Below are 144,179 nucleotides of genomic sequence, written 5' to 3'. Positions count from 1 at the left end.
CTGTTTTATTCAAATTGTAGGGTCTTTGTTATATGAACAATTGGGACATAAGGCATTTGGACTGGTTGGAAAGCTTGCAGCCTCTGGGTCAATTACAATGCAGAACATTGGAGGTAAGTTTTAAAAGGTGATATGGATAGATGTTTTGCTCATTGTGTAGCACAGTGGTGACACATGAGTTTTCGTGTCACATGCCACATTTTGCACTTGTAATGGTATAATTTTGTTTTCCTCCAGCTATGTCAAGCTACCTCTTCATAGTGAAATATGAGTTACCTTTGGTGATCCAGGCATTAATGAACATTGAAGATACAACTGGGTAGGTGCTAAGTAAGGTTACTCCTAAGAAACAATTATAGTCTAAAATGGCTAAACAATTACATTCTAAAATGGTTAGATACATTTGACCCAAGTTGGATATAAAATGATTATTAGTAAATTAGCCATAAAATGCTCCTGATGAAACTGACCAAGAAGCCCCTATAAACTGATTTGAACTTTTGAAAATGAAAGGCCAAACATAGTAGCTAGTTTTGTAATTCTGGATACCTATATCTAATCTGTGTGTAAAAACAGGTTTTCTAGAAGTTTCTCTTTATATTCACATTTGAGAAGTTATCATTATATAATGTGGACCCCAGCTTTGAATTACATTAAAAGTCAGTCTTAAACCTTACTGTTTAAAGCAGGATATCAAAAAATATATGACCACATAGTAGAAGCCTTTTTCTTCTTACAAGGTTATTCATCCCAGTGAACTAGCAGGTTTTTACCTGAAGTAAACACAGAAAGGCTCATTTACTTCCCAACTTACAGGCAGCATATTACCTCAAAATAGAGAGGTATGGTTATCTTTGGTGTGGCTTTAGAAATGTAATGTGATAAACTGATCTTTAAATATTAGTTGTCTGTAGTGTCCTTGTTGCCAAAGTGAGAAGAATGGAATTTATAAGCAGTTAAGAGTTTGAAAATCGCGATTTAAAGAAAGGTATAGTTCTTAATTAACTAAAAAGGAAAAAACATAATTTTTAGGGGATATACATAAAACTTTTTTGTGTCCTGTAAGTTCAGAAAGGATCTTTTGACTACTTTGGGAGTCAAGGTGGGTCAAGGTGTTAACAACACATTGATAATCTGGAACAAGTACTGGTTTGGAGAATTAGATTTGGGCCTCCCCCACTCCCTCTTGTTTTAGGTTTTGGCTTGGCTTTTGGTTTTGCCTGTGCATTTTAATCTAAGTATAAAAACTTTCCTTGTTGAAATGTTAAATAAGTGTATTTGCTAACAAATGTCTTTTAAAAAAAAAATACAGCTTGTTGTAAAATGTACTTGTTTCCAGCATTAGAAATTACAGGCTAAAGCTATAACAAAGTTGGTGTACAATTTTTCTAAAAGTGCTTAAAGATTAGCTTACTGGCTTCACAAAGCAGCTTTGTTCCCTATGTTAGTAGCAAGCCTTCAAGAAGCATTTTATGTTATGAATCAACTGGCAACCTTCCTAGAGCAAATAGAGGGACAAAAGTTAGACTGTTTTATACCCTATTTCTAACCTGAGTGAATATTCATCTAGCATACAAAGTTAAAAAGTTATTCCTATCTTTAATAAGGGATATTTTTTCCAAAACTTTTTTTTTCCTGTGTTTATTTTTAAGGTATTTCTGTAGAGTCCTCTGACAAGATGTGTACATTCTGTAGCTGGTTTTGACCTTGCTTCTCTTTTCTTTAATTCAGATTGTGGTATCTGAATGGTGACTATTTGGTTCTGCTGGTGTCATTGGTGCTCATTCTTCCTTTGTCACTGCTAAGAAATTTAGGTGAGCAAACCTGTTTCTAAAGAAAATTGAAATGGTTTTCTTTGCTAGAATTTATGAAAGCTGAAAGGCCCTGAACCCCTATATTAATTGTAGCATGCATGACCTATAGGTTATTTAAAATCTTAGTAGGATGGCTCCCAAAGAGTCAGAATATTTCATTGACATAACTGATGTCTTGTCCCTTATAAGCAGTAATGCACAATAATTGTTTCATGATTTTTATTATAACAAGTATGTGTCTTTATCTACTACACTTTTTAGTGTCTCAAGTCTTCCCATAAGAATTGACTTCCATTTGCCCTGCAGAGCCCTATTTTATTAAACTAGGTTTTTAGGTTTTTTTCTTATCTCTTACAGGATATTTGGGATATACCAGTGGCCTTTCCTTGTTGTGTATGATGTTCTTTCTGATTGTGGTAGGTATGGTTTTTCTTCAGAGAATATTGGTTATAACCTCTGTCTCATTGTTCAGCTTAACAAAGGCAAAATAATATATTTTCAGGTGATTTGCAAGAAATTTCAGATTCCTTGTCCTATGGAAGCTGCTTTGATAATTAATGAAACAGTAAACAGCACCCTAACAGAGCCAACAACTTTCATACCTAATTTGATGTTTAACATGACTGAAGTTGACTCTTGCAGACCACATTATTTTATCTTCAACTCCCAGGTAACTTAATTCCTAAAGTAAAGGAAGGGTGGGAAATTAGTCCTTCTTAGAAAGCATTCAATTAGCTACTGAGTTGTGAAGAAAATATGGGTTTATGTCTTAATAGATTAAGAAATGAAATAAACGTGTGGTGATAAATAATGGGGAGATTTAGAAGTTAGGATATTGTCCACACTAGATAGGCAGTCTCACATCAGGATATTAAATAAGCTTTTACATCTTTTTCAGACTGTATATGCTGTGCCAATTCTGACATTTTCATTTGTCTGTCATCCTGCTGTTCTTCCCATCTATGAAGAGCTGAAAGGGTGAGTCCTTTGCTTTTATGTAAGTTTACTGTGAAAATATTAAACAATGGTTTGTAACTGTTGCTAAAATACATGTTTGCATTTTCTTTTAAATTTACATAGCCGCAGCCGGAGAAGAATGATGAATGTGTCCAAGATTTCATTTTTTGCTATGTTTCTTATGTATCTGCTTGCTGCCCTCTTTGGATACCTGACATTTTATGGTAAATAATGCCTAACTTGAGGGGAAAAGACTTAATTTATTGTACTAAGCTGATACTTTTCTGTGTGTAGTTTTATCACTTAAAAAGTTCAGACTGGTTTGTAATCTTTCATAGTTGAGATGAAAGTTGAATTTAGAGTTTAGAATTTCCTATAGTGTATTACAGTAATTTTTAGAATCCAGGTTTGAACAACATTAGTCATTTTTATGGCAGGTTTTTATGATATTCTTACCTGCTGTCTGCTTCTTCTCCTGTCACCTTTAAACTGTATAACAGACAAACTAAGCCAAACCATGGGATTTAGCTATTTAGCTCCTGTTGTTTTTAATGCAGGTCATGTGGCTAAATCTCTACTTGCTATTTAGAAAAACTCTCCTTCAATGTTATTTTAATTGCATTAGCCATAATTCCAAATTAATCTTATTAGCCTCTTATTCGTTTTGTGAGTAGCTAATATTTTAGTACAGATTTCACCATAAGTTAGGTTTTCTACTTGATCTTCAGAGAAAACAGCACACTAAAAGCTTTTTTGATCTTTCCCCACAGAACATGTGGAGTCAGAATTGCTTCATACCTATTCTACTGTTATGGGAACTGATATTCTTCTTCTCATTGTTCGTTTGGCTGTGCTGGTGGCCGTCACCCTGACTGTACCAGTAGTTATTTTCCCAGTAAGTAATCAATTGCCTTTTGAGTAAACATGTATTTTTAGACAGGAACATTTGTAAGATGTTCAGATATATTCACTATTACTTGGGATTTTTTATTTTTGCATTAATTAAAGCTGGATTTTAAAATAGTATATATGTATATATTTTTTTTTCAGATCCGGAGTTCTGTAACACACTTGTTATGTGCAACAAAAGATTTCAGTTGGTGGCGTCATAGCCTTATTACAGTGTCTATCTTGGCATTTACCAATTTGCTTGTTATCTTTGTCCCAACTATTAGGGATATCTTTGGTTTTATTGGTAAGTATTTTAGAGTATCAAAGTTGATTCAAATGGAATTTGAATTTAACATCCCTGAAGGGATGTTAAGACTTAAAAAATATGACTCATTGAATTCTCAAGAAATGGTAAATATTCTTTTACAGGTGCGTCTGCAGCTGCTATGTTGATTTTTATTCTTCCATCTGCCTTCTATATCAAGTTGGTGAAGAAAGAATCTATGAAGTCTGTACAAAAGATTGGGGTGAGTGAAAGATGATAGCTGTAAAAACTAACAACTTTTTTTAACATCAGAGATTCCCCCAGTTGATTTTAACTACTTTCTCAGCCATCATAGTTATTTCTAGTAAGCATTTCAGTAAATAATACAACTTGACAGAAGTTTGGGGAGGGGAGTAAAAAGATAATTTGCCATCTCACAGATACTCAATTTGATTAGAAAAGAGTTATTAGACATTTTAGAGATAGGAATAAAGAATAGCGTAAAGACACCCAACTTTTAGCACCCGTTCCCCAGTGATTGTTGTGTGATAGGTGCTTAAAGGGACATTGAGTATATAAAGAGAAAAGGCCGAGGTGTTTGGTTGAATGAAACTAACCGTCCTCAAAGCAAAGTTCAGTAGGGCCAAAGTGTTGACCGTTGTATACTTGAGATGTAGTGATAACTGACTACCAAGAGCATGACAGGTATTGTGGTTCTGGAGCTAGAATCCTGGTCTGTTTAGGGAAAAAAATTGCTTCTCAATATTTTCCATTACCATTCTGGTCTGGAATTGTTTATGCACCAACAACTGTCACCTTGTTTTATTGAAAATTGGATAGTGACAATAATGAAAAAGTATAATTCAGGAAGTTTTATAAGTATAGTCATTTTATACTAAAAATAACCCCTTGATCACAGGAAATAGTTTATATTTAACAAAGCAAAACTAGTATAGAACATTATACAGATGTAACTTTAGTAAGCATGAACCTAAATTGAAGGTAAGGAATGTTTAGCACATGTGTTGCTTGCTGATTAGTTTTCTCTGCTCATTGCAGGCTCTGTTTTTCCTGATCAGTGGCATAGTGGTGATGATCGGAAGCATGGCCTTGATTGTTTTGGATTGGGTACACAATGCTCCTGGAGGTGGCCATTAATTGATACCACTCAAATTCGAATAGTCCATCTGAAGCCAGTGTTGAGTCAACTCAACTACTATGAAATTTCACCTGATGTTTTCAGTTTCACTTCCTTTTGAAGTGCAGATTCCTCGCTGGTTCTTCTGAATGCAGAATAAGTGAACTTTTTTTCTTTACTTTTTCTTTTTCTATTTTAAAGAAACTTATCTGTATGTTAGGAATGGATATTAACAACAAAACCACGAGTCTCGGGTTAAGGGAAGTGACAATTTTATTCCATTCCAGAGAATGGACGAACTCTTAACTTTTATCAAGCCACATGTTTGGCTGTCATTGTTTAACTTGGATATTTTATGATTTTACTTGAATGTGCCTAATGGAACCATTCGATGTGAGAAACAATTATTTACAGCAAAGTATTGAAAATAACCATTGAGAAAACACTATTATTTTTTGTACCAAAAATACTTAAAGACCTCAGAAGCACTATTTTACTTTTAAGGAATTGCTTTTTTTTTTAACTTTATCCAGAAACAGTTGTCAATGAATTCCGTAAAATAATTTCATTGGTATTTAAAAATTAATATTAGTATTATGAAATGATTTGCCTTTTTTGTAGGCATTATAAGCCAAATACTTTTTTACCCAAAATAATTTTTAAGAGTAAATGATGTTATGAAAAATTGTATCGTGAATTAGGAAGCATTGTTTTTTCCATTCAAACTTCACCTTACATATAGGATGATTGATTGATTGTTGCTACACCAAATCAGATGAACCATGTTCATCATTTTTCTTCTCTCCCCAAATAATGTGGTTCATTCAGACTTAAATTTTTTAAGTCTTCAGCCTATTAGAATGGAAGATAATGTAGATATTTCTGTGGGAAATAAAATAGCTAATTTTGAGGTACCAAATAGTGCAATTGGGTAAAACAGGGTTTATTCAGTTGCATCTGTCTCCAGAGTTGTATTGACAGCTCTGGGTCTCTTTTTGGGCCAGCCCTTTTTTGACATTGCTTCCAGCAGTGAAAAATGGGCACTTGATGGCAATAGGCCAGAACTATTCTATCCAGAGTACAACTTTTCAAAATGCTCATCTACTGGAAGTGTGATTTACTTGACTTTGTATGGCTTAGTTGTATTCATGTTTTGTCTTGTAGTAGAGGTCTAATCCATAGGTTACACCGATATTTGATATGATATAAGTTCTCTTCATATCGGCCACTGGGTTTCTCATGCAGTAAGCTTTTTAAAAATTTGTTTGCACTGGGTTGTCATCTCAATCTTATATAATATAAAATTACTTGTTTACATCCAAAAACGTGATTAGCTAGGAAAAACAGTGCAACCTAATTGTACGTAGTTGTTCTGGTCCAACTGCATGTTCACCCTTCCATTTCAATTCCAGTTAGAGGTGAAAACATTATTTTGTAACTTGGCTTTAAGAGCACATTTATTGTACGATACGGTGTATGGTGAATATATTATTAAATAATGTGGTACTTTGCTCATCAGGCATAATGTCTAAGATCTAATATACATAATTCCATTAAGTGGTTGAGGGAAGCAAATAATGGAATCATCAATTGGTTATCTGGCTCTAAAGTTTTCTTTTGAACTAAACATTTTTTGAGTTTTATACAAGAGCCAGAAATGTGGCAGACATGGTTTTTGTTACATGTTCTTGTATTATATGTGACTAATTTATAGGCAATGTGTCTGTGATTAAAGACCCTCACGGAACTGGAAGACGTCTTGTAGTGCTACGTTGGGTGAAGTCCATTTTTGTTTTCTACAAAGATAAAATAATTAGGGACCATCTAGAAAAAGAAAGGCAGTGAGAAGACAAATTGCACAGCACTGCTTTCATTTAATTGGCTTTGGGCACTCCATTTGAATTCAGAACCTCACCTGTAGTTGAGACCAAGAATTGGCACTTCTGCTTGAGTTCCAAGTACAGAGTTGCTTTCTACATTCACCACCTTCTGTGTAGAAGAAAGTGCCTTGGCAACCCGGAAAGAATGGAAGAAACGAATCCTCTTCTCACAGCAGATCAATGTTGGAGAGGTTCCCCCCTAATCCTCATTGGTTAAGGTTCAAAATCAATTCCTAGGATAAATTCCATTGCATGGTTTTCTTGGAGCTATCTTGTCTGCCTTGAGGTTCCTAAACAGTGAATTCCCATTAATGAGCAGTCTTCAGTATTAAAACCACTGTCTTGTCACCTCATTTTGCATTACTGTCTTCCGTGGATGTTTCAGTTATAACTGCAATGTTATTTATAGAACAGCATTAATCCATTAAAGCTAACCTATTTTTCAATATTTATGATCATCTATGTACATACATTGTCTGTCCATATGTATTTGTAAATAGGTTGTATATAATATGTCAGTATTGGGTCTTGGGTTCACATGTATATATTCCTGTAAGTTTCTTAACTGCATTTTGATGAATTCACATTATGTATAAGTCCCCAAAGTACCTGTACAGAGAATTCAATATAAAAGAAAGACTCAAGTTGTGTACAAATACTAAACATTTAAAATACTTGTTTAAACTGTATTTGCAATAAACTGGTTGGACATCAAATTTTTTTCATGAAAACTTGGTGCAAGTTCAGATCTCTTATTTAAATTTTAAATAAAGCCTAAATTTTCAAAATGCAGTAGTTATCAAAATGTGATAGTGTAATGAAATCAAATGTGATCTAGTATAATGAAAGACCTTTGAGAACCTGGGTGCATTGACATTGTATATTAGTGTAAATATCCCCATTGTACTGTTAGAGGCCAACAATTCCAGTGTGGTTTGTTGGCAAGGAGTGCTACACCGTTTCAATGAAACAATGTATGTTTTAACTGAACTAAAATAAATACATGCTTAATCCTGAGTAGTAGTGTTTTTCCTTTGAAGTAATGGGATTAGCAGCATTTTGTAAACACTTAGCAGTTGGTGAGTGTCGTTATATGTTAGTGATTATAATGAACAGAAAAATGAATGTAAGTTCCAAAGTTTACAAACTAAAAGAATGAAAAGACAAGTTGGGAAGATACTAAAAGGAATCAAAAGCACCCAGACTTCACCCTGCTGATGGAATAAGTAGGCCAAAAATGCATCAGAAACCATAAGAGTAATTGTTTCCCATATGTGCCTGTGTGTTCTGAATCTATAGGTATGGCTGGAGTAAAGCCCAGGACCCAGTTTGTGTTCAGTTTCAGGAAGCCCCTAATGCAGGTACAATTAAGGATCACTGAGGCCTGGAAATATTAGTTTGGTGAATTGGTCATGAAAGGAAACATTGATTGACAAGCTGATAGTATCATGTAACAGCACAGAATTGCAAAGGGTGGCCAAGAAACTCAGGTGTGGCCTATTGATGGCCTTAAAAGGTTGAGGCTTATAAAATGAAATACTAAAACAAAGGAAATACAGGAAAGCAGGTGTGCTTGGGAATGGATCTGAAGACAAATCTCCAAGAAACTAATACCCACTTAGTAATGATGGCAAAGGAGAAGGGGTTATGATTAGTAAGGACAGCAGTGCAACAAATCTGAATAGAAGAGAAAAGGACCTGTGGAGTTTTCAGGTATTCAAGCACCCACCACGTTGGGCAAGCGTGCCTAACAGAATCCACTCACTTCAAATTATGCTAACTTTAAGATACTATTTTAAACCATTTTAAAATAATACCCCAAACAAACCAGAATGCCAATATATTAATCCAAAAATAGAAATGTATCTGATAGGTAGACCTACTCCAAATGAAAATTTCCCTAGCCAGGAAACCAGCTATTCCCATCAGGTTTCCTTGAAGCCTGAGGAATATTTGAGGAACACATCTAAATAGAGAACCAAAGCTGTTCGTCTTGATTTGTAAATATTCCTACCTGGAGAGTTGGCTTAAACTTCTGATAACAAAATAAAACCAGTGAAAAATAGCTTAAGTAAATATGGCAGATGGAAAGAACTTAAAATAGAGATTGGAATGCCTCAGAAAATTAAAAAGATGAATGGGCTCCCAAAAGTTGAAAACTATTCGCCCTAGAGACCTCAAATATCAAAGGTGTGTACAGCTTTATTGTAGAGCTGTGCAATTCAATTCTGAGCTTTCAATTTCTTCAGTTCAATTTCTCCAGATAAACCAATTGGTCAGTAATGAGTCAAGTATTCACCCTGATCTCTTCCGTATAATTGCTAAATGAATACATTCTCTTTTATTTCCTACAGAACAGGTGAAAAGAGGCTCACGCTTTTAAACAAGAATTTACTAAGTGCTTGTGATATAAAAACAGCATGTGATTTAATGGTTTACTCACCTTCTGCAAGAGACCTAAACAGGAAAGGCTTTCTTGCCTCACCTATGTCTGCCTCCGGGTGGCAGAAGCCATCTTTAATCTCAACCACCCAAATGATATTGTGGCAGTGAAACCCTTCTTTTCAAATCCTAGCCAAATTTGATTGTCCCCCACATTTGTGAGGAAAGAGTTAACACCATAAGTCTGATCGTTAACCCTTGGCCAATTCCTAGGAACATGGCCATCAGAATGTTCTTTATGTTAGTGACTGATGATGTTGTTATATTCACCAGGAGCAATGGACCATGCCATACTGGTTTGTCAGGTTGCTTTACACAAACACCAAGATTATGATGTGCACCTGGTTTTATTGTTGGGGTCCTGACTTTTGGTGGCCTAGGATATTTGCATAGCAGGATAAGCCTCTGTGATCAGTTTCCCACCCCCACTCTATAAATAAAGTCTTGGCCTCTAAGACTCATTTGGTCTTTCGGACAGAGGTTTCACCCACATCTCTGTAGTTCACTACCAGAAAAAGCTTTCCTATGTGGTCTCAGGCAAAGAAGATATTGGAAGCCTGGGCTGGACACCTTTGGCTTCCACTGTTAATATCTTTTTCCTGTTGCTTTTGTTCTGTGTCCTTTCCTATAAAAAGTCTTAGCAGTTGATTATTATTGAGTCTTGGGATTGACCATTATTGAGTCTTGGGATTGACCATTATTGAGTCTTGGGATTCCTTAATCAGTAAATGAAATATGTATTTTCATTCCCCCCCCCCACCCTCTCTCTCTCTCTCTCCTCTATACCATCAGTTTATGATATTCATTCTCTTCTTTTCCAGGAAGGATTTTTTTTTTCTCAGTGAAATCCTCAAAGCCTTATGAAATAAACTTTACTCAACAATGTCTGGGGGTTGGGAGGGTGAGACAGCAAACGTGGGTTTTACATTGCACACACTATTCATAAAGTCCCATTTGACATGTTCCCCCAGCCATGCAGTGACCTGGAATTTCTACCTGCCCTTTCTCCCATACCACACACAGCCCATTCTCATAAGTAGCCCAACTTTATCTACAAACTTGCCTATTCTCAGGAACACAAAAGCTTTGAAGTTGTCATCAGGATTTACCTTCCTGAGATGATGGTTTACTGTCCATGTGTTTTTATTTCCATTCTGCCCTTGAAGATCTGACTCCTATACCCACCCTTTTTAAGTGACTTCTCTCTTTTCTAACCACTTACAATACTTACATTGAAAGGGATTCTGGTAAATTCAATTTTGTCATCTGATTATAATGAAAATATCTGAAGTAGAGAGAACCCACTCTATAATTTAGATAGAAGCAGAGCTTTACTCGTTGAAATAAGGTCATGGGTGAGGTCTAAAGACTGAGAGCTCAACCTCCCAACCTCCTTCCATAATGGCCCATAGGTGCTGCCTTAACCTAGGGCCCTACCGAATGTGTCTTGAAAAACATGTCTCTAAAGAGAATGAACTCCCACAATGACAGTTCTACTAGCTGGATGCTACTATGTTCCTGTTTTCTGAGAATGGTCTTAACCTCCTATCTGAACCCAATTATCCTCTCAACCCAACCCAATAACCACAATGTTGACATGAGGTTCACAGAGAAGCCAGGTCTCCCTGACTAAGAATGTACTGTTGAGTAGGTACTCAGGTTCTTACAGGTATCTGTGGCAGAGAGGTGAAGAAATCAGAATGAAATATAGACCCAGATGTCACATAAACTGACAAGTTCCCTAGTCAACATGGTGCCTGGTGAGCACTGCCTTTGGCTGAAGGAAATCATGGTCTTTTAAAATATGGTAGAAGAGACACCACCCACCCCCTCCAAATTTGTTGATGAGTGCAGTGGTGTGTGTGTGTAGTCCCATCTACTCTGGGAGGCTGAGGCGGAGAATTGCTTTAGCTTAGGAGTTTGAGACCTGCCTGGGCAACATCAGAAGATCCCATCTCCCAAAAGAAGGAAGGGAGGGAGGGAGATGGGGAAAGAGAAAGGGAAAGAAAGGAAGAAAGGAAAGAGGGAGAAAAATAAAGAAAAAATGGGTATTGACCTCTGGTTAGACCTAGTTCTGCAGATGTGATTATGAATCATAAACTAATCTTTTGACTCATTCATTTTTCTCAGGAGTTTGGGAATTATTTCAGTTCTAAATATATAAATTAAACTTTCAATGTTATCACACCTTCTTACCAAAAATGTAGCAAAATCACACACCAATGTAATTTTTTAAAGTGAGATATCTGATCAATAGGCACGAAAAGGAACAAAACATACTAAGGATGCCTATTTTAAGGATACAATTTCAACAAGCAGTTATTTTTCTCAAGGAGAAATGTGCCTTAAGTTTACTAAGTGATAAATTTTATTCCAGTGTCTCCAACTCATTACAGCTTAGCATGGAATTGTATTATATTCCAAGCCCAAAATAAACTGTATTTCTTTTTTTAAAAATTTCCTTTCATTTTCTTTGTATTTCCTTCAAAGTGACTGAATTCTCAAAAGAGATGTGGAATTCATGGTTCACAACCCTTCTGCTCCAGATAGAGGAATTGTATTTTTAAACTGATCTCTAAATAGAAAGATCCAAAGAAGGAAATATGTGGAATATGAAGATCTCTTCTCAAAATGCATGAGAGTCTCATAAACTTGGAAACATTCTTCTCTCACAAACTGCTCCAAAAAGAAATGTTTAGTATGTACTGCCCATATTGAAGGCAATGAAGCAGGTGGGAGAACATTCTTTCTTGCTTGTGGGGGAGAGACCAGTGAATTATATTTTTTAAAAAGCACTTTTTGTTCTAGAACAAAACAAAACAAAACCTCATGCAAACAATTCACTTAAAAGACCATGATTGCCAACAAATTATCACAGATTTTACTACAATGTTTGTGAAAGAAGAGTTAATAACTAACAGGGTCAGTAATTGCTCCACACTGGTTTTCAATATGTTGCACTGTTTCTGGAAAGCTCTCCTGGTGTGTGGGGGTGTGACCTTGTAGCCCTGCAAAGATGGGTTCAAGTTCTGGTTTGCCATTATTAGCTATGTGATATCCAGCAAATTCTGAACCTGCCCAAGCCTCAGTTTGCTCTCTATGTAATAAAATCTAGCATAACTCACATGATCCAGTGTTTACTATGTGCCAGGTTCTGCACAAAGAACAATCACTACAATCCCTGGATTGTGTGTACTTCTTAATCCCTTTTTACTGAAGAAGACATTGAAGCTTATTAGTTGAGCCTCAACTTTAGAAGGTTGAGTGACTCAGCCCAGCTGAGACTCAAGCCCTGATCCTGATCCTATGCTATTAATTTATTCCTTTGAAAGTAAGGATAAGTATAAAACCCCCATATGTAGGGTTGTTTTGGATATTAAATGAAGTAACCCAAGGACCTGTCATTGTGTGTATCACAGAACTGAATATTATGCAGCACTGAAAATAAACTGCAGTTCATTTTTGTAATTAAAAGTTTGAGGGCTGGGGATGTGGCTCAAGCGGTAGCGCGCTCGCCTGGCATGCTTGCAGCCCGGGTTCCATCCTCCGCACCACATACAAACAAAGATGTTGTGTCCGCCGAGAACTGAAAAATAAATATTAAAAAAAAAGTTTGAATAAATAAGTCCTAGAATATCACATGTATTTAGCATTATATCCTTTTTAAAGTTCAAAACAACTAAAATGAAACAATGACTTTATTAGCATACTAATATATTTCCCAACACAATTAAAGAAAGAAGCAAGGGAATGACACATGCAACATTCAAGATCATGGTTAGTTTGGAAAGGGGAGTGTGGGGAAGGGTGCAGAAGCAGATGGAAGTGGCTGTCAATGTTCTAGTTTTCTGGTGTTCAAGGGCAAAGACAGGAGAGTTGATAGAAAAACAGAAGAGGACCCACTTTGACCAAAGATGAGTGTACTGTGAACCAGACTGATTACACCAATGATGTACTTCCAAAGTTCATTTTAAAAAGGAATTTTTACATAGGTAGAACCATAGCAAAATGCTAACTTCCTATCAATCATTTTTTTCACCTAAAAATGTGAAATTTCCTATAGTTTTATCTAATATATATCAATAAGCATTGGTTTCTTCTAGCCCCCCCCCGCCCCCTTCTCTAGTTTGCTAGGTGTGATGAGTTTCCCACAGAATCCCACAGCACTCTGAGCTCATCAGCTTCGCCTGTCCCCAAAATGAGGAAGGCAGGTGGTTTCTAATCCAATCCCAATTACTGGTTTCCAAATCCTAAGGGCTCTTTCAAACTGACAGGCTCAGATGGGATGCTGAATAATTGTTGAATCTGATTTCTCAAAATCTCAATGTAATTCAATTAGAAGATTGTATTTGGGTACAGAATAGATACAGGAGACTTATGCACATAGAGGTGCATTAGAAAAAAATCTCAGGACCCCCAAATTTGGCTCCTCCTAGTCTTTCCCCTTGTAATAAGGAGACACATCTCATTGCTTTAAGGTTTCCTCTATGATACTAAAAGTTCTGCAGACCTCCAAGGACCCAGTCTTGGAATCCACTCCCCATGCCCACATCTGCCCCTAGCCTTCCTGCTCAACCTGGCCGTGGACTCTATCTTTGACCTTTGTTTGAGCTTTCAGTCTCCTTTCTGGCATCTGTGCTATGTCTCTGAGTGACAGGAACCTTTCTGTGGCCCTTCACTTGCAGTTCTCTGATAGTTTTAGGTCACTGGCATTTCTGAGCTCTACCCTGAACTCTAGCTCTGGCCCCCTACAACTCATTCCCCATACTGTAATCGGACCAATTTTTCCACAGAACAAAAGTAATCATGTCAGTCCTCAGAATTGAAAAGACAAGTTATCAGCCCTTATCACACTACAAAATGCAGGATCAGGGGCAGGACAAATGGCTTAAGCACTACCATTTGGAAGCTCTCTAATAATTCTAAAACTCTGCTGAGCCAACTTCAGGAGTGCTTCCTACACTGAGATGGGACGAATCCCTTAATTAAGCTCCAATTCTGCCCCTCTTTCCAGTGGGGACTCCTCAATCCATTTATCTCCATAGCTCTTGAGCAAGGCTTCTTCTGTAAGATTCTTCTTTTTCTGATATCTTGTCTTAGCTTCATCAGAAGTGGGGATTCTTAAATATGTATTCCTTGGGGTTTAGGAAGATTTCTTAGTCCACTTCTCTATTCATAGAAGGTTGGGGTCAAGAATTGCTTTAAATTCTGAGCAGTTTCACTTTTTCTAGACTAGTGGACCCTTAAGCAGTTTAACTCTCTCAAAAATTCAGCAACTTCTCATCTGAGTCAGTTTCAATAGCCACAACCACAGTTCTTTTCCATGAGTATTTCTTTGTTTATAGGTATAACTCATATATCATAATTGTGTGGTATATGAATTGAGGTATAATTCATATACCATACAATTCATACGAAGTGTACAATTCAGTGGGCTTTAGTGTATTCACAAAGTTGTGCAACCATCACCACTGGATACAGAACATTTTAGTCACCCCGAAAACAAACCCTCCTTATACTCATTAGCGGTCACTCCATTTGTTTCTACCTTCCCCCACCCACAACATCAATCCCCCAGGCCTAGGTAAACACCAGTCTACTTTCTGTCTCCATAGATTTTCCTATTTTGGACATTTCACATGAATGAGTCACACAATATATGACCTGACTGGCTTCTTTCACTTAGTGTAATGTTTTCAAAGATCATCCATGTTGTTGTATATGTCTGTACTTTATTTTTTAAATATTTATTTAGTTTTTGGTGGATACATCTTTATTTTATTTTTATGTGGTGCTGAGGATCAAACCCAGCACTCCGTGCATGCCAGGCGAGCGTGCTACTGCTTGAGCCACATCCCCAGCCCTGTACTTAATTTTTTTACTGTTACTATTCCAGTGTATAGCTATAGCTAGAGTACATCCACTCTATCTATCAGTTGATGAACATTGGAGATGTTTCTACAGTTTGGTTATTTTGAATAGCACTTATAAACATTTATGTACAGGATTTTATATGGACATATGTTTTCATTTCTTTTTAGTCATGCTTCATGAATTTGCCATATTTCTTTATTACTTTTCTCTCCTTCTCCTCCCACCCGTTTTTCAGTTGCAGTTGCTTTGGACCTAATGTGAGTGGGAGAACCACATCTTTAGTTTTTCACTCAGAGCTATTTCAACCTATTAAAAAGAGCTGGTCCCATCTTAATTCATGCACAGGTTTTAACTATGTGTTCAATGGCTGCACCTGGACTTGATCTTTGCTTCAGGGCAGTGTCTTAATCAAACTTTGTTATCAGAACATTTTCCTGTGCTACCTTTTATTATTTGAGGCTCAGAAATGATTGTCTTTTGCAACACTAATAAATTCCCAAATCTGTGGACATTCTCTATTCCTTTGGCTTGCAAACTGGTTGATTCTTTTCTGAGTTCCTCTTTTTTTATGGAACTGGGAATTGAACTCGGGATGCTCTACCACTTCCTCAAAGGGGAATGAGAAAGAAAAAATTAGCTTGGACTCTAAAAGTTTGCCCTACCATTCATCAGATTGGAATGAAAGATACAGATAAAGCCAGCTGCAAAGTTAACAGGAAACAATATGTCCCCCCAGGACAGCCTGCAGCTGCAGTGTCATAACAACCCACTTCTTTAAGTGGCTACTGCATTCTTACTGAGGAGCTTTTTTCTCTAAACCCAGAGAGTATCAGAAATTTAAATGATTGGATTAAAATTGTTTGAAATTACATCGGTAAGAAGGAAACATCCCGCTTTGCCTGGGGAAATCTAAGTTCCTTTGACACAGAGGAGCAGTCTCTGTTTACAACCCAGGTGCACAGTTTCAGATAAGGGTTTCTGTACACAGCATTCCACAGCCGTTTTAACTTTCTTTTTTCCAGGGAAGCTCAAACCCAGGTCTTGTATGCAGCCTGGATATGCTATTTACCACTGTACACAGTCCTGCTTTGCTTTGAGCCTATCAAATCATGGCTTTATTAAAATTTCATCTAAAGTCTATCCATCCCCAGAATTTTATCTATTCTAACTTTGTTGCCTCCTGGTTCCTATAGTGTGTCTCCTTCATTACAATGGATCAATGAACCTAATTTTGTCTGACAGATTGTTCACTTTTAGTGGTCTTGGGCTGAATGGGTTAAGACAGGGTATTCAACTCACTGTGAACTTTTGACATTTGAAAATGTGTATTTTATATAATAAAATAATTATAGGTTCTTGTCAGTTCCTGCCTTGACCCTAAACTATCCTAGCTTTTTGAAGATTACTCCTTGCCCAGAAAACTTAAGCCAGATGATCTAAATAATACAAGCTGTCATTCATAAAAAACTACTGGGTTGAGAAATAACAGTGGCTGAAAGCTGGAGTTCTAAATACTTCAAGGCGATTTAGGTACCAAGCCACCTCTAAAGTTTCTGTTGCTATACAACAAAGCTGTCTTTTGAGCCCCTTTCTATCTCTGTCCCTCTAAGACTAATACCCTAGATAGAACTGTGTCCCAAATAGTTGTCATCTCTCAATAATATTTGAAAAATAAGATAGAAGGGAAAAGAATTGTAAGCATGCCATCTTTTCCCACTCCCCCATCTGATGATGTTGTTATCCCCAGAGACTATGGAAGGACATCAGAAGTGGGTATTGGGAGATGCACCCAAAAGCCTTAGGGTCAGAGTCAGGGAGATACAAAGAAGGGTAGTATATCAGCCATTGTCCCATCAAGAAACAAAGCTGGACAGGATGAAAGGAAACTGACAAAGGGTGGTGAAGCATCTGGAACAAGCAATAGCAGTAAGCCATTATCATCCCTTGGTCTGAAAGGGCACAGGCAGGGAAAGGTAGAGGGCAGGGAGCTCGAGAGATGTAGAAGGGGACTGCCTGACAGCAGCTGTGGCACTAGGGGAATGCTGCTACTGCTGGTATCATAAGGGCTGCGACTAAGTGGCCAGGAGGACCAGAAGAATAAACACCCGAATCCACCCTCTTTGCTTTCACCCTCCAGTCTGACATGTGGTGCCTTCCTTTGGTCAAACCCCAATAGACTCCAAAAGGTAAGAGAGCCCAGCAGATCTATTGGTGAAGGCCTACCTTCAGAGTCACAGTCCAGGGTGGGGAAAAGGAAAGATAATGGATTATATTTGGGAGTGAGGCACGGGAGGACTAATTAGCATGGTTGGGTTGAAGAAAGAGGGAACGTAGAGTTGGGCAAATTCATGAAATAGGAGCTAGCTATTGCCCATAGCTGATTTCTTACATGGAGGTAACCTCTGTCATATGTGGCCTGGTACTTTTCTGGTTCAGCATGTTTTGGGCAGATTGTCTTAGTACATCCTAAGACTTTTGCATTCTAAGACTTTCCCTGGGTGAAGCAAATCCCATTTCTTTGTCTGGCCCATATTCTTCTCCATGAATCAATTGTCAGAGCTGAACAGCGTGTCACCAGGAGTCTAGCATTTTTTTAAAAAAATTGATACATAATTCATATATCATAGATTCATCCTTTTAAAGTGTATAGTTATATGATTATAAGTATATTTTTAATGTTGTGCAACTATCACCACTATCTAATTTTAGAACATTTTTAAAAATATTTTTTAGTTGTTGTTGAACACAATACCTTTATTTTACTTATTTATTTTCATTGGTGCTATGGAATGAACCCAGGCGAGCACTCTGCCACTGAGCCACAACCCCAGCCCTAATTTCAGAACATTTTCATCACACCAAAAACACACCCTATCTCCATTAGCAGTCATTTCTCATCCTTCCTTCCCCTATCCCTAAGCAACCACTAATCTAACTTCAGTCTCTAAAGTTTGCCTATTCTGGACATTTTGTTTAAAAGAAATCAAATCATGTGTGACCTTTGTTACTGGCTTCTTCCAGTTATCACAGTGTTTTCAATGTCTATCCATGTTGTAACATATTGCAGTACTTCATTTTTAAAAATTTTAAATTGGCATATAATAATTGTACCTATTTATGGAGTACAGGAGACAATTTGATACATGGATAAAACATGTAATCAAATCAGGGTAATTATCATTTCCATTTCTTTACACATGTATCATTTATTTGTATTAAGACTACTTAATTTCTTTCTAAAGTTGAATATTCCTTGTGTGGATATATTATATTTTGTTTGTCCATTCACCAACTGATAGACATTTGGTTGTTTCTACTTGTTGGATATGATGAGTAATGGTGCTGAGAACATTCACATACAAGTTTTTGTGCGCCACATGCTTTCAATTCTTTGGGGTATATGCCTAGCATTAGGATTTCTAGGTCATATGGCAACTCTTTTTTTTTAATTTTTTGAGAAACTGCCAAACTGTTTTCAAAAGTTTGAATCATTTTATATTTCCACCAGGAATATATGAGTATTTCAATATCTCCATTTCCTCATCAACAGTTGTATTATCCATTTTTTTTAAGTGCTACTCTTTTGGTGTCTTTTTAAATAACATACATAGGTTTCTACTATCAGATTATTGAGGGCTGGGCTCTAAGATATGACAGGAATAGAGGTATTGGTGGGTAAAGGCATTGGGCAGAGGTTTGATTCAGGACAGTTTCACATAGACTGGGCTATTTGGTTTGGGAAGGTGATGAAGTTGATGACTTCTATACTTTGTTCTTGCAGTTTGGGATTACAGAGGAATATTTGTGTTGGCAGGAGAGTCGAACAGTCTTCCATTTATCTCAGACATTTGTTTTATGCCTTGTGTTCTTTGGACCACTGGATGATATTCAGGAAATTCTCAAGAGTTGTCCATGGTTCTTCCAGATACTGCTTAGGTACTGGAGAAATTGTGATACTGGGGAGTTCAGGAAAGCTGTGGGGGAAGAATGAATAGTAGATACAGAAGCTTATGCATGGCAGGAGAAGTAGTAACTCATTGGCAAATCCCAGAGCTACTTGGTACTCAGGCTATCCCAGCTGTCTACAAAGTGTCAAGCAACAAACAGGGCTGCTATGCTAGGCCCAGGCTAACATGCTCTGTCCTCTGTGTGTAGTGGATAGTTACTAGAAGGATTTGAAAGAATTTTTTCAAAACTGGAATGCAAACAGGGCAATCTTGGAGAGATGGAAACTATGAATAAAAAAAGTGTGCCTTAAAAGCAAAGTAAAAATAGTGAGAAGGGGAGCGTGTAGATTTGCTCTCTGGGGGAGGAGTGTGTGTATGTCACTTTGGTGAACTAGAGATATTACAATGGTATGGGAATGGCACTGATTAAAAAAAAAAGAAAGAAAAAAAAAAAGAAAGTCCACTGTTGTTAGTCCCAGGGTATCAGACATGGGCACAGCATTTCCTTAGGTTCTGACTAGAAGTTAGCCACGATACAGGTTATCATCAAAAGTGTGCCCACCAGAGAAACTTCAGACTGAGGCAGAAGTTTTAGAACATGCTATGAAGACTTGCAGGAGAGTAGCCATGGGTTCAGATGTCTCTGATCAGGAAGGCATGCAGCTGTCACTGGAAAGTAAACCTCTTTGCCCTTCACTTCCACAGTAGCCCTCAGGCATTGCTGGGCATGGAATTGTTCAGCAACTGTTTGTCAGTTGAAAGGAGGGCTGTTTGCACCCTGGAAGGAATCAGCTCATTTGACTTTCAAGAGCTTGTCATGAATTGACTGTCTCTTTCTTTTAATTAATTTTTGTTTTATTCTAGAGATTGTGTTCCCAAAGGAGCTAGCAATGGATTAGCTCATTGAGTATTATAGTTAATTTCTGACAATAACTGATAATAATACTGCTTGGCAGGCTAAGAAGATTTATGCTATTATTTCTAATTTGTTTTATAGATTAGAATTTATTTTTCTTAATAAGTATAATTAAATATTTGATACAAATAAGCTCTGTATCTAATTACATGATGTATTTTTTTCCATATATGTAGTTTACTACGGATAATTAAGAAATGATACCTAGCTTCAAAATATCAGTTGCCATACCTGTAAGATGAAAAACATTCATAACTTAAACCCTGTAATATTATTTCCATCTACTTCCTTACTTTAGCACATTGATGACACTGTTCATCTTAATCCTTGAAGAAGAACAATGGGAAAAACAGTCAAAAACTCAAATTTGTTTTCAGAGTGGACTTTTATCACTGTTTCCCTGTTTCTCAATTTCTGGAAGAATTCGTTATTTTTAAAAATTGGCCATAGGAAAACAAGACTCACACATACTGGTAGAGAACTGAGATAGAATTCAGAAGTAGCTTTACTAGGACTCCATTAGTCAATCTCCTTAATTCTTCATGCCAAATATATAATGCTGTTTTGGCATCACTCTTAATAATAAGAATTCTTCACCCTCTCCAGGAAACTCTAAATGTTCAGAAAGCAAACATTGCCTCAGAAGCTTCCACGGGTGAGAATGAATAGACAGTACAAATGTTTCCATAATCCTCCAAGCGGGTTTGAGCAAATTGGTTGTCAATGTTCCCTGCTTTTCCAGGAAAACTCTAATTCCCAAGGTGAGGATGTTTCCAGAAAAAGTTGGTTTTATGCAAATAACCTTTAGATTATTTGTTAAAATGCTATAGCTCTTCTATGGTGAAAAGATACAAGAAGAAAGTTAGAACAGTTATATCAGGGCCCATATATGACCAACCAAGTTTATGTTTTTCTTTATTTTTTTTAACATCTTCACTGAGATTTAATCAACATAACTAAAAAAATTTCTCCCTTCTAAAGTGTATGATTCAGTGGGTTTTACAATATTTGCAGAGGTTGTGTGTATGTGTGTGTGTGTAAGGGTGGACATAGGTTTCATCTAAAGGGCAAAAAAAAATAAAAAGATATTTAAAAGAATTTTAGTTGTAGATATTTAATGTTGTTTTAAAAGTATCTCTTTGATTCTCTGACTTCTGGGTCCTTTGGGGAAAACTAGTTTTGCACAACTCAGTCTTGAAAGGCTTTATTTCACCCTTGTTCAAAATAGCCATGTGCTTACTCTGGCCTGGTTTGTAATTATAGGATAAACTCAGGTGAAATAAGCATATTTTTCACTTGCCTATTTCCTACATTTAATTGAAAAATCATTCTTTCTTTTATAAAATGCATCACAAATTCCCATTTTCTTTTCTATCAATAAAGCAATGCTCTGGGCAAAATTCCCACTCCACATTGCAAAGTGCCCTGGCTGTATTTCACTGATAGAGTCAATTCATCACCAGACAGAATTAGGAAGTGTAAATTCTCTCCCTGTCCCACTGGGACTTCCCAGGATAAGGATAACAACAGGCACTGGTTCTCTATGGGGGTCAGGCACTGTGTTCTTCTTTACCTGTGCATTTTATTATTAGGAGAGACCCCCAAAGGTAACTTACTATCTCTATTTCATAGATAAAAAAAACTGAGACGTAGAGGATGCATAACTTCCCAAAGTCACTTGTGGAGTTCAAATTCAAGTCCAGACATCTCTGAGTTTTAGGTCTGACTCCATTCATAGATGAGGGCAAAGAAACTTATAAGACAATTTGCCAACGGACCCCACCTATTTAGAACTCAGCTATTTGGCAAACTATTTTTCATAAAATACAGTTGAGAGTTGGGGTTGGGGGGAAGGAATTCATAGGTAGTTAAAATAGATTTTAAACTTGATATGCTGAAATTCATACACATGGCTCATAGTATAATTTCTCAAATTCTCACTTGGAGATTTTTCTTTTAATTGTGAAATATATAAAATATAAAATTTATACTTAAGTGTTCAGTTCAATGGTATTGAGCACATTTATATTGTGCAGCCATGACCACCATCTCCAAAACTCTTCATCTTAGGAAACCAAATCTCTGTACTGATGAACAATAACTCCACATTCTCCCTATTCCCACCCTGGCAACCACCATTCTATTTTTTTGTCCCTATAATTTTGACTAAGGATCTCATTTAGGTGGAATCATATATTAATTATCATTTTATGACTGACGTAATTTCACTTAGCACAATATCTTCAAGGTTCATCCATATTGTAGAGTATATCAGTACTTCATACCATGAAGAGTATTCCTTTCTAAGTATCTAATATTTTGCTCATCTATTCTTCCACCCATGGACACTTGGGTGGCTTCCATGTTTCAGCTATTGTGAATAATGAATATCGGTGCACAATCTCTTCAAGACTTTCCTTTCAGTTCTTTTGGGCATTCCTCACAGGAGGAATTGTGGGATCACATGGTAAATCAATTTTTTACTTATCCACTTCATCCAGGTTAGCCACTAAGTTGCTGTATAATTACTCATAGTACTATCTTAAAATTCTTCTTATCAGCCCACTGACTTCTGGCCTCCAGTTTTGAATGAGAAATTTCCTAATAATCTTAGTGACAAGATCTGGCTATGTGACAAGTCAATTCTCTCTTGTTGCTTTCAAATTCTCTTTTCTTTGTCTTTCAACAGTTTTATTATAATATATCTTGGTGTATGTGTCTTTGAGTTTATCATATTTGACATTTCTAGGTTTTTGGATGCTTATATTCATATCCAAAGTTAGCCAAATTTGAAAATTTTTTGGTACTGGGAATTGAACTCAGAGGCACTCAACCACTGAGCCGCCCAGCCCTATTTTCCATTTTATTTAGAGACAGGGTCTCACTGAGTTCCTTGCATGCGCCACCGAGCCTGGTCTCTTCAAGTGTTTTCTCTGTTCCTTTTCCTCTTGTCTTTCCAGGACTCCCCAGTACACATACTGGTCTGCTTGAGTTTGTCCCAGAAGTTCCACACTCTCTATTCATTTTTCCTGAGCATGTTTGTTTCTGTTCCCAAGACTTGACAATTTCCTTTGTCTTATGCTCAAATCATTGGTTCTTTCTTCTGCCTGCTCAGATCTGTTTTTGAGTCCCTTTGGTAAACATTTCATTTTAGTTATTGTTCTTTTCTGCTCAAGAGCTTATTTTTCTTTTTTTCTCTTCCTTTTATTTACTTTTCTTTTACACTCCCTCCCCTGCACCCAGCCCCATTACTGGGGATTGAACCCAGGGGTGCTCTACCACTGAGCTACATCCCCAGGCCTTTTTATTTTTTATTTTGAGGCAGGGTCTCACTAAATTTCCCAGGCTGGCTTTGAACTTGTGATCCTCCCGTCTCAGACTCCCAGAGAGCTGGGATTACAGGCATGCACCATCCCAGTATCCTGCACTTTGGGGTTTCTTTTAAATTTTTCTGTCTATTAATATTTTAATTTTGTTCATATATTGTTGCTTTCAAATACTTTCCACATGTATTTCTTTAATTCTATGAACATTTAGAAGACAAATGTTTTAAAGTCTTTGTGTGGTAGATCCATCATTAAGTTTTTTCTGGATAGTTTTTATTGAGTTTTTTTTTTTTTTGAATGAGGCATTCCTGTTTCCTATATGCTTTGTGATTTGTTGTTGTTTGAAAACTGGCATTTGAATTCAATAATATGATAACTCTGGAAATCAGATCTCCTTCCTCTAGAATTTGAGTTTTTAAATTTGGTTTGCTTGTTTAGTTGGTTGTAATATCTCTGTGTTGAGCATCAATCTAAGGCATAAATACGAAGTTTTCCCAGGTTTTTTCTGAGCCTACACCTTTCCCTGGCATGCACCGTGACTTTCTAATTTCTCCTTTATATGTAGCTGCTTTTGAGAGTTCTAGTCTTTAGTATCTGATCCAAAACAGAAAGAAGAGAAAAATAAAGAGGGAAAAAGTGCTGACCCTTTAAATACCCTGGAAGCCAGGAGGTGGGAGGGAGGAGGGGGAACTTACTAATGAAGGGAGGTGCAACAACGAAGTCTGCCTGCTTCTTTGCACCCACGTGAACAGAAGCATCACTCAGCAATCAGATCCCAAATATTTGGAGCACAGGGCTTCTTTGTTATTGTTGTTTTTGCCTCCATGAACCCCTCAAGTTGTATACAAGCTGCTTCAAGATCAAGGGCACAGCTGCCTGCCGTGGGGCTGAGGGTGGGGGGACAGGAACTTCATTGTGTTGAGAACTGCAATGATTGAAATTGACTGAAATTTTCTTTCCAAACCTTGTCCTGGAAATTGCAAGCCTTCAGCAGACTCCAGAGTTCCAAAACAGTTACCAGACAGGTTCTGCCAGTGCACTTGTTGTCTAGGTGGGGAAACAGATTCCTAGTACTTCCTTTGCTGACATCTTCCCAGAATTCTCCTCTCAGATTCTTTTTATTGTTATTTTACAAACAATTCCAACAAGAATGAGTATCTGCTTTCTAAGCCCATGGTAGCAGCAATTCAGAAAGAGGAAAGCAGACAGCATTAGACCAGCCACTGCCTCAATACTGAGCGGTGTCTGTTACAGCGCCCTCCCTGACTCAATGTGTCAGTCATTCTTGGTCCAACTGGTGGCTGTTGCTGTGCTGCCCACAAACCACGGCCTGTCCTACTCACTGTAGATTGGTTCTCACTTTTCTGCTGGTTGGAGACATACGCTTTTCCTGATCAGCTCTTCCAACAAAAGGTTGCCACAGCAGAGATGTGCTTCACGTGATAAAGGTCTTCTCCTACTCTATTAGCACTATCTTCACTTTCTAAGACCCCATAAAAATACCAACTCCTTCCTGGAACCCAGATGCTGAACCTAAACCACTGTCAGAATATATTTTTACCCAAAGAGAATTTTTCCTCAAAGGCTCCTGAAACTTAATGATTTGTTTTTTTGTTTTTGTGGGAGGTTCTTTCACCGTTAAAATTTTCTACACATTGGAAACCCCATTTTTGACCTGAATTCTAGTTTATTCTGACTGAGTTCTGGATTAATGTAAATCAGGAGACATATTGGGGTAACTGTCCTGAATATTCCATGGAAGTTAAATTTCTGGAACTTTTTAAGGGAGTTAGAAAATTGGTTTGCCCAGATTATGCAGATGACCTCTGGGGGGCAGTACTTCCTAATTCCACATGCCAACCTATCATGCTTTGCTCTGATTTAGCAAAAACATTCTTACATCGTTAGTTTTCCACCAAATTAGTGAGCTTGCACACATACACACACACACACATACACACTCTCACACATTAACTTTAATATTCAACCTTGACAATGCTGCAATAAAATTATTACTTTCAAATATTGATAATGATATTATAATTTGGAAAATATTACAAAAGTGATGCAGCAAATGTCCCAAGAATTATGAAAACGCTCACTAACATATCAATTCCATCAAATTACATATAGTCTCAATAGATAAATCTAAAATGTGACAAAAACTATGTCCTGCATTATTTATAATGCTGAAATTATTTAAAAATTAAAGGTCAACAGTAGATTAAAGATAATATAGAAAATTTCTCTGATGGAATTTTATATCAATATTAAAATAACTACTTATAAAGTCTACTTAATGATGTGTATATGATACACTAGTCACCATTTAATGAGTGTTTACTGTGTCCCAACCCATAGACTAAATATGTTATGGACATTACTTAATTTCTGTCTCACAATAACTTTGTTAAAAAAGATACTATCCCTATTTAAGTTTCTTAAAAATGTTCTTCCTTCATGCCTGTGTTAGTCAGATTTCCATTACTATGACAAAATACTTGAGATAAACAATTTAAAAGGAAGAAAGATTTCTTTTGTCTCACCATTTCAGTGGTTTCAGGCCATGGCTGCCTAGCACAATTTGGGCCTTTGGTGAGGCAGAACATCATCTCAAGGAGTGTATGGAGGAGCTAAGTTGCTCACCTCTGTGGTGACTGAAAGCAAAAAGAGAGGAAGGGGCCAGAACCTCAATATCCCCCTCATGGGCACACCTCCAATGGCATAATTTCCACTGGGCTCTGCCTTCTAAAGTCTCCACCATTTCCCAATAGCACCACAGACTGGCAAACAAGCCTCTAACACATATAGCTTTGAAGGGTATTGATCCAAACACAGTAATGCCCCTGCCCATTATCCACCCAGGTTGGCTTCACTTTCCTAGTCAATAGCTTCCTTAAAGAAGCTCCTAGATGACTCCACGTCCTGACTTAACAAGTACCTTAAACCGCCTCCCATTTAATGTGAGACTAAACAGATAGTCAAAAGGCATTAGATTACAAAATTCTTTTTTGGGGGGCAGTACTGGGGATTAACTCAGGAACACTCGACCATTGAGCCACACCCCCAGCCCTATTTTATATTTTATTTAGAGACAGGGTCTTACTGAGTTGCTTAGTGTCTTGCTGTTGCTGAAGCTGGCTTTGAACTTGCAATCTTCCTGCCTCAGCCTCCCAAACTGCTGGGATTACAGGCATGTGCCACTGCACCTGGTCACTAAATTCTTATATCCACTGAAATTTAAATTTAAACTTAAAGACACTTCTTCTAAAAAAAAACCAAAACAACAACAAAACCCTCAGAAATGAAATCACAGAACTGATGACCGTTGTCTTAGCACAGTGGAATTTTAAGGGCTGGGGTTGTAGCTCAGTGGTGGAGCATTTGCCTAGCATGCGTGAGGCTCTGGGTTCTATCCTTAGCACCACATATAGATACATAAAATAAAGGTCCATCTACAACTAAAAAAATTAAAAAAAAAGAATAGTGGAATTTTAAAGGGATTAATTTCCACTCAAATTATTCTACAGTATAAGCTAAAGCACTTTAAAACCCTAAAGTGAGAATAATTGTGTTCTCAAATGATGGAGTATTCTTTTCTCACTCTAAAACATTATTTATGGTGATTGTGATGTTTCTTTCTCAATTTTAAAATATGCTAGGCTATGAAAATACTATTTATGACATTTATGAAATAATAGTGATTGAGCTTTAAAGCTGTAGCACTTACAGAGAAATAATAATAATCTCACATAAACTCATCAATACTGTATTTTGGAGGTCTCAATTATATGTACATGGGCTCACTTGATCTTTCCAGGGCCTAAAAGGTAGAACTTCAACCATCTGACAGTTGCCCAGCAAGCCAGTTCCCTATAGACTCAGTGTGGCCACCATTTTGCCATGTGCACCATCGTTACCATATTTACTGGCAAGTCTACCTGCCCTAGGAAAGAGCAATATCCATCCACTCTCGGCACAGCTGGAAACACAGCTGCACACTGCAGCTGGCTGAGTCCCGGGAATAATCATCCCTGAAAAATGCTGGACAGGAAGGCTCCTCTGAAGATTTCTCCTTCACCAACACCCTTTTATGTCTTTGTAAGCTGACTTCCCTTTTCTACTTAATAGGAGGAACTATTTTATTTACTGTGCTAAATAATTACCAGCCAGTGAAGGATGAGGCACCTCACTTCTTCCCTATGCTGAAGGCTCCCCCAAACCAGCTGGTAATACGGCAACTGCAGAAGTCTTGAGGACTAATCCTGATCCCCTGGGCAAAACACTCAGCAGAAACTGCAGCTTTAATTCAGACCAGAACACTTAGGGAAAATGGAAACTCTGAATGTTGCTTGTCATTTGCTTTTTGGGTTTTGTTTCATTTTGGTTTTCGTCTTGGGGATTAAAATCAGGGTACTCTACCAATGACCTACATCCCCATCTTTCTTATCTTTTATTTCAAGACAGGGTCTTGCTAAATTGCCCAGACTGTCCTGGAATTTGCTGTCTTCCTGTCTCAGCCTCCTTAGTAGCTGGGTTTATAGGCAGATACCACCATGCTTAGTACTGTTTATCTTTTTTAAAAGTACAAGATTTTTTCCGATTATAAAATTAACACTTAATGTAAGAAAAATTAAAATGTTTTTAAGAAAATAATAAAGAATAAAATAAAATTGACCCAAATCTTTCACCTAGACATAGGCATAACAATTAAAAAAAAAATTCTGGTCTTTGGGGAGTGTAGTGGCACACACCTGTAATCACAGTTACTTGAAAGTCTGAGGCAGGGACTAGCAAGTTCAAGGCCATTGGGCAACTTAGCAAAACCCTGTCTCAAAATGAAAAATATAAAAGGAAGGGGATGGTGCTCAGTGGTAAGAGCACCTCTGGGTTCAATCTTCAGTACTGAAAAAAAGAAAGAATTCTGGCCTTTAAAAGATGAGATACATTTTTTTTTCAAAATGTGCTTATATGCACTTTTAAATTCTTTTATTTGAGAAGCATTGGTATATTTGGTTCCTATTTTATTTTCATTTAACATTACTTACACCTTCCCCTTTATTAACTATGCTACAAAAATATCTTAAATGTTTTATGCATGATATCATAACTTCAGGAACCATTCCCCAGCAGTTTTGCTGTAATATTAGCACCATCTGACTCCTCTTCCTGTATTCCTTAACTCCGCTGAATCCTCATGGGCATTTAACACTCTCTGGCTTCAATGAGAATTAAGCACAGGAAGAGGAAAAGCAGGCCATCTGTGCAGGAAGGTAAAACCAGTGTAAATTAAATGGGGTGTGAAAAAAAGGCACTTGTGCTCTTTAAATACACGCTACTTGAGAGAAAAGCTTACCTATGTACAGAACTAATCACTGGACCCACAGGCTGCAGGTGAATGGCTAGTTCCGAGTATTCCTTGTTCAAAGAGCAAAGGAAATCCTCTATTTCTAAAAAAATTTTGTATAGCTCCAAATTGACCCAAGAGATTTTGATTGAACCTTGAACATGACAAGGATGTTAAGACAAATGCAAAACACACCTTCTTCTTGGTAACACTGCCACTGTCCTCTGGGCTCTGCTCATGGGCTCAGAGAAATTATTGATTTTTTTTTTTATATGCATGCCAGGCTGTCTGCTCACATATTGCCACATCCTTCCCAAGTAATGTTTAGTTTCTTCTTAGGTTTTTCCCTACTTAGAGTTTTTTTTCCCCCCAGTTATATATATTAGTTATACAGACTAGTGGTTTTATTTGTGGCAAATTTATGCATGCATACATCATACTTTGATCATGTCCATCCACCATTACCTACCCTTTCTCTCTCTCTTCTGCCCCAATCCCCTTCCTATTCATTAATAGTTTCCCTTTAAGAAACATGTCATGCCCCACCCCCTGCTAGATTCCGTATATGAGAAAATATGTGAGCTTTTCTTCTGAGTTTCTGGCTTAACATGATTATCTCTAGTTCCATCCATTTTCCTGCAAATGACATGATTTCATTCTTTGTGGCTGAACAATACACCTTTGTGTACATATACCACATTTTCTTTATGTTTCATCTATTGATGTGGCATGTAGGCTGGTTCCATAACTTAGCTATTATGAATTGTGCAGAGACCACATGCAGGTATATCTGCCAGGTTTTTACTCTGCCTTTTTCCCCTGTTTCTCCCCCAAACACATCTCCTTGTCTTCATTGGAGTCCCTGTAGTGGAATAGTATGGAGATGAAGAGTGTGGCTTTTGAAGTCACATTGAGCCTTTGAATTCTACCTGTGACAACTTCTGCAAGTAATTGATCCACTCTGTCCCTCAGTACTGATCTGACAATTGGCAATGACAGTTTCTACCTTATGAGGATTACCGGCGTAAAGCACTTCTAGAATCTTACCTAGCACACAGTGCGCATTTTATCATTTCATCAACATTGCCATTAGTTTAGTATAGGTTGATGGAATGTTGGAACAAAACATCATTTTAAGATTTTTCACTGACAAAGAAACACAGTACAGATGGCCGAGGTGCCTATGATTGTTCAGGCCAGGACTTCTTGGTGGTGTGCAGAGCAGTCACCTGGGAAGCTGTTACTATGCAGATTCAGTGGACCTAAGGGCAAAGTCTAAGATTTTACATTTTTAACCAGGTTACAGGTGATGCTGATACCGTTAATTTTTGAGTAGCAAGGATTGAGTAGACATTCTCAAGGGAGAAATGGAAGAATTGAGGACCATAGATAGATGTTAATTAATAAAGAGAGGGAAAACAAAAATAATGTACAGAGACAACTTTGGGAAGACCCAAAATTGTAAGGGATTTAAGGTATCAGCTGGACTGGATGCACTTCTCTTTAGACCTAACTCTACTCTGTTCTCTTGTACCTCTCTACCTCTTATGACTTGTAACCTAGCGCTTTCTGGTCATTCATATGTTCCATGCTCACCAATATTTTAGAATAACATTTGGGGTTTTCAGAAGTCAGCAACTTTTACAGGAAGCTGTGGTGGTTTGGACAAGGAGACAAGACATAGGATTAGGAGTCTGAACTGGACACCTGGAGGGAGTTGGGCAGTAGTCCAGAGCCACATCTCTAAACAAAAAACAAATGTTGGGACATGTGGTCTGACAATGGGATGGCCAAAGTGAGCAGACCACATATGAAATTTTAAAGCACAGGACACCTTGTCAACACCCAGGGAATGGTCTAGGGCATGGAAAGTCCTTATGCTGAGGGTAGGCCTGGGTATATTGATGGAGAGAGAATGCATGAGGAGCTGCTCCCAAAATGGAATGCCTGTCACGTGGCAGAAGACTGAACTGGGTAGAAAGGGAGGGAAGTGGGAAAGAACAGAGTGAGGATAAATTGAAATAACCTGAAATGAAATAACTAGCCTTAAGAGATGAGACCACTTATCAGGAAGTTATGCTGGAAACTCTCTTGGGGAGCAGTATGTTCTGGGGGGAAATTCCAGCCCTGCAATGCTGACTCCTGTTTTAGCTGATGCCTGAATTGTCACTGGCCAATCCAATCCATTCAGGGACCTCGTCAAACCTCCTGAGGTTCAATTCCCCACTCACATAAACCCCTTTGCCATTCCTCTTTTTAATGTGTCCTGGGGCCCCCTGTCTTCTCCAGCTAAAGTGTGAAAATGTCTTATAGGACAGGAGTGAAGAAAGACAGACAAGATGCCTGATGATAACATTTTCTAAACCAAAAAAAGAAGCCCCACTTTGCTTCAAACTCTGGTAAGGAAGCAGGCAGCTGGCATTGGTCTGTCCCGTGATGCCCCTTCACATAACCTCAGCAGCTCCAGAGAGCAGCAAGCAGGCTGCCACATGCTCACCACCATGAGGCAGATGCTCAGGAGAGGGGGAGGGATGGGGGAATGAAAGCAATAAAGCAGACATTGCTCCTTTCTCCTTTAAAAAGAGGAAGACCCCTGTGAGGTTTCATTCCTGAAGTTACCAGTAAATGCCCTGAAGTTCACACTTGAGCAAGGATTCATTGCTGAAATTCACTGAAACCAGAGAGTGGACACAAGAGAGGCCCGGGGTGGCAATGCAAGGTGAAAGAGGCAGAAGGAAGGAAAGGAGCTGGCAAAAGGTGAAGAGGCCTTTGGGACACCCTTTGTGCAGAGATGGCTATAACCCAGCCTGGGCATTCCTCCTCTCTTATCTCATCCTTAGATTCTGTTACAGAAGTTGGCACCCTTTCCCAGGGAAAAGAGCTGAAGTGGAAAGGATTTCACCAGTGCATTGCTGGTCTCCCCAGGGAAGGGGAGCGTCTCTGCATGGACTATTTATAGCACATGCGTGCACACACCAGGGTGTTCATGTGCATCTGAGGGTTTCTGTTATTTGTAACTTCCACAGATCTGGAGGCGTCCAGATCTCAGAAAAGATGGTGGTAGTAATGGTGGTGGTGGTAGCTAATTGTCACATGGCTCTTCCCCTGTTTAGAATCTTTAAATACATTAACACACTAAATTTTCTCAACAACACTATGAGTAGGAACTGTTAAAAATCCCCATTCTGTAGACCGGGAAATTGAGAGACAACTTAGTTAAGCAACTTACCCAGAGTCACACCGCCAGCTTTGGGCAGAACCTGGGTTTGGCCCCAGGCCATCTGTTCTAGTGCCCAGTTTCTTAACCACCATGCTACACTGTCCCTCATAAGGATTCTGGTAAAGAATATTAATTCTTATTGATAAGTCATAAGTATTAAGCTCTATTCTTAATTGAGCTCTACTCTCTTGAACCTTATGTATTAGATACAAGATATATAAACCTGTATCTCATGTAATCCACAAAACAATCGAATGAGATAGGTACCATTATTATCCATACTTCACAAGTGAAAAAACCCAGGACTAAGGAGGTTAATTTACTTACCCATATTTGCATTTGGCACACGGGCAAAACTAGAATTTATGTATATTTAGTAGCAAAGCTCATGCTTGTATCCAGGACCCTATGCCAAAGGAAAGAATAACTAACTTACTATTTTAGGTTCTTCGTTAAAGTCAACAAACAATTCAAGAAAGCCTCTCTTATGGAGAATTTTTACTCCCTTTCATTCCTTTTTTTTTTTTTTGCCAATATATCCTGCTTTCCATTTCCAAAAACCTACCTCAAGGCATACTCTATGCCTTTCTTGTGTCCAAATACCAACTTGACACACACATTTGTAACTGGACAAATAGTCAAAGACATTAATTGGATAACTATTTCAGTTACTTTGCCACTTGGATAGGAGTGAAATAGTGAAAATAACACCCCAAAAATGAATGGAACAGATAAGTCAATTGCTGTATATGAGTAAAATTGTATTCTACTTACCTGTTATTAATACCAGTAAATAGTAAAGTACCTGATAATCACTCCATGAATGTTTATTAAACCAAAGAATGATGAAAATAAAATTATTCTAATTACTTTGTCCTGTTTTATCACTCATATTACAATATATGGTAGGGAGACATTGAGAGCAGACAATCTCTGAATTCTAGCTTAGTGACTGTCTAGGAAATCTAAGTTACAGCCCCTCTCTGCCCTTCAAATCCTCTTTCTGCAGATTGAGAATAACAGATCTATCTCGAAGTTTGCTGTGACAGTGAAACAGGAAATACGCCAACACGTGCCCTAGAGGTGGATGCATGCAGGTATTCAGTACTCTTCCTGCTCTGCCTTCCCCTGAGACTTTCCTCAGCAGGGGCATGTTCACCTGCACCTCTGGGTCCTCCCTCTATCTCTACCTGCTCTGGCCCTTCACCTGGAATCCTTTATCATCAAAGGAAAATGGAGTTTTGTTTTTTTATTTTTTATTTTTGGCACTGAGGATTGCTATATATACCTCTGAGCTATAGCCTCAGTCCATTTTAATTTTTGTTTTGAGTCAGGATGTTGCTAAATTGCTAAGGGTTTCCTTAAGTTAATGAGGTTGGCCTTAAACTTGCAGTCCTCTTGCCTCAGCCTCCAGAATCACAGCCCGACTGATATTTTTCTTAGTATAGATATATTACTATCAAAATGACTGTTCTCTACTTAATCTATGCTATATCTTAGTCCCTTGAGATTCCTCCCCCTCACCCCGCCCCACCTCTTCCTCTCCTTCTCTGTCTCTCTCTCTCTAACACAGAATTTGTGCCTGCTAGGCAAGCCCTCTACCACTGAGCTACACCTCCAAACCCTTGTCTTCTTTTTTTATGCTGCTTCACTAAAGAATGGAATGGAGAGTAAATGAAATGAGAGTCAAATTCTTCTACCCAAGTTTTTCAATTCCAAGAGTTGGACAAATTAAAAAAAAAAATGAGAATCCTAGAATCCCCCTTTTTAAAATATATTTATTATCTGCTCACAATACAAAATGTATGCTTTTAGAAACAACTCAATAATTGCGATCTACTTTTACAAATACTAAATACACAATGCTGATGTTGAAATCGTAAAGACTATTTTAAGTTTATACTCTAGTAGACACTGGGACATGGCTCATGTTCCCCTTGAGGACAGCAGCTGGAATTGCAGAAGGCCTCTTTTAATTACCCTCTTAGGGAAGTGCATCAGCCAAAGTTAACTGCTTTGCCCAAGGTCACTTTGGCAACCCACACCGGCCACTGGGCAAGATGGGAATAAAATATTTGGCCCCTTCCTCTAACACAGGACAACTGAGCAGCCCCACACTCCCTTTGGGGTTGGATAAGGCCTTCAATGAGACTGCATGCTGACTTCCCTCTCTTCCCCATAAGGCTTTCTTTTCTTCTCTTTCTCAAGTGCAGACCCCAAAGCACTCCCTAATAAATTTTCTGTTTATTAATCTTGACTTCAGAATCTGTTCTATAGCAGATGCCTAATTGGTTAATTTTCAAACATTTGAGCTGAAACCAAGATTCTCTTTTACTCCATATAGCAAACAAAAATTGTCATTTATGTCTACCTATAAAATGTCAACAATTGTAGTTGGTTAAAAATTAAGCACATAAGGAGTTTGTATTTATGCTTGCCTAATATAGAAATATAATTTACCTAAAAATGGTTGTCTTCTCTAAGCATCATGAACACAATTCATTTTTTAAATTTAAAACAAATAGGATTACTTTTCTATAAATTAATTCAGTAAAAATCGACATCTTCAAACTGTTCAGTAGCATGATACATTTTTCAATGTATTCAGATTTTCATTTATGTATTAGCAAAGCTTTATACTTAAAAAAAAATAGCCAGGTGCATGGTTCACATCTGTAATCCCAGTAACTTGGAGGCTGAAGCAGGAGGATCACAAGTTCAAAGCCAACCTCAGCAATTTAGCAAGACCCTGTGTCAACATAAAAAATAAAAAGGGCTGGGGATGTAGTTCAGTAGTTAAGTGCCCGTGGGTTTAATCCCCAGTACCGCAACCTGTCCTCCCCCCCACCAACACACATACACACACACCCCAAAAAAGAAGAAGAAGAAGAAGAAGAAGAAGAAGAAGAAGAAGAAGAAGAAGAAGAAGAAGAGAAAAAGTTAAGAAAGAAAGAAAGAGACTACTTAGGTATACAATTTTTTTTTCTGTAAACACTTTATTGTGGGTGTTTCAATTGATTTTTAAGCATAACAAAAGCTCAGTTACAATGTTTTTGCTTTATTGGCTTAGTCATGATCCTAAAATTCATCTGGAATAATAAATAGATAAGAATAGCTAAGAAAAATATGAAAAGGCTTTTACCCTCATTGTTAAAACACGAAACAGAGGTGTAATAAATGAATTAGTATATAAAGAATAGATCAGTGAACAAACTAGTTGATCAGGAGCAGAACTTTTTTCTTTTTTCTTAATTAATAACATCTGCTAGAGGAGGTGCCACCACTGAGTGAGGAGAAAAACGAAGAGTTTCTTATAATTGGCACTAGAATAATTGGTTAATGATTTGGAGAAAATCAATTTAGATTCTTATCTTTAATTTGAAGGATTCAAGAATTAAATGGAGAGAAAAGAAATCTAAGTCATAAAAACTAAATCCAAATTCTGGGGAATATTATCTCTGTATAAGAAATGAATTGATTGGTTTAAGAAAAAACATTTCATTGACATAACAACTTTGAACTGCTGAACATAAAAAAATACATGCACATTTTAAAAGTTCAACACAACCAATGAGAAAGAAATGTAAATTAAATACAGAAATTCTTTTTGACCTACTAAATTAATAAAATGAGCAAAATTATAATACTCAGTATAATGCAATTAATTCCATAAGCATCTTTTTATACTGTAAGTGAGGATTTTAATGCATACTCTCTTTCTAGAAAGTAGTTTTATAATTTATCTGAAATATTATTAAATGTTGTTACATTTTTAACACTGAAATTATACTTCTACAAATGTATCTAATGGAAATAGTCAGATATGGGGACAAAGTATCATACACATATATAAAAAAAGAAAATCTGGGTCTGGTTGAGCACTTGCCTCAAATGCATGAGGCATTGGATTCTATCCTCAGCACCACATAAACAAATAAATAAATACAATGAAGACATTATGTCCATCTACAACTGAAAAGATTTTTAAAAAATGAAAATCCGAAATTAATGAGAACTATTGTAAAACCATATGATTGATTATCTTGTAGTTATTTTTTAATTTGTTTTTGGAAGAATTTCTCATGATAAAGTAAAATGATCATAATTTGATGTCACATGCAAATACATAACTGGACATGATTCTGAATGTCAAAAAGGTGTGAAAGGGTTCAAAATGAGTGTCAACAGTGTTTATGAATGGTTTTGGTTGTACTGCCTTTTCAAGTTTTCTACAGTGAGAAAACAATTTTGCAAGTATATTTGTGTGTCTAAAGAGAGAATGCAAGGTAAAGAATTAGAAACATTTTAAACGATTCTTCAGAGAAGTTTGGCTCTTAAACAAAAGATGAGAGCTGCTGAGGGAAGTGTAAAATCCCCATCCCCACTGCTCTCCTCTTCCCTTCTTTCTTTTTTATTCACGGAAGAGGTTTGAATGCTTTACTGTCCACAAAGGATAATAATACAGAAATAAAAAAATAAAAAAATGAATGTAGAACTAAGTTTCTTGAGGAGATGAGAACCAAATAAAGAATGCTGCAGAAGAAATTCACTGGGAACACATCCATCAAGTGAATGAATGAATGATGTCAAGTGGTAAGATTCAACACTAAGAAGGAAATATTAGTGCATTTCTTTTTTCATTAAAGTAACAGTATTGGATACAGAGACAGAATTGTTTGTATTCATTATTAAATTAATATTGCTAAGTGGTTCATATCTGAACTATAGGATTATGCTTAAATACTATTTGTTACAAGAGCAAGTAGAAACAACAGAACAAATTAACTTGTAACTCTTCTTTTACAGCACAACATTTAATTAAACTCCATTTGCAAATGTTCGTTTCACACAGAGAATATGACTTGGAGAATGCTGGCACTTATCCAGATATTTCTGAAACCAAAAAACACACTTGCTTTTGAGGAAGGGTAATTTTTAGGAAGTTGGGGCTCTGGATTTGTAGGTACTTTTTGTAAGGTAGAAAATGTTAAACCAAATATATTACTTTTTAAATATAGGCTGAGCTCTATTCCTTTTTTCTTTTCAAAAATGACATTCAATAGACACTTAATATTGATTTTTTAAAATTGTAACTTATTTATACAAGATCCCCAAAATAGTTAGAGTTCTAAAAATAGCTATTTATTTGATTTGTATATATAGGCTACTAAAATTTAAGAACCTGGCGAAATGTAACTTTGATAATTCACATACTTTTTTCATATCTCTTTTATTTGAAGGACTTGAAATATAAATTAAATATTAATGAATTAGAGCTATGTAACTGTAAAGATATATTATCTATTTATTCATCCAACAAGTATTTATTATACTTCTATTATGTGCTATGTACTTGGAAACCAATATGAAGTTGGCATCTGCCCTTACAAAGCTTACAATCTGATAGGGAAGACAGTCTCTGTATAAATAGTTTCATTGTATAGAAACCTTAGCTAATTTGGATTTCAAAATGGCTGCCAATGGATTCTACCATGTGTGTAATTATAATACACCAACAAAAATGGCCACCAAAAGAAGTAATTTCTAATCTGTACTGGAAGGATTAGGTGGTCTAGAGCGGGTTGAGAGAGTCCAGTTAAAAGACTCATGGATGCCAAGGCTGAGGCAGGAGGATTGCAAGTTCAAGGCCAACCTCAGCAATTTAGGAAGACCTGCTGCAAAATTTAAAAAAAAGGGGGGGGGCTGGGAATGGGAATGTTGCTCAGTGGTTGAGCACCCCTGAGTTCCATCCCTGGTAGAAAGAGAGAGAGAGAGAGAGAGAGAGAGAGAGGAGAGAACACAAATGAACAACAAATGACCTGTGAAAGGTTAAAGCAGGGTCACAAAATAGACTTCAGGAAGAAAATATTAGAACGCCTATTCAGATTAACAGATTGATGATGGCCCTGCCTCAGCCCACATTTCAGATAAGCCCCTGTCACTCACAGCACTTAAGCTCTCTCAAGGAATGGGCACAGGGATGGCAGTGATACCTGGTTGATCTGTGACCTTTTGTACTACAGTTTCAGTGTATTTAGTTGTGTCAATTTATAAATCATATTATCTGATTTATCTAGTTGCACTTGTCTTTCCAAGATGGTCAATTAGATATAAAAGATTGCTCTGAATATACTGTACATACAAAATAATAGGATTGGGGGTGAGGCTCAGTGGTAGAGCACTTGCCTAACATGGGAGAAGCCTTAGTTCAATCTGTAGCACTGCATCAATCAATCAATCAATCAATCAATCAATAATCAATCAATCACAGGCATAAGGAAAGAAGCAAAAGTAGAGTCAATACTTTTACCCCTAGGAAGAGCTCTTAGATGGGCCACAATGTAAGGTAAAACAATGACCATCTATTCAAATGTGATAAGAAGTCTACCCAAAACCAATTCAGGATTATGAAGAAGGATTCTTGGGTTCATCTCCATTGACGATGGCCCTCAGTTAAGTGTAGACAAATAACAAAAATCATGTCTTAGTTAGTTCATAGGATGGAGAAATAGATGGCTTGATCTGGAATTGGACCCTATGGGGCCCTTTCTCTAATGTGTCTACGTGTCTGTGTGAGGTCTCTTTCCAGCTACAATAGCGGTTAAACTCAAGAATCTAAATAAGCCAAATTTGGAACCAGACTTGTGAATTGCTGTATCACAGAGCATTAAAGATTTAAAAAATAATAATAAATTATACCAAACCAAATTTATCTCACCAAAACATTAACAATTTAAAAATTAAGAAAAATATGATGATAGAATAAGTTATTATTAACAAATCTAAAATGTAAAATCCTATTTAAACTTTCACATTTTTAAGAATACTTCTAATGTATATAATAAATAGTACTACATACATATTATTGCCAGTACATGCATAGACATATTATATTGGGCAGGTATAATGAAGATGTTTTTAACCTGGGGTGTGTTTTTAACTCTCTCTGGGGAGTGCTTGCTTGGGAATGAGTTAAAGGAGATTTACACTAGCAATGATCATGGGCATGGAGGAAAGGGAAAAATAAATGCCAGAAATATTTAGGAGGTGGGGCAATAGGATTGGTGATATTCCTTTAAAAATGCACATTGGATCGAATCTGTCACCTCCTCTCCCTTCACCCTATTTCTTTTTGTTTTCAAAATGCTGGGGATCAAACCCAAGGCTTTGTGCATACTAAATAAGTGCTCTACTACTGAGCTATACCTCCAGCCCAATTGCTCACTTTTTATTAAAACTCTTAGTATAAATGCAGATGATAGAGTGCAAACAAGGGTCACTTCTCCCGGGAAGCTTTCCCTGGATCCCAGGTTGGTACCTAGTCCTCCATCATTCCTCCAGAGTCAGACTCCTCCTTTCCTCAGAGCTCTAATCTCCATCTGTAATTAGTACCTTCACTGGCAATATCATCTGAGTAATGTCGATCTCATACTTTAACTCCAAGCTCCATGAAAGACGAGCAGAATGCCTGGCACTTAGTAAATGTTAGAAGAATGAATTAATTAGATGCAAAGAGTAATGGAGAGGAGCCAGGATCCCCCCATATTTCTGGTTTGAGCATCTGTGCCCATGTGGTGCTATTTTCCAAGATGAGGTTTATCAGAGAAGAGGGTTTGAGTTGGGGAAAAGAACAATGAGTTTAATTTTGGACATATTACATTGGAATAAAAAACTTTGAACATCTTATTTTAGAAGCACATAAGTGTGTGTGTGCATAAATAACTATAAATATAGATCAAAAGAAGACTATCAATTTTAAATCTGTCATTAAAATTACCCTTTGTGATTTTGTAATAGCTTCATATGCCGCAAATGTAAAAATCAACTGCACTAAAACTTATTTGACGTTTCTTATTTTAAGAACAATCATCTAGAATGAAAGTTTATTTTTGTAAAGCATGTTACTCTACTCAAGGTATAAACAGGATTCTTCCCGTTACATACTGTCAACAGTAAAAAAAAAAAAGAAAGAAAGAAAGAAAAGAAAACACAACATTTTCCCCAACCAAAAGCTACCTTTTTAGTAGAAAATATGAAAACTTATTTCTGCTCAGCAAGATTGCAGTATCAAATAGCACCACTTGAAATCATGCCTCCTGCATCCTGAAACAGTCAGTCCCATCCTGCCCTGGGATCTCATGTGATGGGTTTCAGATTTCCTTGGGTTTTGATCTTGTCGTTTATTTTCCTGTTTTCTTATCTATATGCTGACTTCCCTTAAGCCATTCATCACTTCCTTGATATCACTTTCAGTTCCTGATCTTGGATGTAGGCTACATTACTTCTGGATGTTCAACCTGGGAAGACAGTAAGAGTGATCACATTAGATCAGAACTAAGGAATGGTCAGCCCTGTATCCTGTTTCTCAAAGCACCTCTCAGGGTTTATGGCAGGTTAAGGTTCAAAGCTCTCCCAAGACTAGACTTCTGAGCATTTAATGTGATCTATCATTTATGAATTTGTTATCCTTGTTTTTTTTAAATTTTAATTTGTTATATATGACAGCAGAATGCATTATAATTCATATTACACATATAGAACACACTTTTCCATATACACAAAGTAGAGTCACACCATTTGTGTCTACACACATGTACTTAGGGTAATGATGTCCATCTCATTCCACTGTCTTTCGTAAGTTATCCTTGTTTTGAATGAAGTATTTAAACATGGTTCTTATCTTTACTTGCCTCATTCCAAAGCCTGTGCCCTTAGCTTCCTTTGTGCATTATTTCTAGGGTTCAGATTTCCAGAAGTGATACATATGCTGGCCTCCTTCTACTACTTGCCAAACTGTTTTCCAATAATAATAATTGCTACTTATGAAATACTTAACTATTTAAAGTGCATTTTATGTATTAACATGTATATTTCACAAAATCATGTGAGGTAGGTATTAGCATTCCCTTTTTAAGTGAGGAAACTGAAGGCACAGAGAAGTTAAGTAACTTACCTAAAGTTCCAGAGCTAATATGCTGTGGCACCAAAACTAGAACTCAAAGATCTGTCTCCAGAGCCCACAGTTACTAAATTTGCTACCTCACAAATGTTGTGTCAATTTACACTGGTACCATTAGTAAGTGTAGATGTTATGCTCTAGTTTGAAACATTTCTACTTTTTAATTAATGTATTCTCATGTGTACCCAAAGCTTACTTTGTCACTTTAAAGTTAAGGCTGTGAGTGGAAATGGAGGCCCACCTATTCTCTAATACCTTCTCTTTCCCATTGCCACAGTGGGAAGAGTTTGAGCTGAGATATGGGCTTCATAGTTTCTTCAGAAAGAAGTAAACAGGACAGAATACCTTGTGTCTGTGAAGTTGTGCTTTGACATTTCATTGCCCCCTGCTCATCTCTGCAAAGTGTGCAAATAATGATAGGTACCATTTATTGAGTGCTTATTTTGTGCCAAACATCTGCTTAAGTACTTTGCAGACCTTGAATCGTTTGATTATGAGATGGGTATCACTACCCCATTTTGAAATAGCTAGGGGAGCTGCACTCAGTTGATCTGCATAATGGTGCATAAACATGAGGCAAATTAGACACTGAACTCCCAGGACTGTTCATTTGGCCTTGGTTCTTTAGTGAACTTGAATGAATGAGATTGTATCACCATACAGTTGCAATAACTAATGAACGTGACGTCACCTTCAGTTTCCCCTGACAGACAAACGTGATCTAAGAAAGCTAACCTAGGCCAAAACCAGAGATAACAGATTTTTTTTTTTTTTTGAGGCTCACTCTGCTTTAGGATTTTAGTTTAAATTAAGTTTGGAGTCAGTAAGAGTTGTTGACCTCTTACAGTGCTACCATCAAGGGGGATTAGACCACACAGTGTCATGTATCTGTAGAAGGACAGACAAGATAGTCAGTCGCTGTTTCCTTTCATTGTGAATTTATTTTGTGTTGTGGCTATTCCACCAATTTTAGTGTCAAAATATTGTCATGTATGGATGTGATCCAAAGAACCTTGAGGATGGTAACAAGGATTAATCAGACAAAAAAAAAAAAAAATGTGATTTCATCAGTCAAGAAAAACCAGGAATTGTAAAAGACCATCTGTTTTTCTAGGGTAGACCATATAAATAGGAACAAAAGAGTGGTCTCAGAATACACAACCTGTTTTTACTGAGGTAGGATTTGGACATCTGGTGGCAGCACTGCTCCTGTTACATACAGGAAATTTGCAGGACACTCATTCCTAAATAACCTCATCAATTGACTTCCCTATTTTTTCTTTCTTTTTTTTTTTTTTGTACTGGGGATTAAACTCAGAGTCGCTTTACCACTAAATTACATCCCCAGCCCTTTTTATTTTGAGACAGGGTTTTGCTAAATTGCTTAGGACCTCTCTAAGTTCCAGAGGCTGGCCTTGAACTTTAGACTCTCCCACCTCTGCCTTTTGAGTCCCTGGGACTAAGGCATGCACCAATGAACCCAGCCCTATTTTTTTATTTTTTAATATATTGTTAAAATTCAGGTTGCCCTGTGTTAGTCCTTTACAAATTAAAAAGAAAAACTATATTCAGAAAATAGTTTTGATCCCGGTCTGGGGCTGTGGCTCAGCAATAGAGCGCTCGCCTAGCATGTGCAAGGCCTGGGTTCGATCCTCAGCACCACATAAAAATAAAATAAATGTATTGTGTCCAACTACAACTAAAACATAAAATATTTTTTAAAAATAGTTTTGATCCTGTTACTCAAAATTCTTATACAAGCAATCTACTTAATATCAGATCAGATATATTTGAAAGACTTTGAAAACCCATGGAAGAAAGCAGGTATTCTCTGTAAGCAGCCAGCATGGCCCCTTCTGCAGCTGTCCTGTTGGGTAATTCAGGCAGAGAGCAAGTGCAACTGCAGGGAGAACAGGGTGAAGCTGGGATGAGAGCAGATGTGACTTAAGATCACATTCAATCTTTCTTGGGGTACAATTAATTTTCCTTCACAAATCAACTTTGGAAAGTCTCTCTTTCCTAGTGCCATAAAAAATAGCTGATAGGGCTGGGGATGTGGCTCAAGCGGTAGCACGCTCGCCTGGCATGCACGGGGCGCTGGGTTCGATCCTCAGCACCACATAAAAATAAAATAAAGATGTTGTGTCCACCGAAAACTGAAAAATAAATATAAAAAAAATAGCTGATGGTGCTACTGGAGATCACCCAGGTGAATTTATCCAATTTTCCTTTTATGATAAAACTTGTTAATGTCTCCTAAGGATGTTAGGGAAATCTGCTCAATCAGAAAAGGTTTACAAATAACATTCAATACTAGTAACAATGCCCTTGGAGCTCAAAAACCTAAAACTGGGCAAACTGACTCCGTGGACTTTGTGAAAACAGTAGTACTTCCTATCAGAAGTCTGAGTGAGTTGGGGCCCTTCCCACCTCCTCACCCTCCAAAGAGGGTTACTCCAGAATCGAAGGACATTTTAGAGCCAGCATAGAAAACTGGCTTTGGAGTCAACACTGGATTCAGGACTTGCATGTGCCAATTAAAATGTGTGGATTTGAAATGAAATAAATCTTTTAACCTCTGAATCAGGGATTAGGATAGTGTGTCCTGATAGAAAGGTTGTGAGGATTAAACTAGAGATCATGTGTAAGATGCTTAACCTGCTGCTTGTCTCTGAACACATTAAGGAGAGGAGCCATGGTCAAGACATCCTTTGAAGACCCCACTTGAGATCACAGCGATTGTGTTCAGGTGCTGAGTTACTGAAAGGGTATCAAAAAGGAAGTTTCACCTACAAGCAGTTCTGAGAAAAGGCTCACAGTGGTGTTACCAGGCACTCTTCCTGAACACTGCCTCTTTCCCCCTTCCACCACAACATCCACACAGCAACAATCCTTCGTTACAGCCTCGGTTTCCTCCAGTTCCAGGTTGTCAACTAAAATCCAGAGGTCGGGTGAAGATTTTTGCCTGATTGTCCAATGGTTGAAGCACTGTGGCTAAGACTGGGCATGGACTCACATTAGACCCAAATGGAACTTGCTTCCCCCTTCACTATTTACAATCTTTTGTAAACATGACAAATTTAACCTCTTGGAACCTAATTTCTTATTTATCTAATGAGGATAATACCTAATTGAGGGGTGAAAATTATTGAATGAGTAAATATGTACATGTAAAGTGCTTAGTACAATAGCTGGCGAACAGTAGGGCCTCAGGACATAACCACTGAATCCTATTCAAAAGTGCAAGGTAACTGCAGTCTTTTGGTGTGTAGGAACTAATAATTAAGTTAAAACTTTAAAAAGGTTAACATTTCAACAGGCTTGAACTCGGCTTATAGTTTATCTACTTTACCTACTTAGGTTTCTTATTTATAACAATTATTTGTTCCAGACAAGGTACACACTACCTAAAATCATTAATTTCATTCTAAATTAACTTCCCCTAGGAACAAGGGTAGAAAGAATCAAGTTTCTGATGACCTACAGATTATTTGTGATGTGTGTACTATTATCTCCTTTTCTTACAAATTAGAAAAACAGCACCAGGACAAAAGATAATCAGGCGAAGGAAGCGATAAGTATCTTAAGAGTTGAGCCCGGGTGGGCCGAGCGAGGCTGAACCTCGGTCCCCTTCAGTTCCCCTTGACTGCCCTTTTACTTTCACAGGTATAATCAAGAACATGTCTCCTAAACAGGGTTCTCAGGAAGCCAATCGAACTAGCCAAGAACAACGCCTGCCATCGAAGAGAATGAGAATTTTAATCAATAATGAGAAACTTAAAATCTGGGTGTCATCTCACTTTTCCACCGGGGATTAAAAAGCTACAGCCCCTACCACACAGTGACTACTCAGTCTGCCCCCATGAACGACTCCAGGTAGATTAATTTCTGAATTATGATTCACCTTCCCTTTCCTGTTTTGATGGAACACGAAGACTAAACCATCTCTGTCAATAAAAAGCTCAAATTTCCTCCCTGCAAATTCGCGCTTGAACGACAGTCTAATTGGCTGACGCGCAGGTGGGATTTCCTGTCGCCATTTTAAGGAGACACATCCCTCTGCAAGAAGTGCCCAGCCAGTTAAAAGGGGCTGTGCTTGAAACAAAGAAAAAGCAGGAAAAAAAAGGGGGAACGATCTCGGTCGCCCCTGCCTGCCTCCCTCTGTCCCCAACCCATCCCCGATTTGGGCGCTGGGAGGCGCCGGGCGGGTAGGCGGAATCGCATGAGGTCCTCGGGCTCCTCCATACTCCACTCTGGTCTCTTCGCGCCTAGGCAGGTGCGCGCTCCCAGCCCTTCGTATCTTCTGGTGCGCTTCACACCCAGTCCCCAAAACAGCTGCACAGCGCAGATATCAGGGAGGGCTGGCGAGGTCTGCGGGTGTAGGATCCGGAAGAGGGAAGGAACTTCTTGGGGCGGGCTAGGGACAAAGGATTTCCAAAGGCTCTGCGCTCCCAGCTCCCCCAACCACTCCGGTCCCCTTCCCGCCAACCCTGGCCGTCTACCGGCCACCCAAGGAGCCGACACACGGCTCCATCCCTGCCGGTAGCTCCAGGCGCTGCCAGCAGCTTTCTGGGCTGCATTCCCGCCAGTCACTCCTGCGGCCATCCTCAGGCTGCATTCTTCCCACAATGCAACTCCTCTCGTTTATTAGGCCCTGGTTGGTTCTGGCGTACCCCAAAATGTGGCCCTCCGCCCCAAGCGCCCAGCTTTCCTTTCCTCCGCGGATGCCCAGTTGGCCATTCCACCTCCAACCCCAAAGGTTCCCATTCTCCAACCACTACCGCACCCGAGTTTGGAGCACGCTGCCGGTCCCCAGGAGGGCGCGGGGCAGGTGTCCCGGCAGCGTGGAGCCTCCACTCTCCTAGCTTTCATCAGTAAGCCCCTCACGCACGCGCCCCGCATCCTCCCTCACCCCTTCCCCCGATGCTCAGTAGCCTCCAGCCTCGGTCACTGCAACGTCAGAGCTGCTAGAGGAAGGCAGAAAGGCGCGGCCGCCAGCAATGACACCATGTGACAAGCACCACTTAGTGACACGCAGCTTTGGTTGAAAGCGGGCGCGCAGAAGGGGAGGAGACGGTGGAGGAATGGCCTGACTTTCCCGGTTAAAACATCTTAAGCCCCTGAATGCAGAAGGACGACGCGCCTCCCAGTAGGAAATGACTACGGCTCGAGACCCTGAACGCCAGAGCGTGTCGATGTAAGTGAGAGGCTGGCGATAAGAGTGTGGGTGAGGGTTGGTGGTGGCGGTGGCTGGGGGGCGGGAGGAGATTCGGATTCAATCAGCCAAAAGGAAGAGAGCCAAAAGAACGCGGCCTGGGGCAGCCACGCCATTGCGCCTGAAGGTCGCTGGGAACCTCCGCCCTTCACCTTCCTCGGAAATCTGCCACGCCAAGCTTCCCAGCCCAACCCTCGCTGATTTAGGACCACCTTTTTTCCCAGCCCTGGGAGCCAGACCTTGACACAAAGGACATCAAACAGCAGTTGGGAATATCCGGAAGGGATATCTTTGACATCGCCTTTTGCCACCTTTCCCTTTATTTCCCAAGGTAAGGTGATTATTTTCACCCTAGGGAGGGCTGGGGGAGCGGCGGTAGGGAGAGGAGTGATGGTTTTAGCCGCGAGAGGAGGCTGAAACGTAGAAATTCTCCTAGCATGAAAGGAGGTAGAGCGCGGCTGCGCCTGATGTCTTCAGATTTTGCTTTTCGGAAAGGAAAAGTCCTAGTCCCCTGCTCTTCCCTGAGGTGCGGCAATGCGAGGAAGCGCAAGGGTCCCTGATTTCACCTTTGAAGGGGCTGTGGCTTACTTTTTTGATCTGTTTCTATGGTGGCAGAGTGTGGCGTCAGGTCTGGTTACATTTCATTTGGTTCAGCGACCACGCAGGTCTGAAAGGAGAGAGGAGACAATGTGAGGGGGCTGAGTGCCCGAGAAGTGTATGAATCCCCTGGGGGGAGGGTATTTCCTGAGTCGGTAGGGCCCCGAGAAGCGCGTGTGTTTTCCCCAAGGGTCCGGCGTGCGGCTGGCAGGGTCTAGGTACTGGCCACTATTTAGAGAGCCAAGCCGCGGAGCAGAGTAAACAGGAGCACGTTGGTCGCCCCTCCTTCGCGCTTTGCGGGTCTCTAATGAGGACAAGTAGGAAGATTGGGGGGGGGGAGACTATCAAAGGATGCTGGCAGTGACTCATTGTCTTTTCCCGCCCAGAAGAGGTTCTTTCAAAATGGAGAGAGAGGGCAAAAGAGGTAGTTCTTTTCTGAGACCCAGATCCACTGGAGCCGGCTAACAAAAGGCCACCGCTTGAGCCAGGCCCCTCGCGGATTGCGCGCCCCTCCAGGCTCACCTCCTCCCCCCACCCCATCACCTCTCTCTGGTCCCTAAATGTTGCCACAAAAGGCCGTTAAACTCTCAGGCTTCTCTCCTGGAGGAAAACGCGCCTTCGATCTTGCGTGCTCCCCGCCCTAGTCTCCCCCCCAAATAATCCGCTTCTCTGTGCGCCGGAGCTCTTAGCACCCACTGGGACCCCGCAGGCGATCGCGCTGCCTGGGCGCCGCTTGGTTGCCGAATCTCCAGGCCCTGGGTTTCTTCTGAACTGTAGTCACTGAAAGCACGAGTGCATATGGCGGCAAAAGGAATTTCGCGGTAACCGCGTCACGCCGTTCCCAGTGCCTTTCACAGGCTGCCTTTGGCCGGCGAAGGTGGTGCTAACAATTGAGTCCTTTGTGTCTCGCTCTGCGGCGCAGATCTGGAGTTTTTACGAGCCTGTTTCTTCCGTGGAAACCTAACTGCCGCCGGGATCACGTACTTTATTCAGACCAGTCTACGGTGATGTACGTAGTAAGAGTGGAAAAACCCGGCCGCTGGGAAACCGTATTCATTTGCATTTGGAAGGGGGTTTGACATCTCTGCAATGAGTTTTTCCATTTTTTAATGTAAGGGGGAGTGGGACGTTAAATGTATGGTTGGCAGAATGTGGGGCCTAGCGAGGCTGTAATTTGTCACCTTGATAGAAGAAACTGTGCAGCAAACTCGTGCTTTTTCTGACGTCAGAAGGACAACGGAAATAAAACCTGAGCCTGGCAGCTGGCTGGCCTCATTGTCAAATATCTCACACCGGGTGGGTACTCCTGTAATCTATGCAAGATAGTCAAGTGGAGACACTGATCTCGTGTGGGACCCCTGGATTTTGTTTCAACCCCTGCCTCAAAATGGCTTTGCTCTTGAGAGTCTCTTAAGTTCTCAGTATGTTGCTGTAAGCAACTGGAAACCGGCCTATTTTGATTTTGAGGTCTTAATCTTGATGAGGTTTATTCGCCTCCCCTCCATGTACTGTATGCGATATATTATGAATATATGTTTTCTCCTGAGGGCTCACTATGTAGCGGGTAGCAACTAACAAGATCAAATTTCTGCTTCTGTGATGCTTCCGTTCTCATGGGGGAAGCGCACTATATGCATGCATGTATAGATAACGTGTTTGGCAATGAAGAAACAGGTCTTGAGATAGAGTGACCCACTAGAAGGGCCCTAGTGTGTGGAAAGGTGACATTTTTCCTAAGACCTGAGTGATGAGAAAGGATCAGCTGTTTGAATTATCAGGAGAAGTCCAGCAGAAAGAACAGCAAGTACTTCCTTATTACACTCTACTTTGCTGTAATGTAATTCAGCACATGAGGTCAATAGATTTTAAAGGTGTTTTTTTTTATTCTTTAAACATATTCTGTTGCATATATATATGCACACCTGTTTATCCTACTTTTTTCCTCTCTCTGGGTGATACTTGAGGGCAAAACCCATCTTACTCATTGTTCCCCTAATGTCTAGCACATAATAGTTGCTTAATAAGTACTTGCTGGATTGAGACCTTAGTCAAGCCATTTTATCCACCTCTTTATGATATTGTTAATCATCCCTTCCTTTCCATATCCCATTATCTGTTCCTTACTCCTAAGTTTGAAATATTGGGGTTTTGCTTGTTTGTTTTTTGTACTGCTTTTCTTTCTTTCTCTCCAACGTGGTCCTGGGGATTGAACTGAGGGGCACTAGACTACTGAGCCACATCCCAGTCCTATTTTTTTGTATTTTGTTTAGAGACAGGGTCTCACTGAGTTGCTTAGTGCCTTGCTTTTTGCTGAGGCTGGCTTTGAACTCACAATCCTCCTGCCTCAGCCTCCCAAGCTGCTGGGATTACAGGTGTGCGCCACCAGCGCCTGGCCTTTTTTTTTTTTTTTTTTTTTCTTTCTTGTATTTTGAACCAGGGTCTCGCCAAATTTCTGGGGTTCTGGGGCTGGCCTCTAACTCTCAACCTGCTTGCCTCAGCTTCCTGAGAGTGCGCCGCATGTGCCACCGCGTGTGGTTCTGCTTTGCTTTTCTTTCTCACCAACCCTCCCCATTTTTGAGCTGTGGCTAAGCCCTAGCAACTGCCTCTCAAACTTGTCCTGTTGTCTGCATCCTCACTGCCCAAGTGTAGGTCCCTGTCACCTGACCTAGATGTAGCAATTCAAGTAGAATGTTGGACTATGAGAATCACGAAACAGAATGGAGGTACCTTGAAGAATCCAGTGGTGGAGGGAGTAAGATGCAAATTCTAGGCCCAGTTAGGAGGGAAGGAGCCAACAAGTGAAGAGGAAGAGCTTCCCAGCTGGCCTCCTTCATACTAAGCTCTGCTCCTGTAATTCAACCTGGATACTCCCATGAGATTTGTATTTTTAAAATTCAGTTTACTTTTTTTTTTTTAAGACCTTGCTTCTAAAAGCCTCCAGTGGCCTACAAATAAAATCTAAATTTCTTCATGAGGCAGGCAAGACCCTTCATGTTCTGACTCCTCCCCTTTCCCTCTCTCTCCCTGAGGTTCCCTTTCTCCCAGTACAGGCTCACACTATACTCTTCCTGTCACTTTTCTTCCTCAGTAGCTATGTGGATTCCAGACTGGAATGCCCACTGAAGTCATCATTTGTGACAGCCTAGCCAGATGCCATTCTTCTACCTCTTGGAAGAAATGTTTGCTGGTCACTTCATTGACCTTTTTTTTTTTTTTTTTTTGTTAAGGATTTGTTGATCCTCTACTATTTGCATTACTGTCACCCAGGTGGTACATTACTGGGGTCTCACCAGGTCTCAACTTACTAGCCCCAAGGACCTTAGCATCTCTAAGTTTCAGTGTTTTTCAGTTGTTAAATAGGGATGCTGATGATGGTGGTAGTGGTAGTGCCCATCTTATTGAGTTATCCTGAAGATTTAATTAAGATAATGGATGTGATGTGTTTGGCATGGTGTTACCACTTCATTTATATTAAATTAGAAAGGACTTCAGGTTCATCATCTTTCAGGAGAAGTGGGGAAAGTTGACCAGTGAAGTTCCCCTTACCTTTGCGATTCTGTTTAATCTTTTAAAAATGCTTTTCTGAAAATAATATCCTAATGGAGAACTATCTGAAGTTTTCCAGTCTGAGACGTGTGGGGGTGGGCATGGAGGAAGTATGTGCATAGAAGTAGGCACATTCAAAACGGCATGATGGACTTCGGAAAAAGACATCTTGCTAGGCTGACTCTAACTTGAATCTTTTAAAAACACTGTTAAGCTTACTTGTAGAATTTGATTGCATATTCATTGGTTTTCTAGTGATAATTTCTGTATCAGAATTAGTTATCAATGGTAGTGGAGCTCAATGACTGGGAAAGCAGAGTGGCAACATGGTTTGGGAGAACTAGCCCTGGGTCTGCAGTCAAAAGACTGTCCAGCAAGGCTGCAATGTGTCTTTGCTAATAACTAGCTGCCTAGTCTTGGGCAACTCATTCAACATTTTTATACCTCACTTTCCCATCTGCCCAATGGTAATAACAGTATCTGAGCCACCTGCCTCACAGAACTGTGAAGATATAATGAGAACTGAACAGAGAAAATCCTTGAACAAGTTAAAAGAACTATTCAAGATGATGGTCATCTGGAGGTCAAGCACACTGCTAATCTGCAGGTTTGGGGAATGGTTTAGATATTAGTGATTCTCAATCCTGGCTTCACAGCAAACTCATTTGGGGCCTTGTAAAAACCTACCGATACTCAGGCTCCATCTCCAGAAATTCAGATTTCATGTAGAGTAAAGCCCAGACACCAGATTTAAGAAAAAAAGGGAAAAAAAAGAAAGGAAGGAAGGAAGGAGGAATCACTAATATGTGGTGGTTTCTATTTAAAACAAAGCAAACAAACAAAATCAGAAATTCAATGAGGACCTCAGTCTGTTGCTTGATGAAGTCTTAGCAATGCAAAACTATGAGCTTGACTAACTTTTCCCCTTGATTTCACCAAGCCACCCAGTTGTTGACCTCATGGAGCCACAGCCTTGGGGTACAATTTATAACCTGAATTTTCCCAGGCGTAAAAGCCTGTCCGGTAATACAGCCAGGGCCACATGAAGATTTAATGTGTGGATCTCAGTTTCCATCTCTTAGGCATGACGAAGAGGATTAGAAAAGAAGGGACACAATGGAAAGGAGAAGGAAAGGGATAGGTTGTGCCAGGCTCTGGAAGGAAAAGACTGGGTGGAAGAGAAAGGGCAGAGTGGAGAAAAGTGGAGTTTAGTTTATTGAAACTGTTTGTTTAGGTTGCAAACTGGTGGTTTAGGACCAAATTAAGTCTGTGGACATGTTTTGTGTGACCTACACTTTCTTTTGAAATTGTTTGGAGTTCATTGCCAACATTGAAAAATCAGAATTTCACTTAATATCTGGATTTCTGGCATGTTTTGAAAAAAAGAAAATTAAAAGACCTGGCTCATGGTTACTGCTAGCTGGGGGGAAAGAGATGGGATACCTGTTCTTCAGTTCTTATGTCCAGTTGGCTTTGCTCATTTATCTTGCTTGCCCGGACACTAGCTAAATTTGTTTTTAACTTTTTTTTTTTTTTTTAACTTTTAATCTAAATCTGAGGAGTGGATTTTTTTTTTTTTTGATACTGGGGATTGAATGGGGGTAGGGGCACTTAACCACTGAGCCACATCTCCTGCCCTTCTTATGTTTTTGTAAATTTTGAGACAGGGTCTTGCTAAATTGCTTAGGGCCTTGCTAAATCTCTGAGGCTGTCTTTGAACTCGTGATCCTCCTGCCTCAGCCTCCTGAGTTGCTGGGATTAAATCTGTAGATCTTAAGGCTGGTTGCACATTCAGATCCCCTGGAAAGCATTTAAAATACCCATGTTTGGATCTCATCCTAGACCCATTAAGTCAGAAACTGTGGGTATTTGTTGTTCCCTTATCACTATTTAAAAAAACAAAGCAAAACTTCCAGATGTTGAAAGAAACATCATTCATTGTTTAGTCTGCACAGGCTTGCCTCAGAATTGAGGACTACTTATCTACTAAGTCAACTATTCAAAAGAGGTCTATCTTATCTTTGAAAGTGAACCATTCAGGAAGAGTCTATATAATCAGAGGACTTCAGAACTGGGGGAGATATTTGAGAAAGCATCATCCATTAATCCAACCTTCCTGAGACCTGGAGAGAAGAAAGGAATTGTTCAAACACTTCCATCACTTGGTTTTGAATTATGAAGTGTCCTTTGTTCCTTTTTTTCTTTTCAATGTGGGTATATTTTTAAAGGTTTCTTTTTAGAAATGATCCTCTTGATATATAACCACTTCAAAGTGCTTTAAACTTCTCAATATTTCTATTTTTCCTAGAGTATTTTGTAAATGTCATAGCTTAGCTAGGGCTTAAAAACTAACCATCAAAACTCTTATTCATTGTTTTTAGTTCTAGAACAGTCCTTGACCAGAAATGTCATCAGGACAAAAACATATAGATACAAAGAAAAATTTTCACAAAGACTGAAATATTCAATGTTGTTTCTACTTCATAAGTTTTTAGTAATTATTGAAATCCATTTTCAGTTAATGAGAAATGCTTTTAATTTTGTTAGTACGTAGACTAATATGCTCCCTGTTTAAACGAAGCTTCAAATGCTATTGATTTTTCAATGTAATATATGGTCTGTACTCCTACATTCAAAGTTATGGGTTGACTTAATTTCTGGAGTTTATCATTATTTTCTCTCTTGAAATCAGAATAGTTCCAAAACATCTCAATATAGAAAGGTTAATTCCCAGACGTCATAGGATGGGCATATTCATAACAGATTTTTCCGAGGAACTTGAATAGAAAAGGAATTATGGAACAGAAAAACAGGTATTGGGTCACTGGACAAGATAGGACACAGTGGGCAGTCTGCTCCTGCAAATTAGTGGCTCATCTCCAGGCCCCTGGCAGAAATGGTCAGTGCTCATCCCCAGTGAGCTTCCCATAACATCTTCTCACCCTCAGCACTGCCACTGACATTTTGGACCAGATGACTCTTTGTTATGGATGTTTAGCAGCATTCCTGAATTCTTTCCACTGGATGCCTACTGCACCCTCTCACTTGTGACAAGTAAAAAGGCCTCTAGACTTTGCCAAATATCTCCTCAGTTGAGAACCTCAGCTTTAATACAACTCTGTCTCTGGACTTTCAAAAATCATACCAGCAATTCCCAAACGTTCAAGGTTCGGCGGCCTGAATATCAGTGACATGTATTTTACATTTACATAGTACTTTACAGTTTCAAGTGTATTTTTTCACCTAAATCCCACATGCCCAGGAAATTCAGTGGTAGACTTATTGAAAAACGATGAGATGGGGGCTATCCACGTTGTTCTTGTTTTTGTTTTGTTTTCCTACAGAAATTGTGTTTGAAAGAATTGCTGAATACATTGTCTGCAGGCAGATGATCATAGCTTTCTGTTTTAAATTTCATCCTTCTCTTTATTATTAACACATGTCTACTATCGCCATGTGCTAGGGATCCAGGGAAACTGTGGTCCCTGTTCCCAAGGAGTTGAAATGGTAAATAAAACAATTATTAAAATATATGGCAACCCTTGCTGTCAGCCAGTGCGTAATCTACATAGCAGTGTTGCAAGGTTTCCTAAGTAAACAATCAACCACAGATTGCTCATTGGTGAAAGGCATGATGGAGCAGGAAGAATAAACAGGGATTGACTGGACGTTGTTAGACAAAGCCAACAAGCTAGGCTTTGAAAGAAACGTCATTCATTGTTTAGTCGGTGGCCCAGGCTTGATGGGAAGGTGGGAGATGTGTTCAGAAGCAGGAGGATGAGGAATGTAAAGTAGAAAGCTGCATGGGAACAGAATCACTGAGGGAGCGCTAGGTTCCAATGGGATGTGGTGGGAAGGAAAGGGGAAGAGATAGTGATGAGCAATCTGGGCTTTGCATTCTGGGTTCCAGTAATTAGACTTCACCCTGTGGATGTGTGGAACAGTGATGTTTGGCAAGTTGGGAAGAAAAATGTGCAAGACACTCATTTTCAGGAAGATTTGTCTTCTACAGATGGGAGAGGGCCTGGGATTGGGAGGTGGAATGGAGGAGAGTGACTGGGACCACGTGAGGGTTGTGGGACTGCAAGGAAAGGGAGGAAGAGATGGGACAGGATGAAGGAAAGTTGGCAGGACTTGGTGACTGATTAGATAGGAGGTTTGTATTAAAGTGTTAGCCAGGTTTCAAATCTAGGTGACAGGAGAATGTACATTATCTTAAACAGACATAGAAAAGCTGGCGCGTGAGGTCAGTTTTTCACGTGTGGAGTCCAGCAGGCAGCCTGAGAAGGTAAAGAATTTGTGGAAATTTTTTTTTTCTAAGCAGGAAGAAACCTGAGAGATCATCTCTCCCTCCTGCCCTCTCATGTTACAGATGAAAAAAACACGGGACACGTTAAGTGGTATGATCATTCTCAATGAGTATTTAAGAGGGAGATCCTATATCATAATGCAAAGGAATCCTAGTTGCATAAAATGGAAAAAAGATCTGAACGATGTCCTTGTGGGATCTTGAAGTCCTAAAAAGGAAAGAATTTGGAATGTGTGGAGCAGGAAGAGTAGAGGGCCTAAGAGCTATCCTTATGCTAAGGGTGGGAGGAGGAAGGGAGTTGGCAGAGGAAGTAGCCAGGAAGGATGCAGAGAGAAGCAAGGTGGGAGAGGTGAGGACTCAAAGAGACCGAGGATTGGGAAAAGCTACTTGTCTTGGTTAGGTTGCAACAGTAGGAAACATAGTCACAAAAGTAAGTGCTGCCCATGGACTAAATCATGGAATCTTTGTGACTGTTCAAGATGGGTCATACTTCCATTTTACTGATGAGAAAACTGAGACAAAGAGAAGTTAACCTACTTGCTCAAAATGACACAGCTCTGTAGTGGAGGAGCCAGAGTACAACAGTCAAGCATGATTTCAGAGGACAGATGAAAACAAAAGCAAGGAGTTCTGAGGCTGTTGGCAGTAAAGGGGGTGGGAGGTGTGGTTCAAGGTTCTAGACAAGGTTACTTTGCAGATAAGGAGCTCAGAGAATGAAGCACAGAGGCCAGGGAAGCCAGAGAGGGCAAGCCTAGAGCCTTAGGCAACAGGAGATAAAACACTTCTGACATTGTTTGCTGGCTCCCAGCCTTTTCACCACTAAAGGCTGTTTTTATTATTACTTAACTCCCAGGTTTCAAAGAGTTTGACTAACAACTTTAAGCTTTTAATTGAGGTACAAATTATGCACAATGCAATGTCCAGATCTTAGGTATAACATTTAGTGAGTTTTTTTTTTTTTTAAGTAGTTGATGGACCTTTATTTTATTTATGTATTTATATGTGATGCTGAGAGTCAATCCCGTGCCTGACACACATGAGGCAAGTTCTCTACCACTGAGCCACAACCCCAGCTCCACATTTAGTGAGTTTTCATCATAAACTTAATATGTTATTTCACTTCCCAGGTTTATTACCCCCCAAAATGTGTGAAATTGCCAATTAGAACCTAAGATTATCACACCAGGCCAATACAATCTAGCTAAAAGTGAGGATACCTGGCATGTTACCTTGTTTAGCCTCTCTGAGGCTTTGTGAAATATATCCATATTAGCACATGGCTATATCTACATAACGTCATCTAAGAGTACAGAGATCTAAGGACCCAACATGTATGAACAAGCTCAGTCAGTTATGGGAAGAGATGGCCAGGAAGAACAGAGCCATTTGGACTTTATGCTTAAAACTGTCTCTTTAAAAAAAAAATATATATATATATATATATTTTTTTTTTCAAATATAAAATATGACATTTTCTTCTTTTTTTTTTTGTGACAAGAAGATCTAAAGTCTCTTTTAACAAAAATCCCCAATCTAATACAATATAACTCTCATCCTCCTGTTGCACATTAGATCTCTAGACTTGTTCTTCTTACCTATCTGCAACTTTATATCCTTTGGCCTACATTTTCCCATTCCCCACTGGCTCCTGTAACCATTGTTTAATTCTCTGTGTATGTGTTTTCAGCTTTTTTTTTTTTTTTTTTTGCTTTCCACATGTAAGATCTTGCAGTATTTTTCTTTCTGTCCCTGGCTTATTTCAATTAGCATAGTGTACTTCAGGTTAATCCATTTGTGGCAAATGACCGGCTCTTTTCTTAAGGCTGGATCACATTCCACTGTGTGTGTGTGTGTGTGTGTGTGTGTGTATCACAGTTTCTTAATGTTTCCATCCATCAGTCCATCAGTGGACACTTTTTTTTTTTTTCCTCCATATCTTGACTCTTGTGAGTAATGCTGGAAAGAACATGTGAGCGCAGGTATCTTTAAGAGGTGGTGATTTCATTTCCTTTGGGTACATGCCCAGTAAAGGGATTTCTGGGTCATTTGGTAGTTCTATTTTTAATTTCTTTAGGAACCTCAATTATGTTTCCACCAACAATATATGAGGATTTCCTTTTCTCCACACCCTTGCCAACCCTGGTTATCTCTGGAGGTTTTGATGATAGCCATTCTAACAGGTGTGAAGTGATAGCTCCTTGTGGTTTTGATTTGCATTTCTCTGGTTAGTGACCGTTGGGCACTTTTCATACACACTTGGTCACTGTTGTGTCTTGTTTGGAGAAATGTCTATTGTCTCAAAACCACTGGCCAAGCTATCAAAAGTTGATTTTGGGGAGTTGAGCTAGGAGAGGTATGGTCGTATTAGTTCTTCTTAAAAAACAACAATGACTCCTAAGATATTTTAAATTTTAGTCTGTATAGCTACATATGTAGTAATAGTAAGGAATTGTTATTTTTTAGAGTTTTTTGGTTTTGTTTTTTGGTACCAGGAATTGAACCCAGGGGCACTTTACCACTGAACCATATCCCCAGCCCTTTTTAAATATTTTATTTAGAATCAGTTGTCTGGCTGAGTTGCTTGAGGCCTCTCTAAGTTGCTAAGGCTGGCTTTGAACTTATGATCCTCCTGCCTCAGCCTCCACTGGGCTTACAGGCATGTATCATTGCGCACAGCTTGTTATTTCTAGGTTTGAGAGTAATATGGTGGTATTGTTGAAAATAACAGGCTTACCTTTTAAAGATAATGCTGAAAAATTCCAGGTGATGGTGGGTGGGGATAAAAATGCAGCCAGACTGCCCTGAATTGAAAATTTTGAAATTGGCAAATGGTCGTTCATTATACTGGTCTACTTTTGTATATATTTAAAATTTCCCATACAAATTTTAAAAGAGAGGTTAGGAGAGTAATTCAGGGGTAAAGTATGTGCTTAGCATGTATAAGACCCTGTGTTCCAATCCCTAGTACCAAAAAATAAGTAAGTAAGTAAGTAAGTAAATAAATAAATAAATAAAAAGAAGGATAAAATTAAAGATATCAGTCAGGTTTTAGCCGCAGTCAGGTTTTAACTGAGATTTTTCTATGATAAACCAAAAACGTTTATTATGAGGAATTAAGAACCTATAAAATTGCAGACAGAGGAGGCGCTAGGCTGGATCTCTAAGAATAATTACCATAACTGCACCATTCAGCTGGCTGACTAAGGTCAACTGCTAATTGTACCTACATCAGGAAGTCATAAACTAGGAAGCCACTGTTACCATTGCATGCTCCAGGAACACATCGCTCAGGCCAGATCTGACAATGAGGAATCAGGACTACAGCTGTTGACTCTAGTGCTACCTACTTGCTATACCTGCTAGAGTTGTTCCAGCAAATGGATGCTTTCTCCCGCCACCACCACTCTCTGATGGTGAAACCTAATCACTGTTAGATCCCTGGCTGTAAGAGGGTGTGGGAAATGGAGTTTACTTCTTCCTACACGTTGTGAACTCTACTAGAAAAAGGTGGAAACAACTGAGTTGTCCATCCTACCACATATTACCATTCCCACAACACATTCCCACCACACAGTACCATCAGCAGTTGGTATATTAGTACTGTTTCCAGTGTAAGTGATGTCTTCACCACCTCCAGTCTAATCTTAACTGTGTTTACACACAGTTCAAGTCCTGTCTCTTTAGAAAGCCTTACCTGACTTCTCCAGGCCCTATTTATTTTTCCTCCTTTTCTACCTTCCTGTTTTCCTTCCTTCATGCACCCATGCATGTGTGTCATGTGTGTGTGTATGTATGTCTCTGAAACCTTTGTGGACATAGTCTTTGTTCTGCCATGTAATTTGATCTCTATCATGCAAACATTTTTTTGGCATACCACCTTTTATATGGGATGCCGTGCTTGCTTCAACAGGCGTTAAGTGACTTAAAGCAAGACAAATTTGTATTTGTTCCTTCCTTGGGTATATAATTCCACATAGAGAGTAAATTTATGTATTTAACATTAGTACCATTGTAAAGTGTACCAGTAACTGTACCTGGATAATCATGCTTACCTTAAGTATCTTACAAGATTGTGGTACGGATCAGAAGTGTTCTGTGCTAAGTGAATTGTAATTTGTAACCTATTATAAATGTTGAGAGATAGTCTTTACGATTAGGTTAACGCCAGGATTTTCACACAATGACCCCAGCATGCCTTTTAATTAATTGTATAGTTTGATGATTGTTTCTTATCTTTCAGTGAAAATGTAGTTCTTTGTTTTTTAAATTCAACCTGTACTTTCTGTCTCTCTGCGTTGAAGTCTAGGCTCAGGCCCCATCTCCACCTGTCAGTCTTCTTTCCACCAAGCAGTCTGTCCAGCGATAGTGGGTCAGATGCCCATTTCTGGCACAGTCAATCAGTTAACCAAGCATATGTAGTAATAGTGTAGACTTGGTTTACTGACAGAACTCAGGATAGAAAATGGTATCTTGTCAAGTGAAAAAAATACATATATATTTTAAAAGATTAATGATTGACATGATTTCCATCTTTGTAAATTTATATGTTTTTAATTTATACTCATTCTTTCATTTAACAGATACTTACTGAGTGTCTCCAGTGTGCCAGGCAGCGGATCTATGCGCATAGAGGAACCTTGGAATGCCATACAGCAGTACGTATCCAGTGATCATCTCTTCTTGCTGATTTAACAGGTGACTTTTTTTCTTTTTACCTGTTTTATTTCATTTGCAAAACCATTTTTTACAAAGACCTATTTGTTTATTAATAAAGAACTAATATATTTTTTGTGGGGAGGGTAGTTGTACTGGGGATTGAACTCAGGAGCACTCAGCCACTGAGCTACATCCCCAGCCCTATTTTGTATTTTATTTAGAGACAGGGTCTCACTGAGTTGCTTACCACCTTACTGTTGCTGAGGCTGGCTTTGAACTTTCCATCCTCCTGCCTCAGCCTTCTGAGCTGCTAGGATTTCAGGCGTGCACCACCGTACCCAGCAAGAACTAATGTTTTTTTTAAACATACTTCTATTCATCAAAATGCTTATAAGATGTCATTCCATGAAGAAAGTAGATTGAAAACAATCTAAAATCCACAATGTTAAATTTAAAAGGGGGGTGGAGGGAGGTGCAGTGGCGCCTGTAATCACAGCTGCTTGGGAGGCTGAGGTAGGAGGATCATGGGTTCAGCCAGCCTCAGCAACTTAGCAAGGCCCTAAGCAACTTAGCAAGCTCCCGTCTCAAAATAAAAAATAGAAAAATGCTGGGGATGTAGCTCAATGGTTAAATACCCCAGGATTCAATCCTTGGTGCCAAAAATAAATAAACAAACAAACGAATAAATAAATGGTGGGGTGTTGTAGAGGTGGATAAATTGAGAAGGAGAAAAAGGTGGGGAAGAAAAGGTAGAGAGGAAATGCATTAAAATCCAACAGTGGCCCATTTTTAGGGAATAGGATTTCTTTTATGATATTGTTCTAAAGATTCTCGAGTGAGCCTATATTGCTCTTAGAAAACAATTTTTTTCAATGTTCAGTCCAAAGTTACTTTTCCACAAAGCTCCTCCAGATGCCTGAATATGATACTTTGCAAATTTTTTGAACCATTCCATCACTTAGCACTCAATAAATACATTGAATGGATAGTGTTTCCCAAGTGTAGCCTCAGACATGGTGATAGGTGTCACTAACCTTGTTTTTCTCTTCATATTCCAGAACAAGTTAGATTTCATATAGATTATTTTATAGCAAAATTTATTCCATATGATTAGTTCCTACTGACATTTGTCTAATATTGACCTGATTTTATTGGCCAGGTTTTCTGTAGTCTTTTGTCTTTAGCTCATTTCTTTAAGTAATTAGTTACATGTGTGCTGTTTATATACTACACACAAACACATATATTTGATATGAAAGTTTAAATTCAATTCTGGGCACAGAGGCACATGCCTGTAATTTCACTTATGGGTCTGAAGCAGGACTATCGCAAGTTCAAGGCCAACTTTGGCAACTTAGTGAGACCCTGTCTCAAAATAAAAAACAAGGGCTGGGAATATAGCTCAGTTGGTAGAGCGCTTGCCTCACATGCACAAAGCCCTGGGTTCCATCCCCAGCACCACAAAAAAAGGTGGGGGACAGGGAGCTGGAATGTATTTTAGTAGTATAGTGCCCCTGGGTTAAATCCCCAGTACTGGGAAGGAAGAAAAAGAAAGCTTAAATTCAAACAGTAGTCTCCAAATCTATTATTAATCAACGTCTCTTCACCTCAGAAAATTTTTGTCTTGTGTCCTACTTCCTTCCAGTTTGAAGAGAGAAAAAGACTCCTTAACCCAGATTGGAAACTCCAAGCCTGCATTAGCTTTCTGTTAGACCTGTAGCATCCCTTCAGTGGCCTTTGAGGTAGTCATGCAAGCAGAATCAGTTTGGCAAGAGTCCTAGAAATTACCTGGGTTAGCCCTTCTGAACAGCTTTCATCAAAGGGGGCCAAGAAGTGAGAATGGGGTTTAAAGAATTTCAGCTTTTGCTGAGTAAAGATGGTGGGGACCATTGGTGCTGTGTGAAGGCACTAGAAGCAGTTAGAGCCAGGCTAGTACTGTAGCCAGATCAGTCAGCTTCAGGCCAGGAGGAGCAGGGTTCAGATTTCTCTGTCCTGGCTTCCTGACTTCCAGGAGTGGCCCTGCCCTGTAAAAGGAAGAGGTTCCTGCAACGTGAGGGATTAGAAAGTATGTTGTGAAAATTTAAAGGACCCTGAAACCAGGGAAGTCGTTCTAGATAGGAGGCCATGTAAAGGAAAAGGAATATTTGGCCTGGATATGGAAAGAGAAGAAGGGACACCTGAAAAGTATCATTCTAAGGTACTTTTATGGGTCCTTAAAATATTATCAATGAGTAAAATGCTTGCTGGGATATACTAGGATGTGTAGATGGGCGTAAGTTAGAGTCATCTTACGGAATTCAGAATCAGACAAAATATTTTGTCGTTCAAGGTGTTTGCCATTTGGAAGTATGAAAAACCAAAATACCTTTTGACATTCTGCCTCATTCGTGGGTCCCCATTATGTCACTGAGAATCCCAGTGAGGCTCCCTAGTGTTTATTGGTATTCACCTCTCTGGCCACCTTCTTTCTGACTTGTGATGCGGTGCCCCAAAACTCTTTCTTCCTCTCCTGGATATTTCATTGGTGACCTCTCAGAAATCTAATCCACAATCATCCGTGTAGGATAAAATGTGAGTTCTGATAGTCTTTCATTTCTGATGAGGAAATAGAGTAGCAGGTGGACTAGCCAAAATCCCCTGAGTATGAGTTTTTAATTCCTTAATTCCCTGACATTGGAGTGATTTCACTGAAGAGATTGATTTAATCTCTTGCAGTTGATGGATAAACTATTTGCTAAATTTCAAAACAATATCTGTCTTTTGCTTGGTTGGCCACCAGGTTGAGTTGTCTGTCAATCTTTGTTGATGCCACTTGAATGAGGATTTGCATTTTTATTTAACTGGAATTGCTACATCAGGGTGCTCTGTGCCTGTGCAGCCTGCACCCCAGTTATATTATGTGCCCTGTGATCTGACACATTAAAATAACTGACTCGGTTTCATTTTAAACACACAATTTCATAAAAGAGTATCTATATTGCCTGGAGCTGACAAGGCATTCCTCTAAATGTGAACATAAAGGTTATAGGATATGACTCATTTTACAGTTAAAAATAAAGGGGAATTTATGAGAGGCATAAACTTTACAGGTAGGCTTCTATGTTTTGATGTGCAAAGATTTGCCTTAATGCATTCTACTAGCAAAATGTAAAAGTTGCATTATTAGTAAATTTACTGTTTACTTATAATAGTTCATTTTTCATCAGTGGCGTTTTTCACATGATTAAGTCTTTTTTAATTTTGCTATATTTCAGGGGTATCACACATATATATTTGCTGCTATCTGCTGCTACATACACTCAAAACGAGAAATTTGGACTAATTGTTTTGACTACAAATAACTTCTAAACATGATGCATTTCAAAAGTGGACTCGAATTAACTGAGTTGCAAAACATGACAGTGCCCGAGGATGATAACATTAGCAATGATTCCAATGATTTCACCGAAGTAGAAAATGGTCAAATAAATAGGTGAGTATTTTTCCACTAATATTTTCAATTCAGTGAAAGAAATGGCTTTTAAAAATTATTTCGGTTTTCCGTTATTCGTTTGAATTATTCATTACTAAAGTTATTCTCCATTTGAAGATGCAATTTGAATTTCTGATGTGACATCTGTTGGGCATAGTCTGCAATAGCAGATGAAGCAAATAGGAAAGTAATTTATTCATCTTTTCAAATCTTTCAATTGAATCTAATAAAAATGTATAAATACATTGGACCCCAACCAGCCCAAACTTTCAAAAGCTCTGTGCTGATGAATTAGACAGACTGTTGGAATTTCACTGCATCCCATATCTGAATATGTACTACACTCATTGGTACACATTTGAATCAAGAAGTGGTCGACGTTGCATTTGCCAGTGATCCTGTGTTAAAACTAGAATTATGTCGTCATTATGAGCACCATTTATAGTGTGGATTTTAAATGATAATAAAAATACTTGTGCCCATTTGCCATTATGAGAGTGTATTGTAGAGAAATGGTACATAAAGAGAAAGAAAAATAAAGGGGCAGGAGGGGAAAGAAGGCTGGCTTGGAAGCTCCCACCAGTAGATGTGCCCTTGGGTGAGTCCTCCCAACGCTTGGGTCTCTTAATTATAAGAGCAGAACAAACAGTATGTCTTTTAAATGATTTGAGACATTTTCTGACTTACTGATTTTTTAGCTGGTTTATGTGGATCCTTAGCAGGAAGTGGTCCGGCTTGGGAGTTAGTGGCTTAGCCTTCTGAAAGTCTAGCAGAAGAGAGAGTGGTATGTATCAGATTATTTATTAGAACACCAATAAGTCACTTTGGTAAGGTCAGCAGGAAATTGGGGTAGGGGGAGATAAGAGCATTTTGTAAATTAACCAGATATCATTATAAAAATCTTTCTGGTAGTCTGTTCTGTGTTCTCATTTAGTGAGTAACTGAAAGCCCACCAAAGGAATTAGCTGTCACTTAGAACACTTAGAATTTTCATTTTTCCTCTCTAAAATGAATATTAAGTCCTCAACTCAGGCCCTTTTCCTTAATAATCATGTAAGTATTATTTATTGTGTTAGATGATGATTGTTACTATTGGACTCAAGTTTACTTACTTTCATTTTTTTTTTGAGTCATACTAGGTGCCAATTCTTGAATGCCAGGTATTTTACATGATACCATATACTCTTACAACTGCGATGCAAGGCGAGTTGTCTTCTGCAAATGAGGAAAATTTTAAAATTCAGTTTACAAATAAGGAAGCCGAGGCTCAGAGAAATAAAATAACTTCTTCATGGGCACATACAGAGCTGTCTAGGTCTGTGTCTTTCTGCTCTTCCCTCTGCGTCTGGTTGTACTTGGGTGTTGATTGAAAAGCTAGGTTAATGATTCCGTGCCATTTTGTGCCCTTTACTCCTGGAGTGTTCTGTAGTCACTGCTGACCTTCACTGAACAGTCACAAGCGGGACATTTTGGTTTTTAAAAAATCTTCATTCTCATAGCAACATAGCCTCGACATCATTTATAACATTCAGTTTAGAATCTGAACTTGATTTTTTAAAGTTTTACTTACTCAAACTATTAAAGTTTTAGGTGATTTCCATTTGCAGTAGGTGAAAAAAAAAAATACCCATCCTCATCTGAGACTTGGGCCCTTTGCCCACATGAACTCACTTCCCCGTAGACTATGACTCGGCCTGTGAGCTGGTTCAGAGCTGTGGGGTGCTGACCACTGGTTTTGTAGACTTTGGTTCCACTGTTTCCAATGCATTCTGATGCTTTTCTTTCTTTCCTCATTTTATTTCCCTTCCTTCACTGACATAGTTCACAAATCTTATTTTTTTTTCTGGCTCTAAGATAATTAAATTTAAAATAGCATATGATAACACTGAAGCTAATAAAGGTAACAAAACATAATAAAAAAAACAAAAAACCCTGCCAATCTTAAGGCCCTTGATGGGTGACCTGGCTTATTGCTGGCATATTCTAGTAATCTATGGTTTCTGCAAAAGCTATACCTGAATACTTTTCACTCCTTTTGTAGCTTTCTCACATTTGTGGGAAGAAAGTAGGACCAATTATATGAACCTAAAAAACCTACCCCTTCCCAAATAGTGAACTGCCAGGTAATAGTGACTCTTTTTAAGATGCTAGAGAAAATGTTGAAAACAATGCTGAACCCAGATTAGCTGGCATCTAGCTAATGGCTTTGCCTGCAAACTCCTCACGGGGATACAATAAGAATTATTATTATTTTTTTCAGTTTCTTTTTTTAATTTATATTTTTTCTTTATATATGACAGCAGAATGCATTACAATTCACAATAAGAATTATTTTTAAGTTTAGTTAATAATAGAGTAGAGCCAGGCATGCTCTACTCTGTTATTATAGAGTAGAGCTCTATGATCCTAGAGGTTTGGGAGGCTGAGGCAGAAGGATGGCAAGTTTGAGACCAGCCTCAGCAATTTAGAGAGGGTTCAATCCCTGCTACCAAATTAATGATGATGATGATGATGATGATGATGATGATAATGATGATGATGATGTAGTAGAAGCCCAGCAGGGTGGTGCACACCTATAATCTCAGCAACTCAGGAGGCTGAAGCAGGAGGATCACAAATTCAAGGCCAGTCTGAGCAATTTAGATCCTGTCTCAAAATAAAAAATAAAATGGACTGGGACTGTAGAGTGCTTCTCTGGCATACACGAGGTCCTGGGTTTGATTCCCCAGTACTGGGGGGGGGGGGGAAAGTGAAAACCAAGAGAGAGCCATTTGAGCATTAAAATATCTACAGTTATTTCAGTTCAATGTTTTTATTTTATTTTATTTTATTTCATGCCCTAATTTTGGGGTTTTAATCCTAGAAATCTCTACCTGTAATGACAAAGCTTTCAAAATGTCTACTAGATCAGTGCTATAGATAGTTTGATGTGCATATGGAACATTTAGAAACCTTGTTAAAACGCAGACGCTGATTCAATAGGGCTGGGTTGGGGCCTGAGATCATGACTCCTGGCAAGCTCCCAGGTGATTCCCGAACTGCTGGTCTATGGACCGTACTTCTGAGTAGCAAGCTTTAGGCTCCCTCCAGATGTGAGCCTCTTGAGAGGGACTGTCTCAGTCATCTCTTTCTTCCTTGTACTGATCATTATACTAGACACAGCGGGGACATTCCAAATAATTACTTTTTGAATGAAGGGTGTGTGTGGGGGGGTGGAGGGGTGAAGTAGATGGCTGTGGAATTAGACCTATATGGAATCCTGGCTCTGTCATAGATCTATGTGATCTTACACTCTGAGCTCAGGCCCATCCCTGTAAGACAGAAATAATGGAATTGTTGGGGAATGTGTAATGAGTACTATTTTAGGTTAAGAACTTAGGCTCTGTAATCAGCCTGCTAAGGTTCAAATTCTGGCACAACAGCTTTAGTAATTAGCAATGTAACTTTGGTCAAGTTATTTAATTTCTCTAAAATAGCACGAAAACAGTACCAACCACATGTAATTAATGAAAATAGATGAGAAAATCCACCTAAAGTACTTGGCACTGTGTCTGGCAATAGTAAGCCTCTTAGTATGAGAAAAGTCTGTCTCAATAAAGCTGCAGCCCTCTTTCTTTGGCAAGGACTCCTTTTTTCTCCACCCCAAAGAGCAACAATATTGCTTTAGGTTTTGGATGATTGCTGGTTATTGCTCTCTTAAATTTGTTGAAATATTTGTAGATTATCCTAAGTGTATCCAGAATACTCTTCAAATATTTCCATACTTATCTGCTACTGTTCTCATTTCTATCTGTGGATAATCATTGTTATGAACCTGGTGTTATTTAACAAAGTCTTTCATTAAGATTTGTTCTTAAAAGAACTTGAGGTAACTCCTGTCATCGCACCCTAAATCAACCTTTTTTGGTCTTTATATATTTTTTGGAGTTTATGTAGTGACTTTTTTTTTTTTTATTTTTAGTCACCGAAGAGGACCCTTGAAAAGCTTGAAAAGTTCTCTCTTCTTTTTTCCTAATATATTTTGTATACTTAAGGGAAGAAGATTCCATAACTTCTTCCCATATTCAGTTTTCATGTCAAAATATTCTTCCCTTGCTTCTGTCTTTCCTGTTACAATTAAAGTCTCTTTTCTCCATGTTTAGTGGGGTTCGTTCACCAACCAAGGCTTTCTTGCTTCTCAATCTTCTCTTTAAACGCTTCTGCTATTTCATTAATTCTTTCTCTTCATTTTTCTGATCCCTTTTTCCTTGCTTGAGGAAAGGTCATTTAAGCTGAGCCACTCAACTCTCTCTTGTCTCTTTTGTGTTCTGAATCCTCAAATGAAGCACTATAATCTAGTAAGAACCTGAGCAATGGAGATTAAAACAGGAAGATTATCTTTCCATTGTACAACTCATCCTTAACTGGATTGTTGTGGTGGTTGATTTATTTTTAGTTTTACATAAGTGCTTTTATATTGCTTGCTTCTCTTCTCACTGCTTATACTTACATCCTTCTAAAGATTTTTTTTTTTAAACTAGGGGTCACCAAATCACCCATTGCAGGGTTAAAGATTTTTTTTTTTCCAACTAGGGGTCACCAAATCACCCGTTGTAGGGTTTTGTTTTGTTTTCACAGAGCAATTGGCTACCTAATGGTTGATCAAATTCTGCTTTATGGGAACAGACTGACCCAGTGCAAACTCTTTACTTTCATCATCCTAAGATCACATGTCAAAGACATTTTATCCCATGGCACATTTTAAGTTAATAAAGAAAAATTTTAAGTCAATTTCACTGTGAGGTCAGTGCTTTTTTAACAAACAATTGTGTTTTTAAAATGATAAGATAACAGAAACTTGTGATGAGCTGCTTGACCTAGATATTTTGAATGGAATTTTCCACTACAAAAAAAGGTTAGTTTTTATCCATTTTTAAAAAAGTTTATAGGAACACAAAGATTTAAAAGCTTTAAATATTTTTAAAATTCTACCTAGTTGATGGGGCTGAGGCAGGAGAGTCACAAGTTCAAGACCAGCCTGGGCAACTTAGCAAGAATCTATTTCAAAGTAAAATTGAAAAAAGGCTGGGGATGTAGCTGGGTGGCAGAGCACCTGCCTAGTATGCATGAGGCCCTGGGGTCAGTCCCCAGCACTATTATGAAAAGCTAAAGGGAAGAAAAAGTTGAAACACCACAAAGAGAATAAGATATTCTTCTTTAGCTAAATTTTCCTGCAGCTTAAACTACTTCCTAATTCCTAAGTAGACAGTTCACACTCAGTTTATATTCCTGGGAATTGCCAGTGTCGGGGTGGAGGCATACAGAAGGAACTGAAAGGCACAAGGTGCACTATATAATCACTATGGATTCAGGATGAGTAAAGCAGTAAGTAGATTGGAGTGAGAAAACTCAATTCAAACCAGAGTGTAGGAAGACTTGTGATCGCTAAGGGTTTTCACTTGCAGGAGGGGACTTATTGGGAGGACTAAGGGCCCCTCTGGGGAGAGGGATTCCTGCTGCCGCCTTGTTTTTCATTCTCTGTCCTCGGAATGCCCTGTCTTGCCTCCACCCACACTTGCGAGAATACTCTGATTGCAGGGGGACCTAAGATCTGAACACTGAGGCAAAATCAAATTAAGCAGCACTTGAAATGACATGGTGAGGAATTTGTACCTGAAGCTTATTCAGTGGGGAAGCCAGTGGAGATTTTTTGGGAAAATCTATTAAGTCTTACTGCAGAAAGTGGACCGACCAACAGAGGCAGAGCTGGGGAGTCACTCAGCAAACAACAGGCTTTAATGTATTCCTTAATGGTTGTGCCTTAGAACAGCTCTGTAAATCAGTTTCATCTCCTGCAGTTCCACAGGAAATTGCTGGAGGCCAGGCAGGGACCTTAGTCTTCAGCTCCTCTAGTTGCACAATGTTTGACCCTATTTAATGTCCCCTCCCCCATGTCAGGTTGCCCACATCCTTTTCTTCTCTGCCCACCAGTCCTCTGCCATCGACTCTGAGGAGTGTTGGCCAGGCCTGGTATTGAGATCTGCCAAAGTGGTCCATTGATGGGTTTATTTGAAAAAAAAATGCTCAGGCTTTTCCCTTAATTTGAAAATAATGGAAATTCTCTTTGGAAAACAAGTTTCTTCCGCAAGAAAGGCAGATGGGGGACTTGTTAAGTAAAGATTTGGTAGACTTGAGTTCTGGTCATTCAAATTAGCATGATTACATTCAGTATTTATGGAACAACAGGACTTAAATATGAGTCAGTTCCATTTTGGAAAGTCCAGAACCCACATTTCTTTGGGCTGCCAGTCTGGAAGGGAAGGCTGCTTTTCCCTGCCCCTCTGCAGCCAGATCTGTAAATCTCAATTCTGTGAAAAGATTTAGAATATTAAGGACAAAGGAAAGGCCAAACCAGTCCTTAGCAGCAATGCTATACAGCTGTCAGAGTTCAAAAATGCCATGATGCCATGCTGTTGTTAAAAACAAGCAACACTCTTTCTCAGGTTTATGCCTTTAAGTTTCCCCTGGCTAATCCCCCCACCAATACTTGCTTTTCCTTCTCTGGATTCCTTATCTCATCTTCATTTTGCTCAACCCAACATTTCTGTACTGGTGTTAGCTGCTACGGTCTTATTTCAAGTGGAGCATGAACTCCTTGTCTGGTCTGGAGACCAGGTTTTCACTGTGGTTCTTCACAGTGACTGGCAGGGTCTGCGGATTGTGCAGTTTATACACATGATGGCTTCAGAGTGAGTTTGTAGTATATATTTTTTTCTGGTCTTTGGCTTGTTCTGGCAAAATAGTATAAACTTGGAGAAGTAATGCCAGGGAGAACCAGATCTCTTGGATTAAAGATGAAGAAGGGAGATGAGTAAAATCAACATCAGTGTAACATATGATTCATTTTTTAAAAAATGCCTTATTGTTGTGAAGTACAACATGACTCAAAAAGTGTTTGGAAATATAATGCACAGTTTCAAAATACATGCTTCTTTAATAGTTCAGCTTAGGTGGTTTCAAACTTATTAATGAACAATTCACTGTGATTAGTTCTAGCCATGGTCAGATAATTGATCTCCACACCTAGAAGGACCAAAATGCAGCCTTAATGTGTCTTGAGAATACATGAAGTGGTTTGCCTCCTTTAACAAAATTATTTTTTTAACTAGAGATTTTTTTAAAAATTAGAAATTTAGGCCATCAAGTTCTGATATCAACTCTGAATGCATTCAGTGAATCTAATGGTTCTTAGAGCATTTTGAATTTTTTAGTTGTATGTGGACACAATGTTTTTTATTTGTTTATTTTTTTTATGTGGTGCTGAGGATCAAACCCAGGGCCCCACACATGTGAGGCAAGCGCTCAACCACTGAGCCACAACCCCAGCCCTGAATGTTTTTTTTTTTTTTTTAAGAGAGAGAGAGAGAATTTTTTTTTAATATATTTTTTTTAGTTTTTGGCGGACACAACATCTTTGTATGTGATGCTGAGGATCGAACCCGGACCGCACGCATGCCAGGCAAGCGTGCCACCGCTTGAGCCACATCCCCAGCCCCTCCAGCCCTGAATTCTTACTACTATATATTTGTATGTATCCCATCCCAACTCAGGCCCCTCCCATGCTGTGGAGAGGGGTGACTAACCTCTGTCCCTCTCATGCGCTGCTAGGTGCTGGACCCATGTTTTATACATGAACTCTCAGTGAATTCTCCCAATAGTGCTGTAGGGCAGTGTCATCATGTCACTCCCATTTCACCCTGAGCAGACATGGTGGGGCATGCCCAGGCCCCCAGACCTGGTAAGGATTTGAACTTAAGTTCTGAATCCCGTATGCTTTCTCAAAGCCCTAGCTTTACCCCTAAAGTGTGGACCATGAGCCCTGCCTCCCCTGCCGTAACTTTCTGAGTGCTATAGGAATTAGACTTTATAGTGCCTGCACCACTAATTACGTAGCCCCAGATCAGCCCCATCGCCTCCTCCTGTGACTTGCATATGGCAGGTTCTAGAAGAATGTTTGATGGTGAGACAGTTTTTTTTTTAAAATTTTTGTTCTTTTTAGTTATACATGACAGTAGAATGTATTTTAACATATCATATAATACATGGAGTATAACTTCCCATTCATATGGTTGTACATGATGGGGAGTTACATTGTTCATGTATTCATATAAGAACATAGGAAAGTAGTGTCTGATTTATTCTACTGTCTTTCTATTCCCATCCCCCCTTCCCTTCTTTTCCCTTTGTATAATCCAAAGTATTTCTGTTCTTCCTCACCTCTGCCTTATTGTGTGTTAGCATCCCACATATCAGAGAGAACACTTGGCCTTTAGTTTATTGGAATTGGCTTATTTCACTGAGCACAATAGTCTCCAGTTCTACCCATTTACCAGCAAATGCCATAATTTCATTCTTATTTATGGCTGAGTAATATTCCATTGTGTATATACACACATTTTTATTATCTATTCATCGATTGAAGGGCACCTAGGTTGGTTCCATAGCTTAGCTGTTGTGAATTGAGCTCTAATAAACATTGATGTGGCTGCATCACTGTAATATGCTGATTTTAAGTCCTTTAGGTATATTCCAAGGAGTGGGATAACTGGGTCAAGTGATGGTCAAGTTTTCTGAGCAATCTCCATTTATGAAACAGTTTTCGTTTCTGCAAGGGAGAGGGAATTTCTATTTAGTAACTCTTGGACTCCTAGAGTATGAATGAACTCAGAAGAAAGGTTGCCTCTAGTATTCTTTAAAATGCCAGGTTTATAGTAGTCTTTCTTGTTATCTAATTTTCCACTTAAAGGAAAATCTACATAAATAATTAACTTACATTGTATGTAATATTGTCATTTATTATGAAAATGATTCAAAATACATAGCTGTTTTAACATAGAGTTGTGTTTCATTTCATCTCAAAATGAGCATCTGTTACAGGTATTTTTTGGTACCAGGTAGAGTGAGAGATATAAAAATAAATGAGGCAAGGTACCTACTTTGGAGCACTCAGCATTTATTTGGTAAAACAAAAATGTAGGCAAGTAATTCTGGTAAAACAAACAAACAACAAAAAAAATAGTGGGTGTTGAATAGGGCAATACATTTTTAGGCAACCAGTTGATAAGTTTTCATATGTAATATGTTTTGGTAAGCAGTAAATTTTTAGTCTTGATGTTAAGCTTGAAATCATTATCATAAGGTTAAATATATTATGCATGTCTTTACAGCAAGTTTATTTCTGACCGTGAAAGCAGAAGAAGTCTCACAAACAGCCATTTGGAAAAAAAGAAATGTGATGAATATGTAAGTGTCATTATAATAAAGTGTACTTATTTTTTAATCACATAAATTGGGACAGTTGTTTTAATTCATATAGCATGGTACCAAAAACAGAGTTGTCTGTACACTAGGATATTCCTCACATATCCTATGTAATTTCTCCTGAAACCCATTTAAAAAAAATAACTAGCTCAACTCAGAAAGGATTTCCATGCTGGTTCCTAGTAGTGCTTTAAAAGCTTTGGCCTGATGGGCTTTCCTGGAGACCGACTGACTTAGTGGGAATGTGTGTTTCTTTGTTCAGATCCCAGGAACGACCTCCTTGGGCATGTCCGTCTTTAACCTGAGCAACGCCATCATGGGCAGTGGGATTTTGGGACTCGCCTTTGCCTTGGCCAACACTGGAATCCTTCTTTTTCTGTGAGTATTGGCGTGACAGAACTTTCCATTTTTAGAACTTTTCTGTATACTTATGTTACTACGTAGAAGAAATTGGAAATAATTCTAAATAATTCATATTTATTTATGTCTAACTTGGCTAAGTGACCAATAAGACTTTTATTTATCGTCAGACTGACTTTCCAAAGGAAGGAAAACCTTTTTATTAATTAAAAAAAATTGAAATAGCCTTTTAAAAAAAAGATTAAAACATTTGAAAATAGTAGTTTTTCTTGTACTCTTCTTATCTCTTTTCATATCACCTAAATGGGCAAAATATTAAGATATTTAACTCAGTCAGACACCACTTTGGTATTTCGAGTGCCATGGAGCATGTACTATCGCCAAAGGCAATTACAGAGGTGTTTGTAATAAATGTGCAAGAAGCAGAGATGAGAAATGAGTTGTACCCTTTCTCTGAGATTCAGTGATAAGAAAATGGCAATTTTCTTTTTGAATAACTTCATCTCCAACTGTTGAATGGGATTTTCTGCAAATGTTGTCAGTAGGAACATGATCAAGACAGATCATAGAATTCATATCAGGAAAAGTCTCACCCAGCCTGCAGAGCCGTCACACCTCCAGGGAGTGTCAGGGCACCTTGCCTGTGTGAGGCAAGGAGCACATGCGTCCTCCTGGCCCTGCCTGTTCCCCAGCTCTTCACTAAGGCTTCACAGACCTTGCTCTGTTTGGTTCTCATTGTCATGTCTTTCTACTAGTAGCATCATTTTCTTGGAAAGAGACTACAGTGTCTACCAACCCTACAGATTGTGTGTGTTTGTGTTGCCAGTTTTAAGTACCAGGTTTAAGAGTAATATGACACATTATTATTGAAATAGCCTTTTTTAATATTATTATTAATATTATTATTATTTTTTTAATATTATTATTTTCTTTTTTGGGTATATGTGAAACTCTGAGGATGCTGCAGGCATAGTTGGGTAGTTACACTTAATGATTTTCAGTGCATCGACATGAGACATTTGGTCCCAACTCCTGTTCTAAGTGACTGTGTACTCTTAAGCAAATGACTTAGCCTCTCTGAGCTTCCCTTTCTTTCTCTTTAAGACAAGGAAATTGTACAAGATAAGATCTCAGAACCCTGCCAACCTCCAAAGCCCTATGGTTCTGTGACTTCTTTCAGTCATTCCAAAGGTAGAAATTCATTGAGTTCATAAATGTGTATTATATTTCTTTCTTTCTTTCTTTTTAAAAAGTCATTGTAATGTTTCAAGTTATATGTTAAAGTATAAAAAGTCAATTACTTGATGGGGATAACAACTCTTGCAGCTCTTGCTTTATACTGCATCCTGACAGCTCTACAAGGTAGGTATCATACTATCGACAGTTCCCCATTTCACAGATAGGGAACTGAGGCATAGGGAGTAACTTGCAATGGGAATCTCTCTTTGTCACCTTTCTGGAGATTCCCTTCACCCCTCTTCTGTGGTAGAACCCTTGTTTCCTGTATTTCATTTCTTCCCCTTTCTAGTTTTATTTCCTTGCTGTGAAAACATGAATGGGAATAAAGTTTTTGAGTTTCATGTCTGAAAAATGTTTTGATTCTACTTTCATCTTTTGTTTGTCTTTTTTTTTTTTTTGGAGGCATCTCTTTTCTTTATTTTTAAGATATAAAATTACAGGAATTGAAATAAGCCCAGAACTAAATCCCATATATAGTCAACTGATCTTCACCAAGGATCAATATTAGACCAAGCGAACAACTCCCAGTAGAGTTGGGACAACAGAATATTCACATGCATAATGATGAAATTGGACCCAGATTTTATGTCTTACAGAAAAATAAAGCTTGAAATGAACTAAAGACTTAAAAAAATAAGAACCAAGGCTATAAAAGTCCTGGGGGGTAAAAAAAAACAAGAGGGGAAACTCTATGACTGTGGTCTTGGCAGTGATTTCAAAGGGATGATATCAAAAACACAGATAACAAATCAAAAATAGATTAGTGGAGTTGCATCAAATGAAGAAGCTTTTTTTTTTTAAAAAAAAATTTTGTTCTAATTACTTATAAATGACAGTAAAATGCATTTTGACACATCACACATAATTGGAGTATAATTTTTCATTCTTCTGGCTGTACATGATGAAGAATCACCAGTCGTGTAGTCATATATGTACATAGGGTAATAATGTCAAAGTCATTCTACCATCCTTCCTACCTCTCTACCCCTCCCCTCCTTCACTCCCCTCTACCTAATCCAATGTAGCTCTATTCCTTGAAATGAAGAAATCAATAAACCGAATTAAAAATTCAATGGAAAACATTACCACCAGACTAGACCACTTGGAAGACAGAGCCTCAGGCAAAGAAGACAAAATATATAACCTTGAAAATAAAGTTGATCATGCAGAGAGGATAGTAAAAAACCATGAGTTATGGGATAACACGAAAAGACCAAATTTAAGATTTATCTGTCTTCGTCTTTGATTGGCAGTTTGGCTAGATATAGAACTCTGTATTGGTGATAATTTTCCCTCAGAAGTTTGAAGATATTGCTCCATTGCCTTTGAGATTTTTCTGTTGTGAGATTCCAAATACTTCTGATTCCTAATCTTTTATATATAATCCAGTTTGGAGCTTTATTTTTTCTGGAAACTTGCTGAATCTCTTTGTTGCAGTGTTGCGCAGTTTCACAGTGACCTTGTGGAGCCGTGCTGTGGGCCTGTTTTCATTTTTTGTGTGAGCAGTTGATGTGTCCTTTTAGAAATCCATGGTCTTCAGTTTGGGGAACTTTTCTTAAATTATTATGTTAATGAATTCTTTCCTCTTGTTTTTCTTTTCTCTCCTGGAACCATTACTCAGATTTTGGACCTTCTGGACTGGTCCTCCAACTTTTAAAATATTTTCTTTATTTTCATTTCTAATAACATTTAGCTGTACTCCTTGGGATTTGTCAATTTTTTTCCCCCAGCTCTTTAGTGTCTATACTATTTCTGTTATTAGTTTTTTATTTATAGGAGCTTTCTAAAATACTCTGAATGTTTCCTTTCTTAATGTTATTTTGGTTCTGTCTTAGGGTCAGAAGTCTTAGGGTCATTGTCTTCTCTGAGGATTCTTATGATAGTTTTTCTCCATTGTGGAAAATTTCAAACATAGAATAATACAAAAGATTTTCATGTTCCCTCATCCTATGGCCACAATTATTTAATCAATCCACTCCTAGATTGTCTTGAAGCAAATCTCAACCATCATATCATTTCATCCATAAATATTTCCGTATATATAACATATAAGAACTAACATATAACATATAAGAACTCTTAAACATAACCATAATATGTCATACCTAAAACCAACAATTAACAACAGTTCCTTAATATTGAATATCCAACTAATATTTAAATTACTGATGATTTTATATTTAAACAAACCAAAACAGTTGGATTTTTTCAAATCAGTACTCAAATAAGGTTCATACAGTGCAACTGTTGGTCATTATGTGTTTGAAATCTCTTAATCTATACAGGGTCTGCTGTCTCTCTCCTTGTTTTCCATGTAATTTGTTGAAGAAACTGGACCATTTGTCTTAGAGATTTTCTAAGGATTGTATCCTTTTGTGCAAGTTGATGTTTGTTTTATTGTTTTGGACTCTTTCCTCAGATGTCAGGTGGCTCTTCCTTGTCTGTTATATTCAAGAATGCGGAAAAGCAAGGCTAATTGGAACCTTGTGGGTGCACATGGGGCCAGTTTGTAACAACTTCACTCAAGGTGCTCTTCATAACCCTTTACCTGAGGAGCCCCCAATGTCAGTTTCTCTATCAATCTTTTTCTTTTCTTTTCTTTTCTTTCCTTCCTTCCTTCCTTTCTCTCTCTCTTTCTCTCTTCCTTCCTTCCTTCCTTCCTTTCTTCCTTTCTCTCTCTCTCTCTCCCTCCCTCCCTCCCTTCCTCTCTCTCTCTCTCTCTCTCTCTCTTTCTTTCTTTCTCAGTGCTGATTCTTGAGACCATGAACCCAGGGCCTCATGTATGCTAGGCAAGCCCTCTACCACAGAGCTATGTGCCTACCCCATGTCAGTTTCTCTAGGATGCTTCCTCTTTAGCTCTTTGGATCACACAGAGAAGATCTTGCAATTCCTGCAGGGTCTGGGCCTGGGTGTTGTCTTTCTGGGGACCAAGTTAGAGGAGGGGGCTGTTGGGAATATCACAGCATGCCTGTGTTCCCTGAGTCCTCAATTCTCATCACAGTGCCCCATCCCCAAATTGTGCCCAGTTCCTCACCCAGAAGTCTGTATTTTAAACTGTCCAGTATCTTCAAACTCTGTTAAGACGGGAAAAGAGCAACTGCTCAGCTTTATGGAGGAAAAGCCTGCTCTGGGGGTTCTAGCTGCCCCTTCAAGAGCACTCAAAATATTCACCATATTTTAATTATTCCCCTCCACTGCCCCTTACTGCCAGTAATGCCACCAGAGTGTTTTGAGGATTCTGTGGTAAAAATTGGGTTGGTCTTGGCTCTGTCCACTCTCATTTCAGGATTCAGTTCTGTTTACCTTCCAAGTTCTGAAACAATTCTTTCCTCATATTCTTACTGTCTCAGCAGCTTTATACCTTGAAAAGAGTAAAATCAAATCCCTTTACTTTTATATTAGAAAGGAGTAGGAGTAAATCCTTGTATCCAATCTACCCTTCTTGGAAATCGGTTAATTTTTTTTCCACATTTTTTATTGGTGCATTATAGTTGTACATATTGATGGGATTTGTTGTTACATATTTGTACATGCACACAGTGCAACGATACAATTTGGCCAGTATCACTTCCCTCTTTCCTCACATCAATTGATTTTTAACTATACTGGCTCAGGGATAATTGATCTCGTATCTCATGACTCTTTTGCTTCTGAATGAGCAACGAATTGGATAATCTTGACTTTTATAGTTGAAAGATTTCCCCTGGATGAAACTATTTTACTTCATTTAGTTCTTCGCAAGACACAGAAATTGAGAGCACAACACACCAAATCTTTGGGTGAAAGCTCCTGAAGGTAGTAGTATAAAGAGTCAAACTTAAAAAGTGTCTCATGCCACACAGGACTCTCCCACCTTTGAACAAGGACTCGCTCTGTGACCGTTGTAAAACCAGCTGCTCCCACAGCTGCTCAAAGCCAAGAAGCATTTGGCAGGTTCAGGACATTTCATCTGGTACAGGGCCCTGTTCCAGACTCATGGGCCAACAGGGAAACGGAGCCCAAGACTGTGCAGGCTTCTTTAGATACATAGCCGGCAAGGCTCCTCCGTGTCGCGCTGGGGCTGGGGTGGAACTCTTTGCTGGGGTCATCTGGAAACTTGTTGGTGTGGTTTTTTTGCTGAGTGTGGGACTAGCTTTTTTTTTTTTTTTTTTTTTTTACCCTAGAGTAATGGCTGTTATTCCTGTTCAACCCACACATCTAATTCAATTCAATTTGATTCAGTGAGTTCTGCACATTGTAAGAATGCTGTTAGATTTTGCATTTTCCTAAATTCTGAGGTGTTTTATTTTGTTGCTTTTTTTTTTTCAGTATCAGGAATTGAACCCAGGGGCACTTAACCATTGAGCCCCATCTCCAGCCTATTGTCATTTTTTAATTTAGAGACAGGGTCTTGCTAAGTTGCTCAGGGCTTTGCTAAGTTGCTAAAGCTGGCTTTGAACTCGAGATCCTCCTGCCTCAGCCTCTCAAGCCACAGATGTTCACTACTGTGTGCGGCTTCTGAGGTCTTATAATGCCTTCTGATAAACAGGAAGTAAGCTTGTGCAGAATCTCAATTTACACTTGTTTCGAAGGTATAATTTTCTGTGAGAAACAAATGGGGCCATAGCTGGAGGCAGTAGTGAGGGATATACTGAGACACAAGTGCTCAGGGCAAAGGGTTCCTATGAATTGAGATTCCATTTCGATTGGGAATCCAAAGAAAAGGCAATGAGTGCCAAAGAAATCTCCTCCCATGTAACTTTTTATTTTCCTAGGTATCCCCATAATGCTGTCATCACAAAAGTAGGAGTTAAAAGTTATTATCGACATGAAAGAATGGTGGGTTATGTTTTGTCATGCTTTCTAAATATTTCCATTAAAGGCATGCATTTTATGGAAAATTTATCTCTTTAGAACATACCGTCTCCTTATAATGCTAGGTAAATGAGGTTTTTATTAAACTATACAGAATCTGATAAAGCAATACATGATTTATATTTAAATAATGTATCCCTTAAGTTTACAACCATGAATGAGGACAGTGAAATTCATGACTCTTCTGAGATGTTAGAGTTTATTGTAAACAATGAATGTGTAACTGGACAGGGTGGTGCATGAGGCCAGCCTGGGAAACTTAGTGAGACCTTGTCTCAAAATTAAAAAAAAAAGGGGTGGGTGGGTGGAGATAGCACAGTGGTAGAGCAAACCTGGCTTTAATCTTCATTAACACACACACATTTACACACATGCAAAACACAAAAACAAAAGAAATCGCAGTGAGTGTGTAAACAATCCCTTTGATGTAATACATAATATTGTCAAATAGCATTGCGATCTATACAAAATAATAGTCTTTTTTTTTTTTAATTTTGGTTAATTAGAATTCCAGACCTTTTTGTCTCTTGTTTTCTACTACATTTGGGTCCTGGTTGTGGAAATGCAAATGTATTTAAAACACACTTTGAAAAGTGTCAGGCAAGGAGAATTTTATTAATCAGTATTAATCCCTGCTGTGAGGGGTAAATGAGTATGTGATGTGTGTGCATGCACGTGCATGTGTATATTAATGTGTAAGAGAAAAGAGATGCAGAGGGTACAATAGTACCTGGTATACAGTAAATATTTGTTCAAGTACTGTAGTTATTATTAGACACTAAATAATGGTTAACATGTATTGAACTTCTACTGTGTAGGTAACTATGTATGCCACGTTATATTTAATCCCCCCCAACAGCACCAGGAGGTACATATAGCCCATTCTACAGGTGAACTAAGTGAGGCTTAACAACTTACATATGATCATGAGTTAGGATGTAGAGGAGATAGACTTGCTCGACTCCAGAATCAGTGAGATCAAAAGCCCTGGACTGCCTTTTAGTGTTGCCCTCTCCTTCAGAACCCAGCCCTGCGTGGGTAATGTACAATATGAGAGAAGTTTTATCCTCATCAATGGATGTTTGTAAGTTAATACTTTTAACTTTCCAATATAATTCAGCTTTAAAATCACCTCGCAAAATCATCAGTATTCCGGATTTTTTTTTTCTTTTGGACTTATCGTGCTAGTATTCCACCAAGAACCATTCTCGTTATTGTAATAAAAACAGCTTTTCAGTATCAAGTGTACCAAACTGTAGATCAGGGGTGGTCAAGTTCTTGGTCACAGTGAGCAGAACATATGAATACAGTATAATACAAAACCAGTAGAGCAGCTGAACTGCTCAACAGCAACTTTGTATTTTTCATGCTTTTCCTCATGTGCAGTTTAAGGATTTCCTACTGCCTCAGGAGCCCTTGAACTTAATTCCCAGCAAAGAGGTAACTAACTTTTTCTGTTATTAAAAATTGAACACCACTTAGTAGCAAAGACAAATAAGACCAAGTTCATCATTAGGAAATTGGTTAAATAATCATGGTAGTTTCATAAAATAGAATATAAGATTATTACTAAGGAGTAAAATAGACATGTTTCCCAAGAGCACTTTTACTGTAGATTATAATATTATTATGTGAAAGCAAACTGAATATTGGATGGCAGCGAGCATGGATGGAGACTGTATATTGTGTACCTATTGCCCAGAATATTTGAGGGGGTTGGACAAGAAAACTATTGATGGTGGGAACTTCTGGAGAGTGAGAGAGTCTGGGGAGTGGAGTGGAGATGGAAAATTTATACTCTTTGAATTTATTTTTGCAATGTACTTTTAGGAGGAAAAAACTAGTTGAAAAAAGTGGTCTCTAGAGAACTTAAAACCAATATAATAAAACTCCTTTTCCTCTTACCTAAAGAAAACTTGAGAAAATATTTTTGGTGTCTATAGACCAAAAAAAGAGCTCAAATGAGAAATCAGTGTGGTGCTGCCTGGTCCAAATTCTGTTTTCAACCTCGTACCCTGTGCTTTGGTCACGTTGGCCATCTCCCAATCTATGGAAGCTGAGGTGCCTCTACCTCACCTCACCCCACCTCATCTCTCCATGCTTCTGAATCCTGGCAGTCCTGTAAGACTCAGGGCAGATGCCATCTCCTTCAGAGATGCTTCTCTGGTCCTCCCAAGTGGAAGGGAGATTTCTCTTCCTTTACTTTGCAGTGTAATCTCTACATTTCTAGTAAATAAGTAACAGGATAGTAATACTTAACAGGATTCATGTTAAATTTTTCCTTATTCATTCAAATTGTGATCCTTACCCCCAAGAGGATCTAGAACAGTGCTTGCATATAGGTATTTCTCAATAGAGTCTATTGAAATGAATGAATGATTATGTAAGCATTATATTTCGCAAAACAAAAAGCAAAGCTTTAGAGCAAAACATTGGCTCTTATCATTGTTGCACTTACAGAGGAGAAAAAAAGTCAATCAAAAGGTTTAGTTTACCCTCAGATTTTTAGTTGGCCATGGAGATGAAATGATAATAATCAGAAGTTTCTGGAACTCACTGCTTATTATTTACTTTCCTTAAGAATGTCTCCTTCATTTGAAAATTCAGAGTAGTTCAAAGATTGTTAAGAAATACAGTATGAGGTTAGTATTGCAAAAGGGCATTTGTTGTTAAATTGCTCTTTGCAAAAAGGACAGTAATTGTCATTGTCAGTTTACAGCAATGACCTTCATTTTGTGGTGTGTTGTTTGCTTTCATTGTAGCTGAATTCTTCGCTTTCTTCCAATATTTGCCTTGGTGGGTCATTTGTAATTATTTTATCAATAAAAGAATATATCATTTTGTTGTCTGTAACTAGTGTTTACAAACAAACCAGTAAATAGCCACCTAGTAAAGATAAAATAAGGGTGTTTGTCAACTGAGATTAGATTACCAGGTCTCTCTTCTCTTTAAATTCAGCATTTTACAATTGCGCCCACATTAAGGGTAGACAAATAAAATTGGAACTACAGACTCATCAACACATGGCCCTAAGTACCTGTTCCTACATTGTGGGAACTAGTTTGTTGTCCTATCATAGAAATGTTCTCATTTTATTAGGAGGTTTATATTCATTTTAAACAACTACCTCAGCAGAGCTCTCTGTCTCTCAGTATCTGTCAGCAAACTCCAGATTGGGTTGAGATTGCCCTGTACCTTTGCAAATTTTCTCCCTGTTCTTGAACTGCCATTGCTTGGTTACTTCATATATATTCTAAAAAGTTGGAGTGACGCCTATCAAGATGATAATTTTGCATTTAGTGGTAACAAAGATGGTCTTTGTGACATTTTCTGAGCTATTCCTTGTAAATGTTAAGTCCTTTTTTTTCTCTGCACAATTCCAAGGAAAGACCAAATAGGATCTCGTGATATAAAAATGGGGTATTTAAAGGAGTCAGTAAGGAAACCCTACTCTTCCGGATGATCCTAGGAGGTCCTCGGATAATGGGCATATTCGTCTTCTGTCTTGTCAATCAGTTACTTGTTTTTAAAATTCTTTGAGTTATAGTCATGGTTCCTTAGAAATGATCTGAAAAGTGCTGTCCCTCAGCTGGCAGCAAAAATTATTGGCATCGGGGTCTCTTGTTTGGAAATAATAATCCTGGAACGGGAGAAGTGGCACATTGAGGTTTGCCAGCAGTTGAAATACATGTGAAAAAGGACAGTGGCAGTGCCACTGAATTCTATTGAAATTCATTGGATTTAGAAGCTTTTCAGAAATAGGGAAGTGGGAAAGCGAGTGTCATGCTAACAATGAGTGTCTATTTTGTAAACAGAAAGAGTTGGCATGAGTAGGAGATGAGTCCCATCCATTGTTTTAAAAGTTGAGCACTTAGCTTATGAGTCATCTATCATGCATCTGATAAGGGGTTCCAAGAATTCAATTCTCTTGGCCTGGAAAGATAGGAATGTGTGTGCCTTTGTGTGTGCCTGTGTGTGCGTATGTGTGTGTGCACATGTCCATGCACAAGAGTTCACTTCTTTTAGGCTCAGTTACCTCAGATACCTTGGTGCTAACCCAAGGACAACAGGGTGGCCTCTGTTTGGGTCCACTGTATTTTTCTTAGCTTGCAAAAGACAACTCTACTGTCCATGATTTTAACAGCTTAATTCATCTCCATGATGTGTAGAATGCCTCTTCCATTCACGTTCTGGCTTGCAGGAGACTGGGTATGTATCAGCAGAGTAGGGTAGTTTAAATATAGTTCAGAGAGTTAGATTGGCAAGGTTAGCTTGAACTTTTATTACTCACAGAGTGGTAGTTGGTTTAATAGATTAGGAAATAGCTCCTATGTGGACTGGTTAGTTTTGCTTTGTTCTATGGCCACAGACTTCTCCTTATATCAGGCACATGGTATCAAAGATCTACATCTATATCAAGGGTTGGTCAGCACATGACAGCCCATAGACCAAAGCTACCCACAGTCCCTTTTTGTGTGGCTTGCTAACTCAGAAGAGCTTTTATTTTTTAAAAGGTTTTTTAAAAGAATAAGATAGTTTTAATATATACATTGTTTCATGAACTCTCTATAACTACCCTATTTATCATCCCCATTTTATAAAGAAACTAAAATTCTCAGAGGTTAAGTGGCTTGCCCAGAATCAAACTGATTCCTGGAATAAGGTGAGTATGGCAACATGACCATTGGGCATTGCTGTTGTACCTCATCTCCTTAAGTGTGCAACATTACCATGGAAATGGAGTGTCAAAGTATGAATGAAACCCCACATCTACAATTCTACTGGGGAAAAGTCCAAAATACCCACCAAGAACTGCATATTTGTCTATTTTAATAGTATGTGGAATTTTTCACCTTTAGAGTATGAAAAGGGGGGCATCATTTTAAAGGGTAAGGATGTAGGTTTGAGGAGAAGAGCAACCAGCAGATGTCCTTATGGAATGCAAGAACAGGAAGGAGGAGGTGTCAGCAGTTATAAATGAAGCACCCACAAAACCCACAGTTTACCAACTATAGGCAAAAACAGGAAGTGGTAGTAGCACACGGCTTTCTTTCTTACTAGTACAACTTCCTCATTTAAGCTCAGACTTCCTGCTAACTTTTTAACCCCACAAAGCTAAACTGGTAAGCTTCTATTTCTGCCTTCATACCTCTTTTAAATACTTCTTTCTTTTTAGGATCATATTAACATTAGGTATTATTTGATTTGGACATCAGTGATACTTTTTCTAGACAAGGGAAAATACCTAACCGACAGGCTAGCTTAAGAGAAGTTTTGCAGCAAAGAGTTTAGACTGACTTATAAGAAAAGAAATGGAAGGAATTGTACAAATAATTGATACCTACCTGCTGCTGGGCCAGCGTTTTAAAATCACCCCTTTCATTTCCTGGCCCAATTTGGAAATACTACAAATAATCACATGCTACCTAAGCCCGGTGTGCGAATCCTCTGATGCTAGCTAGCTGTGTGACCCTAGGCAAAAATACTTAATCTCTCTGGACTTCAGTTATCTGCAAAATAGGAATGTAATAGTCCTATTTATAAGTGAAATATGAAAAAAAAATGTGTGCTGGGCATGGTGGTGCATGTCCGTAATCCCATCAACTCAGGAGGCTGAGGCAGGAGGGTTGCAAGTTTGAGGCCAGCTTCAGCAACTTAGCAGCACCTTGTCTTAATAAAAAATAAAAAGGAACTGGGGATGTAGCTTAGTGGTAAAGTGTACCACTACCAAAGTGTACCAGTACATCCCACCACCAGAAAAAATGCACTTGATAGACCTGACATATAATGAATACTCTAAAATTTATCATTGCTAATAACCAATAAAGTATTTTATTAATCATACTGAATTCCCATTAAAATAAATTAAAGCTGCTGGGCACAGTGGTGCACACCTGTAATCCCAGCGGCTTGGGAGGCTGAGGCAGGAGGATTGCAAGTTCAGTGAGACCCTGTCTCTAAATAAAATACAAAATAGGGCTGGGGATGTGTCTCTGTGGTCGAGTGCCTCCTGAGTTCAATCCCCTGTACCAGATAAATAAATAAATAAATAAATAATAAAATAAAATAAATAAAGTTCAAGAAACTTACTTGATGCAAAAGATAATTTTGAATTTTTCAGAATATCTAAAATATTCATATGAACTAGGGGACTCAAAACCCTCGTCCCTCTCTTCACTTTCAGGCATCTCCTTCCATTTGAGCTCTCATTAAATAAAGGATTCTTTCCCTGTGTCCTTTGCCTCTTCATGTAAGCCTCCCACCTGGCATGGCTTCCACAGGACAGGACCTGTTCCTGGCCTTGAAGCTCATGGAGAACCTCTGGTCAGTGCCTCTTTCTCTGTCCAGATTAAATATCAAGGTCCCTCACTTGCTCGTACCCTGCTTCCTTTTCCACTGACTGTCTAACACACTGTCCTGGTTCTGAGTTTTCCAACCACGCAGACAGACAGCACTTCACGTTCTTGGTCTCCATCAACAGTTGAGTCCTCCACGCTGCCCAGCCCCTCCATGACTTTCAGGAAGGTCTGTCCTCTGTTCAGATCTTCGTACACATATTTCCCTTGGAGGAATGGGAGGTGGGATAGAAGACGATGAGAGGTAACAGAGATGAAAGATGAATGAAGAGGTGCAGGTGGATAGCAGGGACAGTTTGGAAAGCAGGGAGGTAAGAGGTAGGAGCAGGAGAGAGAGAGAGGCCAGCAGCAGAGGGTCAGGGCTGCAGGAAGATGATCAACCAAAAAGCAACGTGCTTCCCTTGGTTTATCTAGTTCTTTGGTACTGGATTTTAATTTTTTCTTGTAAATATTCTGGCTCAACCAGCAGTATATCTGAGTTTTGAAGTGAGGGTTGTGGGTTGGTGGGAGACAGACATAAATAAAAACAGAACAAGTATTAAGACCATTTTAAAAATTCTAGCTTAGGGAGTTTTTTTTACAGATTGTTCTGCTCACTTAATTGAAGATGGTTGAAGTTTTATGCTTCCAACTGGATTTAGAAAAGGAAGAATTAGGCTTTGGTTTTTGGCTTTGGAGGAGGTGAAGGTGCAACTTTCTTCAGTTGTTGTGATCCAGGTTCATTCAGCACCAGCTGCTACTACTGTGCTACCCAGGTTTGACCCCATTGAAATCAATACTCTGTGCCTGAGGTGGGCTATCAGCAAGGCAGGTGCCACGTCCACGCTGGATCCTGAGATCGCACCCCTGAATCAGCCTCCGAAACAGGTTGATGATACATTGCCAAGGCAACTGGTGACTAGACAGGGCTGAGGATTATAGTGAAGCTGACCTTTAGGACAGATAGGCCTGGATTGAGGCTTCTACCTCTGCCTTGATCATCAAAGCCTCAAGGAACCATGAAGAGACAAAAAGAAATAGAAAAACTTCAAACATAGGAATATGACTTTTTATGAGACCAACAACATTGCCCAACAGATATGGCAACGACATTTAGTCAAAGAACTTTCTGGAACCCTTAAGGAGATCCCAGGGACTGCCCAGTCTCTGGGCTGAGATGCTGATGGCCACCACCCTAGTGACTTCCTAGATGACAGCAGTGGGATGAGTGGGATGCCCAGCTAGTTAAGAAGGACAAAGAAAAATATTTCAATATAGGATCAGCTGACCGAAAAAGAAAGAAGAGGAAGCATTATATAGTGTGTTGAGCCTCAGATCACTTTTAGAAAGAGCAACATGGAGGAGAATAATTTGAAAATAATGTTTAAATATATATCCTGGTGAAGTAAGGAGAGCTTAAAGAAATCAACCCCAAAATGTGCAACTAATTCAGCGGTTAGGTGCTTCCTTTCATTGCAGTCTGACCTGGATAACTATGGGTCCATGTTCCAGACAATGGAGCTATCACGCTGGCCTAGACAGTGTGGCAGACTACCTTGCTGAGAAACAGAAACAACTGAGATTTATGAGGCCAGAGCTTGAGCCGTTTTTTATTTTATTTTTTTCTCTTGGAACTGGCAGGTGAACCCAGTGCCAGATTGGGCACTCTACCAATCAAGCTAAAAAGACTGGGGAATGCTTTTAATTTAATTTTGAGAAAGGGTCTTGCTAAGTTTCCCAGGCTGGTCTCGAACTTGTAGTCTTCTTCCTGTCTCAGATTGTTTCATTTTTAAAATTTCTCCTCCAAGTAGCTGGGATTACAGGCATGCACCACAGCATCTAACTGGGAGGCTTTAAACCTCAGCCCTTCACGAGTGGTCCATGGACCAGCAAGCATGAGCATTTTTGGAATGCTTGTTAGAATGCAGAATGTCAGGTCCCAGCCCATACCTGCGCAATTAGCTGCTTTCAGCTTTGGCAAGGGAGAGTCATGCTAGAGAGGGCTGGTATGGGTTCTCTGTTCTTTTGAAAACAGCGGGTCCTGGAGGAGTTGAAAGCACTCAGCTGGGAACCAGCCCCCAACACCCCCATCTGAGCTATTTCTGGATCCAAAGCAGTGACAGCTGCTTCACCTCCACCCCTCGAAAGGGCTCTGATGCTGGGTTGGGAATGTCACTTGAATCTTGCTGTATAACAAGGCTTTTAAAAATATAGTCTCATCTCCCTTAAAGTCTTCTGGGGTTGTTTGTTTTTGTTGTTAGGTGTACTTTATATACAATAAAATCCCCAGTTCAAAGGAGAGGATTTGATAAGTTTACCCGATTACACTTGTGAAATCACCCGCACAATCATGGTGTAGAGCATTTCAACCACCTTAAATATTTTGGTTCTGTTTGTTGTCAAAGCTTTCCATCTTATTCTCATATTGTATTTTTAAAATGAAATTTATTGTAACTTCATCCATAGAATCTTTGGGTAAGTTATGGAAGAATAAAGAATTACATTCCTGTCAATATGATTCAAAACATAAGTGTGTAGAAGTTCATTGTTTGATATGAGTCAAATTTTCTAGTAGCAAATAGAGTAAATGTATCTTAAACCTCTGTCACAAATATTTAAGAACTCATGGAGAGCAGGAGTATCCCTGAGGATTGGAAGTAGGCAGATTTCATCCCAGCTTTCAAAAGTGGCAAAAAGTGGACTCCAAGCAATGTTATAGAGCAAATTACTAAATGGCTTGTTTATGTGCAGTTAACACAGAAAATATTGCTCCAAAGAGACTTAAAACTTCCCTAAATGGCATTAAATTAACTTTTTCTTTTTTGATACTGAGGATTGAACCCAGGGATGCTCTACCCCTGAGCTATATCTCTAGCCCTTTATTTATTTATTTTTTTAAATTTTGAAACAGTGTCTCACTAAGTTGTCAAAACTGGACTTGAACTTGTGACCCTCCTGTCTCAGTTCCCTACTCCCCCAATTAGATGGGATTACAGATGTGCACCTTCTAACTCAGCCTAACATCATCTTTCAACATCTGGATAAACTAGTAGGTCACAGGGACTATCCTAAATAAGTCTTGATTTTACCAAGGTATTGATATAGACTCACCTAACTTGCAAACGAGATCCTAATATTTGTAAGTTCACTGATTCTTAGCTAAGAGTCTATTGTTTGAGTGTTTGGTGTTGAATGTAAACAGGTAAGTAGGTGAATTCAGTCACCATGGCCTGTCCTGTAATCTGGTGATGGAGACACAAAAAAGCAATAAAATAAAAAATGATTCTGGCTACTGGGTGAAGGATAGATCTAAGGAGGTACAAAAAGGGAGATGGGTAAAAGTTATCAGAAGTTAAAGATGATAGCTCCTTGGACTGGTGTCAGTGGAGATAGGGAAAGCAGCTTATGTATTTGGGATATATTCTGGAGGTAGAAATGATAAGAGCTTTGCTTGTGAATTGAGTATGAGGAATGAGAGAATAGGTAAGAAATCAACAATGACTTCCAGGCTTCTGGCTTGAGCAGTCAGCTAGACAGTGAGTCATTTGCAGATTGTCTTGTTCTATTCAGTCAGGATCAGAGGCTTCATGAAGGTACACTGAAGATACGAAGCTGCTGAGATTGGTAGAACCAAAAAAAAAAAAGAATTTTAAAAGATAGCACAAGACTTGAGAGATAAAATGTAATAAAAATAAATGTAGAATTTCACACTTAAAAAAAGTAGACAGGATAGGCTAGAATCAGGCAGACTTGGCCTAGGAGCATTTTATACCAGAGCTCAAAAAGAATGAGAAGTGTGACATGACTGTCATAAAAATGAATCCCAAAATAGTTTGCCTTAAAAGAAATATGACGTCCAACTCAAGAGAACCGAAAATCACGTCATGCTTTGCACTATCTGGACAGAAACTGAAGTTGTAGTGTTGTACTTGTCTCAGCACACAGACCTTGGAAGAGGAAATCATCTGAACCCTTTCTCACAAGATGAACTGTTGAAAAGTCTGGAGGTGTTTAAGTCAAAGTGTCCAGTCTCCTTCGGAGGGATTGTTAGGTAGAAGAGGGGTTAGATTTCAGGTAGATTCAAACAGATCTTGAGGGTAAAGTGAGGACCAAGGGTAGAATAGCAGCAGTGATTTCAGCTCAGCCTCAGTTCCAAAGCACAGAACTATCCAGAAACAGAACAAGTTGCCTACTGGGTCCCCTCTCAGAAGATATTCTGCAAATCTGGTACCTGTATGTTTGCGTGGAGTGTGGCGGTTTCTTGTACTGGGTGTAGATCTAGACCGAGGTAGTCTGCGAAGGTCTGTCCCTGATTCAAGTCTAGAAATCCTCTAGAGTTCCCTAGCAATCCTCTCAGGAGACAAAATTTCCTGATCACATTCTTCACAGTTCTGACCTTCCCACCGCCCCTTCCCCACGGGCCATGTAGTTACATGCCCTAGATCCCCTCTAGTCAAGGCCAGACACACGTATGAAATATCAACATCTCAAAACCCCAAGTACCATGTAAAAATGCCTTTTCCAGCCACCAGTGTTTGTGCCAGCCGTATTAAAACTTTCGGCCAATGGTTAACAGTGTGGAGGCTTAAATGATAATCCAGATAAAATGAAAAAAGGAATTACTCGTGTTACCCTTTGTTAACTCAAGAATACCAGCTAGTGTTTCTCTTCCAGGAAGCCATAATTATGTGTTCAAATACCTATTTAGACAAATAGGGGCATCGTGCTACTCAACACCAGTGTTTAAATAAGCCCTCACGGTCTCTCCCATTGTTCCTCTCAGTGTTTTCCTTTAAATGTCATGGTTTCTATGTTTCACAGCATCTCCGACTTGGTTTTCTTAAACCATTGTGGGATCTGTTAGAGTCAATTAGACAACATACTGCTTATTTCTAAGAATCTAAATAAAGAGGTGTCCTTTTCTAAATTTTAATCTTGCTAATGCTAGTTTCTGGTATCCTAGAAGAATTATTAGAATTTTACGTACACAGTTTGCTTTTTAGTGGCCTGACAAGGGGAAAAAAAAGTTTTGTTTTATGTTAGTTTTCAGTCATGAAAGGAAAGATTCATATTCTGTGAGGGATGAAAGAGAGTCTTCACAGATTGAATGGTTAAATTCAGAGGCTCTGGGACACTCGCTGTGTGTCCTTTCCTGTGGGGTGCAGTGTTCTGTCCTTTAAACATGGGAGCAGAACTGTTTCCGTCGCTGTGGGAGCACTTCATCCTGCTGTGTTTTAAAGTGGGGAACAAAATCGGGAATCATCCCACTCCAATCTTCTCTGATCAGCACTTATCCCATCTGATAAAGGAAAAGGTGTAACAGGATTTTATGAAGAAATTCTTCAATTCTTTGACAAGGGCCAGAGGCCCACTGATGAGCATCATCCACTAAGAGATTCAACTATTGAATGCGTGAAGAGACAACCATGTGGTTCCAGGGGCTATTAGTGAAGAGAACACTGCAAATGTTTTCATAGAATATTTCTTTTGCTATTAAGTATTTAGTTTCTTCCAAGTTTAGAGCTTTTGATAAATCATTATATAGATGCTAAGTAATTAATACTTCCTGCTAGGCACATCTTTCTGCAAGGTCATACCACAGCCTTGGGTCTGTAGTAATACCTCCTGTACTGTTCTTATCAGGCCCCAGCAGAGTCCGATTAGGGCACATGATCACCCCAGAATAGCACATGACAAAATCCTAAGATGGCACCCATCCTGTCCTCACTGGGAAGCCCATACTGTCCTGTTCTGTGCCTCCAGGGTCTGTCATATGCAGATGTAGAAGTCGCCACTTAGTGTTCAGGATCCCTGAACTTGAGAAAACTCTGAATAAAACTCAAAGTTTACTTTTTTAACATAAATATTATTTATCTTATAGGGGAAAAAAATCAAGCTACAATTTGATCCTGTATCTTTTTCTCTCACAGAGCATATCAAATCATGTTTTATTACATATGTCAAAGCTACTGGGTTGATTAATAAACACTTGCTGTCAATGTTTTATATGTCCTTTAACCAGCAAAGATTGTAAGGAACTTACCTTACCATCTTAGTCACCCCCCTTAATCACTTACCATCTTAAGCTAAATAAATATGCATCTGAAGGTATCTCCTCAATCAGCATAATTAATCTAAATTCCCCTTTATTGGCAGGACAGTTTGGCCTATACACAAAGTGTTGGGTTTTCTATTTTTCCTCCCAAGTGCTCTGACTCTCTTGTTTTCTGACCAATTTCTGTCAGTCCATCTGTTTAGCTGGTGACCATTCTGTACTTCCTGTTTTCCTCCACAGCATTTTGCACACAGGAGAAGCAAAATGCTATAGGACCAGAGACTAAGGAACAGTCATTCCACCCAGAGCAAAGGAATGGCCCTATGAGATGGCCTCTGAGCTGGGCCAAGAGCCCCTGGAGTTCAACAGGTGTGCAGTGGGGGAGGATCAGGAGTAGGAGCCCCGCCAAGAACAGCATGTTGTGCCAAGTGCCTCTCAACAGCACTTGCTAGGAAAATAATTGCTTTATTTACTCAAACATGGAATCAATTGCAGTAATTTATTGTTCTAGGTCTATATTTCCCTACTTCAGAGAGTGAGTGGTTTCACTAGGGGAATGGAATTTTTTTCCCCCTCTTTTTAATAAATGGGCTTTATTTTTAGTATCATGTCAGTTTTAACCAAAGGATTCAGAAATAATCTATGTAATCTCCCACATCATTTTAACTGTAAATTTTCTTGAGAAGGGTTTCATAATGAGCCAGATGTACTAAAACAAAAACATGAGTTCATCATTGAAAAAAGCCTTTTCATTATGCTTGATTGTCAGAATCTCCCCACTGGAAGAGATGGGTATGCATCTCAGAGGAACCTCGTGCAAAAAACAAGGGAATTAGATAAGTGGTACAATGTATAGATTTGAAAATAGCCATAGGGGGAAAGGTCACATCATTTGGCTTGTGTCTTCAATCCACAGATGGAAGCAGTGAAGCAAGTTGCCCAGAGTCACGTGGTCTCTCTTGGAAGGTCACTCCCTGCAAGCTTTTTCTTTCACTCCCCACCCCCAAACCAGTTTCTCACCCAGATGTAAAGAGAGACTATCCATACCCTAGACTAAAAATGTGTTGTTTCACTATGTGGTGTTACAGTCATCTCAACTGAAATGTTCCCAGAGAGCTGTTTAGGCTTTGAATTACATAAAGAACTTGAACTGGTAGACTTACTCAGATTCTAATGAGCACTTCTTTATTTGGTAGGACATTTTTATTGAGGTTTCTAAAGCAGGGTGACTAACAGTTTCCACATTTTGGATACTATTAACAAATAGTGTTAACCATATAAATAAATCTTTGCCCTTCTAGAATGCAAGATCAGAATATGCTGTTTTCTAGTTATTACAACAGAATTTATTTTCTTTGCTTCAGGATACTTTTGACTTCAGTAACATTGCTGTCCATCTATTCAATAAACCTTCTATTGATCTGTTCCAAGGAAACAGGTAAGCTGAGAAAAAGTCTAATTTTGTTAAGGCTGGGGTGAATAATGTTCATGGTGAATTGTGAACAAATGATGCTCTCTTTGTTCAGCAATTTGATTATTAAAAAGAAAGACTACTTTGACCTACAGTAACTGGAAGACTTATTGTGTTATTTGCCTAGAGAAACAGGCACTCAAGTTTAAATTGTCATGAGCAATGAGCAAATAGCATTGTCATTTAAAGTGAACCCTTAGTTGCATCTGTTTTTCTACTTTAAGATGACTTCATTTTCAAGGCTTCTGTTTTCCCTTAGGCCTTCATAAATCCTGAACAAAGATTGCATGTTTTATATCATAACCTCCAAGGTTTTAAAAAGTAAATAGACCTTTTATCCTCTTTGGTGCATATTCCAAGGAGAAAATGTTACTCCTGAGGCAGTGTGGGAGGGAGCCAGCTACCAAGGACTTCAAGTTCTCTGGGCAGTGTAATACCTGAAGTGTTTATTTTCTATTCCTGGGACACTGGATTATGTTTGTAATACTTTGACTTTTACATTAGCTAAAACCACATTGGCCAGCTATTATTGTATACAGATGACTGGAACATTTTGTAATAAATTTAGGATCTACCCATTGTCTAGTTTAAACACCAGTCTTATGAGAGATTAAATAAAGGTTTAATTATAGCCTGATCCATATTGCTTTTTGGAACTGTCATAAAGAAATTTAACAGGTCGTTGTGTTTTGTTTTTTGTTGTTGTTCTGTCTTTTTTTCTTTTGGGGGTACTGGGGATTGAACCCAGAACCACCCACATGCTAGGCAAATACTCTACTAACTGAGCCATACACACAGCTCTTATTTTTTTGTTTTGAGACAGGGTCTTGTAAGTTGCCCAGGCTGCCTTTGATGTTGCCTCAGCTTTCTGAGTCTCTGAGATTACATGTGTGTGCCACCCTACTCAGGCAGTTTTTCTTGTTGTTGTTTTTAATGAATGGATAACAATTTTAGTATCTACTGATATGAGCTTTTTGATCACTTTAGAATTTTGCTGTAGCCAGATTAGTCTTGGCTCAGATTTGTCTGCGGGTTTCTTTGAACTAAATTTTATGAATGATCAGAATTCTTATGTGATTACTACTAGAAGCCTATCATTATATTTAGGACAAGAGGGATTGATGGAATGTTATGAAGATAATTCTTTGTTAGCCTGATCTGTTCAGGTAGTTAATCATAAAGGAATCTTTTTGTCTCAAACACCAGGATCTTTTTTAAATCAGTTCTTCAGTAGTACATACCAAACCTGAGAAAAAGATGAAAGTGGGAATTTCCCTCCAGTAAGGTAGAGATATTTTAAAATAAGCCATATGATCTAGAGTTTAATTATAATGCTACTGTAGCCAGCTTGAAAAAGGAGAAATGGTGATCATGTCTGACCTTTAAAAATGTCAAGATGTTATTTTATCAATGTAATGCATTAACCCTTGCATAGCCAAGTTGGCTGCTATTTGTCTGAGTTTGAGAAAGACACAAAATAATTTGAGGAATGGTCAACAAGATTGTGTCCTTAATTTTGACTCTTAAATAGGCTGCATGGTTTATGAAAAGCTAGGAGAACAAGTCTTTGGCACCACAGGGAAGCTGGTCATCTTTGGAGCCACCTCTCTACAGAACACTGGAGGTAAAGAGAACATACTTTCCATACATAAAGTATGTGACTTATTGCCTTTTCTAATTCTGGTAGTGGGGTGTCCACACAATTCAAGCAGTTATCATACATGGAATGTAAGGCAGAGAAAGCCGTTCTTACTTAAAGACAAATATCCCACTAGGGCTGCTAAAGCTACCTTTGTGTCTTATTGAAGGTTAGTCTAAGAACAGGCTGGTAGTCTTCTAGATAGCTTGCAATATGATCCTTGGTATTATCTTTCTAAAAATGTTCTCATTTTCCTCCAGCAATGCTGAGCTACCTCTTCATAGTAAAAAATGAACTACCCTCTGCCATAAAATTTCTAATGGGAAAGGAAGAGGCATTTTCGTAAGTTATAGACCGTGTGTGTGTGTGTGTGTGTGTTAATAAAACTAAAATGTTTTTAATTTAAATGCAGGCTAACCAAAGCTTTTGTTTTATGAAAATTGCAGAAACAGAGTTTTTCCTAGGCTGTTTTTTTTTTTTTTCCTTTGTTCAACAATAAATTTCTTTGGGGATATATAAGTGAAGGAAGCAGAGAGAGCCATTTGAATATGAACGTTTAAAGGTAGAATCATCTGTTATGCTGCAAACAATTGATACTGCATTTTCCCAAGAGCCTGAAATCTATATCAAGTTTCTTTGAAATAGAACAGATATAGAATATTTTTACACAGAAGTAGAACATGAAAAAATACAAAAAATAAGACCCTAGCCTCTTACTTAAAGGCTTATAGCATTTGGGGAGCAAAATTTATATGAACAAACCTCATTAAAGATGTTGCTAACCCTGGAAAATGTTGCCAGCCACTTTTGGCATAGGAATTATATTTTGACTCTTTCTTGTTTAATAGTTCTTATTGGTCTTAGTTTCTGTTTTCCTTTGGAGAATTGTAGGAGCCAGAGTTCCTAGTGCTCTATCCTCAGGATTCAAGGTCAAATCCAAGGGATCAGCGAGAGAGAACTGCCTACCTGTGGTGACTTGATTCTCACTGATACCAGCCAAGCAAAACAAAAAGGAACTTTCTCTTTAAATAATTGATAGGACAAGTTGTAATCTGACAGAATGCAATGTATGCATTCAGCTTTGAAACTACATAAATAATTCAGAGGAATGCCACATTTAGCCAATGAGAGACAAAGCTCATTCCCCTTCTTTCATTACCTGGGAGTGAGGCAGTAGTAAAGGAGTAATGGTTGGGTTAAAGTGTTTGGATAATACCTGAATAATGATTAAAAATATCAATGGTAAAATTACTAATAAACATGAATTACAATATATCATGAAATTTTACCTGGGGCAGGGGTGTCACTTTCTAAACAAAACATAGAACCTAGCTGCTTATCTGCCTTTCAGAGCCTGGTATGTGGACGGCCGAGTTCTGGTGGTGATGGTTACCTTTGGCATAATTCTCCCTCTGTGTCTCTTGAAGAATTTAGGTAAGGAAAGATCTTGCCTTTATCTTTATCTTGCCTTTATCTTGCCCATAATCTCTACAGTGCCCACACGATTTAGAAGCCTCATAAAAATGAACAACATTGTCTTATACTTCCACTTGCAGGGTCACAATTAAGTGAATCATAAATTGCAAGTATTAATCAGGCCCAGTGTTAATGTGTGAGGAAAACACATCAGTATGTGACTTAGCAGTCCCTCTACTAAACTGGGTGGGCAAAGGGAAGGTTTTGGGGATGATAATACAATATACAGGCTGCCTTAAGAAAAGTCCTGAAAATGGAATTCTCTTCCTATGAGGTCATAAATACTCTGATTATTTAGACAGATTTTCATATTTAATATCAAGACAGAAAGTTTCTTGTGTTTATGCCCCAAAGTGTTATGAATCACTCTTAAATTTCGAGTCTAGCCAATATCAGTGATTTCCCTTGCTGAAAGGAGAGTGAAAAAGTTTAAAGTCAAAAATGACAGATGATCTCCAAGTCACATCCATTTGGTTTTGACATTTGTTTCTATGCTTGTGAGTTGGAGACAAGTATGCCTGCTGTTAAGGGAATTTCATACATTGAGTAATGAGGCCAGGTTGCTGTGTAGTCAAAAACCTCTAAGAGGCATTTCCTTAAAATCCGGGCTAATTCAAGGCAAAATTTTGGATTAATGTTCTTCCAAAAATAATTATGAACCATTTTTTTTTCCTCCTGTTAAAAAAAAAGAAAAGTCACACTTCTATAGCTTCTATGAAGTTTATTAAGTAGACTTGTTTTCTTCTAAGTACTTAATTTTCTACTTTCTGGGTTGGTATAGGCTTTTCTATGATGCCAGAGAAGGGCCCTTTCTCAGGGATGAGAAGAATGCAGTTCCCAGGAGCCGACTTACTTCACCTTCCTAGAGCCTGTGCAGAGAGGCAGATGGAGTTCTTAGAATCCCAGTTGGATTCTAAGGGGAACAAGTAAAGCTCCTCAGATATGCCATTTATCCCTAGAAATTCACATCTTGTGCCTGTCATCTGGGGGAAGAATTGTTATAATTGACACTCAGTGTGCATACAGTAAATGCATGATGAAGAGCTACAGAGGATTGAGGAGTAAATGGATTTGCCTGTAGGACTGCCTTAGAGAACATCAGCACACAGGCCTAGGGCCAAAATTGGGAGGCTCCTTTTCCCTGAATTCTGGGAATCTGTGTTCTCTAGTGTGCCAGGGAGCACTGAAATCAAAACACCTAATATAATGCTTTTATTCAAAGCCCTAATTTTTTTTTTTTTTTTGCCAAATGAAGTAGCACTGTCAAATAATAAATCTTGTATTCACATGGGCATGTGTGCATATTATTGGAGTTCCAAGCTAGGCTTCAAATAATGAATTGAAAGAAATGAAATGATTGATGAAATAATAATAGCAATTTATTTTTTTTTTTACTTTTTAAAGGATATCTTGGGTATACTAGTGGATTTTCCTTGAGCTGTATGGTCTTTTTCCTAATAGTGGTAAGTGCTGATTGAAATGGTTTGATTTTGACATAGTACAATGCCATGTAACAATTATTCATTGTTTGGCATTAGTAAAATCTATATAGTTTCTCTGGTGTTTTTTTAATACCAGGTTATCTACAAGAAATTTCAAATTCCCTGTGGTATTCGAGAGCTAAATTCAACAGCAAATGCTAATTCAACAAATGCTGACATGTGTACGCCAAAATATGTTACTTTCAATTCCAAGGTAAGTTTCCTTATCCTTTAAAGATAAACAAGAACATCTTGATTAAGGCCAATATATTTCTCATACTTGTAAAATTACACTGTTTTGAGTATATTAGTTCTTGTAAGAACACATGGGGTCATTGCTTTGGTATTCCACAGTCCATTCAGAGACCTTTGAGATGTATGGAAATATATTTCCCCTTCTTATCTGCTTAAGACAAACCATGAGCGTTCACTATGAAAATTTCTTTCTGGGTAATTATCTCAGCTTTTCTCTTAGAGTACAGGGCGATGCTTTAAAAGCAAAGTATGATACCCTTAGCCCACTGCGTTTATATGATGGTGACAGAAGGAATACCTCAAATCTGTTCAGTTTGCACAGTTGAAATATAGACCTACCACCACATATTGGCATGTAAAAAATGTTTATAGTGTAAAATAGGGTTGATATTATGGGGAACCATGGACTATGTGGTCTGTCAGGCTTGGATTTCAGTCCTTAGGCAAGTCATATCCCTTGTGTCAAAATGAGATCCTTTTCTGTATCTCCCAGGGTTTTGTGGGACCAGGTCTCCTATAGAACTTCAACAAAGTAAGAACAGGAGATATGCTAAGTTTTCTTCCCTTCTCTATCAATTTCCTTTTCTATAACAAATTATATTGAATTTGAGAGTTTAAAAAAAATCTTATCTAAGAGAATAAATAGGTCTCTATCTCACACACTTTAAGGATACAAAGTAGTGAACTATGGAACTAGCTTTCTTTTTAGATGCTATCTTTTAAGTACTCTTTGATGCACCTGACCTAGCCAAAGAGCGGTCAAACAGAGGTGGAAGTCCTAAGCACATCACCTAACCTGTCCAAGGGATTCCAAGAACAGCAACGGCCTCTCTGCTGCTCAGGGCTGGTGTGGGGATCCAGTGAGAGTGTGATGTAGGAAAATTGCCATGTAACTGACTAATGCCACGTAAACATGGGTTTACTGCGCTTGCAGTGCATAAACACCCTGTAGGCGGGCCAGATCTAAAGCCGTTATGTGACAAATGCCTAATGGCTAGAACTAGATAAGCCCTCTGAGAAAAGCTGCTCCTGTTTTAGAGATCAAAACTTTCCTAATTACCAAATAATCCAGAGATTCTAAAGAGCTGTCAGATAAAAAACAGCTCTGGAAACACTGGAGTGAGCTGTATAATTTTTATGGTAAAGATGTCTTTTTCTTAATGTTTATTTCTTTTTCTTTCAAATAGACCGTGTATGCTTTACCAACCATTGCATTTGCATTTGTCTGCCACCCATCAGTCCTGCCAATCTACAGTGAGCTTAAAGAGTAAGAGATTTGATTTTTATATCTTAATCATTTTATGCCCCCTCATTAGTGGACAAGTTCTGTATTAAAATAAAATCTTATGGGCTGGGGCTGGGGCTCAGTGGGGTTCGATTCTCAGCACCACATATAAATAAATAAAATAAAGGTCTATCAACAACTAAAATAAATAAATAAATAAATAGAATCTTATATAATGAACCACCACAGATTCATCATCCAGTTTCAACATTGACTAACATTTGCCATTCTTAAGTACTGTATTTAAAAATCCAGAAATCTGCAGTATTCTTTGGCCATAAATATAGAAAGTGGCCAATCCTGTGGGATTTTTAGTTAATTTGTATTTTCAAATATTGTATTAACTTAGGAGAGTTCAAGTACTTGTGTTGCTTTTTGTCCCTTGTGCTTAGTTTTCAAGTAATGATAATCTTCAGACTGATCTGGAAACTGCTAAATGCACTGTCTTTGATTCCCCTGATGGTTGGGGTAGAAAAGGCTGGTAAATCAGACAATAGGAAATTAATATTAAGGCCACAAACTAGAAAGAATAATATATTATTTTTATGGACACAATATCTTTATTTACTTATTTATTTTTATGTGGTGCTGAGGATCAAATCCAGTGCCTGACACGTTAGGCAAGCCTTCTACCACTGATCTACAGCCCCAGCCCAGAAGAATAATATTGTTGTTTGAAATTATTAAGATGATTCTATGGATTTATTTTTGATTGTCCTTTTAGAGAAGAGTAAAGACCAGCTTATAAATCTCCTCTGGTGTTTTCTTTTTAGCCTCCTGTTATCAGATTATTCTATATAAAAATAGTCATCAAGGAATAGTCTTAGGTTCAGAAAAGATATACAATATAGTTATTCATCTCCATTTTTAGACAAAAATGTTGATGTCATTTAGCATTGACTTCTCTCTCAATTCTTCTCCTTTCATATTTAATTGATAAATGGCCAAATTTTGAAATGTTTCCTTTTATTTAAAATCTACATATAAATTCGTGATCCTACATTTAGAGAATTTAAATATGTCTTTATCATCTTTTCAGTTTAATGGTCTGCTTTTAGTTTATCATTTTCTCAAGTATGTACTGCTCTTTTTCCTCATTTTCCACGCTCTCATGACATCCCAGATTCTGTATTAGGACACAACTAAATGTTATGACTATCTGTGGTCTGTTATGGAATACAGTCTTGTAGATTAATTATTTGAGCAGTTTAAAAAACTTAAAAGGGTCATTCCAACCCCAGAGTAGACTGGACCTGAGAGAGAGCCCACCCTCATCGCCAGTGCAATCTCTTGAGTACCTCCTGCTCTGGAGATACACAGACTTCCAGGTGCATCTCTTGGGGTATTTGATGGGCCAACCAGAGCCCACACAGCAGCCTTCAAGATACAACTCCTGAGGTCAAGTTCTAGCTCTGCCACTGATCTCTGCAGCTGGGAGAAAGAGCACTTGAATTTTTTCTGCCTTTTTTTTTTTTTCCTTTGCCCAGTCAGTGTGGAGATAATAAACACAAATATTAAAAAGTACTGTCTGCCTTCAGATGAGAACTTGATATTCTTTTAAAAGCATGGGGAAGAACACTCAAGGGAGTGTAGTTCATGGATCACTCCCTCACAACATCCATTTGGTATTAAAGGAAGTTATTTTAAACTGGCATAATTGCTGGGGGTTTCTAGCTGACCAGATCTGCCCCAACTTGATGGAAGGAAAGTTAAATTAGTATGTTTCTCAGTGTTAGCCCCCGCACTTCAGTTCAGTAATACATTTTTTTTTAATTTTTCAAATTCATTTATCTTTGTTTTTAGTCGATCACAGAAAAAAATGCAGATGGTTTCAAATATCTCCTTTTTCGCCATGTTTGTTATGTACTTCTTGACCGCCATTTTTGGCTACTTGACATTCTATGGTAAGTAATCTCTGTCGATGCATACTTACAGGTATGTACAAATAAATTAGTTAAAATCAATAACAAAATGACATGGAGACCAAACAGGGCAACCAAGTTAGCTTTTCATTGGTTTTACTGTTTTCACATAAAATGGTGATGGTTTCTTTTACATGTTTATGTAGATTGCAAAATAGGATCATCACTAAAACAATATTCTGTAGTTGTTTTCTTCTCATAGTGTCCTTAAAAGAAATTGCATTTTAGTAAAAGGCGAAAGATTTATACGATCTGAAGAGAAACCAGAGTATAAGAAATTGCATTTTAGAAGCATGCCGTCTTAGGAAAGTTTGAAACTACATCACAGAAGACTTTCCTAATTGACACTGAAAATTGGGTCAGACTCCATTAATAGAAAAGACAGAGACAGATGCTGGAAGTGAGGAAAAGGAGAGTGCCACACTCATGACACTCTACATTAATTAAAAATAAAACACTAAGTGTTTACCGGAAGTTGGGGCCTTGCAAAGACCAGAAGGAATGACATAGAAAGTTAAATGAAATGAAATCTGAAAAAGAAAGCAAGGTTTTATTTGTAACTTGTATTGATCCTTTTAAATAGTTTACCTGCTTTTGCTACTTAATCTCTCCTACTCAAATTATCCTGCATATTTGTTTATCATGTTTCAGTGGCATATTTTCACAATTATCTCTATTAAGTGATATTTCTTTAGGGAATTTTTTTTTCCATAAAAAATCGCCTCAAAATTTAAACACATTTAAAGATTAATTTAGCTTGGAGAGAAAGGCTACTCTGATTATACAGTTGTATTATTCCCATTTCACAAGCAATAGAGAATAGCATTATCTACAACTCCATAACTAGCACATTTAATTTTGCATAAAAATGGTGTTTCTGCAGTTCCCACAGAGTCATAGGACTAGGGTGGGTGGAGGGAGGGAGAGAGGGAGAAGTAATGTTAATTGAACAGTTTCACTGTTACCTTCTTCAAGCTATGATTTTTCTTTGTAAATCCATTTTTTTAACATATAATAGAATATTGAACCCTTTTATACTCTTAAAAGAAAGAAAAAAGATGAGCTATTTTTAAGTGATTATGAATTCTGAATCAAGAAAATGAGAACTAATGAGTTTTTTTTTTTTTTTTTAAATAACCTTTGGTCCTTTTCCAGAAACTGAGACAAGCTCTATGGTACAGGTTAGAATTTGAACTTCAGGCCCAGAACCTTGAGATTGGTTCAATGAGAAGCTTTTGAAAGGAGACATGAGGGGAAATGATTTCTTATCAAAAGAATGAGCATTTCCATGCTGTTCTCTGACTGCTTTCCCAGCATTGGTAGTCTTTGAAATAACACTTTCTGGAATTTGGAGCTGAGAGAAATTCAAAGTAGTACATCAACTGTATGCTTTTTTTTTTTTTTTTCTCCTCTTAACAAAAAAAAACATTCGTGGAGGAGAAGCATTCTTTCTCAGTGGTCGTGAGGGTGGTGAGGTTAGGTTGGTATCTCTGCTCCTTGGCCACTGGAGGTTGAGTTGCAAGAGTGGAGTGTGAAGGGAAAAAGCTCTTGTGGTCTGCAGGCCCCTAGGAAGACTGCAGCTAGTCGTTGTAGCTTGGAGAGTAGCTCTCAGTCGGGGGAGTCTGTAGATTTGGAGGGGCTTGTGCCTCAGCCATGCAGGTTAATTAGTTTCAGTGAAGCAGCCCTGCTCCATGCACCTTCTTCTAGTGATTGCTTTGCATTCTTTTCAGCTAAAGGTACACATGAACGCTGGAGCATGTCTCTCTCACATAGGGGTGTTTTTTTTGTTTTTCAACTTTATAAATGGTTTTAACAGATATTTCTTTACCCTTTGGTTTACAAATTCTTGGTAGTTCCCAAGAACTCATTCAGCACAACCCTTTGTCTCCTTCTAAAACCCTCTTGCTTTTCCCTCCCTGTAGACAATGTGCATTCAGACCTCCTTCACAAGTACCAGAGCAAAGATGACATTCTCATCCTGACAGTGCGGCTAGCTGTCATTGTTGCTGTCATCCTTACCGTGCCGGTGTTATTTTTCACAGTAAGTAAAAGGCCTCAGTGTCATCTGAAAAAAGCTGGGGTCTTGCCTTTCTTTTTTGCCTTCAGAACCCTGTTCCAGAAAAAGCCTGCCTAGGTGACTTCCCTAGTCATTGAAAGAGTCTGAGAGGCTCCGTGCTCTTGGGACAGTAAGTGGGATCTGTGAGCTAGTGTACCCTCTGTAGATGGAATCTTTTTTTTTTTTTTTTAGTTGTAGATAGACACAATATCTTCATTTTATTTATTATTTAGATTTATGTGGTGCTGAGGATCGAACCCAGTGCCTCACACATGCTAGGCAAGCGCTCTACCACTGAGCTACAACCCCAGCCCTCTGTAGGTGGAATGGTTGAATGTCAGGCATACATGATGAGAGGATGTAGAAAGACCAGAAGAGAACACTCAGATCTTAGTTAAAGCAAATGAATTACCCACCCCAAAGGAAAACTCTTACTGTTCATATATGCAAATACTTGGCAGTTGAAGTCAAGCCCCATACGTCCAAAACTGTTAAGCTATCTCAAAATTCACAAGGCATTATGAAACATTCCACAGATTCCTGTGCAGCAATAAATCAGTTATTCTACTGAGAAATGTGAAGTTTAGTGTTCTGCTTAGGCCCTTACAGAATCTTACTTTCTTTTCCTACAGGTTCGTTCATCTTTATTTGAACTGGCTAAGAAAACAAAGTTTAATTTATGTCGTCATGTCTTGGTTACCTTCATACTCTTGGTTATCATCAACTTGCTGGTGATCTTCATACCCTCCATGAAGGATATTTTTGGAGTCGTAGGTATGGCTTTATGACTTTCCACCTATCATTCCACAACATACTGCAGCTGTTTAAAGTTAAAATTGCATAAGAAAATCCTAACCTGCCTTCTTTTTTTTTTTTTTTCTTTGCAGGAGTTACATCTGCTAATATGCTTATTTTCATTCTTCCTTCATCTCTTTATTTAAAAATCACAAACCAGGATGGAGATAAAGGCACTCAAAGAATCTGGGTATGTCTCTTGCCAACCACTCTAATTTTCTGATTAGCTTTCCATTTGAATTTGGCAAATAAATAGTTCATCTCTCTACCATCTTAAACTACTTTTAGTAGCCTTGAAGGGAGGCATTAGCCCTATAGTTTTCCCCTTGGGGATATGTAAAATTTCAAATCATATCTTCTCCATTCCCTCAAAATATCTTTTCCATTTTTTACTCTTATTGTGCATTAGCTTTTACTCTGATCCAGCTAGCCAGGAGATGGGTGTTTCTACTCCTGTGACTCCATAGGGTGTGATGCCTCTCTTTAGCGAGATATGAAGTGGAGAGACTCAAAGATTGGATGCAGTCTTCTGTTTCTGCATGATTTCTAGTCACATAACTAACTCCTTCCTACAACCCAGGGCATAGGCAGTGCCTTAAATGAAATGTCTGAATTAGTTTAAAGAGCCTTTTTATGACTTGACAGAAATGCTTTGGAGCAAGCAGACCTGGATTCAAAAACTACCTTTCTATATTGGGATTCTTGTTTCCAGGTCTGGTGAAGTTCAAGGGCATCTTGAAGGTGGTGCACTTGGAGACAGTGAGGGAAGCAGGGGTGAAGTGGCTGCTACATGAGTCCCTTCTGGAGCACCATTTTGCTTGGCCTCGAAGAAGGCTTCTCAGCTGCCCTCCCAGATAGTGTAAGCACTGTAATTGCACATGTTACCTGAGTCAACAGACCCAGAGGCAGGAGGGACCATCCCTATGCATTTAGAAACATCATTGATGTTGGTAGAGCATCTAGTTTATCCCTGAAGCCATAAACTCCAAATCCTTTTAGGCCTTTACCTATAGGATCTTCCCAAGAACAGAAAGGAAGGAGAATTCACTGTGGCACCATCATGAAATATCCTAAGATGGAACTGGTGCAAATGATGAAGGCCTGTTGTCTGTAAATTCTCTGGGCCTCTCCATTCACACTCCCATGATAAAACTGCATCTACCAAATAGCATTAGGCAAGGGCTCCGTGTAGGGACTACTGGGAGTTAGACGGATCAGCTCCACCATTTGCCTCATCTCCTTCCCTTACCTCTTCTACCTCCAAGTTCCCAGGCTAGCCCTTGGCTCTCATATGGCTTCATCTTCCCCTGCAAAACTCACTTACTTTTCTCAAGGCCAAACAACTTATAATCACCAGTTCTCCAGATGATGAACTTAGTAACCTGTCCACCTGTGGCCTTCATCAACCCTCCAAGTAATTTAGTTTTTGACACTTGTTTCTGATCTCACTTGATCAAATCTACTTTGCTTTTGCTTATATTTATTCCATTTTTTCAAACAGAAAGGGTCTGCCTGCCAGTGATAATTTAGGTTGGTAGGCAACAAGTACCACAATGACCTGGATTTTTTTTTTCTTTTTAAATTATAATCTTACTTTGAGAAAAAAGCTCTAAGGATACCCAGTCATTTGTAGACTGGATACATTTGAGGTGACCATGAAGTTAAAGAACAGAATGTAGAGGACGGCTGTGCTTAGCTTATTTTTCTTATTTTCCCATTCTTGCAGAATCAGATTCACACAATTGTAGAGTCTCACCATTCAGCAATGGTTGTAACAAACTCCAACTAAAAGGGGACACAAAGGGAGAGGGGAAAAAAATTTCTATTTTTTTCCCAGGTGCATATGGAAAAGGTCAACGGCATTGAAAATAATCCATGTCTTTTTTATTGCTCCAGGCGGCCCTCTTTTTGGGCCTGGGGGTACTGTTCTCCTTGGTCAGCATCCCCTTGGTCATCTATGACTGGGCCTGCTCATCCGGTAGTGACGAAGGCCACTGAGACCAGCCGGAAAAGAAAGCATTCCGGTCTGCTGCTCATCAAGTCTCCACACATCAGCAATTCCTCATCACTTCTTTTGCAAGTTCATAGAAACAACAGAAAAGTACAAGATACTTAAAATGGAACAGCACTTTGGTTGCAAATTGGAGACCTGTTTCTGTAACAGTTCGTGCCCCTCCAACATTTAGGATCTCTTTAGGAATGGTGGACCTTCCCCCCATCCCCCAAATTTCATGCACTTATATTATAAAGTACTTTTCAAGTCAGTTATTTTCCATTCTCCTAACTCTGTTTTTGTGGCTTTGTAGTCTCTTAGAACTTTGAAAACATGATCATCAATCGTGTTGACTTATTACATATCCAGGTTCTGAGATAATTTTCCTACTGATGTTCAGCTCACACTATCTGGATCTTTTTAGAAAAGAATCTTGAATTGTATATATTTATTTTGCTTTATAGGAAAAAACCAGTTTTTCGTAAATAATTTGCCTATTTTGGTTGACATAGCACACCAAGTTAATCATATGGGAGTCACAGGGCACGTGCCATTGCCTAATCTGAGCACGCCCATTGTTTGAGGCAGCTCAGATCAGGGCTGTCCAGCTGCCTAGCAGGTACAACATACTGCTCCCATGAAAGATATTCCCTTGTGAGTGTCCTCAGATAGGAAGGGGTTGGAATAATACCTTCATCAATATATTAAACTACACATTTATCTAATCTTGCAAATGAAGTTTTTTGGTTTTTTTCTTTTAGAATCTTAGGTCAGAGTTCCTCTAGGCTAAGTGAGCTTCTACTGGGGGAGACCCCTGGTACCTCCCATAAAAAGATTGTTCAAGATGCCTAAGAAAATACTCCTCTGAAGTAGATAGCCTTTAACTCTACACCTGTATCATTGAAGTGAGGGAAATGTTTTATTGAATTTATAAGCCCAGCAGCATTTATTTAGTCATGTCCACCAGCTTTTTGTCATAGAGAATAATGTGTCCCTAACTAAGGACTATCTAGGGTAATTCCTATTTTATATTGGGTACTTTAGGAGAGTCTTTAATAGACTTGTTTTATATAATAAATCTAGGTTATTACAAATACAAGATTTTTGTACCTCAAATAAGCCTCATTTCTCTTTCTTCTCCATTAACTTTCCATCCAGTCTTGAAAATAAGCTTTCAGAGAGTCTTTGTGAAGAACCTTTGGTGAAATCACTGTGTACCTTCCTTTTCCCCACAGGGAAGACGAGGGCCTCAGTGCCCACGCTGTCTCTCTTCTCATTACTGTTCATCTCAGCGTGGTTTGTGCAGCATAGAGTTGCCCCAAACTCTTACTCAGTCCCTCTCCTAAAGGGAGTGAAAAGAAACTATGAAGAGATGAAATGAGAGAGCTTGTGACAAGGTAGCTGGAACAGGAATGGGGGACACAAAGGACACCCAGATAGCAACCCCCAAAGCTGGGCCATCCCATCACTTGTGATTGGCATGTCCCTGTCTTATGAATGGTAAGAAATGTGCATGCTCTCTGAGCTGGTCTCTTGAAACAGGGCTTATGCCTTATCTATATGTATTCTGGTTGCATTTTCTAAACGTGTAAGTTCACCGAGCACAGATTTCTTATCTGGAGATAAGTAGAATCTAACCACAGATGGTTGGCAGAGTTTCCAGGCACTTAGCTCTGGCTTCTGTTCCTTCCACCCTGACTCCCCAAAGGGCTTTGCTGTCACTGAGAGTCAGTCACAGGGAACTGTCCCCCCCCCGCCCCCCCCCTTTTTTTTTTTTTTTTTTTTACAAACTAATGTCTGTAGATAAGACAGGCATCAAAGCACATGTCACAATCCTCTTGGAGGAGAATAAAAGGTTATTTCCTGCTTTACACCATCATAGCTTTTAATGTAATACTACAGAATGACATTCGTATGGAGTCAGAGTTCAGGCAACTGAATTTGATCGCCTGACCCAGATCCCAGTACCTTAACCTAGTAAGTCCACAGCCATCTTGTCCTTTTCAGAAGTGGTTTCCATGTTAACATGAGCAATGCTAGAAACTGAGCAAAGCAAGATTTAGTTGGCTTTTGGAAGTTGTCTGGACACCAAGTAATGAAATAGTCAGAGAATGGGATGACCCTACATTAAAAAAATAATAATACATAATTTAGTTTGCAAGCTATACTACTATGCATCTTTCTATTTTCTTCATTACTTAGTTCATTTTATATTCACAAAGTGAATTCAGAAAATTATTAATTCTGGGATGTGTAGTGATATTCTTTGGATCTCTGGATTTTGTGTGTCAGTATAAGAAATTTGTTATTTAAGATATATTTATTTAGAGGAAGCACATTATTGTTGATGTCTGTTATTCACATTTTTCAACCTTTCTTTGTAAGTTTAGTTGGTTGTTAACTGACTATAATAGACCCTACTGTAATTTGTCAAATATTAACTGATTATATGACTTGTATGGAATTCACTATGAATTGTACTGCTATTCTTATTCAAAATAGTGCACTGGTATCCAAAAAATAACATGTATTGCAGATGTTAGGTAGAACTTAAGCAGCACAAGTCAAGTGCTATAGATGTTTTTCTGCTAAATTAGTAGACTAAAGATACTGTATCTTAGCCAGAGGAAGCAGCACGTTTTCCTTTGGTAGATAGGATCTCTATACTAGTGAACAGTGTCAGTTTCATACTGTGGATTTAGAACTGTTCTCTGGTTATGGTAACACAGAATACTATAAATCCCTAATTTACTTCATGTCACTTATTGGAAGTGGGGGTAGCAAAACATGCACAGGAAGAAAATCTACTCTTTTTAGGCATAGGTAGCCACCAGTTATAAGGAATTCATATTGTGAAACTTTGTGGGTTGTTTGCAACCTGGAATGTATTTTCCTTTAGAAATCAGGTTAGGCCCCCAGACCAGCTAGAAATGATTATCAGACCCATAGTTTAGCTGAAATTGAATAATTTAATATGACTGCAAAAGGAACCAAGCCACCAAATACGATTGGTTCCTGGGGGTGTTTGTTCAGAGCTGTCAAGAACATCTCTGCCTGTTGCTAGTGGAATCTAGACTGTTCATCTCAGCCACATATCACCTGCTGGACCGAATAATGGTTTCCAGCAAAGATGAGGGAGAAAAAGTCCAGAAAGCCTGGGGGTAGGAGGAGGGGAAGCAGGATGAGGGGCCTGGGGGGGGTGGTTGTAAGTGTTCCTCAGCTGGTGCCTTTTCTTTCATCCGGGGTCTCAGGCTGGACTTCTTTTGCTCATGGGAATTCACCTCCTTTCCAGCCCACTGCAGAAAAGGACATCGCTGCATAGCTTTTCCTATGTGCCAGGGTGTGGTGGAGGCCAGCACATGACACTTGGAATAGCCTTAGTATCCTTGATTGCAGTTTAATTGCCCAGTAACCGCAGGAAGGGTAAAAAGTCTCCACTTTCCTTTTCACATACACCCTGTTGAAAAAAAAAAGAAAGGTACACATCAGTTAGGGGGTGGAGGTAGGCAAAGGGCTTGGTAAAATTCCTCAGCATCTTAGAGGACACCTCTGTAACTGCCAAGAGAGACTTCTTCCTGGAGCTGGACTCAAGCCTCCAAGCTAGTGGTTCTCAAAGTGCATCCCCCAGACCAGCAGCATCAGCATCATGCATGAACCTGTTAGAATGTACATTCCGGGGCCCGGCTTCAGACAGTGAAATTGGCCACTCTCAGAAAGGGGCAGCAATCTGAACAAGGCCTCCAGGTGATGCTAATGCACATCAAGTTTAAGAACCGCTCTGGACTAATTAGTTCTCTCCATGAGTCCTACTTCAGAAGATAGTTTCCAGGCAAAAAAAAAATGGGAGCCCAGACAGGGAGGGGAGGAAAGCACCTCAGTGACTCTGCAATGGCAGGAAAAGCAAAGGAATCTCTTGCTGCCACCCGCTGTGCCCCCTCCCTCCAGAATTACCGGTGCAGGTGCACACTCCAAAACTACACTTAGGGTTACTTCAGGTAAGGCGCAGTGAGGATGACATTTTTATAGCTGTGAAGAAATCAAAGTAAGGCGCTTTTTTCCCTTTTTTTTCTTTTCTTTTTTCTTTTTTTAAGGGAAATTAAAAGAAAATCCCTTTTGTAAATGTAACCTTGGAGGAAATACTGAATTTGTGTCAGAAGTCAGTTTGCCACAGAGTGTTTCGTGGGGCCATCAATCCTGTCCTCCTTTTAAAGTGAATTCGCAGTCAGTGGTAGAGCACTTGCCTAGCATGCACAAGGCCCTGGGTTCTATCCACAATGTGGCAAAAATAAATAAAGTGAATTCTTTCCTGATAGGTCTACACTGCTAAAGGAACTACAAACTGCTCTGAAAAGTAGCAATTTGGCTCCATTGCAGTGTAGCCCAGCAGTGGAGGGCACTAGTAATTGGGGTGGGTAGAAGGTGGTGATAATACTGGATATTTGATTTTGTGCCTTGGAGAAAAACCTTCCCTCCATTTTTCAGTTTAAATGACTTGGGGCTTAGAAAGGGCAGAGACTTTAAGACTAATTCCCTCCCTCAAGCAAATGTCCAGCAACTTTCAAAACAACAATCCAGATGACATCATTTAGCAGTACTCAAATGGTTTTCCTTAAGGATGGCAGATCTCAAACTTTGTTAGCAACAGAACATACTTCCTCTAAAATAGAGTGAATTTTTTATAATGATATAAGGCTTTCAGGTACAAATTGGGGGTGGGGTGGCTAACAACTGAAAAATATCAGAATCAAAAGAGAGTTCTTAGAAAACAATGTAAGATTTGCAAGGATGCAGACATTCTCCTTTGGGGTTTTCTCTGAGGAAGGCCCTGAAAACTGGGCCTATTTGTATACAGGCTGAAATTTGTGTTTTTAAGGAAGAATCTATGCAGCTGAGGCTTATTGTAGGAATGCTTCATTTGTATATAAATATATTGTAAATAAATAGGCTGTATATTTTTGCAGTTGTTGATCCACACTGAAATAGAAGTCACTAGTATCTGCATATAAAGAATAAATGTTTTCATAGATATTAGTGGTTTTGTTTGAGAATTAAAACAATTTTACATTCTATCCCAGGTAACATAATTCTCTCAGTATAAACTTGGAACCTAAAACCTTACTTAATTGTTTAGAAAAAGAAATGTCTGAGAAATAGCTGTTTTGATTTTTTTTTTTGTGCTGGTATTAAAATCACTTGTTTAAATGATAGTTCTCTGAGCTACAAGAGTATTTAGACCCCAATCACTGTCATATAAAAATAGATAAACCCTAAATGACAGATTGTTTCTTAATAAAATTCTTTTGCTGTTTAACATTGATGCCACTATGCAGTATTTACGAAAACAGGAGTTAGGAGAATGTTTTTGTTTTTTGTTTTCCCAAAACTGAATTGCTACATTTCCCAAACTTTGGGATCTTGGTGTGGGGAGTATGGGTGGGGGGACTGAATATTAACTATGAGCACAAATTTGAAGGGAAAAAAAGTTATTTTATCAAGTTTTGAAAGTTGCATGTTTGCTTTTTATTTTAGTGTTGAGGCCGACATAGTCTCTTATGTAAGTGTTTTTCCCCAAAACACTTGAATCCTAATTGTTGGTTCGTAATCCATTCTCTGGAGTCCAGTGTATTTTAGACTTCATCTGAGTCTGGTATGTGTAGCACACCACTGTTCTATTAATGTAAAAACCTTGTAAATGAATTTCAGATGGGTCATTTGGGTCACGAATCACAAAACTTTGCTATTCACAGTTAAGCAAATAGAGAGTTTTGTTTTCTTTTTCAGGGTGTGGTGTAAATAAAGAAATGTAAGGAGTTCTGTTCTATAACTGCTCTGTTAACATAGTTTTTAAACAGTAAAAATGTGAACTAAAAGTACTTAGAAGTCTTGTCTTGGTTCTTTGGGGATGCAGTGCTGAAATGGGGGGCAGTTGAGTATTATATACCCTATTTAGAGCCACTGGAGAAAAGTGTGTGTGTGTGTGTGTGTGTGTGCGCGCGCGCGCGCGCACGTGCACATTCCTCATTGTTTTTGATCATGGAAGCTTATATTTTAAGATTCCCACCTTTTTAAAAAATTAATTAATTAATTAATTTTTAATTTACACATGACAGTGGAAAGCATTACCATTCATATTACACATATAGAGCACAATTGTTCATATCTGTGGTTGTATACAAAGTATATTCATACCAATTCGTGTCTTCATACATGAACTTTGCAAAATGATGACCATCTCATTCCACCATCAAAATAAAAAAGTTCTGATAGAAACCCATTTGGTCTGACATATATAGGTATGTCACATTCTTCCTACTCAGAGTAGTTTGGAGACAATGTTTTCTTTTTTAACTCAGGTTCATCTTTAGGAGTGTCCATTTCTGTCCTGTGCTGTAGAAGGAACACTACCCACACTGCAGCTGCCATAAAATGGGATATTCTGCCAACACCTGTGTTTCCCTGGGAACCAGGAGGGGAGAAACCACTGAGTTTTGCCTTTTCCTTCCCATCACCTGTTTCATCCCAAGATCTCAGAGAAGTTTTCTCAGAGGACCAACACAGTCAGGGTCTGATGAACAGATTCTTCTTGTAAGCACAGTCAGTGCAAGACTAGGCTGGGCGTTTCTTGGTGTAACTGGGTGTGAGGCTCACCTTGATTCTCCCTGGGCTGCTCAGATGATGACAGCCCATGGGGCAGGGCCCATCAGCACACATGTGCATCTCAAGGTGGAAACAAGGAACAGAGTCCAAGTCACATACTCCAGTCTAGCTTTATTAGGAATAAAGCTGATATTTTTATCCTTCCATGCCTCTTGTGTCTACTTCTTAATTGATCAAAATCCCAAAGGCAAAGTGTGTAATTATCACTTTCAAACCTAAGCAGTGGTAAAAAAATCACACGTTGAAAAGGTTAGTGAGAATCTGAGCATTTTGTTTGAATTCTGCATATCTTTTGATCATTCTGGCTTTTTCCACTGTCACTTCATGCCTGCCTGCCAATACTGTACACCTTTATTCTGCCCCATGGAACATATACATGGTGGATAAGGGTTATCCTGCCTCTCCTTATGAAACAAACGATGGGCTTAGTGAGACCTTTGCAATTCAAGAGGCCCTGTTTGCTTATTTTTGAGATTGATAATTGTGTTCTGCTTGGTTTAATATGGTCTGAAAAGGGTTAGACTAAAATTGTAGAACAATCTACTCTTCCTTGGGAGGTTCAGTAGAACATCAAAATAACCTGCCAAATCATCAAAATGTATTGTAAAGCTATAGCACTTAAAAAAGATTTGTACTAGTATAGAAATAAATAGATCAAAATAGAATGCACATAAATGACCCAAATAATACTAAAAAGGTGGCCTTTTAAATCAGTGGGGGAAATAAAGGTTATCTAATAAATGGGGACAACATGCCTAGTTTTTGAAGAAAATAAAACTAGATCTCTATATTGCCCCTAAAGAGAACTCAAAATATATTTAAGATTTTAAACAAGACATGTAATAGATCTACTCTTTACAAGTATGAAAAATTATAATTGTGTCAAGCTTTTTTATTTAGCTTATTATTAATGAAGGAACAAGATGTTTAAAAAATGGTTCAAAGGAGAATTCAAAGAACAGATATATTATAGAAGCAATCAGGAATGCTGAAACAAATTTGCTAATAGATGCAAAACTAGTTGTCCACAGAGGAAAATCAGCTGCATCTCCGACAGAATTCATGTGTTTCTCTAGACAGTAATCTCCATTTCTATCAGTTTGCTATAAAGTATAGGATTATAAAGTAGTTCAAAGGCCTGAAAAGGAAGAGGAGAGATGGAAGGAAGGAAGAGAGGGAGGGAAGGAAGGAGGGAGGGAGGGAGACCTGTGTACAATCAAGTGACCCAGAAAAGACACCTAATATTTAAAGTACATCCAGTAATCTTTTCTTTTCCTCTTTAAAAGCTATTTTTTTTTTCCTTAACAACTTCCCCCTTTGTTACCATAAAAGTCTCAATGATTATTCTTAGTCATAGGAAGGCTGGTCTCATTAAGTTTGACCTACTTATTTGCATAGGAGCAGTGAGTGTCAATTAACTGTATAGGCTTCCGTGAGTTTGCTTGCAATCTAAAACTATGCAGTATTGAATTGCTGCTGGAGCCACAGAATTGTACATTTAAAAATCTACTCTTTCCTAGTTCAAGTCTAGGAAAACAAGCCCAAGAAACTACCACATTTCAACAGTACTATCTGTAAATTTGAATAAATTCGTCTTTACTTGAGTTCCCCCAAATTTGCTAAATCCCTGGCTTACCAGGAAGTTCCCGTTCTTACTACCTGTAAGGTTGGTACGCTACATTTGGAACTAAGCTATTGGTTATGCCGTTATGACTTTGGTCCTAGGCCAGTTTTTCTGGGAGTGTTTTGTAGGCATTGGCTTTATAAGTAAAGATCAACCTTTACTCCTTGGGGTTGTTTGACACCAGTTAAATGACCATAATTCTCAAATATGACATTCCAAGGAAGGCCAGGGTTAATACAATCAATTTTATCCAATTATATGCAGGAAAAGGGAGAGAGGCAGTTGAATTTATGTAACTAAAAACATTGCTATGTAAAAATAAGGGACTCAGTTGTAGTTTTCCATTCAGGGCTGGAGGAGAGTTCAGTGAGAAACAGAAAAAAAAAATGTTTAATTTCACTTTATAAAAGCAAAGTCAGTTGAATCTTCTCAAGATAGTTTAAGAAGAAAGATAAATGGCTTCCTTATATACCCAGAAAATAGAGCATTAAAACATAGTCACAATAAAATATTCCTCCTCAGGTCATTTTGTCCTTATAATTTTGTTCTGCTAGATCTTGGATTAGCATTCTGCTTTCATAAAGCTGTCTCCTTCTAGATTAAACAGTCCTGGAAAAACACTTGCTCCACAGGTACAGACTGAATGTCATCTAAGTATCAGCTTAGAGCTTGTACCCAAGAGTGTCGATTCTTTAAGGTACTTTCACACAGTCCTTTTCCATGAGTCTCTGGGGCCCTCTTTCTTTGCTGAAGAACAAGATTTTGGCCTGTAGTTTATAACAGAAACTCAGGCGAGTTTCAAGAAGCAGAAACCTGTTTGATAATGAGACTGGAAGGCTGTAGTTAATTTACTACGGTAGCTCTTGGTTATTCACTCCATCCTGAGCATCCATTATTCCACAGGTGTCCTTCAGGTAACCTTGAAGGCTGTGGAGTATTCCCTGAAAGTTTACCCAGTAATTCTCCATCCCCTTCAGAGTCCTTCACAGTTTTTCTGTTATAATCTGTATATCTATGTCTCACACATATAATGTCTTGCAGTAGAGAGAACTTTCTTGTTACAAAACAGAACTAACAAAGGAGGTAATTGATAGATAATATTTTTAAACTCTATATGACATTCAATAGTGCTAAAAAAAAAAAAAAATCCAGAATGGAAGACAAAGTTAACCTTTGCCACACACATCTTGCAATTGGTGGAATGTGTCTCTCAAGTATGAAGTTCCAATTATTCAACAAATCCCTTGGACCAAATTACCAGGATGCCCAATATCACTTCCTTTCCCAACTCCGGATTGTCCAAGAACTCTAAAGATGTCTGACTGCAGGGGCTGTGGCTAAGGATCAGTGGTAGAGCGCTTGCCTAGCATGTGTGAGGCACTGGGTTCGATCCTCAGCACCACATAAAAATAAACAAATAAAATAAAGGCATTCTGTCCATCTACAACTACAAAAAATAAAAATAAAAAGATATCTGACTGCAGGCAAAGAGAGAAATGGTGAGTTTACTCAGTTCACAGCATCTTGCCCACTTCAGTCACTTCGTTGCTGGCACATAGTGTCACTGCTGAACACCGGCATTGCACAGTTTGTTAACCTGTGCCTACTCTGGCCCTGGGTTCTTCACATGTTCAACTCTGAGGGCTGGCCCAAGCCAGGGATAGTTCTTCAGTTTGCCACCAGTTTGCTCCCAATTCACCCCCTGCAGCCTGTTGCACAAAGGAGGGACTTCTGTTTATAATATTTTTAAACTGCACACTACAGATGAAGGAATTGGGTAGGTGACAATATAACCTCCTGGAGGCTTTCTGGTGCCTCTGCAAATTTATCTGGCTGTTTCAGCAATCTTTGATTCAACATGCCAAGGGATATGTAGCCTGGGGCAGTCACATTAAACCACAGAAACATTCTTCTTACCTCCTAGCTTTAGGGGGATGAGAGCCTTGGCTCTGACTTAGATCTTAAGGGGGAGGGCATTGGATTCACTTTTTCTTATTTAAAAGTAACTAACTGTCTTCACAAAGAAGCACTTAGACACTTAGTAAAGTATGGCCTAAGCTGCCCTTGACAATATAACATAATCTCCTTAATAAATCAAGAGTTTCTAAAAATCACTAAGAAAAAAGTCCAATAGAAAAATAGACTGCAGAAATACAGAAGGAGCTATTGGTAAAAGATTCAATAAATACCCAAAGAGAAGGTCAATTTAACACTAACTCATAAGTAAATTAAAGTGTGAGAATGTCTACATGATACCTTCTTATTTTTTACTTATCATACATCAAAAACTGAAATGGTAATTATTATAGTTCTCGTAAAGATATAAGAAACAGGAATTTTTAGGGGCTGGTGTTGTAGCTAAGTGGTAGAGCACTTGCCTAGCACATGTGAGGCACTGGGTTCCATCCTCAGCACTACCTAAAAAAGAAATAAATAGAATAAAAGGTATTGTATCCAACTACAACTAAAAATATTGAAAAGAAAAAAAAGAAACAGCAGTTTATGAGAGTGTACATAGTTACAGTGTTTTTGAAGAGCAATTTAGCAGTACCTAATAATACAGTAAATACTCCTAACTTTCCTCCCCTGCATTCCATGTCTAGATTTTCTAACTCACAAGAAGCTATGAGAATATATGAACAATATAGTATCATATTCTCTTCTCTCCTTTCATCTTAATTCATATTCTGGTCCCTTTGCAGTTTCTGTTGTCCTTCCATCTATTTTTATAACTTGTCTTTTTTTGTTTTTTTTTTGGTACAGGTGAAACAGAGTCTCCCTGAGTTGTTTAGGGTCTCACCAAGTTACTGAGGCTGCCTTTGAACTTGCTATCCCCCTGCCTCTGCCTCCTGAACTTCTGGGATTACAAGCATGTACCACCAACCCTGCCTCTTGCTTTTTTTTTTTTTTTTTTTGTTCCTCCTTTTTTTCATAAGTTCTAGAACAGTCCTCTGTTAACCCTTTCCCCAATTAACCCCAGTCCCTTGCCCTATTTTCCATATTCTGGCTCCACGTGAGCCTAGCTGTATACCACACACACAAACCGATAGTACTTGATCATATGATCAGAAAATATTAATTGGCACTGGGGAATGATTGATCAAATTATGTACATGTACTAACATGAAACAAAGTCCACTATTATGTATAATTTTAATTCGCCAATAAAAAAAGAAAAAATACACAAAATTCTGGGAAAAGAGAAAGAAAGAAAAGCAAAATACTAATTGGTAGCTCTTTGTTTAACCATGGCTTGGTTCTTTACAGTTAATTCCAAAAGATCGGCAGATTGATTTTATGAATTTAGGACAGCTTAAAAAATAATTTACCTCAGATCAACTAAATTATAATCTCTCCTGGCTTAAATATAGATGTCTTAAAAATTATCCAAAATTCACAATGAAGAAGGACGTATATTAGACTAGGATATTATTTACTACACCCCCCAAGGATTAGTGGAGAAATCTACAGCACTGGTGTTTGATGTGCTATATTTGCTATTGACTAAAAGCCCATATTTTGTGATGTTACATATTATTTGTTAACATTTTTTTTTCTGGTAGATACACAAATGATTTTTGTCCACTAGAAAAATTATAACCTCAAGAGTTTTGTGTGTAATTTAGATATCTTATTCCATCATTCCTTTAAAAATACCTATAAACATGCTGTTCTTCAAAATACTTTTTGAATCAGTTTTATTGTCTTAGTTCAGATTGAGTTTGTGTGTCCTTTGGCTGACTATTTTTATTAAGAAAATTATTCAAAAAATGTGAATTTTTTGTCTATCTCTATCTCTGTTGATATTTTATGTTGCCAGACTCACTGTCCCCTGGTATGTTATTATTTTTTTTTAACTTTGGTTTTTAGTCTTTTATTCATACTATGGACACCCTGGACACAAGACTAATCTTTTGAAAGATTCTTGGTGGTCAAAAAATATCTTAGATGAAGACAAACATTGAAATTCCAATTTTTAAACACACCATGCCAGCCAAATAGAACAAGTCTGAGAACAGGTTAGGCATCTAAACACTCGTTGGTGACTTTTGAAGCAAACCAAACCTGAACGGACAGCTTGGCTCTTGAAGACTGGGGATCAGAGAGAGTATTATGTGCTCTTCCCACCTTTTGAAAGGGTAGCTCTTCTAAGTGCTAACAACAGTCTTCTCTGCAGCTTGCTTTTACTTTTCAAACATCAAAGTTTATATTTGAGGTAAAGGTTTATTTTCCTGTGGAATTTGGGTGGATTGGAATAACATGAAGGAAAGAGTTAGATCTACTTTCCTCTCATAGCTTTCAAAGATCCCTTTGACACTCAGATGATGTCCTTATTCCTGGATCTTTTCCCTTAGAGATTTTCAGCGGTGTCTACTCTGTGATCTACATGCTTGGGCATTTAGCATTTCTCTCCTTACTTAACCAGGTTGGTGTGTGGTATAAATGGCACAGCACCCTTGCCTGTGATGGAGACAATGTGGAGGTGTGCTTGTGTTTCTGCAGGTGGATCCCTAGGGGATGGAGCCAGTTTCCCTTTGGACGGTGGTTGATACTGCATCCTTTCTGCGGGGCTCCTTCCCTTCCTAGTGCATGTGAATTCTTAGGAAGACTTCCTAATAAATCACTTTCACATAAATTTTGTCTTCGGATTTGCTTCTGGGAAACCTGACCTAACACACAGTGTCTACAGGTTATATATGAAACGATCATTTTCTCCTTATTGTCCTCAGACTTCTCAGTAAATCAAAATCCTGATTTGGTTTTTACTCTTGGACAGGACTGTATAAGTCTGATGGACATTTTCCCTTTGTTCAAAATCAAACAAATAAAAACTGCTCCTTGAGGAACAAGGTTGTCCCTATCAATCTTCCAAGATTCTGAATGACGCATCAAACCACATAGAACAGCACATTCTATCTTCAGGGTCTATTCAGGTAAGACCTGGACAGGATTTCCAAATTGTTCTCAGGAACCCCACAATGTTCTCCTTTCAAACTTTTCTGAATATTCTCCCAGGTCACTTCCTCTCTTTAAATATTGTTTTCAGGGGATACTCACTGCAGCGTTCCTAGGTACCATGTGGAGTGAATGACAATACCATACTACAGGGGCTGGGGTTATGGCTCAGCAGTAGTGCGCTTGCCTTGCATATGTGAGGCACTGGGTTCAGTCTCAGCACCACATATAAATAAATAAGTAAAGGTCAATCAACAAATATTAAAAAAAGAATGTTTTTTTTTAAAATGCCATACTACAGTAACAGGGATTCCTTTGTTGCTTTAAGTGCGGCCAATTTGGAAAGCAGTATGGAGATTCCTGGGAAAGCTGGGAATGGAACCACCATTTGACCCAGCTATTGCCCTTCTCGGACTATTCCCTGAAGACCTTAAAAGAGCGTACTACAGGGATACTGCCACATCGATGTTCATAGCAGCACATTTCACAATAGCTAGACTGTGGAACCAACCCAGATGCCCTTCAATAGATGAATGGATAAAAAAAATGTGGCATTTATACACCATGGAATATTACGCAGCACTAAAAAATGACAAAATCATGGAATTTGCAGGGAAATGGATGGCACTAGAGCAGATTATGCTAAGTGAAGCTAGCCAATCCCTAAAAAACAAATGCCAAATGTCTTTTTTGATATAATGAGAGCAACTAAGAACAGAACAGGAAGAGCCGGAGGAAAAGATTAACATTAAACAGAGACATGAGGTGGGAGGGAAAGGGAGAGAAAAGGGAAATTGCATGGAAATGGAAGGAGACCCTCATTGTTATACAAAATTACATGTAAGAGGTTGTGAGGGGAATGGGAAAATAAACAAGGAGAGAAATGAATTACAGTAGATGGGGTAGAGAGAGAAGATGGGAGGGGAGGGGAGGGGGGATAGTAGAGGATAGGAAAGGTAGCAGAATACAACAGTTACTAATATGGCATTATGTAAAAATGTGGATGTGTAACTGATGTGATTCTGCAATCTGTATTTGGGGTAAAAATGGGAGTTCATAACCCACTTGAATCAAATGTATGAAATATGATATGTCAAGAGCTTTGTAATGTTTTGAACAACGAATAAAAAAAAAAGAAGAAATGCAAATCCTGTGTGCATGTGCACGTGTGTGTGTGTTTCCTTTTATATTCTCTCTTTTTTCTTCCTTTTCTCCGTCTCCTCCTCCTTAACAGCAGGGGAAACAAGATGAACACTTTGCAATCATAGGCCAAGTTACCATGTCCTTCACCCCCTCACTGACCACATTACAGAAAACCAGACCTGGAAACTGGTGCCAGCAAGTTGAGCAACAGCTCTCTCAGGGCCACCAGCTGGACATTAATTATGTTTACTGATCATTACACTTGGAGTCTAGTTCTTGTATTTCCTTTAAAAAATCCTTTATTTCTCCTTGTAAGGGACATGCCATTCTTTGGGACATGAGTCTGCTGGCTTTCTTCTTTGCTAGCAAATCAATAAAACTTCCTGTTCCTTTTTCTCAAAAACCTTGTCTTCATTATTCGGATTGGTGGGGACAAGGACTGAGCTTGTCCTTCGAGTCTGATATGACCAAGAAAATCATCTATATTTCCAGTACCAGTTTACTAAGTCATATCATGTCATTGTTTGTCCAAGATTCTCCAGAGGCTTCACATATCACTCAGAGAAAAAGCTAAAGTCTTCCTCGACACAGTCTTCCCATGATCTCTTTCACTTTGCCACCTCCACCCCAAAGTGGCCTTCTTGTTTCTTGAACACACCAAGCATGCACTGACCTCAGGGCCTTCAGATTTATTGTTCCCTCAGCTGTCCTACTCTGCCCACAGTTATCAACATGGCTTATCCATGGGCAGTTAATCTCATTGCCTTCAGGTATCTTCTTAAATAGTACCTTATCACCAAGATCTTCTCTGACCCTTCTACAACAAATAACTCAGCTATGCATCACACTCATACCACTCTGCCTGTATTCTTTATCTTGTTTTATTTTTCTAGTCAGCTCTTGTCTCCATCTGAAATGTCTTAGTTTGCTTATTTTATAGTCTGTCTATATGTAAACTCCTTGAAGGTGGTGTCTGTCTCTATGTCCCCTACTATGTCCCCAGCACCTGGAACAGGGATGGTATTCAATAAATCTTTGTTGAATGAATGAACAGATGAGAATGTAATAAGTTACACTGTCATTTTTTCTCAGTAAAGTGAAATAATTAGATGTAGTATTCAACATCATGTTCCCAGATTTATTTTCTCCCCTTAACAATTTTATAATTTAATGTTTAAATATTTTTCTTTAAGCCCCAGAGATGGTGGCACACACCTGTAATCCCTGAGACTCAGGAGGCAGGAGAATTGTAATTTCGAGGCCAGCCTTGGCAATTTAGCGACACCCTATCTTAAAATAAAACAGGCTTGGAATATAGCTCTGTGGTAAAATCCTGGGTTCAATCCCTAGTACCACAAAAATGTATATAAACATTTATAGGTATTTTTAAAAGTATAGGGTTCTTGCTGGGTGTGGTGGCTCACGTCTGTAATCCCAGCAGCTTAGGAGGCTGAGATAGGAGGATCATGAGTTCAAAGCCAGTCTCAGCAACTTCAAGGCACTAAGCAATTCAGTGAGACCCTGTCTCTAAGTAAAATACAAAAAAATGGAGTTGGGGATATGGCTCAGTGGTTGAGCGTCCCTGAGTTCAATCCCCAGTACTCCCCTGCTCCCCCCAAAAATATAGGCTTCTTGCAACAAGTCAGATATTACAGATAATCATTAAGAAATGATTAATAACCTGCTCTTTTATAATTCTATCCTCTAAAATAACCAAAATTAACATTTCTCCCCTGTGCTCATATAGATATACATAGATGTAGGCCTGTCTGTTTTTTTTTTTAGGATACTGGATTGATAGCAAATATCAGAAATATGACTTTCAGCATGGTGGTTACACACATATACTACTTTTTTGTTGTTGTAGTAATAGGGATGGAATCTAGGACCTCATGCATGCTAAACAAGCATTCTACCACTGAGCTACACCATCAGTCCCACACGTGGACTCAAAGTCACACTCTCTGGCTTCACATATTGGACTGGTAAACTCAGACATGTTTTGGGGATCTCAATGCCAGCTTTTGCCTTTGTAAAATGGTAGTAGTAACAGTAATAGAATTGCTGTGAGGATTAAATGGCTTAATTAAAACAGCCACAACTTAGAATAAAAATGTCATGTTATGGGCTGGAGTTGTGGCTGAGTGGTAGAGCACTTGCCTAGCACATGTGAGGCACTGGATTAGATTCTCAGCACCATATATAGATATATTAAACAAAGGTCCACCAACAACTAAAAAAAATATTCTAAAAAATGTCATGTTGTAAGCATTAAGTAAATTACACCCCACCCTCCCGCCACACACACACTTAACAATACATCTTGAATATCACTCTAGGAGAGTAGCTATAGTTTAACTCTAGAAATTCTATGAATTCTTACATAGAATTCCCTGGTATTGATAAATGAGGGATATATATATTTTAATATTTTATTTTTTAGTTTTAGTTGGACACAATATCTTTATTTTATTTATTTTTATGTGGTGCTAAGGATTGAACCCAGGGCTTCGTACGTGCTAGGCAAGCGCTCTACCACTGAGCCACATCCCCAGCCCAGGGATATATATTTTTAAATAACCATTTTTTATCAATAAACATACAGATATTTTGCAGTTTTTGCCAGTACATATAGTGTTACAATAAACATCCTTGACCATATGTCCTCATAAATTGGTACATTACAGGTAGGGATGAAAGTACACTCATTTTATGTATTTGGGAAGACTAGAAATTTATATTGGTATATTATAATTATGTATAATAGTGGGATTTATTATATCATATTTCTACATGCACTTAATTTGATCAATTTCATTTTTGTAGTTTCCCTTTTCCTCCCCTGATCTGCTTGTTCTATTTTACAGATCTTTCCCTTGAATTATTATTATTATTTAAATTAGTGCATTATGTGTGTGTGTGTGTGTGTGTATCAATATATATGTGATTCATTATGGTATACTCATACACAGACATAACATAATTTGGTAGACTTCATTCCCCAGTACGACCCCATGCCCTCCCCTCCTCCCTTTCTCTGGATCCCCTTCCTCTACTTTGCTGGTCTCCCTTCTGTTTTCATGAGATCTTTTTTTGTTTTTTAAACTCCTCTGTCTCTCCCCTCCCCATCTCCCTCCATTTTCCCCCTCCCTCCCTCTGTCTCTCCCACATATGAAAGAAAACATTCAACCTTTGACTTCCTGAATCTGGCTTATTTCACTTAGCATGATGTTCTGCAGTTCCATCCATTTATGAACAAATGACATAATTTCATTCTTCTTTATGGCTGAGTAAAACTTCATTGTGTATCTATACCACATTTTTTTAACCACTTCATCTAGCCTGTTGATGGGCACCTAGGCTTGTTCCACAGCTTGGCTATTGTGAATTGTGCTGCTATAAACGTTGATGTGCTTGTATCACTGTAGTATGCTGATTTTAGTTCTTTTGGATAAATACCAAGGAGTGTGAGAGCTGGGTCATGTGATGGTTCCATTTGTAGTCTTTTGCAGAATCTCCATACTGTTTTCCATAGATAGGGATGGAAGTACATTAATCTTATTTATTTGGGAAGAAAAGACATTTTTCTTATACTCAGTCTTCCTCTCATACAAACCACGGTGTATCTTTCAGTTGCTTTTTTTTCTTTCTGTTGCAGTAAACCGGGGATTAAAGTCAGGGTGCTCTAACCCTGAGCTACATCCCCAGCCCTTTTTATTTTTTTATTTTGAGACAGGATCTAGCTAAGTTGCTTCAGGCCTCTCTAAGTTGCTGAGGCTGGCCTCAAACTTGCAATTCTCCTGCCTCAGCCTTCTGAATAGCTGGGATTTACAGGCATGTACCACCATGTCTGGCTTAATTTTTGCAGATATTATCTTCTGTCTTTCAGAAAAACTTTACAGTTTATTTAGTATAGGTCCTATACTTTCCTTTTAAAATGTATTCCTAAGAACTTTATAGTTTTTGTCACAATAAACTGAATATTTTTTTCCACTTCGGAACTAGCAGACTCCATATTTTTATTTTATTTTACTTGGTGGAAGTACCTCGCCTGATTCTCCCACCAAAATTATCACCAACGTTTCTCTTTTTTTAAAAAAAATTTTACCATTATTTTATTTTATTTTTTATTTTTATTTTTTAAAAATATTTTCCAAAGACTTTTAGAAATTTAATTTAAAAAAACGTAACCAACCTGCCAAAGACAAACTAATAGCAAATAGAATAAGGTAAGTAGCAAGTAGCCTGCAGACATATTTGAAGAAATATATATTTGGCTAACCTTCCTTCTACCAGATAAACATTTGTTTTTCTTCATCAATAGAAATGATCAGGTTCCAAACAAACTCATGTAACTGAAGCAAACATGTGGGTAGTTATTATCCATCCAGAAATGACATTGCATACTTATGAAGACATCTTATGCGGAATTTTTATTTCATCATAGTCATGTTCTCTGTAGAACAGATCCAGATGTTCAGAAATGCATGTTGACTTTTATATGTTTCATATTTGACTGATGATCAGAAAAATCAAAGAATTTAAAAGCTGAAAAGAAATGAACCAAATATCTCTTCATTTTCCCTAACAAATAAGTAAACTAGAACACTGTAATATTTATTTGTTTGCCCAAGATGGCAGAATTAGTTAATGGCAATATTGCTCATAGAAAATAGTTCTGATTTTTGACCCCATGTACAGATACTTATTCACTGTGTTTGTGAATATATCATGCAAACTCTGTTAGACATGAGGACATTAGCTATGTAGGAATTTCATGGAAAAGCATTCCACATAGAGGGAATAGTTAAGAGGAAATTCCTACTGTGGGAGCCTATTTGCATGTTCACAAAAAGTTTGCACAGCTGGAGTCAAGTTTTACCATTATTTTAGCTCTAAAACTTACAGTAAGCTTGGAAAGCTATTTCTGCTTCATATTGTGTGTTTTATATATAACTCATGATTTTCCCTTGCTAGAATGTTCAATGTAGTGCCTAGAATTTATCTATGAGCCAAAAACAACAACAACAACAAACATTTATAAGAAGAAACTCTAGGTGTGCAGGATTTGGACTTGGATGTAGGATTACTTTATAGTCACACAATATAGTTGAAAAGACTGTCCTATGATGAATACCTGCCACTTTACTGTGTCCCTTTATAGATACTCCCTGCAATAGTATTTTCATAACTCAGACTCACGGCATAACAGCCTCAGCAGCATGAACAGGTGGAGAGGTAGAGAGGTTCTGAATGAGGACAGGTTGTCAGCGGGATCTCCCAGCTGCAGAGGCTGACTTTGAAGGGTGGGGAACTGGGGGAGGCTCAGAGAGTGAGAACTACACCAGCTTCGGTGGAGATCACCCATCTGTCAAAGCTACAGATGCCAAGAAAGTGTCCAGGCTCCTCCTAGTGGTGGAACTCTGAAACAGAAAACCAGGAAGATGCCTAAGTCAGGATGGCCATAGCCTTCAGTCAAGAAACTTCTCCAAAGACATTGGGACCACAGACAAACACGACTTAACAGAGAAGGATGGGTTGGAACTTAGGAACCAAGACCGAGGTAAAAATCAGTACACCATTTGAGGCAGCAACAGCAGGCAGAGCAACACCAGCATCCATCTGATGATATCACGTGGTGGTCTGGGAATAATTTGAGACCCAGGGCCACCAGTATTTCTGAGTCTGGTGTCTTAGTTATTGGTTCTCCCCTGTCTCTATGGCTGTCCTTCACCCCACCCACTCACTCATATGTAATACCTAGACCTTGTCATCACCACTATTATGGAGTTCCTCCATCGTCCCAATTCCATGCATCCCACTTCCTGACCACCACTTCCTATCTGTAGAGCTCACTCCCTCTGCTATCTGAATGCTAACTCTCTTTTGCTCTCACCACATGAGTTTTCCCTTGCAGTCTCACTGTCCCTCATGCCCTGGGTGCCCTCTTGACCCATCTTAAATTCCATCATCACTCTAATCACTCCCTTGGGTACTCATTTGACTCCTTTCATTTCATTGTATTCATTTGGTAATATCAAAACCAGTCATCCTGAATATCCTTCCCTGTTTTCCCCTCCAGATCCACCATCTGCTCTGTGCCCCAGGAGGCTGCCTTTTGTAGATGCTTCATCAAAACTCCTTAACCATTAGCTACCCATTGGGTTGAGGCAATGACAGGCAGCAGCAGAAAGGAGGGCAGAGAAAGAAAGATAGGGATATTTTCCCTTGCTCCCTGCCAGCAGGCTGCAGTTAGGCAGTGGCTGAGTTTCTTCAAGGTCATATCTACGAAAGAGAGGCCCCTCCCCTACAGCTGCACCTATCTGGAGGAGGTTCTGCTGACTCCTCTTACCTCTTGCCCTTTCAGCCTGGGGGTGGTAATGGCTCCCTGCTCTAACCAACCCTGGCTGCTTCACTTCCTTGTTAGTTCCCTTGATGTTGCCCATAAATTACCCCTTCATTAGTGCCTTCTCTTTCGTCCTTGGTTCAAATCCACTTCTGAACTACTCTGTGCCTGAGTATCTACATATGGCTACAGAAACACCCCAACCTTCTGGTAAATTGTACATAAACAGATGACCAGAAACCACAACGGAGTCCCTGTTTCCTACAGGCAAAGATACCATATATTTCAAGTTCATTCCTTCTTCTATTCTTTTAAACAACTCTTTCACACCTTCTTTCTTCTTAATCCCCTAGACTTCACACCCATCTTCCTCTTCCATATATGATTTTATTTTCTACTTCACTGAGAAAATTGAAGCACTCAGAAGAGAAATCCCTAGATGCAGATGCATCATCTCCTGCCCACTAGCTGTCCTCCCTCTACCATAGCGGAACCTTCTGTCCTCTATAGAAAGTCACTCTCTGTACTTGGAGGCTGTACTCCAGGAATGTTTGGGGCCTACTATGTGTCAGGCACTGATCTAGGCACCTGGAATATGTCAGTGAGCAAAACAGAAAGATCCCTTCCCTTGCAGACTTACATCCTAGTACGGGAGAGAGATAACAAATGATATTCACAAGTAAGATAGTAAGTTCTATGAGAAAATGATTAATTTTTTCGTTGTCTCATTCCAGCATCAATTTTCTCACTCCTTCTGTTGGATAATTCTCATCAGTCAATAGGCATGATCATACTTCCCTCATTTTAACAGTAACAATAATAACAATACCTTACAACCTTTTATTAGTTGCTGCCCCGTTTCTTTTCCTTTGCATTTGCCCCAAGATTCTTAGAAAGAGTTGTCTGTATTTACTGTCTTCGACTGTTTCCCTTCTCTTCCACTTGAACCTTCTCCAGTCAGGTTTTACCTCCAATAACTCCATTGAAATTGCTTTTGTCAGAGTCACCAATGACGACCAGACAAGGTGGCTAATTATAATGAGCAATCCTTGGACTTTGATCTATCAGCAGCTTATGATGCACCTCCTCTTCCTAATACACCCCAACATACCACATTCTCTTGGTTTCCGTTCCACCTCTCGGGGTGCTTCTTCTCACTTTCTTTTGCTATTTGCTTCTCTTAACTCATCCTCTTAGTGTTAGGATGCGCCAGAGCTCAGAACATCTTCATCATTTACATTTTGATAACCTCAAGTAGTCCTATGTCTTGAAATAAAATACATAGGCCGATGATTCATATTTACATCTTTCTTGAACTTCAAGTTCATATGCCTAAAAGCCTCAACAACTCTACTTGGATGTCTGAGCTTTCTAAAACAAACCTCTTCATTTCCTAAACTTTCTCACCCTCATCACTCTCTATCTTAGCTGATATCAATTCCAATCTTTTTTAAAAAATATTTATTTATTCTAGTTTGTTATACATGACAGCAGAATGCACTTCAATTCATAGTACACATATACAGCACAATTTTTCATTTCTCTGGTTGTACACAAAGTAGAGTCGCACCATTCTTGTCTTCACAGATGTACTTAGGGTAATGATGTTCATCTCATCTCACCATCTTTCCTACCCCATACCCCATCCCTTCCCTTCCCTCCCCTTTGCCCTATCTAAAGCTCCTTCATTCCTCCCATGCTCCCCTCTTTTTGGATCAGCATCCACCTATCAGAGAAAACACTCAGCTTTTGTTTTTAGGGGGATTGGATTATTTCACTTAGTATAATATTCTCCAACTCCATCCATTTACCTGTAAATGTCATGATTTTATTCTCTTTTATTGCTGAGTAATATTTCATTGTGTATATATACCACATTTTCTTTATCCATTTATCTATTGAAGGGCATCTAGGTTGGTTCCATAATTTAGCTATTGTGAATTGTGCTGCTATAAACATTGATGTGGCTGTGTCACTGTAGTATGCTGACTTTAAGTCCTTTGGGTCTAAACCAAGGAGTGAAATAAGTGGGTCAAATGGTGGTTCCATTCCAAGTTTTCCAAGCAGTCTCCATACTGCTTTCCAGATTGGTCTATCAATTTACCGTCCCATCAGCAATGTATGAGTGTACCTTTTACCACATCCTCACCAACACTCATTATTGTTTGTATTCTTGATATCTGCCATTCTGACTGGAGAGAGATGAAATCTTAGTTTTTATTTGCATTTCTCTAATTGCTAGAGATGTCGAACATTTTTTTCATAATTGATTGATTGATTGTATAGCATCTTCTGAGAGGTATCTATTCAGTTTCTTGGCCCATTTATTGATTGGGTTATTTGGGTATTTTTGGGGGGGGGGGTGTTAAGATTTTTGAGTTCTTTATATATTCTAGAAATTAGTGCTCTATCTGATGTTCATGTGATAAAAATTTGCTCCCATTCTGTACGCTCTCTATTCATCCCACTGTTTGTGTCTTTGAGAAGAAACTTTTTAGTTTGAATCCATCCATTTATTGATTCTTGATTTTATTTCTTGAACTTTAGGAGTCTTGCTAAGGAAGTCGGGGCCTAATCCCACATGATGAAGATTTGGGCCTACTTTTTCTTCTATTAGGCTCAGGGCCTCTGATCTAATTCCTAGGTCCTTGGTCACTTTTAGTTGAGTTGTGTGCATGGTGAGAGATGGAAGTATAATTTCATTTTGCTGCATATGTATTTCCAGTTTTCCCAGCACCATTTGTTGAAGAAGCTATCCTTTCTCCAATATATGTTTTTGGTGTCTTTGTCTAATATGAGATAACTGTATTTATGTGGGTTTGTCTCTGTGTCTTCTATTCTGTACCACTGGTTTACAAGTCTATTTTGGTGCCAATGCCATGCCTTTTTTGTTACTATTGCTCTGTAGTATAGTTTAAGCTCTGATATAGTGATACTACCTGCTTCACTCTTCTTACTAAGGATTGCTTTAGCTATTCTGGGTTTCTTATTTTTCCAGAAGAATTTCATGACTGCTTTTTCTATTTCTATGAGGAATGTCATTGGGATTTTGATTGGAACTGCAATAAATCTGTATAATGTTTTTGGTAATATGGTCATTTTTGCAATATTAATTCTGCCTATCCAAGAACAAGGGAGATCTTTTCATCTTTTAAGGTCTTCTTTATTTTCTTTCATTAGCATTCTGTAGTTTTCATTGTACAGGTCTTTCACCTGGTTCGTTAAATTGATTCCCAAGAATTTAATTTGTTTTTTAGTCTATTGTAAATTAGGTAGTTCTCCTAGTTTCTCTTTAAGAGGATTTGTCACAGATGTACAGAAATGCCTTTGATTTATGGGTGTTGATTTTATAACCTGCTACTTTGCTGAATTCATTTATTAGTTCTAGAAGTTTTCTGGTGGAATTCTTGGATCCTCTAGGTATAGAATCATGTCATCGGCAAATAATGATAGTTTGAGTTCTTCTTTTCTTATCCATATCCCTTTAATTTCTTTCTTCTCTCTGATTGCTCTGGCTAGTGTTTTAAGAACTATGTTAAATAGAAGTGGTAAAAGAAGTCATCCCTGTCTTGTTCCAGTTTTTAGAGGGAATGTTTTCAATTTTTCTCCATTTAGAATGATGTTGGCCTGATGATAGCTTTTTACAATGTTGAGATATGTTCTTGTTATCCCTAGTTTTTCTAGTTTTTTTGAACCTCTTCATGTTCAAAACACTATTTTGTAGAAAGCTTTTTCTGCATCTATTGAGATGTTCATATGATTCTTATCTTTAAATCTATTGATGTGATGAATTACATTTATTGATTTCCATATGTTGAACCAACCTTGCATCCCTGGGATGAACCCCACTTGATCATGGTGCACTATCTTTTGGGTATGTTTTTGTATTCGGTTTGCCAGAATTTTATTGAGAATTTTTGCTTCTATGTTCATTAGAGATATTGGTCTGAAGTTTTCTTTCTTTGATGTGTCTTTGTCTGGTTTTGGAATCAGGGTGATATTGGCCTCATAGAATGAGTTTGGAAGTGTTCCCTCTCTTTCTATTTCATAAAATAATTTGAAGAGTATTGGTTTTTCTTCAAAGGTCTTATAGAACTCAGCTGCGTATCCATCTGGTCTTGGGCTTTTCTTGGTTGGTAGGCTTCTGATGATGTCTTCTATTTCATCACTTTATATTGGTTTGTTTAAATTGTGTATATCTTCCTGATTCAATCAGGGCAAGTCATATAACTTAAGAAATTTATCGATGCCTTCAATATCTTCTATTTTATTGGAGTATAAGTTTTCAAAATAATTTCAATTATCCTCTTAAACGTTTGCTTCCTATATTTGCTTATGTAGCTCTTTATCAAAATGATCTTTTGCTACCTATATTTGCTCTCTTATATCATCCTTTATTTCACAGAACATTTTAATTATATACATCCTGAACTCCTTCTCTGCCATTTCTTCTGTTGTGCTGGCTATGGATTCTAATAATATAGTAGCTTGGTTTGTTTGGGGCACTTTTTTCCCTTGTCTTTTCATGTTGTTTGTGTGTCTTCCCTTCTAGCACTGAAGATCCAAGGTGTCACAGTTTTTACCCTGTAGGATTCCAATACCTCTCCTTTAAGGGGGGAGAACAATATTAATAGATCCTTATAAAAACATTATACAGCCTTAAACCAAATAGCTTCTATGAAGAAGTTCATGGTTTTGTTACAATATACAGAAATGATAAATTCAATTATTATCTACAATATAAACAGTAGGTTTGCAAAAGGGTCTACTGTTTCTGATGGTGGACAAGGAACTGGGGGTGAGGTGTAGGATGAGATGTTGAGGGGGTAGGAGGTGAGGATATAGAGTTATTAGATCTTAGAAAGCGTGAAAGAAGTTGGTTAGTAGCAGAAGAGAAAGTGATTTTGGACAGACAAGTGGGAAGACAATAGAGAGAGTACAAAAAACAAACAAACATAAATATGAAGAGAAATAAAATATGTAAATATAGGAGATGACAGAATATACAACACCACTGTAATATACTATTCAGACATCCCAGTCCTCAATAGCCTAATTCATGAAAAGTACTTGGTTTCACAAATGTTGGGTGGGAGAAGAGAGAGAAAAGAGAAAAAAGATATCTCAAAGGAAGATACAAGGATTGTTTTTGTTGGAGATCAGTATCTTTCCTGCTTCCCTTCTCATCCAATAGCTGGGCTTGTCTGTTGTTTGCTGGTATCTCCACCCTCAGGGTGGTGAAGGTTATTAGGGTGGAAGGGTTGGTCTTGGGGGCAGAGCTCTTGGAGGTGGAGTATAGCCCTTGCTGGTCCCGATGGGAGACTGTACCTCAAGGATCTCCTTTGGAGCCTGCTTGTTGATGTGGGTGCCTGGTCTTATCTCCTTATATCTCCTGTAGACCTCACAATTCCTGATCTCTAATTTGTCTCTAAATTGTATCTCACTCACCTCCTCCCTTTCTCCTTCCCAATCAGGAAACTTTCTCTCCAGAGGTCTTATGGGACGTGTTCTGGGTGCTGCACACCTGTCGTGGAGAGCTGTTTTGTATTGGGCAGTTCAAGACCAGGTTTTGCGAGCTAAGGACTGACCACCTAGCTGCAGGCACTGTGCCAGGTTAGTGGCTGCAAGGGAGAGGGGGTCGTGGGGACTATAGGTACCTTGATTTTGCTTCTATGCCCCAGCCAGTGTCCCAAGCTCCAACTAAATATAGTGACAAAGATATCCCAAGATGGAGGCGGCTGCTTTCAGCAATGGGGTATCCGGTTGGTAGGGCCTGGGCGGTGGCGTTGGGTGTTATGTTCAGAGATGCAGCTCTGTGGTGTGCAGTGTTGTTGCTGGTGGCTGTCTCCAGACCTGTGCGGTGTCACCAGGTGCAGGCTATTGCTCGTAGGGGACTATGGCAGTGATTGCAGTGTCCCAAGATGGAAGCTACCAGAGGAGCCCCAAGTTGGTAGATGGGGGTCTACACGGGAGTGGCCTCTGGAGGTCCTGCGTGTGGGCAGTGGCCAGGATTCCTGAGCCAGTGCTGATGTCGATGGTCCTTCTTGAGCACCTGGAGGTCCTGTGTGGATGAGCAGCCTGGAGTCCTGCGCTGGCGCTGAGGCTTGGAGACCTGTGTGCCCACCCAGTAGCCATGATTCCTGAACAGGAGCATCTGTCAGGGGTCCTCTAATAACTCGCAGAGAAATAGTACTCCCACTACTTGAATCCTGGGTCACAGAAAAACACAGAATGCAGCTTCCCGCTAGCCCGCCATCTTGGATCCTTCAACTCCAATCTTACAGTAGCTGAGACAAAAATGTTGGAGATATTCTTGCCTTTCCTCACTATTACTTCTTCTTCTTCTTCTTCTTTTTTTTTTTTTTTGGTACTAGGGATTGAACCCAGGGGTGCTCAACCACTGGGTCACCACCCCAGGCCTTTTTTTGTATTTTATTTAGAGGCAAGATCTCACTCTGTTGCTAAGTGCCTTGTCAACTTGCTGAGGCTGGCTTTGAACTCTCAAATCCTCCTGCCTCAGCCTCCTGGGATTACAGGCATGCACCACCACACCTGGCTTCACTCTAACTTCTCATGTCCTTCTTGCTCAAATGGTTCCACCTACATTGGCTTCCTGTTTTTTGTTTTGTTTTGTTTTGTTTTTTAATGGCAGTCTCACCCCTGCCTCTTTACTCTAGTTTATCCTCCCACAAATGTCCTCTGGCTAACTCTCTCCCATCCTTTAAATCATTCACAAGTTTCACTTTTCCAGGAAGGTTTATGCTGACTGTTCTATATAACAATGTGGTTTACACACACACACACACACATATACACACACGGTGGGGGCGGGGAAGAACACTTTTTGTCATTTTCTGACAGAACTTACTGGCTTACTTATGAATATTGCTTTTTGTCCCCTCACACCTTGACCTACTGAAATATAAGCTCTACAAGGGGAGGGATATTTCTGTTGTGTTCATGATAGATCCTAAGTACCTAGAACAGTGCCTGACACATAGTAGGCACTCAAATATTGAGGAGGCACTCAAATATTGTAGAATGGATGGAAGATGATTTAAATATTAGATCCTACTGGTTTGTGGGGGAGGAATCTTTATCTGTTCATATCCTGCTTATCTCAGACAAAATGGAATATAGGGTCAGGTCAGAACTTACAGATTGAATCTACCTGGATGGGCCTGGATAGAGGAGTTCAGTTAAGGTAAGAGATAGGTTCAGGGAAAGGGGGAAAAGGTCAGCAGCTCCCCACCAAAAGGCAGCCGTGTAAGCTCAGCCAAGAGGTCCCTTGTCAATGTTGGTTAACGTTTTCATGAGTCAAACATGAAGACAATAACAAAAGCCAAGAGTTCATTCATTAAAATGACTAGAGAAAGGCTTTCCTAATGATGAAATAAGCATCTCCACACATATATCTGCAGAAGATACCCATGAGTCCAGAAATTGCAGATTTGTGTGTGTGTAGAGTGCTGTTGTGCCCACTTCTCCTGAATGTAGCTTATATAATCCAGAGGGGATGAGATAATATGCCAACTCGAGACCAAAGATAAGTTCCAAAGATCCTCTGTTCAAACTTGTCTTCCCAACCCTTCATCAGGTTTCACTCCCCGAGGGAATTCAGTCTGTTTTACTTGCATCTACAGACTTGAATCCCTTCTAGAACAGCTCAGTGCCTTTCAAAGTATGGCCTGAGGATCACCTGAATCAGAGGAGTGGGTGTCTCTTAAAAGTGTAAATTCCTGGATTCTTCTCAGACCTATTAAATCACACAGTGGGGCGAGGAATCTGCATATTCAGAAAGATCTCTAGAAAACTGTAGTGTATGGTAGTTTCAAAATTGCTGCTATAGATGACGAGATGGGCTTTGTCTGCTTCAATTTGTCTATCCTTGCCGCGTCCGGCCAAGGGAGCCGAGTCCGGCGAGGGACGGCGAGGTTAAAAGACACACAGGACACCAAGGTTCTTCATCCAGGAGTCAATAATAATCTTTATTGCTAACACACCTTTTTTTATACCCCAAGCAGCAGAAGTGGAAAACTACCCAAAAGCAGGAGGGAGGGGGGAGAAATTTAGTTTCAACATCTATTATTGTCAGGTACCGAAACCTCCCTTAACAATAAGTCCATCAGACCAGAAAAGGTCAAGGCATTCCCGTGGGATACATATGTCTCAGACGGACAAGCAGGAACAGAAAAACCGCAAGTTCGCCATGGCCTTGTGAGCTGGCCACACTGGCATGCAGAACAAACTAGTGGAGGTAGGGCTCCAGGGGCCAAGGTGGACCTGTTGCCAACATATCCTATTTTATCTTTCGTATTGAGTCTCATCCTCCTTATTTTACTTTTTAAAAGCACAAAAACAAAGACTATTTTGAAAACAATCCACGTTTGGGATTGATTGAGAAATTACAGCTGAAATGTACTTGATTCAACAATTCCTGTGACTCATTTTGTTCTACTTCACTTTACTTTTAGGTGGGGGATTAAAAGCACCAGTCCATGTCCTAAACAGGCACACAAATTACCCTTTCCTCCCTGGTACATTTTTATTGAAATTTCAAAACCCTTTCCCCCCATTACAGATTGAATCTACCTGGATGGGCCTGGATAGAGGATGATAACTCCTTCTAATGATAACTCCTTCTAATTTAAGAGCTGCCTTATGGAGAAAGTGGACAGTTTCACACCAAATTTAGGAACAGCAGAATTTCAGGCTAAAACATCCCCTCCAAATATCAATTAACCCAAGATCAAATTGTACTAGGCAGTTGATCATCTGTAACACCATCCATTATTAGAACATTCATGACCTGCAATCTTTGGCCATGTTGTCCTGGCAGGCAAACCCACTGACTGAGCAGCATATAGTAGAAAGTCATAGCTAAAGAAGTTTCCAAAAAGTTATCACTCAACTTGATCATGGCAAATAACTGGATGACTTTAAGATATTCCAGAATATTTTTTAAAGAGAAGTTCAGTAGAGGAAATTTAGCAAATAAAATTTCCATCACTCTAGCTTCTCTCCACCATAAAATGATTGTTTTTATCAAAGGGACTTCCAACTTACACTCTGGGCACTTTTTGTCCAGTTCATTCGTTATCATGAAAGCTAAAAAGAATTCAGCAGACATTAAGATAATTCCAAAACACCATTTTGATGCTGTTAGGTATCCTGTTTTCTAAATGAGACCCCTCTTCCCCTGGAAAATCAGGTACAGTTCCAAAACCCTTTAAGACAACAGGAAACTTTCAACACACCCTGTCTCTTCAGTATTCAATTGCTTTTAGAAAGAAGAGTTTCTTTACTACCACTTCAGAAGGGCATGCTGAAATGTTTGTCATTTTGGAACTCCTATTTATTATGCATTAATTTTTAGTTTTCTGTTCTTAAAATAATTCTGTGATAGTGATTACTTTTCCTATTTTCTCAATGTGGGGGCGGGAGAAAAATACTTTGGAAGTTTATTAAATCTATTCTAGAATCTCATGACACTATTTTCTGCAGAAAGGAATTTGGTAAGGAGTGTCCATCTTATATGGCAAGTGAGTGAGTAGAAGCATTAATTGACAGTTTCCTCTTTACACCAGTGCTGCAACTGCCTCCAAGCCAGGCCTTTCATCAAACCTCCACATAAAATGGGAATAAGATGGGAAACAGCTCTTATTGCTTGCCCAAGAAGATGTCCAGCTGGCCTTGCCTTTTAGTGAACTGATTTAGGCCTCCCTTTTGAAGAGTGGCCCTTGGGTGGACATGGTAGAGGCAAAGCTCCATTCTCAGAGTGAACAAGCAGCCTGAACAAAACAATGTATCAGGACCCATCACCACCATGTGAGTCTTCAGGAAGGGACTGTCTTCTGGAGAGCGGCATCCTCGAGAGGTAGAGACTTCTCAGTCGGCTCTACAAGAATGAATCCCAAGTATGATTGGGAGCAAAGCTAGACTCAGGGATGGGGGTCTGTATGAGTGTGTGTGTGTGTGTGTGTGTGTGTGTGCACATGTGATGCCTGTGCACAAAGGACAAATGATTTGTCTAGAAGAAAGTGTAAAGAGTTAGAAATGTGGATTTGGACCCAGATTGACCTTGCTTAGAATCCTGCCTCTGCCACTTACAACTTACAAAGCTAAGTAACATTGGGCAGGTTTCCTTCATCTTTCTCATTCTCAGTTTCCTCAACCATAAAAAAAAAAATGGCAAAAATGGCCTCCCCATAGAGTGTTTGTAAGGAATAAATTAAATAGGAAAAATACTGTAAATTGCTTAGCATAGTATGTGTCACATAATAAACCTACAACAGAGGCCACCTATTATCATATGGTGATCTTATCTGTGCACCCATATCACATGTTTCTTTTGAGCTGATAGAAGTAAGTAGTGAGAAAACTCTGCTCAGCAAATACAAAATCATTGTTTAGACCAGAGGTTTTTTTGAGGCCAGGATAAAAGCCAAAATAATGTTGTAGTTAGAGAGTCCAAATGCAACCCTAGCTCTTCTTACTTCCCAAAGGGGCTACTCAAGGTAGAGCCGCCACAGAGTTTGTGACTAAACCATTATCTTAAAGCCAAACACACTGCATGCTTTAAAAAGCAGTTGTTTTCACATGGGTAACTGCTTGAGATGAATACAGTCAAGAGTCAAAGCACAGTAGATTCTCATCAGGAAAGTGTACTCACAGCAAAGACTTTTGGCAGAGAACAGAAAGTGTTATGCCGTGACATCAGATCTGTGGGCTGCTGAGCCTCATAAGCAAGGCCAACAGGGCAAAAACTCTCCAGTAAAAATTAATACTAGTGGAAGATGAAGAATACCAGGCCCCAAGAAGCATGAAAAGCCACATGTGCTACAGGGCAGCTGGTTCCATCTGTGCCTGAGATCATGACCACATTTAATCCTTCTCTATAATAATGAATTACCTGTATTAATTTAGAGATTCTGGAGTGAGATAATATGAAAAGTACTAGGTGCTGCATGAATGGTCCCTTAACCATAACGAGAAATTATGTATATCGTAACTAATTTGCTATAACTAAAACTGCGAGCTTCAACACGTCAATCTTGTTCTTCGTGTCGTTAGACGCCTGAGCAGTTTTATTTTGTTTTTTTAACTGTCCCTGGCAGCAGTCCAATAATATTTTGAGAGAAGCAGTCTCTTACCCCCCAGCCACCCTCACCCTGCTCCCATTTAGCCTGCTAAACAAGCTGGTTGAGCAATTATGGCAGGAACACTGAAACCTTACTCACCTTCCTTCAACCTTTCCTTAATTGGGCAATCAATTTGCATACTTCCAGTCCTGAGGAAGGATAGGAAGCCTTGGCTTTCCTGGACCATGCTACTCAGATCGCAATGCATTTATCTATATTCAGGCTTCTTAGTTACACATACATAACACCAAAGATCCACATATTCTTTCTCATGCTTCACCTTTCTTGATTTTTCAGCAGGTGGAAATTTAGCTCAAATACAAAAACATTCTTGATATCTACATGCCACCTGTTTACTCATTACAGGGTTAGATTTTTGAGAGAAAAGAAAAACCAAAAAATAGCTATTTGGATGATTAGAATTACATACATTATTGACAGAACAGTAAACTGAAGTGAGACAGGTAAATTGTTCTAAATATCTGATCATACTAGAATATTTAAAAAAGAGAACTTTTGTTCACTTTTGTGTTCCCACATGGTAGGTACTCTGTAAATATCCAATGGGGCTGGGCATGGTGGTGAGAAACTGATGTGACTCCATTTTTGAGACACCAGTCTCTACCTCAGAGCAAAGCCTGTCCAAGGAAGGGGGCATGACCCTTGTCCTTGGAAAAACCCACAGAGCCTTCCTAGGTACATATCCATCCTGCTGAGTTGTTTGTCTGTAAATAATAGGAGAGATCTGTGGTGCCTGGTGTCCCTGACTCAGTTGGGCTAGGTGAGGACCCATAGCAAACCCCTAGCGACCACCAATCAGCATGAGACAGGGAAAATACCTGGGATGCCAGATGACCCCCCAGTAGTTTATGGTGGTTGATAACATGTTGGGAAACCATGTAGTTTAGCACGTACACGCCTCGTGGCTTAAACCAATCAGTTCAAACAAATCCCCCTCCTGTACTAACCAATCACCCCTACTCAACTTGTTCCCGCCAGTGAATGTGCTAATCAATGTTAAGAGTTATTGTTTGACTTTCCTGCGGTGTGAAATGATTTGCTGTGTGATGTTGTGACACATAGAGTATCCCCCAAAACCTATAAAATCTCTCTGAACAAAGGACCAGGGCTCACTCCCTGGAACCACTGCATTGGAAACGGTTGTGAGCCCAGGCTCGAGGCTGCAATGAAGACTCTTGTGTGATTGCATCGGATTCGGCTCCTGGTGGCCTATTGGGGTCCCACGAATCTGGCATTACAGTGGCACATGCCTGTCCTCTCAGGGACTTGGAAGTCTGAGACAGGATGATTGCAAGTTCAATGTGAGCCTGGTCACCAATATGACCCTGTCTCAAAATAAAAAACAAAAAGAGCTGGAGATATAGTTCAGGGGTAAAGCACCCCTGGGTTTGATCCCTTTTAACCCACCCCCCTGCATCCCCCCCTAAATAAATAAATAAATGTCCAATGAGGATTTAAGGTTGAATAGTTACAGACTACCACTGACCGGGAACAGTAGTTCTCAAACATTTATGTCTAGTGCTGATCCAGAATATACTTTTCATCCATCAGGGGGGATATGAGAAAATTAAGGTATGGAAGTAAGTTTTTTTGCCCCCACGGATTTGAAGTTATTCCACTTAAAGAGTTGACCTTGGGCTGGGGATGTGGCTCAAGCGGTAGCTCGCTCTCCTGGCATGGGTGGGGCCCTGGGTTTGATCCTCAGCACCACATAAAAATAAAATAAAGATGTTGTGTCCACCAGAAAACTGGAAAATAAATATTAAAAAAATTCTCGGGGGCTGGGGATGTGGCTCAGCACCACATACAAACAAAGATGTTGTGTCTGCCGAAAACTAGAAAATAAATATTAAAAACTTCTCTCTCTCTTAAAAAAAAACTGATGGATGGTTAGATTTGAATGAATTGCTTTAAAAAAAATTTTCTCTCTCTCGCTTTAAAAAAAAAAAGTTGACCTTTGTTCTAAGATTTGCTAAAGCTTTTATCTATCTCCATACTTTCTTTCCCTGTGATGTTGGGGATGGAGCCAGGACCTTGTACAGGCTAAGTAGGCACACTACCACTGAGCTATAACCCCAGCCCTTCTTTTATTTTTAATTATACTTCTTGAAATCTAAATCTGGGAACCACTGCTGGTGTACATCTAGAGTATGAGAGCCTATCAGCTAAGAACTGACACATTGCCCAGCCACAGAAAAGCTATTGGCTTTAGGTCAATAACAATCTGGCTCAGCCAGCTGAAAATAGACCCAGATGGTGTCTAGTCTCTTACCCTTATCCTGGTCTAATTAAGTCCACTCCCTTCTCAAATCCTGACGAGCACAAGATGCCTTCATTTAAATATAGGAAGGGCTGAACCAAACACTTTTATTTGAACCAAAGAATAGTGAATGACTGCTGGGTAAACTATGTTGAATTCGGTGCAATAGAACAATCCCTGAAGGAGGAAAATAAATACTCTCATCTCTCTAAAACACAATGATTGCCCAGATAAGAAAGAAAGAAAGAAAGAAAGAAAAGAAAATCTGGAAGCAGGCAGCACTGTTTTGATTCATCTCACCAGTGTGAAGGCATCATTTTGGAAAAAAAAAATTATTGTAACCAAGAAGTAAAATACAGAATTCCAATCTTAGCTAAGACCACCTGTTATGAGCTAAGTGAAAGCACATCAGAAGGAAATGTCTCTTTATCACTGTATTTGTGGGTATTACAATTTGACTTCTTAGCATGATGCCCCAAAGTGAGCATGTATAACCACAGCACTCTTGGGCTGAAGTGGCTGAGAAATTTTATTCCCTAGAGGAAAGAAGAGCATGAGAATCCTTTAAGGAGAGTGATCCTGGTGGGGACTCTGGTTAGGACTCCAGCCTGGGTGAATTTTAGATTCTTTGAAATGGTTTATGATTCTATCCAGTTTCTCATCACTGGAGGGCAGGGGCAGAGACTCCATAGCCCTCTCCCAAAGAAGATATTTTCAATTTGGATTTAATTAACTCCAAGTTCTTGTACACAGAGGGGAAGATACATATAAAACTGTCACTTTGATGCACTTCTATGGAAAATTAATATAGTTTTAGAATCCTGTGTATTGAGAATCGATGGCCATCCCTCAGCCCCCATAACCAATTATATAAAGTGGGAACCATCATGGTGATTCTTTTGGCTAGCTGGTACACTAAGAGCAAAGCAGAGTTTGACATGGAGAAAAATCTTGGTTTTAGGAATTCTAAGGAATTGAGGGCAGTGATTTTCAAACAGAAGTCTAGAACAGGAGCTTGTGTCAACCTCCTCTTTCTCCATGGTGGTGACCTCAGTTGTGTGTGTGTGGTACTGGGGATTAAACCCAGGGTGGGGCTCTACCATTGAACTATATTCCCAGCCCTTTTTATTTTGAGGTAGGGTCCCATTGAAGCTGACCTTGGACTTGCAAGGATTACAGGCATGTGACACCAAGTCCAGCCCACCTCTGTCTTTTCTGATGTTCTCCTGCTATCTATTTTGTTCCCCCTACCTAAGGTCTGATGGAGACATTACTAAGATAAATAGCGAACTCTTAGTGCTTCTTTAACTGACCAAGTACTTTTGATTTACTGTTATTCTTCATTACTATAGAACATACAGGGCAAGCATTCATACTATATTAGATCTTTTTTTTTTTTTTTGGCTGGGGGGCGGTGGGTGGGAAGAAATTGAGGTTCTCAGATGAAAAAGACCATCTAGAAAATGTGGTAGAACTGGAACTCGAATACAGTATTAGTTTTCCTAGTTTCACATCCTAGTTTCCTTCCTACCCCCATACTGGGGATTGGACCCAGGCCCTTGAGCATGCTAAGCATTCTACCCCTGAGCTACATCACCAGCCCCATATCCTGTGTTTTAAGTAGCATTTGAAGCGAAAGTTAGTAGTATAAAGACTAAGTCAAGGATCTAAATTTTTTATTTAAACATACTTTCCTTTTTTTCCTCTCAAGATTCATAGTTCCCTGAGTACCTAAAACATGGTTTAAAACAAACAAACAAAAAATGCCAGAATTGTGGGGCTTACCTGAAGTTCCAGCATCTTGAGAGAATGAGGCAGAAGGATCACAAGTTCAAGGTCAGCCTGAACAACTTAGTGGAAATTAATTAAAACTAAAAAGCCTGTGGATGTAACTCAGTGGTAGAGCACTTGCCTAGCATGCTTAAGGTCCTGGGTTCAATCCCCAGCACTACAAAACAAAACAAAAGTCCTCCAGACAACCTAAGAGTAGCAGAGCCCTCATTACTCATTTCCCCTTTCTCTTAAGGAAATTAAAACCAACTGCATGATGGGGCAGCCGTTACAGTTCTGAAAGAAAAAAGGAAGTATGAAAAACTACGACAAAAGTGGAAATAGTGTTTATTGTAACTAAATTAGTGAAGTTGTTGTGCAACCATTACTATAATCTAATTTTAAAATATTTCATCAACTCCCAAAGAAACCTTGAACCCATCAGCAGTCAATTTCCACCCCATTCTTTGGACTTCAGCAACCACAACTTATAATTCTGTCTTTTAAAATTGGCCAATTCTGGACATCTCCTATAAATGCTATCATACAGTGTGTGGTCTTTTGTGACTGGTTTCTTCCTCTCGGCATGAATGAAAGTTGATGCTGTCAAGGTTCATCCATCTTACAGCTTGCACCAGTACTTCATTCCTTCCATAGCCAAAAAATTTTACATTGCATGGACATTTGGATTGTGTCCACTTTGGGACAATTATGAAAATGCTGCCATCAACATTCTTTGTGAGGACATGTGCTTTTGTTTCTTTGAGAATAATACCTAGAAGTGGAACCACTGACTCATATGGGAACTCTATGTTTAATCATTTGAAGAACTGGCAAACTGTTTTCCAAAGTTGATGTGTCTTTTTACACTCCCAATAATGATGTATGAGGGTTCCAATTCTCCATGTCTTAGCCAACAGCTGTTATGTTCAAATTTTCTACATAAGAATGGATTTGAAGTGGTATCTCAAGGTAGTTTTGATTTGCATTTCCCTCATGACTGATGATGAGATTGCTCCAAGTCCTTATTAGCCATTTATATATATGTTCTCTGGAGAAATGTTTATTCAAATCCTTTTTAATTGGATTATTTAATTATTGAGTTATAAGGGTTCTTTATGATACCAGTGTCTTACCATATATGTAATTTGCAAATATTTTCTCCCATTTTGTAGGTTGTCTTTTCACAATTCCAATGGTGTCCTTTGAAACACAAACATTTTTACTTTTAATTTAGTTCAATTTATCAATCTTATCTATCACTTTTGCTGGTGGTGCCAAATGTGAGAGATCATCACCTAACCCAAGATGGACTGCTGCTTTCCTCAGCAGGTTCTTTCTTACATTTAGGACTATGATCTACTACAGATTATATTTTAAGTGTTGTCACACAAACAACTTGGAAATTGGGGAAGAGGTCAGCTGGGTTTTGCCAGGATAACATGACGCCAGTTAGCCTGGCCTATTTGTTTTCATCCCACTTTAATTGGGAAGATGAGGAAGCTGCTAAGATAGTTATGTAATGACTATGGAACAACCCTTGTTTTCATGGTTCTTTATACAATGCCTCACTACAGAAGTCAAAATGCTTTAGGATTGGGAGAGGGAAACAAACTCAGATATCACTCTAAAGCCCAAGTTTTGCTAATTCTTTTCTACAGACCAATAGGGCTTATAATTGATCAAGGTTTCATCTCTGATGTATTGCTCTTCAAAGAAACTTAGTTTTCTTTTTGTGTGCATATCTTACTCTGTGACTACATAGACTAAGTGAAATCTAACTTCACTTAGACTCTGAGAGGTAAGTGTGCTATCTGTTATCTTCTTTCCTATGAGTCTCTGTTGCTGGAGAGGAGCCTGCTCCTGTGGATGTCTTTTGCTGGACTTGATGATTCCACTTAACCCACCCCAATCATTTGGCCTTGATATTCCTATAAAGCACCAGTTTGACACCCTTCTGTAAAACTCAAGTTTGAATACTCCTGGAAAGCATTTCATATTATCAGATTTTTTTTAAAATTTGTAGATGGACACAAGACCTTTATTTTATTTATTTATTTTTATGTGGTGCTGAGAATTGAACCCAGTGCCTCATATATGCTAGGCAAGCGCTCTACCACTGAGCCTCAACCCCAGCCCCTTATCAGATATTTTTGACATATGTTAGATGGTTAATTTTTTTGGAGGGGAGGTATTACCAGGGATTGAACTCAGGGGCACTTGACCACTGAGCTACATCCCCAGCCCTATTTGTATTTTATTTAGAAACAGGGTCTCACTGAGTTGCTTAGTGCCTCGATTTTGCTGAGGCTGGCTTTAAACTCGGAAATCCTCCTGTCTCAGCTTCCCGAGCCACTGGGATTACAGGCATGAGCCACTGCACCTGGCTAGATGATTAATTTTGGGCTCTGAACTTTTGAAATCTTCTTTCTTCAAGCCTTATGTGCATTGTAACAATTCTTAGCAATTTCTTATTTGGTAATAAAAACTTTGACACTATGTAACTTCTTTCCCATAAAGTTCCTGCTATATCACCTTAGCAAAATATATTATTTTCTGTTATTCAGAATTCACTCCAGGGTGACCTTCAGAGCCTCCCAAGAGACAAAACTGATTAGCAAGGGAAGCAAAAAAGTACCCAATTCTCTTCATCCTTTCTGTAACATCATTCCTTAGTTTTGGTTTTATAACTCTGCTTTAGAAAAACATCTACTATTCCATCTGGCTGGTCATTCCACTACAACAATTTTTCTATTTCTATTTCTTTTGCTTTGATGTTTACCAAGTGTTTCTCATCATGTTGTACCCTAAGTTCAATGTTATTCAACAAATATTTACTGAGTCTACTTTTTGCAAAGTATTACTCTGAAAGAAAAAACATTCATCTACATATAAATATGTTAGTTCTCGACATATAGTTCTCTACCCTTTACCACTTCAGGTCTCCTCCCATGTGATGTTGAATAGCTGACTC

At 38.8% G+C, this 144,179-nt stretch overlaps 2 protein-coding genes across 7 annotated transcripts in view; both read left to right on the top strand.

Annotated features, from left to right (window-relative positions):
- Positions 1–7,962, top strand: part of Slc38a2 (solute carrier family 38 member 2) — a 13,116-nt gene extending 5,154 nt beyond the window's left edge. For all 3 annotated transcript variants that reach the window (XM_058576220.1, XM_046435992.2, XM_058576221.1), the window contains 11 exons: positions 21–113; positions 238–319; positions 1,732–1,814; positions 2,172–2,230; positions 2,317–2,484; positions 2,713–2,792; positions 2,895–2,995; positions 3,542–3,666; positions 3,822–3,966; positions 4,092–4,189; positions 4,987–7,962. In XM_058576220.1, the coding sequence (XP_058432203.1) occupies positions 21–113; positions 238–319; positions 1,732–1,814; positions 2,172–2,230; positions 2,317–2,484; positions 2,713–2,792; positions 2,895–2,995; positions 3,542–3,666; positions 3,822–3,966; positions 4,092–4,189; positions 4,987–5,085 (1,133 nt within the window). In that variant the 3' untranslated portion in view covers positions 5,086–7,962. The remainder of the gene's footprint in view (positions 1–20; positions 114–237; positions 320–1,731; positions 1,815–2,171; positions 2,231–2,316; positions 2,485–2,712; positions 2,793–2,894; positions 2,996–3,541; positions 3,667–3,821; positions 3,967–4,091; positions 4,190–4,986) is intronic.
- A 37,976-nt stretch (positions 7,963–45,938) lies between these two features.
- On the top strand, positions 45,939–111,160 carry Slc38a1 (solute carrier family 38 member 1). 4 transcript variants are annotated; one of them, XR_009225947.1, is made up of 19 exons: positions 45,942–46,173; positions 46,416–46,522; positions 59,224–59,338; positions 62,554–62,771; positions 71,978–72,053; positions 72,334–72,449; positions 92,279–92,352; positions 93,917–94,009; positions 94,285–94,366; positions 95,376–95,458; positions 96,905–96,963; positions 97,079–97,195; positions 98,424–98,503; positions 100,325–100,425; positions 102,366–102,484; positions 103,132–103,273; positions 103,387–103,484; positions 104,007–104,153; positions 105,191–111,160. XR_009225947.1 is itself a non-coding variant. In XM_046435859.2 (18 exons), exons 4-18 carry the CDS (start codon positions 62,650–62,652, stop codon positions 105,290–105,292), a joined length of 1,464 nt encoding a protein of 487 aa, XP_046291815.1. In that variant the 5' UTR covers positions 45,943–46,173; positions 46,416–46,522; positions 59,224–59,338; positions 62,554–62,649; the 3' UTR covers positions 105,293–111,160. The 4 variants fall into 4 exon arrangements, 3 of the variants coding, with proteins under 3 accessions (XP_058432116.1, XP_046291815.1, XP_046291816.1); XM_046435859.2 differs by lacking the exon at positions 104,007–104,153 and having other exon boundaries at positions 45,943–46,173; XM_058576133.1 differs by lacking the exons at positions 93,917–94,009; positions 104,007–104,153 and having other exon boundaries at positions 45,939–46,173.
- The last annotated feature ends 33,019 nt before the right edge of the window (positions 111,161–144,179 follow it).

Source organism: Marmota monax, unplaced genomic scaffold (genome assembly GCF_021218885.2).
Source record: "Marmota monax isolate L192 unplaced genomic scaffold, Marmota_monax_Labrador192_F-V1.1 WCK01_AAM20220418_F8-fsc00012, whole genome shotgun sequence".
Taxonomy (NCBI): domain Eukaryota; kingdom Metazoa; phylum Chordata; class Mammalia; order Rodentia; family Sciuridae; genus Marmota; species Marmota monax.
This window is presented reverse-complemented; position numbering and strand designations above follow the sequence as displayed.

What these genes read in the sequence shown, in the direction of transcription:
- Slc38a1 (XM_046435860.2), top strand. Translation starts at nt 62,650, where the DNA reads ATGATGCATTTCAAAAGTGGACTCGAATTAACTGAGTTGCAAAACATG. An exon ending in AAAAGAAATGTGATGAATAT is followed by an intron (nt 72,054 to 72,333) that starts GTAAGTGTCATT and finishes TTCTTTGTTCAG; the next exon opens with ATCCCAGGAACGACCTCCTT. An exon ending in GGATATTTTTGGAGTCGTAG is followed by an intron (nt 103,274 to 103,386) that starts GTATGGCTTTAT and finishes TTTTCTTTGCAG; the next exon opens with GAGTTACATCTGCTAATATG.